We start from the raw sequence: 144,179 nt of genomic DNA on the forward strand, positions 1-144,179 counted from the left end.
TCAGTGTGAAAGACCTGATAGCATTAATACTTACAGCTCCCATTTGCAAATAGCCAAAACTCATGAATGGATGACCATACGAAAAATGCAGTTGTTTAAAAGTGTCATGGCTTATGTGAAGGGTGTTTGGTAAACCTCATTTTGAAATATGCATATTTGATACTGAAATGTGCATTCATCAGGAAATTATATTGCTGGTACAAACTGTGTAATGACTGCTGAAAGCAGAATCACTTCTATATAGATTTCTTGTGAAGTTGACATTTTTCTGATAAAAACATTGTACTACTTCACTCTTGGCTTCTGCACTATCTCTAACGACGTACAATGAAAAAATTGTTGCGATGTGTAATGTAGAAGATTTCATATCTAAATAAATGATAGAAACAAAAAGAGTATGATAATACAAAGCTGATAGCAATGTACCATTGAAAAGATACAGGCAGTCGCAGTATTAAAATGAAAATATCATTAACCAATGGAAAATCCAGGATGGAATGTAACAATGTTATGAGAAGGAAAGTAGCCATTCACCATATAACGGAGATGCTGAGTCACAGATAGGCACAACAAAAAAAGACTCTCACAATTAAAGCTTTCGGCCCTTTGCCTTCATCAACAATAGACACACACACACACAAACACACACACACACACACACACACACACACACACACACACGGAAACGCAACTCACACACACGACTACAGTCTCAGGCAACTGAAACCAGACTGAAGGCCGAAAGCTTTAATTGCGAGAGTCTTTCTTTTGTTGTGCCTATTTGCGACTCAATATCTGTGCTATATGGTGAGTACCTTCTTTCCTTCTCATAATATTGCAAATATCATTAAGTACTTCATATCTATTGTTGTACAAAACAAGCTTTAAGAAAAGCTCTGTTGTCATCTGTTAGACAGTAAGTTTTGGAGCTCTGATTTAAAAACCATCTTTGTGACATGATAATTAAAATAATGGCATAAGTAAATTAAAAACTAAAAATATAAATATTCAAAATATAACAACTAATACCTACGAATTACTACGCAATGAAAGAAACAATTTACAGTTTTACAGAAGACAAGACAACTTAGCCCCAAGACGTCTCCACCTGCAGTCGATAAAGTGTTGAGTGTAACAATGATGTTTGTTTATGCAAGTTCAAAATGGTTCAAATGGCTCTGAGCACTAAGCGACTTAACTTCTGAGGTCATCAGTCGCCTAGAACTTAGAACTAAGTAAACCTAACTAACCTAAGGACACCACACACATCCATGCCCGAGGCAGGATTCGAACCTGCGACCGTAGCGGTCACGCGGTTCCAGACTGAAGCGCCTTTAACCGCACGGCCACACCGGCCGGCCGTTTATGCATGTTACAGCCAGCCAGTCACACAGACTACTATGGTTCAAATGGCTCTGAGCACTATGGGACGCAACTGCTGTGGTCATCAGTCCCCTAGAACTTAGAACTACTTAAACCTAACTAACCTAAGGACAGCCGGCCAGAGTGGCCAAGCGGTTAAAGGTGCTACAGTCTGGAACCGCGCGACTGATACGGTCGCAGGTTCGAATCCTGCCTCGGGCATGGATGTGTGTGATGTCCTTAGGTTAGTTAGGTTTAAGTAGTTCTAAGTTCTAGGGGACTGATGACCTTAGAAGTTAAGTCCCATAGTGCTCAGAGCCATTTGAACCATTTGAACCTAAGGACATCACACACATCCATGCCCGAGGCAGGATTCGAACCTGCGACCGTAGCAGTCGCACGGTTCCGGACCGCGCGCCTAGAACCACATACAGACTACTATCCTGGACAACTATCCAGCGAATGTCAGCCCACATAACAAACAATTCACTGTTATCAGTTGCTGAATTAGGAGACTATCAGGCATAATATATGTAGCAAAGAATGTTACAGTAATTGTAGAATTAAACATTCTGAAGAAAACCGTTCTGCTCATTCAAAACCTTTTTTTTGGCACACTGTATTTGAAGGTCATCCAGCACATATAGATACCATTACTTGTAAGCGTTGTGCAAGATTTCCATATTGGTGTCAATTTCTGAGACTGTATGGTCGTTTGTTAACCTATGTACCTACTGCGATATTATTTTGTGTATAGGTGTATTTTAAACATTCGACTGCTCTGCCCAGTGTATTGTTTACTGCAGCCATTTTGCACGATCCAATTGATACCTGAGCATAAATACCAACTGCTACCCACAAGCAGAATCCAGCAGACGATGTTGAGCAATTGTCTCAAAGAAATGTTGTCACGTTGTAACCAGAATCAAGTCCAAATCCGAAAGCAGGGTCCTCGCTGAAATACAACAAGTAGCACTCAAAACACATTTATCACAAATATCAGTGCACAGCGAGACTTGAACTCACTTTCTGGAGACTTCAGAAGCTTATAGAAACATAGAATTTTCCCGAATATACAAACATTACAAACATAAGATATTTCAAGAACTTTCCAGAAATGATAAGTATTAAATAACAAAGAATTGCTGGGGGTTAAATTTGAACTAGCTACAGCAGCATGGCAGCCAATGAAGATAATCAGTACACTACATAGTATGCATCACGGCCCATACCATTGCTTTCTCTCCGGGAGAAACAGCCACCCACCCTTTCAAAAGTTCTCACTGGAGGCGACTACAGTACCTTGGATCTAGACACCACCAGTGTCCTCTGGTTGGCTTCACTGGTAGATTCTTGTATTTTGGTGAAGTTGTTACATTCTGTTCATTGTGGGTTGGCACATTGGACTCGTATTTGGGAAGATGTTTTCTGTGATTTCACTAAATCGGCGATGGTCCCTTTGAAAGGACACGGCCGATTTTCTTCCCCATTCTTTACACACTCCGAGCTTGTGCTCCATCTCTAATGACCTCGATGTCGATAGGACGTTAAACCGAGTCTTCCTTGCTTTTTTCTTCACAGTGATGACTGATTAGTATCGTAGATAGCCCCTCCTATGTAATTTTCACAGTCATCGATTGGGCCTTTAGTTTCTTTGGACCTTCCATCGTCAGTCTACAGCTCTGGACTGTGGTAGGGCTTCATATGGACATGGACGATGTTCCTGTGCTCTTGATGGGAGGTCATAATCCTTGCCTTCATATGTGAAGCCTGACAAGGTTTGAAGGATACAATGGACACAAAAGTGTCACTTTCGTTACCTTTCCAATGGTTTCGCTTTTCGCAAAGACATAAAAATCTGTAGCAAGTTTATATCTACTATGCATCTCACTGGCTGGTGCCAGGGGTTGTAGTGCTTTTGGCATTCCTCCTGGGCATCCAGCGTCTGTATCTGAGCCACCTGCCTTGTTTCTTTGGTACAGGTGGTTAGATGTTTCGTGCAGTCAGTCATCCTGAGTATTGTTCAGTAGAATGGGAGAAGTGTATTCATTGTCGTTTCGGCCTTGTGACTGTCAAGGAGAAAAAATGGTATGAAGCCTGTAGTATCTTGCTTCATTGTGCTGTATGCGAATGAAACTAGAACCTGTCGTTCATACCTCACCTGTCTCTCTTTTTTTGGGCATTTTTGTAACGTACAGTTACACACGTACCACCGTCCCAGACATGCACCTGCACAGGACAAATGATTTTTACCATCTGTTGTTGCTCCATATAGCCTGTAAAGTGGTGGGGCCCAAATGTCCCTCAATCCTGTGCCCAACAGTGTAGAGTACAGCGCACTAGCCCTTCCTCTCTAAGAACGTCCGGGCAATGTGGTATCACATAGTCAAGAGGAAATTAGCCGCGAAACAGCGACTGCACAACATCGGTTTGTCGGATTCCCCTCTCTGTCAGCAACTCGACGGTGCTGACTACTGCTGACCTGCACCTCTTCAAACAGTGTATGGCGATTCGTGTAGCAGATGACTGCCTGCTGCACCCTAGTGCCACTGGATGCAGTCCAACTGCAAGTGTTTCTATACTTGGAGGACCCATATTTTCCCACCGCCAAATATCATGCGATTACTTGGGTCAAGGGATGGGGGATCAGTTATCTATTCTGTGAAGGAGCAAAATCCTGCCTCGACTTCTGGACCTATTTACAAACAGCCCAAGTTGCACTCGAACACACGCCACGTTACCGATTCTTATTTGTCAAGTATCTTTCATGGTTCTTTGTCAAAGCTCCACTTAGCTCAGGAGTGCGGTGAGCTGAAGCTACCTACTCCGCTTCCGACGGTGTTTGGGTTTCAACGGCCTATGATCGATTGCCCCCCCCCCCCCCCCCTCGCCACCGATCTCCACGGATGGGAGAACGTAGCGTGTTCTGTTCTTTTCTTTCTATGTGGTGACGTCTGATCCATATACACTACTGGCAATTAAAATTGCTACACCACGAAGATGTCATGCTACAGACGCGAAATTTAACCGACAGGAAGAAGATGCTGTGATATGCAAATGATTAGCTTTGCAGAGCATTCACACAAGGTTGGCGTCAGTGGTGACACCTACAACGTGCTGTCATGAGGAAAGTTTCGAACCGATTCCTCATACACAAACAGCAGTTGACCAGCGTTGCCTGGTGAAACGTCATTGTGATGCCTCGTGTAAGAATGAGAAATGCGTACCATCTCGTTTCCGACTTTGATAAAGGTCAGATTGTAGCCTATCGAGATTGCGGTTTATCGTACCGCGACATTGCTGCTCGCGTTGGTCGAGATCCAATTACTGTTAGCAGAATATTGAATCGGTGGGTTCAGGAGGGTAATACAGAACGCTGTGCTGGATCCCAACGGCCTCGTATCACTAGCAGTCGAAATGACAGGCATCTTACCCGCATGGCAGTAACGGATCGTGCAGCCACGTTTCGGTCCCTGAGTCAACAGATGGGGACGTTTGCAAGTCAACAACCATCTGCACGAACAGTTGGACGACGTTTGCAGCAGCATGGAGTATCAGCACGGAAACCATGGGTGCGGTTACCCTTGACGCTACATCACAGACAGGAGCGCCTGCGACGGTGTACTCAACGACGAACCTGGGTGCACGAATGGCAAAACGTCATTTTTTCGCATGAATCCAGGCTCTGTTTACAGCATCATGATGGTAGCATCCGTGTTTGGCGTCATCGCGGTGAACGCACATTGGAAGCGTGTATTCGTCACCGCCATACTGGCGTATCACCCGGCGTGATGGTATGGGGTGCCATTACTTACACGTCTCGGTCACCTCTTGTTCGCGTTGACGGCACTTTGAACAGTGGACGTTACATTTCAGATGTGTTACGACCCGTGGCTCTACCCTTCATTAGATCCCTGCGAAACCCTACATTTCAGCAGGATAAAGCACAACCGCATGTTGCAGGTCTTGTACGGGCCTTTCTGGATACAGAAAATGTTCGACTGATGGCGTGGCCAGCACATCCTCCAGATCTCTCACCAACTGAAGACGTTTGGTCAATGGTGGCCGAGCAACTGGCTCGTCACAATACGCCAGACACTACTCTTGATGAACTGTGGTATCGTGTTGAAGCCGCATGGGCAGCTGTACCTGTAAACACCATCCAAGCTCTGTTTCACTCAATGCCCAGGCGCATCAAGGCCGTTATTATGGCCAGAGGTGGTTCTTCTGGGTACCGATTTCTCAGGATCTATGCAACCAAATTGGGTGAAAATGTAATCACATGTCAGTTCTAGTATAATATACTTGTCCAATGAATACCCGTTTATCATCTGCATTTCTTCTGGGTGTAGCAATTTTAATGGCCAGTAGCGTACATTGTGTCTCTATGTATTTTGTATTATACTGGTAATAACTCGTAGTTGCTAAGGCTTTTCTCAATTTGCCTGTTTTATGTTCGAGATATTTTATGCTTCGCACGCTTGCGTTTCCCATATTAGTTACAGTAGTGTGGCTTCGCCCTCTTTTTATAATATTTGAATGTAAATTTTAGTGCCCTGGCTTTGTAGCTAGTTCTAAGTAAATTGTTTAATGTACTGTACCAATGCGAATGTTTGCCCATTTGTAGGATTGCTTCCTGCCACAGTCTGTTTACAATTTACGTTTGCTCTATTGAATTTTTGAGACAGCTAGTCTCTAGCGCTTGCGCTTGCTCTCGCGCATTCGCTTGGTGACGGCTGGCCGAGCCTCGCCGCGGAACTGCTCGCGACGCCTAGTTTCCTTGTTGCTTACGTGTGACACTTTATTCCTGGCCGGCGTAGTTCCGTCTACGTTTGCCTTAATGTTTTTAGTTTTTGACAGACATAATCTTATGACTATGTGTCTTTATTCTGTTTTAATTTTATTCTGTGACATGGCCAACGTTTGGCCCTCAAAATAAGTTAGTTTTTGTAAGTACCACGATTTTCTTTATTCATTAGATTGATGATTTATTTCAATATCTAACATATGCCCGCATGGGTTAATTTATAGGTTCTGAATAAGATACCATTATTGGTATCGAAACCTAGGTAAACTAATAAAATTTTACCTTGCAACTGAAGGCTGATTATCCTAATTTCTAATGAAAGTCCCTTTAGCAAGAGTAAATACAAATCCACAGAGGATAATGTTTGCACATTATTATGCCTAATTAGGCTGGCGACCGTTTATTGTTTCATTTACGTAAATTTTCACTAGTTTCATTATTTTCTAAATTATAGTCTTTGTACTTTCTAGTAATTGCCACATTACGAAGTTCACGTTCGACACCCTCTATCTGTTAGGTTCATGCACGGCCAAACTTTTCTATATTCCTCCCAGAGGGTAACGCTTACTGTATGTTAAGGTCATATTTGGCATTCAGCATTCCGCAGTTGCGTTATACTTGGCTTTCCTATGACAGGACTAGAAGTTGTGTTATTGGGAAACAGGTATTGCGCATTGCGCCATTAGTGTTACAAGCCCTCATTCCAAAAGATGCACTACAGCGTGTCCACACTGTTGCCCTGCCAAAGGCAGACACGACTCATGACCCGTTCTCACATCTTGGAGGGTAGGAGACGAGGAACTGGTGGAATTAGAGCTGTGAGAACGAGTGATGAACCGTACTCGGATAGCTAGGTCGGTAGAAAAACTCGTGCGCCGAAGGTAAAGGTCCTGCTTTCGAGACTCGGTCACATACTTTTAATCTGCCATGAAATTTCATTGCTAAAGCAGTATGTCAGACTTCCGGGTAATACAATACTAGATCTTTAATGGACGAATTGTTAATATTCAGGAAAACATTTGTAATACTCCCACATCACTTATCTTAGAAAACTGAAGGACAGTGTAAACTCAAAAAACTACACCAGTTAACCAATCTCAACTATATTTTCTTTTTTTTTTAATTTATAAAATTGTATTTAATGATCGCAATAGTTTCCTTGAACAGTATATTGGCGTATACATTCTTCGTATCTAGTGGTGGCAGTAATATCTGGAGGTACTTCAAATTCTTTAATTATGTCGACTAATTCAGGAATGTTCTTAACTGAAAATGTTTCGGGAAAGGTATATTGCACTATTAGCTTTTGTGTAACTGTGTTGCGTTGGTAAGTAGCACAAATAACGTATCGACAAGGGGTGAAGAATCTTATTTTGTAACTTAATTTGTATTCATAATTTAGGAATAGAAGTTTTCATGGCTTTTAAATACTTATGTTATACAATCTGAGAACAGAAACACAGAGACATTTATTATCGTTTTTAAGTTTTTGTCGGTTCCTTAGTCATTTATTTAATATTATTTTCTATAAAAAAAGTTCCGGTTTACCTACACTGTTTATAATGGATCAAACTCGCTGATGGTGTCAAAAATGTTGTGTACATTTCTTCGTGTCATCAAAAGCAAGTTATTCTGAGTAATTTTCGCTAGTAGTGTGGTCGTCTACAACGGAAATTAGTAACAGGTCTGATGAACACTAAATGTCCCATCTACTGTAATGGGAGGAACAAGAAACTTCCCAGCAGGTTAGAACAGTGTACCGGACGGCAACTGAAGCCTGGGACCTAAACGTTCGTCGGCAAAGTTCTTGTAGGCTGAGCTAGCCGGACACGACTCACGTCCCCCTCCCCCATCAATGCTTCAGTTCTGCTAGTACGTCCTACTTTCCAAACAAAGAAGCTCTCCCTTGCATACCTAGATAGATGGGTACACCCAGAAGAAAGGACGTCGCGGAAAATAATGTTTCAGTCCAATAAGTGGTACTGATTATTTATAACAACCGTTCTTAATAGAATGATGCAACAATTCTCAGAGCAACATGAGTGCTACTTAGGACTCCTCATCAGAAAACAAACCTAACTATTCACAATGAGAGCACACATGTGTACTTCCTTAACACCTTTCCTCTCCATAGTGACATGTGCTTCACCAACACCTTGCAACTACACTTAAAATCAACCAAGCTGAAATGTGTGCGCTACACATATTGTTTGTAAGTTACTTGTTTTCTGGCCTCCTTACTTCTGAACTGGCGACTTCAGGTTGTTAATGCTTTGTGTCTGACCACTGCCACTAATAACAACACAACAACAACAATAACAATAATAACGTCCGCTCCTGGTAGCTGAGTAGTTAGCGTGACGAAATGTCAATCCAAAGGGCCCGGGTTCGATTCCCGGCTGGGTCGGAGATTTTCTCCGTTCAGGGACTGGGTGTTGTGTTGTCCCAATCACCATCATTTCATCCCCATCGAGGCGCAAGTCGCCGAAGTGGCGTCAAATCGAAAGACCTGCACCAGGCGTACGGTCTACCCGACGGGAGGCCCTCGTCACACGACATTTCGTTTCAACAATAATAACAACAATTACAACGCTACGGTATAGGCCATACAGCAGTGTAGCAACGATTATATAGTTACTGTTGTGTTGTGCTGTCAGTTATGCTGTCTGTTATGAGTAAGGGATTTTTCGACCCTTACAGGTATGATCTACAACTCAGAGAAGGCATTTTCATGAGGTATCTAAGCATATGTGACTTTTTTTAATGTATCTGTTTCACTGGCAAAGATGTGTGGTTAAAATACAATATACACTGCCTGAAAAAAAAATTATATATCCTCTTAGAGATTTCCAGTTCACTGAAGATTTGTTGTCGAACAGTACATGAAATAATTAAGTTTACAGACACCACAAGCGGTTCTGAGGTACCAGGTATCGACCCATACTGAAACACTCGTGCTAGCATGTGGTGCAGCCTCCACAGGTGGCAATGCAGGTGCTGACTCTGGCATCCAGTCCATCGTACAGATGGCGAATACTATCCTGGGGTACATTATTCCACGCCTGCTCGACCTGTTTATATAGTTCTGTAAGAGTTGTTGACTGCGGAGATCGTGCTGGCCATGAAAGACACTGCACGTCTTGCAGATCACGTTGAGCTCCACAGGCAGCGTGTGGCCGAGCATTATCCTGATGGAACACACCACCTTCTTGTTGAAAAAAAAAAAAAAAGAGATCTAACAACATTTTGCGTGTACCGATCGCTGGTTAGGATCCTGTCTAAAAAACCAAAGGTGAATGAGAATTGTAGCTTATCACACCCTTGACCATGGGGCGCTTAGTGGGGCTAAGGGTCTTGGATGAATGCATTCTGTGAGACAGCTCTCACTAGGTCTACATCTAAGTGCAAACGACAACCATTTTCGTGCTGGCAGAATCCGCTTTCATCGCTGAAGACCGCCATTCCATCTTCCAAGTGATCCTCTGACGTCACCAGTCGAGCTGTGCTGTGCCATGAGTGGAAGACGGTGTTGAGGTGTGCACGCCAGTCCCACAGCTAGTATCCGGTCTGCAATAGTTTGTGTCGACAGGTTCAGCCTCACTAGCTCTCTTATCTGTGGTGTAGTAGCTGTACGATCTGCCACTGCTGCCCTTACAACACGACGATCCTGGTTGGTGTTCGTGCCTTGGACGTCCAGAACCTCGTTTATGGGTGAGAGAATGTTCACCCGACACTGATACCAGCATTGATGCACAACTGACGCAGCACGTCCAGCTTGTGTGGCAATTCTCCGCAAGAACCATCCTGCCAATCGGAAGGCCACAATTTGACCCCTTTCAAATTCGCTCAGTTGGCTGTAGGAAGACAGAGTGCGTCTCCGTGGCATAGTTGCCTGTTTGCTTCACACCTTTGCCCCACACTGAGCCTTCTGGCTGTGAGCTCTCTCTACTGAAGGGTGCACCAGATGGGCCTCTAGTAGCTATTCCACCACGCTATCCGTTGGCGGAAGACGTTGAAACATCAGTGCATCTACAAGGTGTCCACAAAATCCAGGTATATAGGAAATTGTAATAAATTCTAATAAATATTCTATATTCTATAAATAAATAATACTAAAACTAACTCCGTCTACAGGCCGCAAGCGACCCATCGGGACCATCCGACCGCCGTATCATCCTCAGGTGAGGATGCGGATAGGAGGGGCATGGGGTCAGCACACCGCTCTCCCGGTCGTTATGACGGTTTTCATTGACCGGAGCCGCTACTATTCGGTCGAGTAGCTCCTCAATTGGCATCACGAGGCTGAGTGCACCCCGAAAAATGGCAACAGCACGTGGCGGCGGGATGGTGACCCATCCAAGCGCCGGCCACGCCCGACAGCGCTTAACTTCGGTGATCTCACGGGAACCGGTGTATCCACTGTGGCAAGGCCGTTGCCCTATAAATAAATAATAACAAAATAAATTATAATAAATCTAATAATTTTTGTTTGTTACAGACTGAATGAGGGCTCTCTCTAAAGAAGAATGAGTGGAGTTGGTACTCTTAAGTGTCTTGGTTCCTCACTGGATTGGGAGGTCACATGGAGTGGTCCTCTCTTTCGCCAGACCTTACACCCCTTGTTTTCTTTTTCTGGAGTTTGCTGAAAGAGAAAGGTTACTCAAAGAAGATTACAAATTTAAACCACCCGACACAAGGCATTACGCAGTGTGCTAAGATCGACAGAAATTGGAACCTATTCCACCGAGTTCACCTCAACCTTGCAAACCGCATGAGATTATGCATTGAAAAGTTGAAAATATTATTAACATTAAAGTGACTACAATATTGTTTATTACGATTTATTAGATTCGCTATGTACCCATACTTTATGGACACCTTGCACTATCCTCCAGGTGGCACATGCCGTCATCGGATCAAAATCGACGTCGTCTTTCCTGGTATACTGATTTTTTTTCCCGGAATTGTACGCGCGTAGTTGGAGGACTTAGTGAGGAGGATGTTACTGACGCATTTGTTTCACACGCTGTAACCTCCACCAAATTATGTCACACGTTAAAGCTAGTTTCTGGGACAGAAGCAATTATTAGTAAAATGTAAGTAACATATGTACTCACCTTTACAATCTTACGAAACAGTGATAATATTAATGATATTTTAGAAATAATTTAGTATGGTTTCAGAAACACAATCACATCCATTTGTTTTTACTCCTCAGAAAATTCATTTAATTCCTTAGGGGCGCAGTTACCCCCAGCTTGGGAAACCACTGGACCACAATTTTTTGGCAGAATGAGATACCGGTAGCGCACACAACTTTCATCAGACAGAAATTTTGAAAACAGTTTACATTGCCGTAAAGTGAAATACTCTGTGGCAGTATCGTTTCAGGCACAAAGACCGCGATCCGCTGTTGTAACAGCTTGTTTCGGTCAGTACTGTGCGGTGTGTTATCTACAGAGGAAGCGTGAGTGGGCAGCTGCAACACAGTGTGAAGCCATTGCCTAGCAATTGAGCGAGATGTGGATTTCCCGTTACGAGATGTGTCATCCCTAATTTTCCTCGGTTGAGTTCTAGACATCTACCTTGTAGTAGTAGCAGCAGTAGTAGTAGCTTTATTCTCTTTTTACAAGGATATATACATTTCAAAGTATTTACAAGTTTAGACCAATTTAAAATAAGCTAATTCGTATACACATATATTTACAGACCTCTAGTTTGACATAATCATGAGATTTACTCCTGGTATACAATACTTTTTTTACAAATAACTTATTAAATAATGTAATGCCACACCATTCACTCATATCTCACTATCAGTCACTGCACACACCATACACACATTGTTTTATAACACTTTACTCACCTCCCCCAGCCACACTGGTGATCTCTGGCCCATTTTCTGTACCGCAACTTCCCATTTCAGACAAGGAGATGCTCTCTCATGTGTTCCGTTCAATGTCATCTTAGAGAAAGTAATAAAAGAGTGTAGGCAACACGAGTGGGCTGGAGTAGAGGTGGACGGTAACTTCAATTGTCTCGCATATGCAGATGACATAGCGCTACTAAGTGAATCAAAGCACGAGTTGAAAGAAATGTACCAGAAAATGGCAACTGTGCACAGAAGCTAGGGCTCAAAGTGAATCGAGACAAATCAGATTTCATGCAATTAGGAAGAAGACAAGAGCAGGAAGAATTTCTTGAGATAGATGGCAAGAGGTTCAAGAGAGTACACCAGTTCAAATACTTGAGATCTTGGTTTACCACTGACAGCAACATAAAAGTGGACATCAAGGAAAGAATAGAAGTGGGAATGAAACGCTCGGCTCTAAATCGATCTCAGTGAACACTAAGATGAAAATATACAACACAGTGATATGCCCAGCAGTAACGTACGGTTCAGAAACATGGAGCATGACTAAGCGAGAAAGGGAAAAACTATTAATATTTGAAAGAAGAGTAATGAGGAAGATATGGGGACCACTTTTAGATAACAGAGAATGGAGGAGGAGGAAAAACGAGGAAATCTACCTTCTGGTGCGACAACCAACTATCCTACAGAAGGTAAAGAGCAAAAGGATACAATGGTTGGGCCATGTAGCTCGTATACGAGATGGAAGACAGGCGAAGGTGGCACTAGCGGGAAACAAAACACCAAACACCCCATTGGACGACCAAGGCAGCACTGGATGGACGACCTGGCGAAGGACCTAGCAGTCCTAGGAACTGAAGACACCTGGAGGAACCGGGCACAAAACAGGAAGGAATGGAGGCAGTTTGTGGAAGCAGCGCGTAGTCTGCAGGGCCTGTGATCGCTGTGTATCTATCTATGTATCTGTCGGCTGAAAGGGAAGAGAGAGGGGGCGCAAAGTCGAACTTGTTCTGGGCGCGTTGCTGCAGTGACGCCTCAGCTCCAATGCTTCCGTCGGTATACAGAGTGATTACAGTACGTCTTTAGCAGTGCAAAGGGCGTGTGGAGACCAGGCAGCAGGTTATAACGACCCTAGCGCTTGAACACTGGCGCTACGCGCGAAGAGAGTCCTGCCTCACGTGGAAGGCACGCGCGATTTCCTTGTATCGGCAGCCGCCACATGGAGAGGTCGCCAGCTCCAAGGCCCCTGGAATAGCCACCGCCACACGCGGCACACAGCTGCGCTCTCGCAGAGGTCGCAGCCGCTACTTGTGAATTGACCGGACGCGACTGATAATGCTGCGCCTATTTATACACGCATCGCGCGATTAACACGTCACTGCATCGCGCCTGCTGCTATATCATGGCCTCCTTCAGCATTTCACGGTACTGCTGCACATTCTTCGTTCATATCTTCCATTTAGCAAAGACTGTGAGAATACAAAAGTACTGGTTATAAATTGTGGCTCAAATTAGATCTATGACTATATGACTTTTATTTTTATACACACAATAACCAGTGTAATAGCTCTACAGTAGTGGTTCCCTACCTGGGGCTAATTACCCATTCAGGGGTAAAATGAAATATTTGTAGGGGTAGAAAAGTAAGGGTTCAGTTGTCTTTCGGTCACGAAACTAAATTGTTTTTAAAAGGTTATTAATGATATCACTACTTCATAACATTCTAATACTGATTACCTAATTTACCAAAAGCTATAGTTTTGTTGAAATACTAGCATTAACGTGTGATACAACGTGTTGGAGGTTACAGATTGTCAAACGAATGTATGAACACCATTTCCCTGACACAGACCACTCACTAAACATGTACTTTGCACTTTGTAGCAGGCATCTGTGACACTAAATTTGAATAACATGCCTCATGGATGCTGAAATATCTGATGAAAATACCTTATCCGAGTAGAAGGCAGTTCCTGCAATATGTCAGAAACTGCTACACTATTTACTTTGCGATATTAAACGATCTAATTGACAGGATGATACAACAGTAGCAATGTAACGGCTACTGCACTGCTGTAGGGCTCACACATTATTATTATTATACATATTGTTCCTAACAGTTAATGCAGGAGATGAATGCACTATAGCGGATTTCACATTTTATGACTAGTCGGAGGCTTTCCAAGCGTCTAAGACTGCTTGATGTCTCGGTGTATAATACGTGCAGATTCCAGTAAAACAGCTTTTTGTAGCTGGTAGTTGCTAGGATCTTCTAGTATTGTGCCCAGTGTTATTCTTATTGTTATTATTATCATTTTAAAATATGCTGGTCCCTTTTGTGATTTCAAATCATTACGTTTATTGAATGAATGTTGAGACTGGTGGAAAATCCCAGACTCTTAGAAAATATCTGAAGTGATATCAGTTTTTAAAAATTCAAAGAAACAATTGAGGAAATCATGGAGGACTTAGTCGCCTGAACTCAGCCCATAAAATAGTTGCAAAAATAATTAATAATCGTTTAAGAACCATAACTGAGACTCATCTATTGGAAGAATAATGTGGATTCCGGAAAGGCCGTTAGTGCAGTGATAACATATTTACCACAAAACGAAGTTTGGAGAAACGACGAGAATTCAGCTTAGAAGCACTTTTAACTTTTGTTGATTTAGGAAAATCATTTGACAGTGTAAATGGAAACTATGAGACATATTGGTCAAAGCTGGAGCTCCTGGACATCTTATTGATGCTATAAAAAGCTTATACATGGACACAAAAATAATAATAAAAGTTGGTTATGCTAAACTGAAGCAGTCACTACCAATAAGTGATTCAAACGAGGCTGTAGCTGTCACCGACCTTATTTAATGTATGTACTAATGATCTGATCAAAAACTAGAGACGAGAAGCAAAGAAGCAGGAAGGTCCAGAAGGAAGCGGCAGTGAAAAGTGTAGAAGGAACAAAATAAGTGTCTAACTCCTGAAGTGCTTAAGTAGACGAAGATTATTATTATTATTATTATTAATGGCAGTTGTAAGACTGTAACCATTGGCAGCCTGAAGTCTTCCAGTTTCTGCCAGTTCACAAGTAAGGAGTGCAGCAATTATTTGATTTACAAGCAGTAGTCGTAAGGACCTTCCCATTTCTACCAGTTCACAAGTAAGGCGTGCACCAATTATATGAATTACAAGCAGTGGTTCGAGGGACAGTGCACACACTTTAATTTGGTTGATTTCAAATGGGGTGCAGGATGTGAGCAAAGCAATTGTCGGTAGGGAGAGGAGTGGTGCAGAGGAATCGTGTTTTCGAACGATGGTTTACCCTCAGTCTGGATAATTAGTTTTCTTTTCTCAGAAGGAATTGCAGGTTGTTCTCCTGATGCACTAAGAACTGCTCCATCATTCTAATAAAAAAGGTTCTTGGAAACAAGTAGTGCTAACTGCGTGACTAACTCATTAGTTCGTAGTTTAATAAAACATCTAAAAATAAATATGACTTACCTTTGTTCATTTTAAAAACAGAAGTGTTGGAAGAAAATTCCCGGCCATGGTGGCCGAGCGGTTCTAGGCGCTTCAGTCCGGAACCACGCAGCTGCTACGGTCGCAGGTTCGAATCCTGCCTCGGGCATGGATGTGTGTGATGTCCTTAGGTTAGTTAGGTTTAATTAGTTCTAAGTTCTACGGGACTGATGACCTCAGATGTTAAGTCCCATAGTGCTCAGAGCCATTTGAACCATTTTTTTTTTTTTGGAAGAAAATTCTTTTTCATTCTAAAGATTAGTTAGGCGGTAATGTTGATGATAATGGAGGGAAAGGGGGTGGGGTACTAGCTGATATCTGATTTCACTTAGGTGTAATGGTCTCAGAAAGGTTCAATACCACTGTGTGACACGAAGAGAGAACAATAGATTGTACATTATAAATGGTAATGGACTTCTAAAATGTAGCATTTAACATGAAATAAAATGATAAATTCCACCGGTTATAAGCTCTTACAAATAGTGTACTGGTAGTATTTGAAATGTACTTGGGAAGTGTGCAGTCTGTGCCAATGCATTGTCTTCCTAGAAGAAAGGTCTATCCAGAAGCGTAACAGGGGTCAGTGCAGGGTCCGCTATTGCTCTTGTATATGGGTGTCATCTCACTGCTGCTTTTCTCTGTAAATGTCATTTCTGTGATTCGCTGTTTCGCCGGAAAGGGGAAGAGATGTGGTGGCATGGAGTTCATGATCACCAGTCTTTACGTCAATGTCCTGGGTTAAATTCCAAACCTCTTTGCAGTGCGTCTTGAAGTGAGGGAATGTGACACTGATGATGATAATCTGTCCGTCACACGAGAATATTTCTCTCGTCGCCCCTCTTGGTGCTATTCGAGAGCAGTAGACTGTATGCCAGTAGTGGGTTTCACCCTTTCCTTTTCCTTCATAATGAAACAAACTCAACCTACACTGTACACGCGCTCATCACAGTCATCCACACGGCAACAGATACACACTTGATATGTCATAACAGGTCGTAGGACGGCAATGGTGAACCTCCTGCACTAGAATCTCGCCTAAAAGACGACGTAGGATTCCTGTAACTGCTCGTTTTGCGTTCATTTCCTGAGTATGGAGTCACTTTGACTTTTAGCAGTCACTGAGCAGCTGTATGGGTGATAACGATCTGTTTACTGATCGTACATAAAATGGAAACTTCTTAGGATTTTTCGTCAGATCTTAGTTTCAAATTCACTGAATACTTCAGCATTTCTCTCCTTACACTCGTTTTGACTATGCTTAAATCTGGAAACAAAGACGTTTTGCTTTAGTAGAAACGTTTAAAACACGACTATGTACGTTTTTAACAATTAAAAGAGGTAATCTAATTGTTAGCTTCCTTATATTCAGGGCGCAACAACAGCAGTGTACGCGCGCAACGGCTTCTGACCAATCATCGCACTTGTGTTTGTTTACATCATGTTTATTCTTATGATGAACGGAGTATAGTTTCAGTCAAAAGAACGAATGAATAATTCAACCGATATATGTAAATTCAACCGATATATGTAACTACAACCGAATGAGCCGATTGTTTTCCAACAACCGAATGAATCGATTGTTTTCATTCGGTTGTTCCCATCTTTAGCGTCAAGCTGCACCAACAGCAGTCTTCGCTCCTTTCAGTGGCGGACGCAAGCCGAGCCTGAGTTCCAGGCGCGGCCGATCTGCAGTGGAACTCAGTCCATTGCTGCTGCCGATGGGGCTTGTCGCAGTGTCGCTTCACGGGCCGTCGTTCGGTCCATCAGCAATGCAGCGTGCCTACATATGCGTCTATGCCTGTGTTGAAGCCAGCAACCTGTTAGCCATTGCTGGCCTGAGCTGCTGGAGTGGGGCGGATCTGCCGCACATCCCTCATGACTTGATGTGTATTTGATACACTTCTGACGTCGGCAGCGTGGGGTCAATCTGTGGTATTACGAACACTGAATAAATTCTCAAATGCCAAGATCGCTAAAATCATATAGGGGATTGGTTTCAGCATAGCACCACTTACTCTATTGATGGGGGAGGTAAATATAGCTCCGAAGATGGCAACAGAATTGCCGAAACTGGTGATCTATATGAATAAATGATTTTAGCGATCTTGACAATTTCGAATTCACTGAATGTTCACATATCTTTCAAGTTTAATAAATCGTTTCTCTCGACCGCCAGTCGAGTCTCACTGGGCCCCATTGGCGCAACTCTCCTCCACTCACGCTACCAAGTACTGTCTGCACTCTGTAGAGTGGTGTCAGGAGGAGTATCTTCGAGCCCGTCACCACACCATTTGGTGACAGCAAATCGCATGGCATTGCCTATAATCGCCGTCCATGTATGAAGAAGATGGCTCAATTATTGTAGAGGTGCGGTTTAGTCAACACATGATAGGGTGACTGCAGTCTTTCTACTTTTTTTTTTTTGTTCAACTGTGGGTATCAGGCAAGTCAGTGGGTTTAAGTGATTCAGGATACGTAGTATTAACTAGGAGCACCCACGTAGGAGAGAGTAAAATTGCGGAGAGAAGCAATAGTGTTACAAATTTAAAGTTTAAAGATTAAAACAGTCTTGATCGCAACTTTTTATTTTTATTGGAGTGACCGGTTTCGATTCTATTTCTGAACCATCTTCAGACTCCAGAACGGTGGGAGGACTCCGTGGAGCATGCTGCGCCGACCCTCGAGGCTGGAATCATTAAATTTTAATTTTAATAGATCGCTAATAATGTTTTCAAAAATTTAATAGTGTTACAGTTACAGGTTCCTGTAATTTCATGGCCGGCCGTTGTGGCCGAGCGGTTCTAGGCACTTCAGTTTGGAACCGCGTGACCGCTACCGTCGCAGGTTCGAATCCTGCCTCGGGCATGGATGTGTGTGATGTCCTTAGGTTAGTTAGGTTTAAGTAGTTCTAAGTTCTGGGGGACTGATGAGCTCAGATGTTAAGTCCCATAGTGCTCAGAGCCATTTGAACAATTTTTTTTTTTGTAATTTCATTTTGCGTTATGCAGAGCAAGGAATACGAGGTGCGACAATAAAGTAATGAGACTGATTTTCTTTGCAAGATGTGGCGACCCTACAGGCCTGTGCAGGCACAATATCTTTGACCTTGGTCTATAAGCTGCTTCTAGTCCAAGTGGCACATCGATGCAACTGCCCAGTAGTGAGTTGTGCTGTAATAAGTTAACATGTGTTTGTGTCTCTCGTCATGGAAATGGAACCGCATAATATTGCGCAACGATATGCCGTTTCTTTTTGCGTTAAATTGGGTGAAAACGCGACGACAACTTACGGTAAGCTTCAGAAGGCTATTGGAGAGGAGGTTATGTTAAGAGCTCAAGTTTTTCGTTGGCATAAAATGTTTAGTGAAGGCAGAACGAATGTTGAAGATAAAGACCGCAGTGGACGACCATCAACCTCACAGACGGATGTCAACTTGGCCAGGGTGCATGAACTCGTACGATCTGATCGAAGATTATCTGTGAAAATGGTTGCAGAAGAACTGAACATCAGTTGAGAAACGGTTCGTCTAATAATAACTGAAGATCTTGGTATGAGAAAGATTTGTCCAAAAATGGTCCCCAAAAATCTCACATTACAACAGAGAGAAATACGGAAAAATTTGGCAGCCGATATGTTAGAGCAAACGGAAATTAACCCAAAATTGTTGAGCTGTGTTATCACTGGTGATGAAAGTTGGTTTTTTCAGTACGATCCAGAGATAAAACGCCAAAGTTCGCAATAGTGCTCAAACGGATCACCCAGACCAAAAAAAGATTACATGTCAAAGTCAAAAGTGTAATGCATGCTTGTGTGCTTCTTTGATTCAAAGGGAATTGTTCATGAAAAGTGGGTGCCTCCTGGACAAACAGTTAACCAATATTACTGCAAAGAAATTTTAAAAAGACTTCCTAAAAGAGTTCTTTGTGTTCGTGCTGATAATTGGACTCTGCATTACGATAATGCGCCATCCCATACTGCTCTGTCAGTACAGCAATTTTTAACCTCAAAACAAATTTCAGTACCACCACAGCCACCTTACTCACCAGATATCACTCCGTGCGACTTTTTTCTATTTCCAAGAGTCAAAACGGCGGTCAAGGGACACCATTTTCAAACAATACAAGATGTCCAAAAAGCTGTGACGAGGGTCTTGGAGGACATTACAGAAGATGAGTTCCAGTAATGTTACCATCAATGGCAGAAGCGCTGGAAAAAGCGTGTGCAATTAGAAGGGTAGTACTTTGAAGGAGACAACACTAAACTTGACTAAAACGGTGAGCAACATTTTTTTTCACATCAGTCTCACTACTTTATTGTCGCACATTGTATGGTTTTAGTATTTAAGTTGTAATGTAGTGAGAATTGTAAGGATAGTAGCATGTTTAAGAGTTTTTTCCTTCATTTGTGTTTATGTAATTGGTAAGCGGTAATCGTGTCGTGGTCAATACCACAGGGAGCAGTGTTTTCAAATCGTAAGGGGGTGCTACAGAGCAGGTATTGAGAATTGTTAGAGGCGAAGTAGATGAGGGACAGGCAGACAATGCAAAGCTGGTTAAGAGATGGAAAGCGATTCAGACTGAGGAGAAGGAAATAGTTTATCGCAAATCTCTAGTGTAGACAAAAGCTGTGGTGGGAGCATGATAACTGTCTGATAGAAAAGTGTCCTTGGGATATATTGATTATTAGGAGAATGAGAAGAAGGGAAAGAGAGGAAACTGAAAGGGAGAGGATCAGGCTTTTTTTTTTGTGGATACTTTACCTGCTCCTGCTCGATGTCAAACTACCGTTAATGTAGTTATATCTGTCGATCCTGTGAAGAGCAGGGAAGATCATTACAGACAGTAGACGGTCGTTTGAGTGGAAAGATAAATCTTATTGTAGATAGTGTCGTAATACAAGTTCCTGAGAATTTAAACAAGGCACGGGATAATGACGTTCTTGAAGTTAAGCTGAGTAGTGTGGAAATACCAACTCCAATGTCCCGTGGAATTGTGGAGTCTCCTGGAGTGAGTGTGGGTTTCAGGCCTACCCAACTGGTAAAGTTCGGGTGGCAACATGGATGATTATTTAAGTCAGTGGTACATGTCCCATTAGGTGACAACGGGTGTTGTGTTGAGGCCGAGGAGCGTCGGCCAGATGCACTGGGAAGTGCATGTGCTGGTGATTTGTGCGTCATGCCGAGTGAAACTGCAGACGATGTTGTTGTTTTAGATACTACAGAGAATGAACAGGAAGTTGTTGATAGTTGTGTTGCCTATGTTATGGCAGAAATTCCTCAAAAGCAGGAAGAAATGAGAAAAGGAAGAGGAGACAGAGTGGTAGAATGGATGATTAAGTAGACAGGGCTCAATCTGTTGAAGAGTGTACGGCAAAAGCTCAGAACATAGCGCGCGCGCACGTGCTGGGCCACAGTCTTGGAGGCAAGCAGCTACAACATGAGCCTGAAAGTAAAAATTCTAACTGAACATCATGCGAAAGTTGACCTTCAGCTACAGAAACCTGTTGCCAATGTAGCGTTGTCGCGAGGTACTTCTAGCGTACAGGAAAAACCAGTTAAACCGTGTCCAAATATACAGGCTGGTGCAGTTAAAAGTAGCCCGCTTCCCATTTGAATGCGAATGCAATATTCGAATTCTGAGTAAACTGTTACAACAATGGACAGTTTTATGCAATAATCGATTGTTAGTAATCTTCTGTTAGCATCTCAGTTTATTTAATCAGTGTAGTTAGAAGTTTGTCTTTGTGGTCTGCAAAATAACTTCCTCGATAGAAGAAAGAATTGAACTTGTGGAAGAATATGCGAAAACATGTACGATTAAGGAGGATAGAGGACTACGAGCAAAGAGAGTATACAGAGTCTTTGTAAAAATAGGCGCACCCACGGTCTGTGCAAAGTGTAAAACGAAAAAAAATTCCTTCATTACGCGAACCACAAGCTACTGCAGACATTCGCCAAAGAAGTCTACGTGTAAATAGGCCCAAAAGTCACTTGTAAACTGGAGGAGTTGCCAACAGACATTGAAAAGTCTTAATCTGAAGACACATCGCGCGACCGTCCTAAACGTATAGATTACTGCACGTGACTTTCAAAAAACATCAACAATGGTTTGTTAGGCCCTTTTCAGTTAGATCACGAGTGAAGAAACATCTTTCCGATCATGTGAATTCACAGATCGGGAGAACTGGGCAACTGAGAACCGCAACATTGTTTCAGGAACCATGATTAAAACAAAAAAAATCAGCGTCTGGTGCGGTGTAACAGGAACGCGCATCATTGGACCGATATTTTTTGACACTACCCCCATTACGGTTGCATATATGGAAGTTTTTAATGCGTTTTGTGCTCCACTTACTGATTATGAAAGACAGTCCTGCTTCTTCCAGCTAGATGAAGCGACATGCCAGATGTCTTAGATATCCCTAGAACGAGTCCATGATGTCTTCACTGAGAAATGAATTGTCAGCAAACAGTTATGGCCACCACGTTCGCCGGATCTAACATGTGATATTTTCCTGTGGGGACGCTTGAAGAGCAAGGTCTATGAAACAAATCCACACACAATACAGGAACTGATCAGCCATGCAGTTGCCGCCATCGACATCTGACCTTTACACCGAGTATATCTGAATATGCTCAGAGGTGCACAGCTGTGTACTGATGTCTCAAGGGGTCACTTTCAACATCTTCTATAAAAGTATTTTCACTGTGTTTTTCATTGTATATAAATGGTAAGTCAATTTCGGCTCTTTGTTTTGAAACGTCCCCTTTTTGAACAATTTTACAGGACTGTGCTTAAACTGACACACAATATTTTGTTTGCGCAACGCAATCTGACTTTCAGATTGCACCACCACGGCCCCAGGGGCACACTAAACGACAACTGGGCTCTGCCAGCTGCAGGCACAGGTTCAAGACCGGGCCAGGGAAGTTGCCTCCTGCAGTGAGTCTCCTTCTGGGACTCGGTATCAAAGCAGTACCGACTTGCCAGCTGCGCCTGAAGTCGCCAGACTCCTGCCTGGGATTAGCAGGTCGTGTCCCGTGCACGGAGGTCTTCGCTCATCTCCGCAGTGGATACGAGCCCAGCCTGTATCGCCGGGTGTGGCTGTTCCGCAGCAGAACGCAGACACAGCAGAGGAAGGAGGGAGCCATTGATGTCGGGGCCTTGAGCCACTGTCAGGCCACAGGCTGTTGGCTGAGCCTAACATCAACAACAAGGGCGCCTAGGCGAGCATCTCATCACCAGGGCGGATTCCAGCCACCTGCTAGCTGCCGCCAGCCTAAGACGCCAGAGTAGGATGTGTCCGCCTCGCATCGCTAACAATGTGATGTGTATTTGAAGTTTAATTACAAAATACAAAGTAAAAAAATTGAGCCGTGCTGCGGTTCGCGTTGGTGATGTTTGTAGAACAAACGTTGTATTTACCTTAATAGTCATCATATATATATATATATATATATATATATAGCAGTTCATGACAAATTTCAAAACTCCGCCATCTCTCTCCCCACATCCACCACTGCTGGCGGCTCACCTCCAACTGCGCAACGCTACGCGCTGTTCACAGCCAGCTACCTAACACTACAATGGCGAGTATTACAACAATGCAAAGCAGCCACAGACTGCACACAGCACACCCAGTGATTTTCATACAGACGTGGCGTTACCAATAAAAAAACCTAAACAGCCTACTTACATAGCCCCCATGCTACCCACAAAAAATTTTACAAATTTTTTTGGGCAGTGGCCAATACAGATTTGAAAAAATTTTTCATAATCGTAATTACAATAACAAAGAAATCAAATGCACAGACTTATTGATACAATGTTGGTCAAAAGCTAAAATTTTCTCACAGTCCATAAAGACAGTCCTGATCATTTATCACATTGCAGTGTTTTTCTCAAAGTCTGAGCAGTAAAAGAAAATGCACACGGAAGTAGTGGATTTCCACGCAATCTTGAAGAAGTAGCGTTGTCCTTCCAACGGAAAGACAGTGCTGACTCTTGACATGCAGACAGGTAATGGGCCACAACAGAGCAAACCCACAGCGGAGTCAGTCGAAGTTTTAAAGAGTATTGGTGGGTAGGTCATCACAGAGCAGACCCACTGTAGTCCTGGTAGAGATTACGGTATTGGTGGGCCTCCAAAGATGCAGACCCACTGTAGTCCTTGTAGAGATGGCCAGCAGCCATCTGTTGTGACTATGCAGGTGCACAATCACCATCGAAGAGTCTTGCGGATAATAGAGCAAGTCCATAACCACCACTTGTGCACTCACAAATTTTTTGAATTGTCCTGAGAACCAGCAATGCTGTTAACCAGTCCCTTGCTGAATTATTAACACACGTGCAAACACTAACAGTCCCTACTTCTCACATATTGTCCATATACTATGACCAATAGAAACGTGTGCAGTGAAATGTAACTTACAAGTTACTTAATTTGATGACCTGGTGTCAATTACAATTTTATAACAGAAGAATACAATTACAAAGGTACAAAATACATCATTAAAGAACATAACAATACAGATAACATTTGTAGTACAGGTTTTACAATAGAATAGAAATAAACATATACATCAGTGTTACAAGAATAATGACATAAGTACATACATAAAGATCAGAATAAATTTTGAAACATCAACTTCACACATGAGCATTAAAACAAAACAGAATAAATAATGTCTAAGCATCTTTACAAAGTAAATAACATATTATCAATGCAAATTATATTTGAGGATAACAGTATTCCTCATCATAGTGAAGGTAACTTAGTATTAGAAGAGAAAAAGGTTCTATGAAACAGTACACAGAGACAGGAAGAAAACATACACAAGGGTGCACAAACACATAGGGGGATAACACAGGGGGAAAGGACAGGGTTTGTTTTCAATATAACACTTGGTACTGCAGTATTTTGCGAACAAAACCTTTTTGTTCTTGGAGATCTCCCTTCATTCATCATTATTCCCAAAAAGTCCTATTTATACCTCCTTTTTGTATTCCAACTATATTTCTTTCAAAATAATTATGGCTCATTGTACAATACTCATTTAGGCCCAAATCGTTTTCATATAACTTTCAAAGCATTCTTTCCCTATTCTCCATAGTTAGGTTCTTATATAGTCTACCCCCTCTTAAGCTAACTTAAATCTACTGAGCTCAGATGCTAAACTAAGGGATGAGGCAATGCAGCAGCACAAAAGAATTAACACAAACATCAATGGCAAAAAAAAATGGAAAATTGCAAAGCAAGCTACAGGAAATCTAAATTACCAAGCAATGCAACGTTACAACTAATATGAGCCAATGTGCAGCAACAAGAAAAATAAATCAGTAGTAAAACTAGCTTAACAGAGTAATACAAAGTTAAATTCAGTAACACTATGCCTGGCAATCAGCAGAAGCAAAGGTAATAAATTATATCTAAACATGACATAGCTCAAGCAGAAAAAAAATATTACACTAAAAATGGCCATGTCTAATACCTATGTCACATCTTAACACTAGAGTGATGCACCACGAGAACTTACACTGGCAGATAAGTTACCAAATCGTAAAGAAATTATTTATGCAATTCCTGTGAAGGGAAATGTCTATTTGTGCTCCCTCATTTTTTTTGAAATATATCACAAAAATATTATTTACTGGATCTGTAGACAGAAAATATTTATATTAGCACATCTATAAAATTTTATTTGAACCAGTGCTGCAGTGCAGCTAAAAACTAGATATCAAATGAAATAAGCAACTATGTACGAAGTAAAGCATAAAAATATCATTCAGTAGTCATGAGGCATTTCATAAGTTAGTAGAAAAATCTCTCAACTAGAGAGACAGTAGTCATAATCAGGTGTATAGACATAAAAATATTTCTCGTCATTTCATTAGGCATCTCAGTAAATATCATAAATTAAGAGCTCCACAGTGTAATCATATGTTTTCAAGTTCGACCGTGTCGTTTTTGCGATGCTCTCTACAAAGGAACGTCAATAGCGAGGATAATGGCCTCCCTTTTTTTTTCTACCTGTGCCGCTGAAAAGGGCTCGCAATAATGGCTTTTTCTCGAGGCGTCTGACACACCTGGCCGCTCACAGTGAATTACTTCACGGTCACTTACCTTTCTTAACGAAATATTTACGACAGCAGTTTTCGCTACAGCGACAGTCTCATATAATAATTTCATAGGTCAAGAATTTGCGTTACAAATCTGTAGAAACAAAATCGTATGAATATAACAGTGTCCAAAAAATTTTCGCCGGCATTGTGATACATTCACGCATTTACACACATTTCATAACTCTTAAAGTACGATTCTCGGTTTACAACATCCTTTTTCACCAGTCAGAGTCCCTATCTTCTATTCATTATTCATATACATATAAACACGTAATCACATTCCTTATATAGCATCATCTTATTGATCATAAACATACCGCAACAGCATAATACACATCGTCGTCGTAAAAATAACATCATAACACCTCAGTCAAATCTCAAAATCGTCGTAGCTTCCTCCAATAATTTCAAAACCTAAAAAAATTCTCTGCTCATGTCAAAAGTGTCATCTGCCTCAAATGTACTTTAAAATCATGATCCCATACCAAATACATCATTCAAAGCTCTCATAGTACCACAATGGCTCCGAAAAAATATGAACAGTTCACAAAGTACTGACAAAATGCAATTTCATAAGTGTGAAGTTATTCAACTGTGTAATTACGTAAACATTGTCACTAATGTAGTAAAAAAATGTTTGTTTTTTTGTTAAATAATCAGATAGCTGTGTAATTTATGTGTTAGTGAAATATGGTACCGATGTGTAAAGTTGTATAAGCAAATACCATAATAGCTAGGGCTCCTTGTGTTTGCCACACACATGGTACACAAAGTAAGTGTGTACCCCCCTGAGGATCAATGCAATTACACCCTCAGGTGTCACAGGCTACAGCAATGGAATGAAATATATCACAGAAAACCCCCGTATCATTGTACTTCAAACATCCCAAAAAAAAAAAAATGTCCCAAGTGCGAAATTAATCACTCAAATACGTGCCCTGTAGCGCCAAATGTGCGTCTTGTTGCAACACAATATCTGTGGAAGTGTCGTAGCCATCGTCCTCCGAAAGCCAAGTTCTGCAGAAGTCAATGTACTTACCTCATGATAAACAAAAGTGAAATGCTTTGCGTATAGATATCTTAGTTATTACTCTTATTACCGTGATGAAGAAAGTACTGTGCTGTAACGTATTATTGTGCTACAGAAAAGGCTGTCTCCTTGTAGCTATACCACAAAAGTTACTACTAAAACATGTGTTACTTTCCAGAAGAATTCAGAAAAATTGTGCAGATATAAAACAGATACACCGCAAAAGCAACAATGTAAATTGTGTCACACATTAGTAGCATCGTGATAAAATCGTGTAGCTGTCACATAAACTAACCACTGTGTCATCTGGTATCTCACAGAAAGTACTTTAAATCCAGAATGTGTTTTCAAGTAAACCAAAATGTTGCATTAAAATCTCATTAACAGTACCGGTAAATGTTCTAAGTATGTGAGCCTTATAGTCGTTACGTAATCGTGCAACACACAAGCAAGAATGCACACACACAATAACACTGTGTCGTCTGTTCACAATAACAATGCATTCGTAATTTCTGTTTCAATAAGTTCTCTTGGTTCTTGACTGGATATTTAACTTCAAACATTGTTGCATGTTAACAGTTTCTTAAGTCTTACAAAGCATACTGGAAATGTGAAGTGAGAACTTTTATGGCAAAGACTAAGTTAAAAAGCAGATTATCTTGCAATAAACTGTTTTACATGTGAAATGTGGTGTAAACCTTTACTCTTCCTAGTGCACAAAGTTTCAGCTTCAAAGCAATTATCATGTTGTATACATCGGTAAAGAATACTGGAATTTTTCTCAAGGTTAGCGGCTATGTTATTTTTCCTTGAGCCAGCGGGCGCACGTGGCTGCCTCCGGTGCGAGTCATTGTCTGTTTCTTTGTTGGCTCGCGTCGTTACTGGGATTAGGAGACCTAACTTCTACAAATTCGCCTTGCCGAGAGGGCCCTGCCCTGTTTAAATCCCGCCAGTTCTGATGCAATTCAGGTCTGTCGTTACGAATATATCGTCTGTCGTCATGTCGGTAGGTTCCGTAGTTTCTTCCTTGTCCGTCACGTGGTGGAGAATTTCTCCCTGAATCGTAGCTGTGCGCCAAACTGTTGCGTCTGAAGTTATTCTGTCTCCCTTGATAATAATTGTTTTGGTTCCCATATTGTCTGTTTCCATGGTAATCTCTATCATATTCACTACTATGGAAGTGCGATCTTTCTCTGTACCTATTATTCTGCCAACGGTTGTCATATGGGTGGTGTCTTTTTTGGTCACGATTTGTGTTGTGAGAATAGCCTTGTCGCGTCCAGTTATTATTTCTTTCATTGTGGAATTGCGACAGATGTGACCTGTAATTGTTGTGCTCCTGTTCTCGCGTTCCACGATATCCAGTGTCGATTTCCAGTTCTTGTAACAGTCCCTGAAAAGCTTCAATGTCGTCTTTGCAACGTCCTGCTAAAATAATATGCCGTAAATGTTCAGATAATTTGATTAAGCAAATGCGGATGAGTTCTGAGGGGCTGTATGTGTTTGAAAGATACTGATTCTTATGCAACATGTCTTCAAAATATTTCATAAGACTGGAAAATTCAGATTGTTCGAAACGTTTCATCATTATGATGCTATGTTTTACTCGGTCTTGTGTGGCTTGAGACCAATATGCTGAGAGGAAGGCATGATAAAATTCTCCTTCACTGTGACAATCGTGAATGACCGATCGCATTCTTACAGCTGGTTCATTCTCCAAGTAGCCACACATAAATTCTAATCTGTGCTGCAATGACCAGTTGGGAGGAAAACAATGAGAGAATTGATGGAGCCACGCTTGTGGATGAATGTCGTTGCCAGAATTCTTAAACGTTTTGAATTTACGTGTAGTAATGAACAGCTTATAGTCAAAATCATCGTGTCGGCGAGTCGCATGTCGGTCATTGTTACGTCGTGTCGGCGGTTCAATCTCAAAATTCGGTGTACATTGCCAATTTCTTTCATAATTTCCGAAATGCGCTGTGTTATTATTTTGTGGCTGTTCCGTATTTCTATGTCCTTCTTCCCGTATTGGGGCGCGAGTGTCCTCTGAAATACGTAATTCTTGTACTACTTGTGCCAACTGATCTTGCACTTCCCGGATTTCTCTTTTGTACTGTGTATTGATTTGATTTTGATTTTGTTTGAATTTTCTAATTTCTTCATACTCTTCAGTGTCAGTGAAGGCTACAGGTGTTGTGTCATTCAGATCATCATCTACCTTTGTAGGTAAGTTAGTGAACTGATCTGATAGTTCGGCTACTTTATCCGATAGTGTAGTTATTTCCTCAGTGTGTTTTTCTGAACCAAGTTTCAGAGTATCTACTGTGTCCTTTAATTTTTCCTGAGTTTTTGCAAGTTGCGTAACCGAATCGGTAGATGCAGCTGAGTCAATTTTAGCCGACAAGATCTCATGATTTTCATGAACGATGGTTTGCTGTTCTTTTATGGCTGCTTCGTGATTCTGTAATGCATTTTCATGCCGCGAAAAAATAGGTTGAAAATGCTCACAAATTTGTGTTTTTACGTCATTGCAGACTTTTTGACATTTCGATTCAATGTTATGTAACTCAGTAGTTAAATCTTCACGTGTTTGTTCAAGCGTGGTGTCTAACTTTTGAAGATTTTGTTCCTTTGCGTCTAACTGTTGCTGTGTTTGTCTCTGGTGTTGTTCCATTGTGTCTAACTTTTGAAGATTTTGTTCCATTGTGTCTAACTTTTTAAGATTTTGTTCCACTGTGTCTAACTTTCGAAGATTTTGTTCCATTGTGTCTAACTTTTGAAGCTTTTGTTGTGTTTGTCCCATTTGTTGTATCAATTGTAATAACAATGCACTGGTGTCTGGAACATGTTCCTCAGTGCTTTTCGGCAGTGAATTTGCACCGGAAACATTCACATTTTGACAAGCAGAAAATGTGTCTTGACTCATTTGAAAAAACGGTGAGGACGCAAAACCTGAATCTACAGTATTTGCAAAATTGTGTCCTGTCATTTCGGATTCCTGAGGCGAGCTATTGCCGACCGATCGATCGATAATGCTTCCCTGTTCACTACATGTTTCATTATCTACGCCATTATTTGACGCCCGCTCCATTTCCCTATGCACAGTTACCAAATTACTACTTTGAACGTCTGTTAATTCATTACACAGTGGTGCTGGCAAGCTACGCTCGTCGTCACTATTATTTCTCAGTTTACTTTGGAGCCTAGTGTTACGTTTTTCACACGCCATTATTGTCACAATATTTCACACGACAACACAGAAAAACACAATTTGAAGAGCAAAAATAAGAGAACACATTAACATAACACTGAAAATAATATCTAGTTAATTGCAGCTGCGAAATACTTGGTGCAAATCTACATGCATGCCACAACTGTTTTACTGTACGACAATGAAAGACTGCAACTACAAAGGAAATTCTCTCTATAATTACGCGCTAGCAATAAACAATAGCTACACTAATTACACAAACTACAAGAAAAAATCAGAAGATTCCAGTGAGGTATCCTAGGCTAAGGGTCGACATATGAAACGTCCCCTTTTTGAACAATTTTACAGGACTGTGCTTAAACTGACACACAATATTTTGTTAGCGCAACGCAATCTGACTTTCAATAATCTCTACAAGAGAATGGCCCTGACTAACATTAACCTGTACTTTTCACAAATCACTTACCTCACAAAAATCTTGGTTACTCCCACTACCGCAATACAGCTAGCGCCAATACTGCCAGCTAAATAAAAGATTCAAACTATGGAAGGCACTAACTACTGATAGGGATAGTTAGCAAATGAAAGATATTAATAGAGAACAAACGTTGTATTTACCTTAATAGTCATATATATATATATATATATATATATATATATATATATATATATGTTCATGACAAATTTCAAAACTCCGCCATCTCTCTCCACACATCCACCACTGCTGGTGGCTCACCTCCAACTGCGCAACGCTACGCGCTGTTCATAGCCAGCTGCCTAACACTACAATGGCGAGTATTACAACAATGCAAAGCAGCCACAGACTGCACACAGCACACCCAGTGATTTTCATACAGAGGTGGTGTTACCAAAAAAAAAACCTAAACAGCCTACTTACAGTTTCTGTAATTTCACTACATTTCCGTTATACTTACATGGGCTACTTTATATGTGCCACCCTCTCTTAAGGCGTAATTGGTGTGATACTGTGTCAGCAGGCATCAGGAAGTTGTTTTTTGGGAGAAAGAGTACCAGAAAATCGAGGATTTCTAGGAGAAATCAGTCTGTAATGAGAGCTGTAGCGGGAAGAATAAGCTGGACTACCTGCTGAAGTGTTGTGAATGGTAGTGCGTATGTGGTTTTCTCGTGATAGTAGTCCTATAGTCCTGGAAATATGTTCGGTCGGGAAGCATAACGGGGACGGTTCTTGCGAGGACAACGTTCTGAAAGTTAAAAAACAACTGGATAAGAGACAAGATGCCAGGGATAAGAGTTTAATGGAGTCAGACCATGTATTGTTGAATCTGATATGTCGGTTTCATTTTTAGTTTGTAGGTGTGGAATGGAGAGTCAGAGGTTTTTGTGTATAAGCATGGAAAGAGGCCTAGCATTGAAACCTGTTTCGTAGTATGTGTGATAATGAGCAGCGCAAGGAACCCTTGTGAGGTGTTGTGAGATTAAGCAGTACGAGTAGAGAGTCCAGTCATTGTGTGTGAGGAATATTGTAGTATAAATATCAGAGAAAATTGAACTTGTTAGAACTTAAGGAAGACTGGAAGCTTGGAGAATGCCAATACTGCCTCGGGCATGAATGTATGTGATGTCCTTAGGTTAGTTATGTTTAAGTAGTTCTGGGGGACTGCTGATGGTTCAAATGGCTCTGAGCACTATGGGACTTAACATCTATGGTCATCAGTCCCCTAGAACTTAGAACTACTTAAACCTAACTAACCTAAGGACACAACACCCAGCCATCACGAGGCAGAGAAAATCCCTGACCCCGCCGGGAATCGAACCCGGGAACCCGGGCGTGGGAAGCGAGAACGCTACCGCACGACCACGAGCTGCGGGCGGGGGACTGCTGACCTCAGATGTTAAGTCCCATAGTGCATAGAGCCATTTGAACCATTTTTCAGTTCTGAAGGTTTTGCAAGGGAGCAGCCGTAAAATTTAACGTAGTAAATGTATAGTGTTTAAGACAGTCAGACTAGTATAATCTTGGGAGTGTGACACATATGTGTGACGCGTATAGATCAATGACGGAAGTAGTCACAGTGATTAACTGGTTCTGAGCAAGGGCCGGGTCTTACCCTTGGAATGGGGCAACATAGTGCCACTACCCAGATTTAAGTGAAACTGGAAGGAATTTGTAAGAAAGCCGCTTTGAAGGATTACGTTAGCTACTGCTGGCTGGTAAGCGGAGTGTGGTGACGTATGGGTCACAATAACACATATGCAAGATGGGCCAGCCGTGCTCTGCAAAACCTGGAACGCACGCAGTAAATAGCGAGTGGACGGGACAATGTTACCACACCAGTAGAAGACCCATGTTGTGAGCTGGTAATAGTGCCAAAAATGGACTCTGTAGACAAAGAGCTGTAAATTTTGAAGCATGTTCGCTGGGAGTCCAGCACCACCACCACGGCCCCAGGGGCACACTAAACGACAACTGGGCTCTGCCAGCTGCAGGCACAGGTTCAAGACCGGGCCAGGGAAGTTGCCTCCTGCAGTGAGTCTCATTCTGGGACTCGGTATCAAAGCGGTACCGACTTGCCACCTGCGCCTGAAGTCGCCAGACTCCTGCCTGGGATTAGCAGGTCGTGTCCCGTGCACGGAGGCCTTCGCTCATCTCCGCAGTGGATACGAGCCGAGCCTGTATCGCCGGGTGTGGCTGTTCCGCAGACACAGCAGAGGAAGGAGGGAACCATTGATGTCGGGGCCTTGAGCCACTGTCAGGCCACAGGCTGTTGGCTGAGCCTAACATCAACAACAAGGGCGCCTGGGCGAGCATCTCTTCACCAGGGCGGAATCCAGCCACCTGCTAGCTGCCGCCAGCCTAAGACGCCAGAGTAGGATGTGTCCGCCTCGCATCGCTAACAATGTGATGTGTATTTGAAGTTTAATTACAAAATACAAAGTAAAAAAATTGAGCCGTGCTGCGGTTCGCGTTAGTGATGTTTGTAGGTTTCTGCCCTCTGTTGGAGGCCAGACCGTATCCTTTAGTTGGCATGGTTGCTCTTGTTTGTCTTCTTTTCGTTTTGACTGGCGCCACTCGTTTCGCAAGCGTTCCCCGTCCTCTGGTGCCAGCAGTCGCGGTTATCGATATGTAGTAACTGTTGCCCTATGTTTGGGGCGACGTCGTTGTTTCTCCGTGTCGTGTGAGTGTTGCAGTTCGGTTGGGCACTCAGGAGGAGTGAGGTCCGCGTAGTGCCGGAACACGCCGGGACCGCTGGCCGCGCGCATGGACTGCTGGATGGAAGGGCTGTGGTCACGAGGGTGCACGACCTCGTCATAAACCGGATCCTGCACGCTTTAAGATGAGTGCATTTCAATTCAAGTAGGGAGAGACCTCCACCATTGTGACATCTCGCGATTCTCCAGTGACTTGCGTTCGTGTTGGTGGTCGTAGTGTCGAAGAGGCGAGGAGCAGCGAGTGGAGTGCTTGGGGAAGGCGGATCTCATTACCTTTCCTCGACTTCTTATTACTATTTACTGCTTTCAGCTTGTTACAATTTGTTAAGTTCAACCAGCGGTATTTTTCCTGCCTGGTGGCCGCTAACGCCCCAGTTACCTGCGGAGATGGAGGAGGAGGAGATTTAGTGTTTATCGTCCCGTCGACAACGAGGTCATTAGAGACGGAGCGCAAGCTCGGGTTAGAGAAGGATGGGGAAGGAAATCGGCCGTGCCCTTTCAAAGGATCCATCCCGGCATTTGCCTGAAGCGATTTAGGGAAATCACGGAAAACCTAAATCAGGATGGCCGGAGACGGGATTGAACCGTCGTCCTCCCGAATGCGAGTCCAGTGTGCTAACCACTGCGCCACCTCGCTCGGTCAGTTACCTGCCTTTGAGGTTGGTGTATGTAACGGCAGTGTAATTCGCCTCGCCTTGCCGCTGCTGTCCGGTAAGGCATGTAGTTTTGACAGCTTTCTTGATTGTAGGCCGGTTGGTGATTTTTCCTACTCTCGTGGTAAAGATTGCTTTCTCTTTCCGGGCGCTCTAAACATTGTATTCTGGGGGCGTAGTGCAGACCGACGGTTCCGGCTTAGGCGTATTGTTCCATCGTTGTATTTGGTTTGTTGGACGTCAGGTAGCTTCAGCAAGTTATCATTAGTCATTCGTTGGACTGCCACTGGTCTGAGTTACCATCTTGTGAAGTGAATGCAACTCTTGGTTGCCTATCTCATCGCTCGCGAAAGTGTTTGTTGCCCGACCTTCTCAGAGGTCGATTCCTGGGGCACCGTCTCGATTAGTTACGTGTTTTTCTAAAATTAACTTTTTCTATTGTATTTGCTGTATTACAGAAAGTCTCAAATTTTTTAAAATATTATTGCCGTTCCTGGCGTGTAAGGCCTTCAGCCGTGATTGTGGTCACTTGCCTTATTATTCTAATTTGTATTGGTGTTTTAGCAGTAAGCCTTAAAACCTTATTTACCGCCATTCCTGGCGTCTCATATCTTCTGCTGTGTTTGTGGACACTTTTTGTTGTTGTGGTCTTCAGTCCTGAGACTGGTTTGATGCAGCTCTCCATGCTACTCTATCCTGTGCAAGCTTCTTCATCTCCCAGTAACTACTGCAACCTACATCCTTCTGAATCTGCTTGGTGTATTCATCTCTTGGTCTCCCTCTATGATTTTTACCCTCCACGCTGCCCTCCAATACTAAATTGGTGATCCATTGATGCCGCAGAACATGTCCTATCAACCGATCCCTTCTTCTAGTCAAGTTGTGCCACAAACTTCTCTTCTCCCCAATCCTATTCAATACTTCCTAATTAGTTATGTGATCTACCCATCTAATCTTCAGCATTCTTCTGTAGCACCACATTTCAAAAGCTTCTATTCTCTTCTTGTCTAAACTATTTATCGTCCATGTTTCACTTCCATACATGGCTACACTCCATACAAATACTTTCAGAAACTGCTTCCTGACACTTATATCTATACTCGATGTTAACAAATTTCTCTTCTTCAGAAACGATTTCCTTGCCATTGCCAGTCTACATTTTATACCCTCTCTACTTCGACCATCATCAGTTATTTTGCTCCTCAAATAGCAAAACTCCTTTACTACTTTAAGTGTCTCATTTCCTAATCTAATACCCTCAGCATTACCCGACTTAATTCGACTACATTCCATTATCCTCGTTTTTCTTTTGTTGATGTTCATCTTATATCCTCCTTTCAAGACACTGTCCATTCCGTTCAACTGCTCTTCCAAGTCATTTGCTGTCTCTGACAGAATTACAATGTCATCGGTGAATCTCAAAGTTTTTATTTCTTCTCCATGGATCTTAATACCTACTCCGAATTTTTCTTTTGTTTCCTTCATTGCTTGCTCAATATACAGATTGAATAACATCGGGGAGAGACTACAACCCTGTCTCACTCCCTTCCCAACCACTGCTTCCCTTTCATGCCCCTCAACTCTTATAACTGCCATTTGGTTTCTATACAAATTGTAAATAGCCTTTCGCTCCCTGTATTTTACCCCTGCCACCTTCAGAATTTGAAAGAGAAACTGCAGTGAGTTTTTAAACATTCTTAATTTATTGCCATTCTTGGAGTGTAAGGCCTTCAGCCGTGATCACAGTGGCTTGTTTTTTTTTTTAAATATTATCTGTATCTGTATTTTATGGTGATTTAGTAAATTGTAACACACTCGAAATACTATTATTTACACAGTGTTTATTTCTTCGTTAATAACGTGTGGTATTTTTTATTTATTGTTGATTCTGGAATTACTATTTTAAAAATAAATGTGTGTAACTGAAAAAGGCAACCAACAGTAACTGATTACGGCCCCGTTCATAGTCCTAATCGAATTCTAACCTCCCTTTTAAACCAGGTTTCAAAAATGTTAACGGAAAGTCAAGAATACAGACATACAAGTCACTTAGGAATGAAATAAACAGGAAGTCCAGGGAAGATAAGCCGAAATGATAGTCGGAAGGACTGACTTATCATACACCGTCGGTGATATTAAAAGCAAGAGTGGTTAGATTCTGAGTGCAATGGGAATTCCAATGTTAAATGCATAGGAGAGAGCGAATAGATGGAAAGAGTACACTGAGGACACCTTTGAGGGGGAAGACTTGTCTGATGACATGTGAGAAGAAGAAACAGGAGACGATGTAGAAGAGATAGAATCAGAATTTAAAAGAGCTCTAGAAGACTTAAAATCAAATACGACAGAAAGGATAGATAAAATCATTGTGGGAAGTGGCAACCAAACGTCTGTTCACGTTGCTGTGTGGAATGTATGAGTCTGTTTTCGGTAAAACACCGCCCACTCCATTCCGAAGACTGCAAGAGCCAACAAGTGCGAAAATTGTCGCACAGTCAACCTAAAAGCTCATGTGTCGAAGATACTGACACGAATGATACGCAGAAGAATGAGAATGTGTTAGACGACGATTAGTTTGGCTTTAGGAAAGGTAAAGGTGTCAGAGAGGCAGTTCTGATATTGCAGTTCATTACTGAAGCAAGACTAAAGAAAAATCAAGATACGTCCATAGGATCTGTCGACCTGGAAAAAGCGTTCGACAATGTCAAATGATGCAAGATGTTACAAATTCTGAGAAAAATAAGTTATGGGGAAGGACTGGTAAGATACAATATGTAGAAGAACCGAGAGGGAACAATGACTGAAAGTCCAAGAACAAGTGCTCGGATTAAAAAGAGTGTAAGGCAGGGATGTAGCTTCTCGCCCCTACTGCTCAACCGATTCATCGAAGAAGCAATGACGAAAATAAGAAAAAAGTTCAAGAGTTGATTTAAAATTCAAGGTGAAAGGATACCAATGATAAGGTACGCGGATGACATTGCTGTTCTAAGCGAAAGTGAACTAGAATAACAGGATCTGCTGAATGAAATGAGCAGAGCAATGAGTACAGAATGTGGACTGCATTCCTGGCCAAGAGAGGTCTACTAGTATCGAAGAAGCCTTAATTTGAAGAGAAATTTCTGAGAATGTGCTTTTGGAGCACAGCACTGCATGGTAGTGAAACATGGAAAACCGGAAAAGAATCAAAGTATTTCAGATGTGGTGCTACAGAAGAATGTTGACACCGTAAGGAATAATGTTCTTCGGAGAATCGGCGAGGAAAGGAATATATGGATAACACTGAGAATGAGAAAGGGCAGGATGGTAGGACACCTGTTAAGACATTACTTCCATGATACTAGAGGGCGCTGTACTTCGTAAAAACTGTAGAGGAAGAAAGGGATTGGAATACATCCAGCAAGAGCTATTCCGTGATGAAGAGGTTGGCACGGGAGAGGAATTAGTGGCAAATTATTCAGACTATATTTATACAATATTTGAGAATGAGGTATGTAGCGATTTCCAACAAAAATCATGCAAAATATCAATGTTTTCGAAAAGTTTTCTCGCTGACAGTTCAAAAAAATTATTAATTGGAAAAATCTTATCGCTTACGGGTTTTTCACTCATACCGTAAAACGTCGTCCGGCACAACGTTTTAATTTAATACTTATTTGCTACTAACTCTTCCTGCAATACATTTTGCACACAGCATCCACATATACCACTAATTTATCTGCAAAATTATATTATTGTATGATAATACCTTTGCGTTAAGGATATTGTTAGTTTTCACAGACACCCTTAGTTGTTCCTTAATCTTTGTTAGTTCACTTATTTGCACTAAAAGCGTTTCGTAATTTATCCATCATATAAATTACAAAATAAATGCTGTGATATTTGCCCGAGATTATACTCGTATTGTTAAATTGCGTTTTAATGACTTTTGCTATGATCAAGCATAAAAGAAATGTTTTGACACTATGGACTATTTGCCAAAAAGGTGGTGTGTGAAACTTTCCCGGATAACTGCGGTTATTAACACGCTGCTATCTTGACTCGGGGAGGCAATGCTGACCCAGTTCGAATCCGCCTCGCGAATTAACGCTGGGGGCTGCTAACCCGACTAGCCTCGGTGTTGTTTTTAGGCGGTTTCCAACTTACCACTAGATGAGTAGATGGCTGGTACCCACGTTCTAGCTTTGTTACAAGCTACGCAAATTTTTAGAATACGGTCTAGCACTTGCACATAAAATTATTTCTACACTCCTGGAAATGGAAAAAAGAACACATTGACACCGGTGTGTCAGACCCACCATACTTGCTCCGGACACTGCGAGAGGGCTGTACAAGCAATGATCACACGCACGGCACAGCGGACACACCAGGAACCACGGTGTTGGCCGTCGAATGGCACTAGCTGCGCAGCATTTGTGCACCGCCGCCGTCAGTGTCAGCCAGTTTGCCGTGGCATACGGAGCTCCATCGCAGTCTTTAACACTGGTAGCATGCCGCGACAGCGTGGACGTGAACCGTATGTGCAGTTGACGGACTTTGAGCGAGGGCGTATAGTGGGCATGCGGGAGGCCGGGTGGACGTACCGCCGAATTGCTCAACACGTGGGGCGTGAGGTCTCCACAGTACATCGATGTTGTCGCCAGTGGTCGGCGGAAGGTGCACGTGCCCGTCGACCTGGGACCGGACCGCAGCGACGCACGGATGCACGCCAAGACCGTAGGATCCTACGCAGTGCCGTAGGGGACCGCACCGCCACTTCCCAGCAAAGTAGGGACACTGTTGCTCCTGGGGTATCGGCGAGGACCATTCGCAACCGTCTCCATGAAGCTGGGCTACGGTCCCGCACACCGTTAGGCCGTCTTACGCTCACGCCCCAACATCGTGCAGCCCGCCTCCAGTGGTGTCGCGACAGGCGTGAATGGAGGGACGAATGGAGACGTGTCGTCTTCAGCGATGAGAGTCGCTTCTGCCTTGGTGCCAATGATGGTCGTATGCGTGTTTGGCGCCGTGCAGGTGAGCGCCACAATCAGGACTGCATACGACCGAGGCACACAGGGCCAACACCCGGCATCATGGTGTGGGGAGCGATCTCCTACACTGGCCGTACACCACTGGTGATCGTCGAGGGGACACTGAATAGTGCACGGTACATCCAAACCGTCATCGAACCCATCGTTCTACCATTCCTAGACCGGCAAGGGAACTTGCTGTTCCAACAGGACAATGCACGTCCGCATGTATCCCGTGCCACCCAACGTATTCTAGAAGGTGTAAGTCAACTACCCAGGCCAGCAAGATCTCCGGATCTGTCCCCCATTGAGCATGTTTGGGACTGGATGAAGCGTCGTCTCACGCGGTCTGCACGTCCAGCACGAACGCTGGTCCAACTGAGGCGCCAGGTGGAAATGGCATGGCAAGCCGTTCCACAGGACTACATCCAGCATCTCTACGATCGTCTCCATGGGAGAATAGCAGCCTGCATTGCTGCGAAAGGTGGATATACACTGTACTAGTGCCGACATTGTGCATGCTCTGTTGCCTGTGTCTATGTGCCTGTGGTTCTGTCAGTGTGATCATGTGATGTATCTGACCCCAGGAATGTGTCAATAAAGTTTCCCCTTCCTGGGACAATGAATTCACGGTGTTCTTATTTCAATTTCCAGGAGTGTAGATGCAGAAGTTGGGGTACACGGATTCTATCCTGGGGGTAAACAAGAGACCGATGACCTCGGATGTTTAGTTTCTTCAGACCCTATATCAGCAGCAGAAGCAGCTATTACATGAACTTATAAAGGGGTTATGATTTTTTTGGTTTATCAATTTTGTTCTGTGGGTGAATAATCCGAAACTAATAAAATCGTAATTAAGACTGGTTGGTTGGTTGATTCGGAGGAGGGTACGAAACAGCGAGATCAGGGAAGGATGGGGAAGGAAGTCGGCCATGCTCTGTCAAAGCAAACGACCCGGCATTTGCCTGAAGCGATTTAGGGAAATCGTGGAAAACCTAAATCAGAATGGCTGGACGTGGATTAGAACCGTCTTCCTCCCAAATGCGAGTCCACTGTGGTAACCTCTGCGCGACATCGCTCGGTCGTAAGTTACAGTTTTGCGTTTTCAACCGGAAAGAAATTGGAAATTTGTGGTAAGTTCTATGGGAACAAACTGCTGAGGTCATCGGTCCCTAAGCTAACACACTTCTTCATCCATCTTAACGAACTTACGCTAAGGACAGCATACACACCCATGCCCAAGGGAGGACTCGACCCTCTGAGGGGGGAAGGGGGGGGGGAGCCGCGCCTACTGTGACTAGGCGCCCTAGCCCGCGCGGCTACCTCGCGCGGCCAACCATAAAGATTTTATTTTACATGCTTAACGTCAGTTACTTAAGACTTCAATTCATTTGTAATATAATCAGACTTCTGAAGCTGTTTTATAAGCGGGAGTTTCTTTCTTTGAAGATTGGTGTGGTTACTCGTCTTGACACAATAGAACCGTTATTTTCCATACAGATTCCCTGTTCTTTCCTGGTCCGACCTTTTGCTCCGTCTAGTGACGCCGTCGTGGATTGGACTTTAAACTTTCATGCTCCTTTCTATTTGAAACATCAGAGAAATAAGAGCTCATTCGGAGGCTTAGTGACTGACGATCTTCCACACACCATTCGTATACGTAATAAGAGATGTGAGAAGCGATAGTCAAGCCACAAGTACTCTCTGGCTTATATATAGATGTAGATGTACTACTTGTCTTAACTGATTCTTCAGACACTGCTTAGTAGGGCAAATCTGTACGTTGTTCTGCAAAGCACCTACTTTTTGAATTTTTCATTTATGAATATTAGCATATGAGAATAAAATTATTCTTCTAAGTATACTATGAAGAAAGATCTGACAGTCCCGGCTTATCACGCTGAAATGAGAAGTTACGTAAAATTTCTGGACCAGTTACTACAAAACTAACACTCTCGATGGCGTAATACCGTAGGTCCTAGTGCCTAGAAGAATCTTACAGAGCAAACTGTACTCTTATCTCATTGTTTACGTTCCATGACCTTCGTTAACTGCGTCACGTATTCGCGACTTCTTCGGCATACCGCCGTGTGCAGTCTGTTTCAAGGCCGCATATGAAGCAGCTTTCAGCGATACGGCTTTACGGCCTGTGGTAACAACAGGGGAGGTGTACAGAGCAATCAGGTTGAGATTAGCGAGTGTGAACTCATGTGCTGACTGATTACTGTGGCCGACCGGTTCTAGGCGCTTCACTCTGGAAACACGTGACCGCTAGGTCGCAGGTTCGAATCCTGCATCGGGCATCGATGTGTGTGATGTCCTTAGGTTAGTTAGGTTTAAGTAGTTCTAAGTATAGGGGACTGATGACCTCAGATGTTAAGTCCCATAGTACTCAGAGCCACTGAACCATTTTTTTGACTGATTACTGAATGTATTCGGCTTACTGATTCTGATCTGTTTGCGGGTGTCCATTTCGACTACTGGGTACATACGTCGCTCATTATTACCTCTGATTCAGGGATTCGTTCACTCAGCCAGGTCCGAAACTTCTTATACTATCCAGTACCCACATATCGTCGGATTCATATCCCAGCGCCAGTGGCTCTAAAGGTTACTTTTGTAGTGAAGATAAGCGGTACTTTGCTGTACACGATCCCGAATGTGATTCTTGGAAGGAAGGTCGTTTCTGTCTGTAGTACTAAGAGTTTTAAATGTTTGACTTCAGCGATCATGTGACTGACAAGTGGTAGTAATATGTACCTTTGACGAGAGTAAGGTTGAAAGGTCTCTGTTGGATTCCTTTCATGTTTAATTTCTCAAATTTGTTGTCTTTTAAGGAATAAATTCCTCTTCTAAATTTACTGTGGCGTTTCTGACTATCTGGGAGGAGACTGAGTAGTGGAACGTGTTACTTTTACACGTAAACAAGAACGATCTCTCACACTACTACACTTTAAAGCACAGTTTATATGTAATTCTTATATGTAATTCATGTCACACAGTCTCATACGGAACCTACATCCGCTTTCTTTTATATACTGTGTATGATAAGATACTGTCATCCCCCTTCCCTTCTGTGTGAGAGGATGAATGATCAAATGTGTTTGTAGCTGCATGCTTGAGGGTAGCAGACAAGGCTGTCTGCTAGAGTACAGTAGGACCAACGTTGAAACAGGTAGCTACGGTTCCTAAAAGCAGAGAGGTTTCCATTCTTAGTATGGTCCGGTCCGTCCCCTGTCATGTTGGTATAGGAAGCTGCCCCTCTGGCGCCTTCCGTTGGTTTTTGTGAGCGACTCTCGGGAGCACGCTGGGAGTTCAGTGGGAGTCTGGCAGTTGGAGGGTTGCAGCCGAGCAGTAGGCAGTTGGAGTCCAGTGGTAGCGCAGGGCAGTCCAGCAGTAGCAGTCTGGCGGTAGCGAGCGTCTGAAGTGGTAAGATCTCCGGCTAAGCGCGTGTCTGTTAAGTCCATAGGACAATGGATTTGTTAAGTTCAGCTTAACTGAGAATTTAATCATTTTATTTCGGGTTAGCTTTAAAATAGCTAAGGTTATCTTTAATTGCAGTGGAGTGTAATTCTCGTGTCCAGTTCAGATTAATTTGCGGTAGTTGCTTTGTTACTACTTGGTGAGTAAAGTGGAACCACGTGTTGGTCAGTAACTCTAAGTAAGATCAATCTTAAAGGCAAATGCTTGTGTGATTATAACGTATCGTCTTGAAAAGATTTTGAATATACCAACTTTTCTTTATGTTCAACCCACGTGGCGTGTACTTTGTGAGACCAGTACCACGTGCTTATATAACTGTTTGACCCATCAGGTTAGTAGTAAGACGTTAGTAACCAGTTCGAGGTTTTTCTTTTGTAATTTGCTTTTCGATCGAATGTATTTTTATTATCTAAATTATTGTGGAGTTATACGCTTTCTGTAAACCAAGTTGACCACGTGGAGCATGTGGTGTAATCACCAAAGTAGCCATCAGCTATTCTTCTTGGGAAGATTTCACAAAGATTTAATGTGAATTTAGTATACCAGTGTGTGGTAATTACATGACGGACAGGATTGTGCTTCGAACGGAAATTCTTTGGGTAAAAATTTGAATCTGTTTGTAGTGATTAACTTTCTCTTGCATGCGTTTCAATGTTCTTTGTGTGTTGTTTTACGAATGCAGTGTTGTATCCAGTCTCCCAATCTTGACTCCATATTTTATGTGTTCCGTAATATTCCAATCTCACAGTCTCACAATCGTAAATAAGGCACCAGCTCAGTTATAACTCACGTATAATATGCTGAATTTTCAATGAACAATCTTTAAAATAAATTTGCAAATATAAACTGATTTCTTTCTTTTTATTTAAATTCTCCTTTTATATAGATATATTACCGGTTGTTGTATGACTGTAAAAGATTATAATCAATGTTAGTCTGATTGGTAAGGTGGTAAACCTAGACTAGTTACCCAGTCGTGAAACAGTGGCCCAGTAAATGCTCGGTTAACCTCCCAAGACAGCTCACAGTTTTAAACCGCTTTCATGGTCTAATTAGCACCCGATTTCAGCATACCAAATTCAAGTCACAATCTTACGCTATTCAGCAAAGCAAATTAGAGTTACAATCTTTCACATGGCGACCCTGTTCTGTGATTCCGCTAGACTCTGGAATCTCTGAGACGTTAGATTGCAAGCGTTGTATAATCTTAATTTTTTTTCCCTACAGCGCTCAAACAACTTTTGCGTTGCTTCTGAGCAGACGTTCAAAAGATTCACGGCGTTGTTGAGCGGCGTTGTGTTGTTTGTCTTGTTTTGTTTTCTATATTTGTTTGTTCTATATATGTGTGTGTTTTTTTTTTCTCTCGCTTGTAAATTCCACTGTTTCGAACAAAGATAAAAATTTGTTTTGCGTATGAAAAAGTGCATACTAGGTTGGGTATCTTTCGTGTGACTGTCGTAATTTTTGGGGGACACATTTATTGTGATTAGTGTGTTGCGTACTGGGTGTGAATTGCACTAATGCTGACACGTAACCAAGCTAAAAGTAAGCGGTCCGACAACTTAAGCAACATGGACCAAGGGGATAATTTGATTTCCAATATTAACGCGTCGGGCGGTTCCGAAAATGCAATGGGGAATACTTCAGACGAAATGCAAAACAGCACGAACGGCCTCACATCAGAGCCACAAATTAATGTGCCTCCAACTAACCAAATTGATTTGGCAGAACTCGTGAAAGCCTTATTACAACAAAATAAAGAATCGTTCCGAGAACAAAAAGAAGCATCAGAAAAATCGTTCCGAGAACAAAAAGAAGCATCAGAAAAATCGTTCCGAGAACAAAAAGAATTATCAGAAAAATTGTTCCGAGAACAAAAAGAATCCGAAAAATCGATCCGCGAGCTAGGCGAACAAATGACGCAGAAATCTGAAAAATCGATCCGCGAGCTAGGCGAACAAATAGACGAAAAATTAATCCAGCAGACAAATAAAGTTGACAAGTCGATGCAGAGAGTGTCCGATGATATCTCACAAAGAATAAACAATCTGGCAAGTGAAATAAAAAGTGACATTATGAAAGAATTAGGCCGTACATTTGAACAAATCGATGACCGTCTGCAAGTCCTAGAACAGAGCAAGCGCAGTGGCGAGGCCGAATCTAAAGAAAGCGAAGAACGGCTACTTAGGAATTTCCAAGAGCTGAGAGAACAATGCCAAAGAGATCGTCAGCAGGAACTCTCGAGGGTCCAAGAGGCTGAAACGCATTGTCCCACGGCCGTTAGCAACACAATAGCGGACAACAGTTTAGCGAGCCACGCGTTGGAACTGCAGGTCGAACAATTGAAGCAGACTGGGGCGGAGGACAAGAGACAAATAGATGAGAAGATCGCGGCATTAGCGGACATTGTAGGCACGATGAAGCTGACGGAAAGCGAGAACAATATCACACAGGTAGCGGCCGCAGAGACCGAAGAAGTGAGTTCGCTTCTTAAATTCCAGAAGGGACAGTTTGAAGTGAACAGACAGCACAAAGCTGTAACAGGCGATTTACAAGAACGCGTGGCGCATCTGGAAAACCGCATGGCGTGTGATTCCAAACTCGCCAATAGCAATAAAAATAGCCGTACGAACAGTGCAGAGAGGGACTCCGGCCACGAGGGAGATTTTGACGACAGGGAAGAATGTAATTTAAGGGGCAGACATGAGACAAATAGAAACATTCAAGGGCCTCGCCAGGAGGAAATGCGGGGATTTGATTTCAAACATTTCCTTACGGTAAGAAAATTTGAGATATTCCGAAATTCTCAAAAAGGCATACATCCACGAGCATGGCTCGAGCAATTTGAGTTCTGTCTTCCTCCCGACTGGGCAAGTTCACATAAGATAGAGTATATGTGTGGCTATTTGGAAGGCGAACCGGCGAGTCGCATGAGGTCGGCAGCGCGTCACTGCAACTCCACTCGGGAGTTTCGACAAGCCTTTCTCTCCGCCTATTGGTCGGAAGCGGCACAAGATAGGGTCAAACATGGCATAATTATGCTGCCAAATTTGAACCAGTCTGGTTTCGGCAGCCCTGCACGCCTATTCGACCACATGCTGCAGGCAAATCAATTTTTATACGACCCATACGGACCTGCGGAACTAATTAGGATATGCATCACCAAATTGCCGATGCACTTGCGACACGTCATTCTTGCGGGACGATGCAAAGAGGACGTGGAAACGTTTAAAACGCTTCTCCAAGAGATGGAATACAATACAGCAGAATGTCCGCCTAATCAGACACAAAGTTATTACGGGGCACAGCAGCGCGATCGCAGTCGTGGCCGTCGTATTAATCAACGGCGTGACTGGTCGTCGCGACGCGAACGGAACAGTAATCGGGACAGGCCGTATAGAAACTGGGGTGACAGTCGCGAACACAGGTGGAACAACAGAAATGATAGAGGACGTAGACAAGATCGTGAACGCAACAGGTACGGCAACCAGAGTCGTTATTACGATGAACACGGTGGAAATAGGATTGTAGGCGGAGCACCACATGATGTCGAAATTCGGCCGGCCAACCCTAGACATAATCCAACAAATGGGAATGAACGAAACCGGCAATGACAAATGATCAGCCCAGAAGGCGCCAATCGGAACAAATGAGCGACATGGCAAATGAGTACATAGGATTTATAGAGAGGAGAAAGAATTGATTAGTTTAAATTTGTGGCGTATGAATTTTGAATAATATGTTAGTAAAAATAATGATAAAGATATTTCTATGTGATTGATTGAAGTGATGTTTTAATTCGTTTTCTTTCCTTGTGCAATTAGGATTTAGTTTGACTCAAACGTAAAGATAAAAGGTTTCCTTGTGAACGAGTGAAATGCTTTTTTTTGTGTGAGTAAATTGAAAAGGAGTCGCTCCTGAGAGAAGCACGATCGTTGCTGAATTAGTGCAAGAACTCAGGGGAATATCCGATCTGTGGATATTATGGGTCTGGCAAACCCAGGTCCCCAGCTGTTAGTAGCCTTGTTTCCGATTTTCTGCTTTCAGTGCTACTATCTATCTATTACTATTCTATATCTGTCGGTATAAATGAGGATCTCTTACTATAGTATGCGTGCTGTATGAATATTTTAAGATAGGAGAACTCTGAGAAAGGAATGAGTAAGTTTGGAATCTTGAAAACAGGATGCAATAATACGATTGTTTAACCATTGGCTTCCCAATATGCGATGATATGTGAATATTGATGATATATGTCTTTTTGTTCTTTATAGCTGAGTACGAAAAGTGCTGTCTGTGGATTTCGTAAGTATATTGATTCCCTTTAAGGTGAAAGAAGAATTGTGGTTTGTGTAATTTACGTGGCTCTGAAATATTATTGTGGTACTCAAATACGAGCAGTTTTTCAGCAAATGGAGAATGGAACGGAAATATGGATCCTTTTTTTTTTTTTGTAGTCTTGATTGATGTTGAGCCAAAGCCTGAAAAATTATTCTGCGTTAATATTTGTCCTAGAAAAGCGACGTTTATGTGTTTTGCTGATGCTGTGAGCATTACAGCCTACTGTTTTCGCTGGTGCGGGATGCACTGCAGCCTATATGATTTGTACTGAGGAAGTTTCCCTCTTGAAGGTAGAGGATGATTAAATAATTTTGATTATGGGAACGAAGGAAAGCTTGGTCTACGGTAATAAGGATGAAGCAAAACATTTGTCATTTAAACCACAGGATGATTCGGATCTTTTGTGTCTGTTGTAAGTTCAAATATGTAAAGATGAAACTGTTTTACAGAATAGAGGTGACCACAATTTTGCCATTCATGAGAAATGAATCCAGAATAACCACCACAGGCGAAATAACTGATTTGAAGGCGAAAGGTAACGTAAAGAAGGAACGAAATCGAAGCAAAATGGGTAAGAAAATGTAATATAACCTGTATAATTGAAATATTTTACCTTCTCAGAGCCATCTGTGTGATTAATTCTTGTAATAACGTAATTTTAGATGAAATTTTCTTACTGTGTTATGTGTGAATATAGGAGTATGATAAATGTATAATTGCGAGTCTCTTTTCAGGTGTGTGAACTGGTATAAATGTTTTTGCGTGTAAATAACCATTGTTCTTTTTACTGTGTATGTTTAAGGAAAGTTCTCCATTTATCATGTGACAAGACGTATGCTGCGAGCGTCAAGAAGAGGGCGAATTAGAACATTTCTGTAGTGGTGTAAACACTTTGTTGAAGTAGCATTGAAGTGGCTTGTGGGATTAATTAGTAGTGGATAGAAGTAGAATTTTGAGTAATGCATGTTTATGGGTAGTTAGTTTGTAGAATAGACAACAGGTGTGCATGTGTGTGTGTAAATAACATGTGAACCCCATGCTCTCCTAACCTATACTTGCGCAAGGCATAACCCTATTCATTTTAGTGAATTAATAAGTGGCATTTGATTTATTAAAACACAAGTGAACCACATTAGTGATGTGGATTTAAATATTGTATTGTCAGTTCATTTAATTTTTATTTTTACATTGTAAAGTCATTTCACTTTTATTTTTTATATTGTCAAGTCATTTAACTTTTAATTTTATATTGTCGATTCATCTAACTTTGTTCTTAAAAATTGTGAAAGACAATACTAAGTGATATTATGTATGACATTGTGTAATCACATAAGGATGATGAAAAATTTCTGTGAATGCAGATGAGAACGTGAAAGCGAACCGGCAAAACTCTTAAGAGACAGCGGGAGCAGCCAGGTAGTTGTAAACTGGCGGGTTTCCCAGCGGGACACGCTGTCAGCCAGGCCACTTCGGGAGCGCGGCCGACAACAAAAGGACGCGGGAAACACTTTCCCTTGCACCTGTAGCTAATGGGCGGCCACCCCGCGCGACCCTTCCTGAAGGGAATGACCTGAGATGGGCGAGCGGTCCACCGCGCGGAAATCCATCTCCTGGCAACGCACGCGACCGTGACGAGACGGCCGCGGTGTAACAACACAAGGGGCGTGGAACCTTTTGACAGGTACTGTCCAAAGAAACTTGCAGACGTCAACGACGCCTATCGACATTTCCTGATGGATGCCCACTGTCAAGCGACAGTAATTCATGGTTCGATGTTCTCTGGTCGCTAAGGGTGACACAAAAGAAGAGCCATTGAAGTGTCATCCTTGCCCAGGAATATCAACCTGGCGTGTCAATCGAGGATACCGCACGAATTTGACAATACAAACATGGAACAAAATCGAGATGTACGTGACACGGGAGAGACTTCATGAGAGGGCAGAGACGGCGGGATTGCACGCAACAGATGGACAAAAATCCCTACTGACAGCTGCGGCGACGAACCCCCTCCCCCACCCCTTATATTGTGCCACGGAACAGTGGAACTAGTGAGTGTATCAGTGAACAGTGATTATACGGTTCTTAGTTCAATGCATATACGTGTGTTTCTGTCACAGAAACTTTCACTCGTGTGTTTTGCAGGGACTCGATTTATTGGTGTGTATTAAACTCTGACTCTTGTATTTTGCAGGTGTTCTATATTTTTTTAAACTTTGACTATTGTATTTTGCAGGTGTTTTATTTATTGGTGTTTTGTTTTAGATGTTGACTATTGTACTGTTTTATTGATCAATGTTTGTTCTTGTGTTAGGTATTAGATTTGTGATATTTTGTTTCATAAATTCATTACTGTGGCACTGCTTCCTTTATCAGTCAGATTGCTATTCATTCTCATTGGGCTGTGATCGATTAGCCTTTGCATGGGGCATATTTATTGTGAGGAACCCCTTAAGGGTAACAATCACACAATTATTGTAGTTTCAGTATAATGACACAGTGCTCATTGTTTGCTAACTAACTGAAATATTGTAGAGTGATTAAATTAGTGCCACATAGTTAGGTTAATTCTACAGATTATTAGTTTTATAAGATATAGAATTTTTTTTGCGATAACCACTTTGTAAAACATGTTTTTTCTCTTATATTTTTTTGCTTTTGCGAATTGTGCATTGTAAAGTTCTGCTTTATAAGACTGATGTTATTTCATGTTCTTTTTTTTAATTGCTGTGGCACCTTTGCTATTTTCATAAATTTTGCTTGTTAATAAACAGTCATAAATTTGCCTGTGATCAGTTGGCTCTTGCAAGGAGCAAATACTGGTGAACTCCATAAGGGTAACAACCAGAAATTGTTTTCATATCAATGACACAGGAACCATTGTTTTTACTTGCTGACCGATTTAGGTCTACACGACCTTTTAAATAGGTGTCACAGATTGTGTGTTTTTTTTTTCTCTCTTTGAAATTGGTAGATTGTAAAGATGTTTGAAATTATTGTGTTTTAGCAAGTAGCTGGTGACCTTTTGCCTTTTTCTTTACACTTTTGGTTTAAGTAGGGTGTGAGAAGTCTGCTTGGGAATGTCCTAGCATGGCCAGAAAATTCCCTGCACAGTCTTTTCCCGGAGCGTTGGGGTTATGAAAGGTCTCTGTTGGATTCCTTTCATGTTTAATTTCTCAAATTTGTTGTCTTTTAAGGAATAAATTCCTCTTCTAAATTTACTGTGGCGTTTCTGACTATCTGGGAGGAGACTGAGTAGTGGAATGTGTTACTTTTACACGTAAACAAGAACGATCTCTCACACTACTACACTTTAAAGCACAGTTTATATGTAATTCTTATATGTAATTCATGTCACACAGTCTCATACGGAACCTACATCCGCTTTCTTTTATATACTGTGTATGATAAGATACTGTCATCCCCCTTCCCTTCTGTGTGAGAGGATGAATGATCAAATGTGTTTGTAGCTGCATGCTTGAGGGTAGCAGACAAGGCTGTCTGCTAGAGTACAGTAGGACCAACGTTGAAACAGGTAGCTACGGTTCCTAAAAGCAGAGAGGTTTCCATTCTTAGTATGGTCCGGTCCGTCCCCTGTCATGTTGGTATAGGAAGCTGCCCCTCTGGCGCCTTCCGTTGGTTTTTGTGAGCGACTCTCGGGAGCACGCTGGGAGTTCAGTGGGAGTCTGGCAGTTGGAGGGTTGCAGCCGAGCAGTAGGCAGTTGGAGTCCAGTGGTAGCGCAGGGCAGTCCAGCAGTAGCAGTCTGGCGGTAGCGAGCGTCTGAAGTGGTAAGATCTCCGGCTAAGCGCGTGTCTGTTAAGTCCATAGGACAATGGATTTGTTAAGTTCAGCTTAACTGAGAATTTAATCATTTTATTTCGGGTTAGCTTTAAAATAGCTAAGGTTATCTTTAATTGCAGCGGAGTGTAATTCTCGTGTCCAGTTCAGATTAATTTGCGGTAGTTGCTTTGTTACTACTTGGTGAGTAAAGTGGAACCACGTGTTGGTCAGTAACTCTAAGTAAGATCAATCTTAAAGGCAAATGCTTGTGTGATTATAACGTATCGTCTTGAAAAGATTTTGAATATACCAACTTTTCTTTATGTTCAACCCACGTGGCGTGTACTTTGTGAGACCAGTACCACGTGCTTATATAACTGTTTGACCCATCAGGTTAGTAGTAAGACGTTAGTAACCAGTTCGAGGTTTTTCTTTTGTAATTTGCTTTTCGATCGAATGTATTTTTATTATCTAAATTATTGTGGAGTTATACGCTTTCTGTAAACCAAGTTGACCACGTGGAGCATGTGGTGTAATCACCAAAGTAGCCATCAGCTATTCTTCTTGGGAAGATTTCACAAAGATTTAATGTGAATTTAGTATACCAGTGTGTGGTAATTACATGACGGACAGGATTGTGCTTCGAACGGAAATTCTTTGGGTAAAAATTTGAATCTGTTTGTAGTGATTAACTTTCTCTTGCATGCGTTTCAATGTTCTTTGTGTGTTGTTTTACGAATGCAGTGTTGTATCCAGTCTCCCAATCTTGACTCCATATTTTATGTGTTCCGTAATATTCCAATCTCACAGTCTCACAATCGTAAATAAGGCACCAGCTCAGTTATAACTCACGTATAATATGCTGAATTTTCAATGAACAATCTTTAAAATAAATTTGCAAATATAAACTGATTTCTTTCTTTTTATTTAAATTCTCCTTTTATATAGATATATTACCGGTTGTTGTATGACTGTAAAAGATTATAATCAATGTTAGTCTGATTGGTAAGGTGGTAAACCTAGACTAGTTACCCAGTCGTGAAACAGTGGCCCAGTAAATGCTCGGTTAACCTCCCAAGACAGCTCACAGTTTTAAACCGCTTTCATGGTCTAATTAGCACCCGATTTCAGCATACCAAATTCAAGTCACAATCTTACGCTATTCAGCAAAGCAAATTAGAGTTACAATCTTTCAAGGTACGCACAGTTTTTTGTTGCAATAGTTGTCAACTGTTGCTTCTAAACCACTTGAAAATACAGGATGTTCCAGAGGATGGATTCAGGGATATGAGAGGAACGATGATTCGAAGCAGAAGAATCCAGTAAACATGGACTCTAAAATACATACCTTTAAAACTCTGATCACTTCTTCATCTTCAATAGTGTGACTGTTGTGTCGGCTACTGCGAGAGTCAGCACCGACATAAACAAGGAACGAGAGAAATTGCGATGGCCAGTGGCAGGAATCCAAAACGATCTGTATATACACTTGCAAATCTTTCCATCTTTTGATTTGCAGCTCCTTGTATTGGTCGTGTTTGCAGTTAAAATTTTTGGGATATGAGGTTCGCCATCACAACATCTCAGCATGATGCGGAGAATGGAAATGCTTGCCACACGAAAACGTAAGTAAATACGAAAATAGGTGCGAAAGCATCGCCGAAAACTAAATTACACTCTAGTTGATAGGTTATCTCTCAGCAAAAAAAACTTTCTCATCAACATCGTTTGGTTGCAGATGACAAGCTACCTGTATTAATTAAGACAAAAGTGGTCCAGAAAATTCATGCTCACCAAATGTAAAGGTATTTACAAAAAGAAACGATGTGTTGTTTGAACTAAAAATCCACATGATTTTATAATCTGTAACAATAATGTTCACATTGCAGAATAAATAAAAACGAAAACCCACTGATGATGGCACAGTGGTGCCGAAACATGTTTGGGTACTGACAATAAAAAACGGTGTTTTGCTAACTGGCGGACCTCAAATGGTTCAAATGGTTCAAATGGCTCTGAGCACTATGGGACTTAACATCTATGGTCATCAGTCCCCTAGAACTTAGAACTACTTAAACCTAACTAACCTAAGGACAGCACACAACACCCAGCCATCACGAGGCAGAGAAAATCCCTGACCCCGCCGGGAATCGAACCCGGGAACCCGGGCGTGGGAAGCGAGAACGCTACCGCACGACCACGAGATGCGGGCGCGGACCTCAAATCCCAAAAATTTTGCAGATCTTTCATTCTAAAAAAAGGAAAGAAACATAAGTTCTCGGTATGAGATGACTTGATGCGCTTCCTGTGCCTCGTATATGCAAGTACTTCACACCTATTACTACTAGCAGAACGCAGGCTAAGTATCGTCTTCCTATTACTCAGTACTCATGTTCTCGAAGTTTGCAACCGAACTGGGTCCGACAAGCGATGGGCGCGTGGCTAAATCAACGTTGACAGGGGGCGCTGAACTCTCTCCTCCTGTAGGTGTGGCTCTGCCAGCTCTTTCCACTGGCACGTGCGTCAGCGCCTTCTTGATGCCTTTTCGCGGCTCTGCGCTGGTCAATGCTTTAGGGCTGCACAATGAAACATATACACTACTGGCCATTAAAATTGCTAAACCACGAAAATGACGTGCTACAGACGCGAAATTTAACCGACAGGAAGAAGATGCTGTGATATGTAAATGATTAGCTTTGCAGAGCATTCACACAAGGTTGGCGCCGGTGGCGACACCTACAACGTGCTGACATGAGGAAAGTTTCCAACCGATTTCTCATACACAAACAGCAGTTGACCGGCGTTGCCTGGTGAAACGTTGTTGTGATGCCTCGTGTAAGGAGGAGAAATGCGTACCATCACGTTTCCGACTTTGATGAAGGCCGGATTGTAGCCTATCGCGATTGCGGTTTATCGTATCGCGACATTGCTCCTCGCGTTGGTCGAGATCCAATGACTGCTAGCAGAATATGGAATCGGTGAGTTCAGGAGGGTAATACGGAACGCCGTGCTGGATCCCAACGGTCTCGTATCACTAGCAGTCGAGATGACAGGCATCTTATCCGCATGGCTGTAACGGATCGTGCAGCCACGTCTCGATTCTTGAGTCAACAGATGGGGACGTTTGCAAGTCAACAACCATCTGCACGAACAGTTCGACGACGTTTGCAGCAGCGCCGACTGTCAGCTCGAGACCATTGGTGCGGTTACCCTTGACGCTGCATCTCAGACAGGAGCGCCTGCGATGGTGTACTCAACGACGAATCTAGGTGCACGAGTGGCAAAACGTCATTTTTTCGCATGAATCCAGGTTCTGTTTACAGCATCATGATGACGCATCCGTGTTTGGCGACATCGCGGTGAATGCACATTGGAAGCGTGTATTCGTCATCGCCATACTGGCGTATCACCTAGCGTGATGGTATGGGGTGCCATTGGTTACACGTCTCGGTCACCTCTTGTTCGCATTGGCGGCGCTTTGAACAGTGGACGTTACATTTCAGATGTTTTACGACCCGTGGCTCTACCCTTCTTTCGATCCCTGCGAAACCCTACATTTCAGCAGGATAATGCACGACCGCATGTTGCAGGTCCTGTACGGGCCTTCCTGGATACAGAAAATGTTCGACTGCTGCCCTGGCCAGCACATTCTCCGGATCTCTCACCAATTGAAAACGTCTGGTGAATGGTGGCCGAGCAACTGGCTCGTCACAATACGCCAGTCACTACTCTGGATGAACTGTGGTATCGTGTCGAATCTGCATGGGCAGCTGTATCTGCACACGCCATCCAAGCTCTGTTTGACTCACTGCCCAGGCGTATCAAGGCCGTTATTACGGCCTGAGGTGGTTGTTCTGGGTACTGATTTCTCAGGATCTATGCACCCAAATTGCGTGAAAATATAATCACATGTCAGTTCTAGTTTATGTATTTGTCCAACGAATACCGGTTTATCATCTGCATTTCTTCTTGGTGTAGCAATTTTAATTGCCAGTAGTGTATCTTTTGCTGCACCCTCTTTGCTTTTCATATTTTGGGAGGAGGTAATATGGAACAAAACAAGAAATAATTGTCTAGTAAACAAGGGCTCTAAAACGAACGCCTTAAGAGCTATGAGCATTTGTCCAGTTGAACAGATATTTCTCACAGAAGAGAAGATGAGGAAGTGCTCATAGTTCTGAAGGTATGCATTTTAGAGCTCATGTTTACTAGAATTTTTTGTTTCGAATAATCGCTCCTGTCATAACCATGATAATTTACCATTCTTTCCGCGACAATCTGTATTACTTACTGCTCTCTTTTTAAAAACAAGATCTTTCATCTGCATAATGGAATATTACTCGACAGTTTTTAAATGTTTCGCTCATTGGTGTTCCGGTGACTAATCGTGTTTCGAACAACAACTGCCTGCCTGTGGATTAAAGCGTTGCTTTGAGCCAATAATATGAGTCGACCACAATATTATTGCACATCGGAGTGAGGGCGCTTCGGTCGGCTTATCGTGAGTCAGCGCATAATCGGAGTTGATAGCATATGCACAACTTACCTGAAATCGTTGACGCCACTGTGTTTATTTACGGTAGCATCACCCCAATTTTTGGTTAAGGAGAGACGCTAGATTCACCTCAGTAACATTTCTACATGGCGTCATTATGACGCGTACTGGTGCCAACGAAATATACGGACCGTACGACGAACTTGTGACGTCACACCAGTCGGCTTGTCCGGCACACTTCGCGAACGCTCAGCTTCGTGCAGGCCCCACGGGACATTAATATTTAATTGAAAAGGTACGCACTGTAGATCTTAATTTTGTCGTGTACTACCGAGAACTCACACGCATTTAAACGCGCAGTTAAACTCGTCTGAAACACTCGCTCCTCGCAACTCGCTCCCCGCCATGAGCACTCGTGCTGTGATGTACGCGCCACGGCCTGTCTTTCTCGTGGGCCTTGGACGCGTACATGCGCAGCTCCCACCATCGAGGACGTCTATCGACCTTCGTGGTCGTATCGGGTATAAGAGCGGTGATAGTCCCATGGTATGGTTATCCACATTGTGTATAGAGAGAGATATCACCGCGGTGAGCATAAAGTCTCACGATTTCATTTGGGAGTTGACACCATCAATATGTTGATACACGTTGAGTACGTAGGGAACGTTTTTGTAATAACAGTTTACCGATCTGAAAAAATTTGACTCTTTGATGTTTCAAATATCCTTTGATGTTTTCAATGCCTAATTATTTCCAAGCATTCAAGTAGTGTGTGGATAAGTTACATTCTCTTCTAAAATGGTGTACCAATATCCAGTTGCTGTGTGTACCTCATTAATATAAAAAAATTGAAACGGAATTAATTGGTTGCGTACCAGTGGTAGGGGAAAAATCATCTCTCATCTTATTCGGTTTGGCCTGTTTATTGACTTCCTTCATCTTATTCGGTTTGGCCTGTTTATTGACTTCCTTAATCTTATTAGGTTTGGCCTGTTTATTGACTTCTTTTACTGATCTGTTTATTCATTTGAGAACCATATACATAACTTAATTTTTCCTAGTTACATATAAAAAATTATATATGCTTCGCTCACCAGAATGATAAATGTAGTAGTGCTATAACAGTCTACAAAAACCGTAAAAAGATAGTAAGTACGGAGTATTGCGATGGCCATGATAGCCATTCTTGCTCATGAATTAAAGCAGCAACTGATATCTTCCACTGGTACATTCAATGCAATTTCAGAAACTACTTACGTTTTCTTCACTTGAAAGTGAGAACTTTTCAACTTTATACTCGTTATTTACCTATCGTAATTATATATTACTGAAAGAACTGAACAGTAAGTTTTCCCAATGGTAAAAGTGTGTGATTTGTGTGAAGTATGTTCTAATTTGCAGGAAAAATTAGAATTCACTGTGAGAAAAATGAACTTCTTCTCTTGCTCGTTTGAAAATTACTGAAACAAGGAGGAAAAACCAGCTGCAGGTACATTCCTGTACCAGTACCAGAATACATTACGTCCGTACACGTGTAAGATGTTCTTGTTTGGAAATAAGTCTCCTGAAACCACTAGCTTTAGATTTTATAGGCAGCTGAGACTAAATTACGTTTTAATTCGTTTTCAGATCTGTCTTTTCTATGCTTTTCATTTTGATTGGTACTTTGTTTCAGCAGATGACCAACGTATTTCAAACATTTACTGGCATTTGCGGGTTTCATGCTTAATTTGTAAATTATTGACAGTTAAAACTCACTCCTGGGAGAAAGCACTCTTATATGAACATAATATCAAATGTTACAGAAAGTACTTGTCTTAAGTTAATAAGGTACCAGAATATTTTAAACAACTGAAGGGGGCGAAAAGTGTTAGAAGTGGCAATAGTCGAAGCGACGCGGCAGAATGATGCCATTTCATAATGGAACACACTAACGACTACACGACGATTGCCTCTAGCATTTTGTAACTCGGTTTTAAATGTAAACTGCTTGAAGGCTTCAGCTGTCGTTATCTTTTCACCTTATATTTAACTAAAACAAATGGTACCAATAGCGACCCGTTTTCTAGAACTCTTCAGTATCTGAAGCAGCCTATATTCATAGAACATACGTAGAGGTGAGAGTGAAGAAGAATTACGAGCTCTGTTGAATAGAATGAACAGTCTAATGGGTGCAGAATATGGGCTGAGAGTGAATGAAAGAAAAACGAAAGTAATGAGAAGAAGTAGAAATGAGAACAGCGAGAACCGTACCATCAAAATCGGGGATCGTGAAGTACATGAAGTTAAGGAACTGTTCTTCCCAGGCAGCAAAATAATCCTGACGAACGGAGCCAGAAGGACATACAAGGTGTCCATACAACTTTGCTTGCGCCGTTTGCCGATAGGTGGTGACAGCGGTAAGTAGCGATCGAAAGAAACAGACGTCAGGCTAATCCCGCGCGGCGGAACAGAAGAGAAAAGAAGCGTTTGAGATGTGGTGCCACAGATGAATCTTGTAAATTGGAAGGACTGATAAGGCAAGGAAAGATGAGGTCCTTCGCACAATTGCCGAGGAAACGAATACATGGAAAATACCGACTAGAAGAGGAGACGAGATGGTATGAGAGCTGTTAAGATATTGGGGAATATCTTCCATGGATCTAGAGAGAGCCTTAAAAACTGTAGATGAAGACAGAGATTGGGACACATACAACAAATAATTGAGGACGTAAGTTGTAAGTGCTACTCTGAGATGAAGAGGTTGTCACAGGAGAGGAATTCGTACCGGGCCGCATCAAACCAGTCAGAAGACTGATGACTCCAAAAGTGTAGATGTTTAAAACCTATCTCATATATATATATATATATATATATATATATATATATATATATTGAAACGTCCCCTTAGAAAAATTATACCTGACTGTGCTTAAACCTGACACACAATATTTTTAGCGCAACGCAATCTGACTTTCAAAAATCCCTACAAAAGAATGGCCCTGACTAACATTAACCTATACCTTTCACAAATCACTTACCTCACCAAAAATCTTCGTTACTCGAACTACTGCAAAACAGCGAGCGCCACTACTGCCAGCTAAATAAAAGATTCAAACTACGGAAGGCACTAACTACTGATAGGCATAGTTAGGAAATGAAAGATTTTAGTAGAGAACAAACAATGTATTTACCTTAATAGTCATAATTGACATCCAGTCTTACAAATTTCAAAACTCCGCCATCTCTCTCCCCACATCCACCACTGCTGGCGGCTCACCTCCAACTGCGCAACGCTACGCGCTGTTCACATCCAGCTGCCGCTGCCAAACACTACAATGGCAGACAACAATGGAAACTAGCCACAGACTGCACACAGCACACCCAGTGATTTTCATACAGAGCGCTATGTAACGTTGCCAATAAGAAAACATAAACAGCCTACTTACATAGCCCCCATGCTCCCCACAAAAAATTTTACAAATTGTTTTGGGCAGTGGCCAATAATGATTTGATAAAATTTTTCATAATTACAATAACAAAGAAATCAAAGGCACACACTTATTGATACAATGTTGGTCATAAGCTAAAATTTTCTCACAGCCCATAAAGATAGTCCTGATCATTCATCACAGTAACATTGCAGTGTTTTTCTCAAAGTCTGAGCAGTAAAAGAAAATGCACACGGAAGTAGTGGATTTCCATGCAGTCTTGAAGAAGTAGTGTTGTCCTTCCAACAGAAAGACAGTGCTGACTCTTGACATGCTGACAGATAATGGGCCACAACAGAGGAAACCCACAGCAGAGTCATTCGACGTTTTGAAGAATATTGGTAGGTAGGTCATCACAGAGTAGACCCACTGTAGTCCTGGTAGAGAGTATGGTATTGGTGGGCTACCAGAGGTGCAGACCCACTGTAGTCCTGGTAGAGATTGTGGTATTGGTGGGCCACCAGAGGTGCAGACCCACTGCAGTCCTTGTAGAAATAATGGTACTGGTGAATCAGCAAAGGTGTAGACCCACTGTAGTCCTTGTAGAGATGGCCAGCAGCCATCTGCTGCGACTGTGCAGGTGCACAATCACCATCGAAGAGTCTTGCGGACAATATAGCAAGTCCATAACCACCACTTGTGCACTCACAAAATTTTTGGAATTGTCCTTAGAATCAGCAATGCTGTTATCCAGTCCCTTGCTGAATTATTAACACACGTGCAAACACTAACAGTCCCTACTTCTCACATATTGTCCATATACTATGACCAATAGAAACGTGTGCAGTGAAATGTAACTTACAAGTTACTTAATTTGATGACCTGGTGTCAATTACAATTTTATAACATAAGAATACAATTACAAAGGCACAAATTACATCATTAAAGGACATAACAATACAGAGAACATTTGTAGTACAGCGTTTACAAAAGAATCGAAATAACATATACGTCAGTGTTACAGGAATTATGACATGAGTACATACATAAAAGATCAGAATAACTTTCGAAACATCAACTTCACACATGAGCATTAAAACAAAACAGAATAAATGATGTCTAAACACCTTTATGAAGAAAATAACATAGTATTTGAAAAATTCTACAACATAAATCTTATTAGCTAAACACATAAAGACAGGAAAAACGCAAATACACAAGGGAACACAAACACATAGTGGGATAACACAAGGAAAGGACAGGGTTTCTTTTACTGCAGTATTTTGCAAACAAAACTTTCTTTACTTCTCGGAGATCTCCCTTCATTCGTCATTATTCCCAAAAAGTCCTATCTATACCTGCTTTCTATATTCTATTCCTATTTCTTTCAAAATAATTATTTCTCATTGTACAATATTCATTTTGACCCAAATCTTTTTCATATAACTTCTCAATGCATTTTTTCCCTATTGTCCATAGTCAGTTTCTTATATAGTGTACCCTCTCTTAAGCTAACTTAAATCTACTGAGCTCAGATGCTAAACTAAGGGACGAGGCAATGCAGCAGCACAAAACAATTAACGCAAACAGCAATGAAAAAAATTCAGATTTGCGAAGCAAGCAGCATTATAGAAATTAGCAAAGCAATTGCAATATTACAACTAATATAAGGCAATGTGCAGCAAATAATAAAAATAAATCATTAGTAAAACTGGCTTAACAGAATAATACAAAGTCAAATTCAGTAACACTATGCCTGGCAAACAGCAGCAGCAAATGAAATAACTTATACCTAAACATGACAAAGTTCAAGCAGAAAAAATATTACACTAAAAATGCCCATGTCTAATACCTATGTCACATCTTAACACTAGAGTGATGCATCACAATTTATTCTACAAATGAAATTACCAAGTACTTGAAAAGAAAACTATGATTGCAGTTCCTGTGAAGGTAAATGTCTTTTTGTGCTCCCTCATTTTTTTGAAAAAAATTATTATTTACTCGATCTGTAGACAGAAAATATTTATATTAGTACATCTATAAAATTTTATTTTAACCAATGCTGCAGTGCAGCTAGAAACTAGATATTAAACAAAATAGGTGAAGCAAGGCGTGAAACGTCATTCACTAGCATATGGCATTTCATAATGCAGTAAACAATCTTTCAACTAGCAAGACAATAGACATAAAATGTTTCTCATCATTTCATTTCAGTAAATATCATAAATTAAGAACTCAACAGTGTAATCATGTTTTCAAGTTTGAGGGTGTCGTATTTACGATGCTTTCTACAAAGGAATGCCAATAGCGAGGATAATGGCCTCTTTTTTTTTTTTTTCTCCACCTAATGGCCTTCTTTTGTCAGACGACTCTCTCTCAGATGGGCGCCCAAAACGCATTATGTCAAGGTCCCTTATCTTTCTTAACGAAATATTTACGTCAGCAGTTTCCGCTATAGTAACAGTCTCATTTAAAAATTTCACAGGTCGAGAATTTGCGTTACAAATGTGTAGAAACAAAATCCTGTAAATGTAACAGTGTCCAAAAAATTTTCGTTGGCATTGTAATACATTCACACATTTACATGCATTTCATAACTCTTAAAGTACGATTCTTGGTTTCCAACAACCTTTTTCACAAACCAGGGTCCCTAACCACTACTCATTATTCCTTACCTTATTACACATATATATTCGTCGACACGTCAATCTTGCAACGACACTTCAATATTTCATCATAATAAATACATAGCATAATCAAATTCCTCATATACGAGGGCAGTTCAGAAAGTAACCTCCGATTGGTCACAGTGCGGGTTGTGGGGGGAGTAGCGACGCCATCTGTGCGTTCACGCACTCAACAGGTCAGTCGGCATCAAGCTGTGGTCGAGTGAACGTCGTACCTGCGCTAGTTTAGTTTTTGTGGCAGTTTGAAATGTGTGCTGCAATAGAAAACCCCGCCAAATGTGAAGTGCGTGCTGTCATAAGGTTTTTTACAGCTAAAGGATATTCTGCAGCGGCTATTCATCGTGAGCTTTGTGCCGTGTACAGACCAAGAGTTATGAGTGAAGGAGTTGTCCGTGAATGGGTACGTTTATTTAAAAGTGGACGAGAAAACGTTCATGATGAAGAGAGGAGTGGTAGACCATCATTGGTGAATGACGAACTCGTTCAGACGGTTGATGCAAAAGTTCGTGAAAATCGACGTTTCTCAATGTCGGAGTTGTCTACAGGTTTTCCACAGATTTCTAAGACTCTCTTGTATGAGATAGTGACAGCAAGATTGGGTTACCGTAAGTTCTGTGCACGATGGGTGCCCAAAATTCTTACCGACCACCACAAAACTCAAAGAATGGCCTCTGCGTTAGACTTTCTGTCATGTTATAAGGACGAATGAGAACCATCGTTAAACAGAATCGTGACCGGTGACAAAACCTGGATTAAGTACGTGAACCCTGAGACAAAAGAACAATCAAAGATGTGGGCACATTCAAATTCGCCTACCAAACCAAGAAAAGCCTCGCAAGATTTTTCTGCCAGAAAACTGATGGCAACGGTGTTTTGGGATGCCAGAGGGGTGTTGTTGGTTGAATTCATGGAATGTGGTATGACCATTAATCAAGACGTGTACTGTGAAACAATAAAAAAGTTACGACGGGCTATACAGAACAAGCACCGTGGTATGCTGACTTCCGGTATCGTTTTTTTGCACGATAACGCCCGTCCTCACTCTGCTCGCAGAACAACGGCCCTTCTTGAGTCCTTCAAGTGGGACATTATCAACCATCCACCTTACAGCCCAGACGTGGCGCCAAGTGATTATCACCTCTTCATGCATTTGAAGAAATGGCTCGGGTCACAGCGGTTTGATGACGACGAAGAGCTCAAAGATGCGGTCACAGGCTGGCTCCAGGCACAAGCGGGTGATTTTTATGCAGAAGGAATTTCAAAGCTTGTGAAGAGCTACGATAAGTGCCTCAATCGCTATGGAGACTATGTAGAAAAATAGTGCAAAGATGTAGTTGTAAGATGTATATATTAAAATATTTTTATTTAACTTGGTGTATTTTTTTAAATCAACCGGAGGTTACTTTCTGAACGGCCCTCGTAGCATCAGCTTATTGATCATAAACATACCACAAAAGCATAATACACATCGTCGTCATAATAATATCATAACATCTCAGTCAATTCTCAAAATCGTCGTAGCTTCCTCCAATAATTTTAAAACCTAAGAAAAATTCTCTGCTCATGTCAAAAGTTTCATCCACCTCAAACGTACTTTAAAAATCATGATCTCATACCAAATACATCATTCAAAGCTCTCATAGTATCACAATGGTTCTGAAAATTATGAATGGTTCACACAGTACACACAAAATAAAATTTCATAAGTGTGAAGTTATCCAGCTGTGTAATTGCGTAAACATCTGTCACGGACGTAGAAAAAAAAATGTTTGTCTCTCTCAGTTAAATGATCAGATAGCTGTGTAATTTATGTGGTGGAGAAATATGGTACCGATGTGTAATGTATAAGCAAATACCATATTAGCTAGGGCTCCTTGTGTTTGCCAGACACATGGTACACAAAGAAGGCGTGTACCCCCCTGAGGATTCATGTAATTATACCCTCAGGTGTTACAGATTACAGCAATGGAATGAAATGTATCACGGACAACCTTTGTATCGTTGTACTTCAAATATCTTTAAAAATAAATGTTTTAAGTACAAAATTAATCACTCAAATACGTGTACTGTAGCGCTAAACTGTGCGTCTTGTCGCAACATAATCTCTGTGGAAGTGTCGTAGTTATCGTCCTCTGAAAGCTAAGTTCTGCAGAAGTCAATGTACTTACTCATGATAAACAAAAGTGAAATGCTTTGCGTATAGATATCGTAGTTATTATGCTTATTGGCGTGATGAAGAAAGTACTGTACAGTAACGTATTGTTGTGCCACGAAAAAGGCTGTGTCATTGCTGCTATACCACAAAAGTTACTACTAAAACATGTTTTACTTTCCAGAATAATGCAGAAAACTGTGCAGATATAAAACAGATACACCGCAAAAGCAACATTATAAATTGTCACTCATTAGTAGCGTCGTGATAAAATCGTGTAGCTGTCACATAAACTAACCACTGTGTCGTCTGTTCACAATAACAATGCATTCGTAATTTCTGTTTAAATAAGTTCTCTTGGTTCTCGACTGGATATTTAACTTCAAACATTGTTGCATGTTAACAGTTTCTTAAGTCTGACAAAGCATACTAGTAACGTGAAGTGAAAAGTTTTATGGCAAACACTAAGTTAAAAAACAGATTATCTTTCAATAAACGGTTTTACGTGTGAAATGTGGTGCAATCCTTTACTCTTCACAGTACTCAGAGTTTCAACTTGAACGTAATTATCATTCGGTATACGTCGGTAAAGAATACTGGAATTTTTCTCAAGGGTAGCTATGTTATTTTTCTCCCAGCCAGCCGGCGAACGTGGCTGCCTGCGGTGCAAGTCATTGTCTGTCCCTTTGTTGGCGCCCGTCGTTATTGGGATTAGGAGGCCTAACTTCTACAAATTCACCTTGACGAGAAGGCCCTGCCCTGTTTAAAGCTCGCCAGTTCTGTTGGAATTCAGGTCTGTCGTTTTGTCGGTAGTTTACATAGTTTCTTGTTTGTCGGTCATGTGGTGGAGAATTTCTCCCGGAATCGTAACTGCGCGCTGAACTGTTGCGTCCGCAGTTATTCTGTCTCCCTTGATAATAATTGTTTTTGTTCCCATATTTTCTGTTTCTATGGTAATCTCTGTCATATTCATTACTACGGAAATGCGATCTTTCTCTGTAACTATTATTACTCTGCCAGTGGTTGTCATATGGGTGGTGTCTGTTTCGGTCACGATTTGAGTTGTAAGAATAGACTTGTTGTGTCCAGTTATTGTTTCTGTCGTCACGGAATTGTGACAGATGTGACCTGTAATTATTGTGCTCCTGTTTTTGCGTTCCGCGATTGTCAGTGTCAATTTCCAGTTCTTGTAACAGTTCCTGAAAAGCTTCAATGTCGTCTTTGCAACGTCCTGCTAAAATAATATGTCGTAAATGTTCAGGAAATTTGATTAAGCAAATGCGGATGAGTTCTGAGGGGCTGTATAGATTTGAAAGATACTGATTCTTATGCAACATGTCTTCAAAATATTTGACAAGACTGGAAAATTCAGATTGTTCAAAGTGTTTCATCATCATGATGCTATGCTTTACTCGGTCTTGCGTAGCTTGAGACCAATATGCTGAGAGGAAGGCATGGTAAAATTCTCCTTCACTGTGACAATCGTGAATGACCGATCGCATTCTTACAGCTGGTTCATTCTCTAAATAGCCACACATAAATTCTAATCTGTGTTCTAACGACCAGCTGGGAGGAAAACAATGAGAGAATTGATGGAGCCATGCTTGTGGATCAATGTCATTGCCAGAATTCTTAAACGTTTTGAATTTACGTGTAGTAATGAACAGCTTATAGTCAAAATCATCGTGTCGGCGAGTAGCATATCGGTCATTGTTACGTCGTGTCGGCGGTTCCATCTCAAAATTCGGTGCACATTGCCAATTTCTTTCATAATTTCCGAAATGCGCTGTGTTATTATTTTGTGGCTTTTCCGTATTTCTATGTCCCTCTTCCTGTACTGGAGCGCGAGTGTCCTCTGAAATACGTAATTCTTGTATTACCTGTGTCAGCTGATCTTGTACTTCCCGGATTTCTCTTTTGTACTGTGTATTGATTTGATTTTGATTTTGTTTGAATTTTCTAATTTGTTCATACTCTTCAGTGTCAGTGAAGGCTACAGGTGTTGTGTCATTCAGATCATCATCTACCTTTATAGATAAGTTAGTGAACTGATCTGAAAGTTCGGCTACTTTAACCGATAATGAAATTATTTCCTCTGTGTGTTTTTCTGAACCAAGTTTCAGAGTGTCCATTTGTGTTGAAATCGTATCTACTGTGTCCTTTAAGTTTTCTTGAGTTTTTGAAAGTTGCGTAACCGAATCGGTAGATGCAACTAAGTCAATTTTAGCTTGCAAGGTGTCGTGCAAGGTGCAGTTCTTTTATGGCTGCTTCGTGATTCTGTAAAGCATTTTCATGACGCGAAAAGATAGGTTGGAAATGCTCACAAATTTGTGTTTTTACGTCATTACAGACTTTTTGACATTTCGATTCGATTTTATGTAACTCAGTAGTTAAATCTTCATGTGTTTGTTCAAGTGTGGTGTCTAACTTTTGAAGATTTTGTTCCATTGTGTCTAACTTTTTAAGATTTTGTTCCACTGTGTCTAACTTTTTAAGATTTTGTTCCACTGTGTCTAACTTTTTAAGATTTTGTTCCATTGTGTCTAACTTTTGTAGCTTTTGCTGTGTTTGACTCTGATTTTGTTCCATTGTGTCTAACTGTTGCTGTGTTTGTCTCTGATTTTGTTTCATTTGTTGCATTAATTGCAATAATAATGTATTAGTGTCTGGAATCTGTTCCTCTATGCTTTTCGGCAGTGCATTTGCACCGGCAACATTCACATTTTGACAAGCAGAAAATGTGTCTTGACTTATTTGAGAAAACGGTGAGGACCCAAAACCTGAATCTACAGTATTTGCGAGATTGTTTCCTGTCATTTCGGATTCCTGAGGCGAGCTGTTGCCGACCGATCGATCGATAATGCTTCCCTGTTCACTAATTGTTTCACTGTGTACACCATTATTTGCAACCCGCTCCATTTCCCTATGCGCAATTACCAAATTACTAATTTTAACATTAGTTAATTCATTACTCTGCGGCGCTAACACACTGCTTTCGTCTTCACTGTCATTTCTCAGTTTACGTTGGAGCCTAGTATTACGTTTTTCACACGCCATAATTGTCACAATATTTCACACGATAACACAGAAAAGCACAATTTGAAGAGCAAAATAAAATAACATAGGAATGGAAATAATGTCTACTTAATTGCAAGCGCCGCTGCGAAATACTTGGTGCAAATCTACATGCATGCCACAACTGTTTTACTGTACAACAATGAAAAACTACAACTACAATGGAAATTCTCTCTATAATTACGCTCTGGCAATAAACAAAAGCTTCACTAATTACACAAACTACAAGAAATAACTCAGAAGATTCCAGTGAGGTATCCTCGGCTAAGGGTCGACATATGAAACGTCCCCTTAGAAAAATTATACCTGACTGTGCTTAAACCTGACACACAATATTTTTAGCGCAACGCAATCTGACTTTCAAAAATCCCTACAAAAGAATGGCCCTGACTAACATTAACCTATACCTTTCACATATCACTTACCTCACCAAAAATCTTCGTTACTCGAACTACTGCAAAACAGCGAGCGCCACTACTGCCAGCTAAATAAAAGATTCAAACTACGGAAGGCACTAACTACTGATAGGCATAGTTAGGAAATGAAAGATTTTAGTAGAGAACAAACAATGTATTTACCTTAATAGTCATAATTGACATCCAGTCTTACAAATTTCAAAACTCCGCCATCTCTCTCCCCACATCCACCACTGCAGGCGGCTCACCTCCAACTGCGCAACGCTACGCGCTGTTCACATCCAGCTGCCGCTGCCCAACACTACAATGGCAGACAACAATGGAAACTAGCCACAGACTGCACACAGCACACCCAGTGATTTTCATACAGAGCGCTACGTAACGTTGCCAATAAGAAAACATAAACAGCCTACTTACAATATATATATATATATTAAGCTTGCAAATTTATCCTGATATATATATATACCGGGTTATCAAAAAGTCAGGATAAATTTGCAAGCTTAATAAACCACGGAATAATGTAGATGGAGAGGTAGAAATTGACACAAATGCTTGGAATGACATGGGGTTTTATTAGAACAAAAAAAAAAAAACAAAGTTCACAAAATGTCCGACAGATGGCGCTGGACAGCAAAACGTCAGTGACTGCGTATAACAATCGTGTATAAAGGAGCTGTAATGAGAGAGACAATCAGATGCACCAGCAGTCGCAGCATATTGACGTTACCTGAAAAGGCGCTTTTAGTGAAGCTGCATTATCAGAATGGGGATGTCCTAGTTCAGCGTTACGATCCTATCGCCATAGGAAGGGGATTCGAACGGGTAAAGGTCCGTTGACAAATGCAGCTGTGGCGAGAATGATTTCGAAGTTCGATGCCACGGGTTGTTTAGACGATAGTGCAGTCGGACGTCGCACCGGCATTCCATACATTACTGTTTGGTTGGCACTTAGGCGTACCCTCCGATGCTATCCGTACAAAATCCATCGGCATCATGAACTGTTTGTTACCTGGCGATTTAGTGAAGCGAAGGGCATTTGCGGTGTGGGCGTTTCAAATGATGGCGGAAGATGACTACTGGTTGAGTAACGTGTTGTGGACCGACGAAACTCATTTCACGTTCCGAGGGTCTGTCAACGCCCACAGCTGCAGAATTTGGGCTACCGAAAATCCTTGAACTGTCGTTGAAACTCCATTGCACGATGAGAAAGTCACGGTATGGGTTGGATTTACCACATCTACCGTTATCGGACCTTTTTTCTTCGAGGAAATGAGTGATTCATGTTTTGTAAGTGCCACCGTGACGGATGAGAGGTACGCCGATGTGTTACAGAACCGCATCATCCCCAGTCTGGCTGATAAACACCTGCTGGAACGTACGATGTTTATGCAGGATGGCGCTCCACCCCATATTGCTAGACGCGTGAAAGATTGTCTTGCGCGCGTCGTTTGGTGATGATCGTGTGCTCAGCCGCCACTTTCGTCACGCTTGGCCTCCCAGGTCCGCAGACATGTCCGTACGATTATTGGCTTTGGAGTTACCTGAAGTCGCAAGTATATCGTGATCGACCGACGTCTCTAGGGATGCTGAAAGACAACGTCCGACGCCAATGGCTCACCATAACTCCGGACATGCTTTACAGTGCTGTTCACAACATTATTCCTCGACTACAGCTATTGTTGAGGAATGACGGTGGTCATATTGAGCATTTCCTGTAAAAAACATCATCTTTGCTTTGTCTTACTTTGTTATGCCAATTATTGCTATTCTGATCAGATGAAGCGCCATCTGTCGGACATTTTTTGAGCGTTTGTATTTTTTTGGTTCTAATAAAACCCCATGTCATTCCAAGCATGTGTGTCAATTTGTACCTTTCTATCTACATTATTCCGTGATTTATTCAGTTTTCAAATTTATATTGACTTTTTGATCATCCGGTATATAGATATAGTTTCTCTCGCTTCTCAGGAGTCGATGTGACAACGAAAGTCGATAGACGTCGCCACCGATCGGGATTGGGCGTGTATACATTGTAGTGATGTCGCAGAGAAGCGTTTACCGAGGTGAATCCAGCGTCTCCCGATTGTTCGGTCATGTGGTGGCGTGGCGCTCGTCGCGCCCCTATGAGCGGTCCGCGGCCAGGACCGGGGATTCCCGGCGGAGAACGTCGCTCTCCCGCCGCGGTCCTCCCCGGCTGTTCCCGCGCCTCCCAGAATAGCCGGCTGCCTGAGTCGGCACGCCGCGCCGCATTCCCCGGCTAAAAGCGGACCCACTCCTCTAATCCGGGTCTTCCGTGGGTTTCCCGCCTCCTGGCCGCCGGCTGAAGGCTGACCGACCAATTGTATCTCGCTACCAGCACTCTCAAACCACGCACCCGCGGTAATAATACACCCTGAACTTTCTTTATCACGGGAAACGAAAACTTAAAGAAAATGGGGTCCCTGCACCGCCACACTTGCATGGTGACCATTATAAAAGGTTCTACTGTCACCTCTGCCAAAGGGTTACTACAGGGGTTGCGCAAAAACATGGAAACATCGCGAGCTATGCAAGCTTGAACACACACTGAGATGACAACAGTCATGGGATGCCTCCTAATGTCGTGTCGGACCTCCTTTTTCCCGGTATAGTGCAGCAACTCGACGTGACATGGACCCAATGGACCCAACAAGTCGTCCCAAAAAAAAAAAAAAAAGGGTGTGTGATATCTTATGGGACTTAACTGCTAAGGACATCAGTCCCTAAGCTTACATACTATTTAACCAAAATTATCCTAAGGACAAACACACACACTCATGCCCGAGGGAGGACTCGAACCTCCGCAGGAACCAGCCGCACAGTCCGTGCCTGCAGCGCCTCAGACCGCTCGGCTAATCCCGTGTGGCTGTTGGAACTCCCCTGCAGAAAATTGGAGCCATGTTGTCTCTACATCCATCCATAATTGCGAAAGTGTTGCTGGTGCAGGATTTTGTCCACAGACTGAACCTCTCGATGTGTCCCATAAATGTTCGATGGGATTCATGCTGGCCGATTTGTGTGAGCAAATCATTCCATCGAAATGTCCAGAATTTTCTTCAAACCAATCGTGAACAACTGTGGCCAGGTGATATGGCAGATTGTCATCCATAAAAATTCCGTCGTTGTTCTGGAACATGAAGTCCATGATCGGCTCAGCTGGACCAGAGGAGTCAGTCCATACCCTGTAAATACAGCCTGCGACATTATGGAGCCAGCAACTTTCACAGTGTCTTGTTGAAAACTGGGGTCCACTGTTCCAACGGCGTCTGTGCCACACTCAAACCCTGCTATTAGTTTTTACCAACTGAAATCGACATTCATCTGACCAGGTCACGCTTTTCAGTCGTCTAGGATCCTACTCATTCATGACGAATCACGTGAATACAAATGACAGCTCCGCCAATGCACTGCCCTTTTATACTTTGTGTACGCAGTACACCTGCCACCTGTGTATATGCATATCGCTATCCCGTGACTTCCCTCACCTCAGCGTATATCGCCACCAGCTCTCCATAACCACCCACTCCGCCGGCCGCCGTAGCCGAGCGGTTCTAGGCGCTTCAGTCTGGAACCGCGCGACCGCTACAGACGCAGGTTCGAATCCTGCCACGGACATGGATGTGTGTGATGTCCTTAGGTTAGTTAGGTTTAAGTAGTTCTAAGTTCTAGGGGACTGATGACCTCAGAAGTTAGGTTCCATAGTGCTCAGAGCCATTTGAACCATTTGAACCACCCACTCTCGATAACATTGCAATCTAAACTCGATTTACCACACGATACGAAATCGTATAGAAGATGGAATCCCTCCACGGTCACACTTGCATGGTGAACATTACAGACGGTCCTGCTGTCACCTCTACGAAAGGGTTAGTACAGGGGTTGGACGGAAATATGGAAACACCGCCAGAAATGCATGCTTGATCGTCAACGAAGATGCTAGTCAAACTTGCACGTTTGCGCTGTTGTATTTGATCATGAACGTCACCCATTGCAGTGTCCTCAGTACACTGGAAGGATCAGCCGTGGTCAGGACAGTGACATTTGTAGTTGTGAGTGCATTGTCGACCCTACGACATTTCGAACGTGGGCCAACTGTTGGTGCTCGTATGGTGCGTAGTCGAAGGTAGTCGAAGTGTTCGGTGTTTCACCAGGCACTGTACTGAAGATTCATACCGCATGTAGGGGACGTGGTAAAACATCATTCGCTAAGTTACGCAGCGGACGAGAATGTGTGTTGAGTAATTGTAATAGACACTGATTGAAGAGGGCTGTGACGAAAAATAAGGGGATGACAGCTGTAAAAGTCACTGCAGGACTGAATGTCGCACTCGCGAATACTTTCAGCATCAAAACAACAGTAAGCTCCATTACCAGGGAATTGCAAGGCGAGCTGGAATGCCAGAATCACTCGTCAGTGGTGCAAATGCCCTTAGTAGGAAAAGTTGGATCCGAAGCCTGAACACCTGAACTATGGAACAATCGAAGAAAGTAATTTTGTCGTTTGAGTCTTGTTTCATATGTTTCGACTTCTGGCCGAGTTTACATCCCGAGAGTAAAACATAGCGGAGGTTCGAGGATGATTTGAACGCCATATCATGGTATACCTGGAGGTACTCTCCAAGATCGCATTATTGCCAAGGATTGTGAGACCATTTTGGCTGATCTGGTCCATTCCACGGCGCAATATTTGTTCTCCAATGGTGACGCTGTCTTAGAAGACGATAGGACACCTCGTGACACAGTTCGCATTATCTAAGACTAGTTGTGTGAGCACAGGGATGAACTGTCGCATCACCCCTAGACACCACACTCACCAGATCTCAGTATTATTGAATTCTTGGGGTCTGCTTCCTAGCTATCCACCTCCTTCATTGCCGGACCGTTGGCCGAGAGGTTCTAGGCGCTTCAGTCTGGAACCAAGCGCCTGCTACGGTCGCAGGTTCGAATCCTGCCTCGGGCATGGATGTGTGTGATGTCCTTAGGTTAGTTAGGTTTAAGTAGTTCTAAGTTCTAGGAGGCTGATGACCTCAGATGTTAAGTCCCACAGTGCTTAGAGCCACCTCCATCATTGCTACCTGAACTTGACGCCTGTTTGCTGCAATATTGGTGTAAAAATCATTCAGGAACTGGATATCGATTCCGAGACGACGGAAAACTTTGAATGTCAACGGTTTCCCTAGACCGTATTACGCATGGTAATCAGTTGTATTGTTGTGTTCCCATAGTTTTATTCAATCCCTGTGTTTCTATCGAGAAGTCACCATTTTCTTTCACTGGGCCTGGATTTTACTCAAAAACTAGAAAGGGAATGATATCGGCATGTAACTGAAAATAACTGATATTAATTGTGTTTTTCAAGTAGATACAAACCATAATTATAAACAGAAGGGCTGACATTACATCAAAACCCACAATTTTGGAAATCACTAGGCTGACTGATAACAGTTCTGACTATATTTCACATCTTGGGATGTGTTTGGGAGGGAGGGGGGCAGGCAGTGTGTGAGAACAATGGAAAAATAATCGAAAACTACATATATTTGTTTTCATCTGTAGTATCCGAGTTTGGTAGGGTGATTGTGGCAGTCCTTGTGATTGTCGACCTGCGGGAGAAGATGTGAAAGATGTTGTGGGAAAGCAGATGACATGGAAAGCATAACTGTGCAGCACTTTGAAACAAACTTTTGCAGATAACTGGGAAAAAATGCAGGGAGGAAGAGATGTCTGGGAACCCTAGGCGTTGGGATGAGAATGGGAAGGTGTTGATACTGAAAAATAATTGGTTAACTGGAGCAAGATATTCTTATTTTCAAGTTAGAATATCTTTGCAAAAGGTTTTAGTTCTGCTTCGTATGTGCGATAGTTTTGACACCCGCATTACGCTGAAACCAACAGCAACACCTAAACATTGCAGATGAAGATCTTAGTCCAGTTAAAGCAGCATACAGGGAGGAATCAGAGCGTCTCCAGGATCTTGGAGTTAAGAGACCAGTAAACATGAGCAACTGGACTGCACCTAATTAGTGGGACAAAGTTTAATATGGAACATTGGTTAAACAATTTAGACACTGTATTACACTTTGTCTAAATTCTTTAAACAATATTCCACACACTGCAGTCGATTTCCCGCTACATGGCCAATCAACTGAGTCTGAGCAGGAGGAAGGGGAGGGCTTGGGCCTTCCCAGAGGGGAAAAGGTTAATTAATTGACCAATCACATTCATATCAGAAGTGTGCTTGTATCAATGAGTGGACTTCCCTGAGGGTTGGGGGAGGGGGAAGGAAAGGGATAGGGTTGGGTGGTGCTTTCTTGGAAAATCACTTAACTGAACAATCGGTTGAGGACCTGTCAATCAAAATTATGGATTGTACCCATAGGGTCATAATCCTCTTAGCAGAACAATATGTTGAGGATCTGTCAGTCAAACGAGAGCAATAGGTTTTTCCCTGAATATAAACCTGCCCCTGATGTAGGCAACCCAAAACGAGTGCTGAAATGACCTTTGTCCCACTACTCACCCATAGTATGCATGAAAAAAGTCGAGTGCAGCACTGCGGCTTTATGTAGGTTTTAAGACTACTGTCAAATAGCAGTCCATAGCAGCAGTTTCTTCTATTCTTTGGACAGCGGAACTGCCAGCAAAATAGCTATTGGGGAACGCTTTTCTAAGATATATATAACAGAGTCCTATTTGCCATTACCACTAGCTGTTGTACCACGATGTCTCCACATATTTTTAAAAAAAGATGTTTGCAACAGATCACAACAAACACTGCGTGCTTTGCGAATTGCTCAAACGAAATCAAAGCATTATTACTGGATCATCTAAAGGAGAGCACCTATAAACTTGCCTGCGATGTTCAGCCAACTGCAGTATTCCAAGCTGAAATGCGACCTGGAAAAATATAAGTTTTTTGAAGAAGAAGTTGAGTATTAGGTTGTGCTGCTAAGGAAGTAGGAATCGAACCCACTGAAAAGCGTCCAGCAGCATCCAAAGCGCTGATGCGCCTGCAGTATCTGACAGAGCTAAAGGCAAAGTAAAGTAGTAGGCCACGTTTATTCATAAAGATGCCGAGATCTCCCATCCCTTAAATGTGCCTATGGTCGTAGGCACTTGGAAATACTTTTCAAAGACTAAAGAAAACATTCCTCGCCTGTTACAGAACTGGAAATATGCAAACAGTAGCTGCGGTATACACTGATGAGCCAAACATTATGACCACCTGCTTAACACTTGTGGGGACATGTTTGCAACGCGATACAGCAGCGATTCTGTGTAGCATGGATTCGACAAGTCCTTGGTAGGTTTCTGGAGGTTTGCGCCCCCAGATGCCTACTCACAAAGCATGCAGTTCCCTTAAATTACGGGCCAGTGAATGGTGTCCACTGAACTGGCATCCGATAGCGTCCCGAAAGTATTCTATCAGGTACAGATGAAGCGAATTTGGTGCCAAGACGTCAACGTGAGTTCACTATAATAATAATATAATGACAGTAGCATGAGTCTGAAGTGTGACAAGGACAGTTATCCTTCAGGAAGATGTCGTTGTCGTTGGGGAGTTTATCAAGCATGAAGCCATGTGGGTGGTCTGCAATAATGTTCATGTAGCCCACAGCAGTAACAGTGCCTTTGATAGCTACCACATGTCCCATGGAAGCGTACGTGACTGTCCCCAAAACAATAACATGTCCCCACCTGCCTGGGTCCGTCGTGAGGTAAATGTTTCGAGCAGCAGTCGTTCGTCTAGATGACGTACCCCAGGATCGACCACAGCCCGCCAAACTTCACGAATGCACAATGTGCCGCACGTGTGTGGGCCGAGGCTCGGCCTGTCTCGGCTTTGCTCGGTCCTCCTCGGTAGTACTCGGTACAGCGTGACGTTCCATTTAGCACTGCAGTGTGGCACATTTTGGTCGCCATGATATTCGTCTGTTCGTCAGAATAGCTGTGTCAGCACTGTATCCCCTTCGCTATTTGTTCATGGCATAAGGGATGCTGGCAGGCCCAATAGTGTTTGCACAAAAAGAGGCAGTCTAGTGATCTGTCGTCACAAACCTTTAAAGCGAATGGGAACGACAGAATGAGATTGCTCAGTATCCATTATGCAGTCGCATAATCCAAGGGCTCAGCAAATTTGCTATGGAATAAAGTGCAACACCAAGCCAGAAGAATTTTAAGATTTAGTTGATAAGAAGAACAAAAAATTAGAACAATCATCAGATGGGATTCATTGTCCTGTATATCAAGAAACACTTTGTGCAAATTTTGCAGTCATGAAGCAAGTGACGGAATTGGTGCTACAAATAGTAATTATCTGAAGTGGTACGCGTTATTATACTCTGAATTGCAGCAGTTTTCGATGCAGCTGAAAGGAGAGTGTATAGACTTCATACATTATTGTATAATGAGTAATTAAGGCAAGGTGCGTGCATGGTACGATTTTTATTATTTAAAACCCTCTATTGTTGAATTTATGAAGGAAAATGGAAAGCAGGAACGAAAATGAGAATATCCGGAATTTCCTGGGACTGGTTTGAAACACAGCTCGTGTCTTCTCGGTGTTTTCAGGCGTTTGCACCCTCTTTGGGGGACCGACACTGCCAACACTGTCATCACGAACAGTACTTGTTCTCTCAAACCTGTGCGTCAAATTCCTGATTGTTAGCACACTAGGACCGATTGTCTTCAGCTTGAACTCGGCCGCAAACTTCCCTTGAGCCGCAGCTGGGCTGTTATTGGTCGCATACCAGGTCTTCGCAAGCGCTATATGCTCGGGCACTCTGCACCGTGACATTTTCACGTGGAAATGGCCGACAACAAGAAGACGGTCTGCCGTGCGGTTTGAACGTCCTAGCGTAAACCGTTCAGAAGTTGTGACGATCTTACGTCATATAGTTCAATAACAGTCACCCTATACATTACCCGGCTTTCCCTATAGCTTTTTTCTGAGAATTGCGAACATCTTGCACCATTTTACATTGTCGAACTCTTTTTCTATGTCGACGAATCCTATGAGCGTGTCTTTAGTTTTCTTCAGCCTTCCTTCCATTGTCAAGCGCAACGTGAGAACTGCCTCTCTTATGCCTTTACGTTTCCTAAAGCCAAACTGATCGTCTTCGCTAGTATTCTGAAGATTGTTTGCTTCTATTTGGTTCCAAAGGTGGTGTTCTTGGAGTAGAATGACTTTACGTTTAAATAGCAATCGATCTTCTTTCTGTGGCAAAAACAGAGGATAACTTCCACAAGTTAATCGGTGGTAGCTCGTTTTTCCTCACTTAGACGAACTTCAATCACCTCAATGGACAAGAAAAACATTTACATGAAAGAAAACATTTTGCAAGGACAGAAACAAAGTGATGCTGAATGTGTGATGCACTCTGGGTTCGCTCCAGAAGATCTGACTGCGCTCCAGAAGATCTGACTGTTACTTAGCAACTTTACGGGGGCATACGTTGCCTCTCTCAAGTCATCAAAATGTAGGCGCCCAATATGGACTCGAAACTGCTAGATTTTACTGCATGAACTTTCCTCTGTTCACTGCCCATTACTGGGTAAAATTACGTAGCCACAGATACATTTTCCAGGCTGGAATCGCAACTGTTTTCATTCGACCTTCCACTTGTCAATTTACGTTTGTCTTCTTTGCTATAAATGAAATTGGCCAACAGTTTACGAATTCTGACTTAATGATAGACTATTCCCCTCAGCAGCACAACATATTTTGTGATGTATGTGGTGCTACAGAAGAATGCTGAAGATTAGATGGGTAGATCACATAACTAATGAGGAGGTATTGAATAGAATTGGAGAGAAGAGAAATTTGTGGCACAACTTGACTAGAAGAAGGGATCGGTTGGTAGGGCATATTCTGACGCATCAAGCGATCACCAATTTAGTATTGGAAGGCAGCGCACAGGGTAAAAATCGTAGACGGAGACCAAGAGATGAATACACTAAACAGATTCAGAAGGATGTAGGTTGCAGTAGGTACTGCAGATGACGAAGCTTGCACGGGACAGAGTAGCATGGAGAGCTGCATCAAATCAGTCTCTGGACTGAAGACCACAACAACAACAGGGTCCAGAACTATAAGCACAACTATTAGGCAGTTCGTGCGAGTCTGTTATTGAATGTGAGTTTTTTGAAGAGTTTTTTTAATCATAGCGTAAGTATACAGGGTGTGCAGAATACTGTGAGCAATCCTATCAGTAGGGGTCCCGAAATTCGTTTGCTAGGTTACAGGGTAGTCAAGCTACTGTGTCACTTTTGGCAACTGTTATTAGTTACACTTCTCTCGAACAGTTAACCCCCCTCCTCACATAATACTGGAAGTGCTCACCACCTACCGGAATGCAGCCTTCAGCACGCCGTCAGGGCGCGTTCTACGCACATTACGGTACCGCACAATTGAACGAGTGTGAACTGTGTCCTCGGTACTTGGACAATCTGCGTGAAAAGATATGCTTCATCATCGACCAGTTGACGTGAAATCGACAGAAAGAAGTTCGCTGTGTTTGTCATATGACCGTAAAAATCAAGATATTGGACGGCCTCCGCGTACCCACTTCGCTGGACGGAGAGACAAACAGTAAGTTACTCCAGGGCTGGGGAACCGAAAAGTGCAGAGGGTAATGGTACGTGAAGCATATCCTCCAACGAACTGCTAGTTGGATGTAATCCGAATAATAGGGCTTTACGCTCAAATGATTTAAGGATCAACTTCGCGAAATGAAGTCGTCCAGACCTGCGAAGAAAACCGGTGACATTTGTAAAGCATTAAATTAAGACTCATTAACGGTTTCAGCTTGGCAGGCATCATCAGATGCAAAGAGTGCAGTAGAACGTAGTCAGTACATTACTAAAGAAAGTACTGACTATGCACCTACGGTCGCTGTTGCACTCTTTGGATTTGATGGAGACTGGAAATCCGAAACCGGTCATGAATTTAAAAACTAGTTTGTGATGAAGACTTTGATGTCCATAATTTATTTCAAGAGCGAAAGAAACACACACACACACACACACACACACACATACACACACACACACACAGATTCATTATCTCATAACTCGAAAACGAAACATTTACATACCCATTCTCAGATGAGCTTTTATTGTTGTATTTACCCATGGAATCCGATGTATAAATATTTCCCACTATATAAGAACGTAGGCTTCCGCGGCCGGTATCATAGTGATTAAAATTCTTCTGGGTATTATGCCGCGTCATTGCTAAAAACCAACAATAATAATAAACTAGTTTATTGTATTATATTATATTATAAACTAGTTTATTATTGTTGTTAGTTTTATCAATGACGCGGCATGATACCCAGAAGAATTTTAATCAGTATTTCCCACTATATTCGACACATCCTGTGTAGATGATATTGCGTGTCCCGAAAGGTTAGAGTGAAAATTTGTTGTGGATCGGTAAGTAATGGTAGTACTGGGTTGAATACGTGCTCTATATTTCACGATATGTATTGAACACATTATTTCCTAAACGCACAATAAATGTCAGACGGCACAGGCAATTAAAGTATTAAAATGTATCAGTATGTAACACTGTGGGTGATTTCAACGAACTTACGCCTTGCCTTCAGCAATGATTATACTAATGACAGAACTGCCTCGAAAATTCTTCGAAAGGACATACGCTACAACTAATGGCGGTACCGAGATGCGATGTTCATAACTGGATCCTAAACTTATTGAGAAGAGGAACCAATACCTGGAAATAATTGATTAACCGTTGTGGTCAGAGACTTACGAGAAACTGAGTCGTGCAAGCCACAGAGAGTCGGCCTCGGCTGTAGACAAAGGACTGTTGACATAGCAGAGTCCGTTGATAAGGTACTGAATCATCAGTGTGTACCCACAAACTTTACTGATGCAGTTCACATTTCGAGGACTTCAGTTGCGAGAGAACTGCAGTAGCAGCAATAACACGAACATCACAGAGGCAGAAAGCAATAGCGCCAAATGATGTTGTCCTGAGTTCTGTCACTAGGTTATTTAGCGCTGTTATGGTACATGCACTGGGACTGGCGTTCATCAGTTTGTACAGCTTCTGTGGGCTCAAGTTTTGCTATGACGTGTCAGTTGTTTATGTCAATAAAAAAAAACAACAAATATTCATTTGAGACCTTTGGTTCCTTATCAAATTGTACTCAATTTAAGATCGACCACTATCTACATAATTTAAACTTAATTGGATAATATTCAATTTCATCAATTTCTTTTCTCTTAATGTAATTGTTTTGTCAAAGATTGTTATAGAACTGCTAAAAACCACTTGTTCAGAAGGTTCTTCAGATAGAGAACCAAGAGCTTCATTTTTACTGTTTAATACAAATCACTGCTGAAATTAATTTACAGGCGAAATCCCACAGGCTTTCAGCGTTAGTGTGGCGGTGTGCCAAACGACCCGTTCATTACGTAAGGATCGCCGCATTCCACGTCGGACTGACTGCGTAATGCCTCTCCTGCTGTCAGAGACGAAATTAACCGTAGAGACTCCTCGGCAATAACTTAGGGAACTTGTCAAGTGCTGGCTGGGGGTAAAAGCAGTTAAATAACGAGTCACTGATCTCACACACGGTGGCTATTGTCTCAGACTTCAGTTTAGCCGCAGAGATACTCCGAGGTGTCCACAAATAAGGTACTCAAACTATAAGAAGATATTCTATTGGGCGTCGAAAGAACGGGTTAACTATGTCCACAGAGGAAAGGTTTGTTATAAAATCCGATAAAGCACTTTAAGACCATGTGTAGCTCCTGTCTCATTCTGAGGATAACTGAAGATATGGATATGATGCCGTACAGTACGTTGCGTGATAAGCGTTAAACTTCGCGATTGAAAAACATGGGCTGTACTGTACAATCTAGGGTGTATCCCCCGCCCCGCAGAAAGGAAATCTTACAAACCAAAGTCACATCTGCCCACCAAACAGAAACAGATAATTTCAGTACCAGTAGAAGAAAGCCATAACAAATCATTTGTAGCAGGGCTATATGGAACCCTTTTGAGTTGACTCCGAATTTTACCCTATCCCTTCTATCATCATCGTCATCATATAAAACAAACGCAACACGTTATTACACAGCTATGCAATACCCTCACCTATACTTTGCAAACTCACATTGAAAACTCAAGGAGCCAACGTGCGCGGAAGAAGAACGCAGTAGCCCCCCGTGTGTGAGATCAGTGAAAGGTTTGCTGTGCTCACCCCGTGATATATTCCGGCCAGCAATGCTATACGACATTTACATTTCCACGTCCAACGTTAAGTGTTGCATGTAAATAAATTTAATGTATCTCAAGTCAAAAATCACGATGTGATAGTGTCACCTAGCATCTTCAACCTTCATACTCTTTGTACTTACATCCAACGTTTGTTTACTGTGGAAAAAAAACCACGCATCACGAAGGAATTCTTCGAACGGGACGGAAATCGGAAGATTTTGATGTACAGGTATTCATAAACACGATTACAAGTTCAGGAAAATTGGATGGTTTACTCAACAGAAGGCGCTTCAAAAATTGACAAGTTAGCAACCCTTTGGTCCACCTCTTGTCCATATGTAAACAATTATTCGGCTTAGCATTGATTGAGAGAGTTCTTGGATGTCTTCCTGAGGGATGTAGTGTCAAATTCTGAGCACTTGGTGTGTTATGTCATCAAGATCCCGAGCTCATTTGGGGAGACATCTGACGACCTTGCTGCCCAAGGTATGATTTGGCAAGCACGGAGACACTGGAATGTAAGCACAGGATGGCTTGTCGTGAAGGGCAATAGAGCGGGCTGCGGATGACAACAAAAAGGATCGTGCTATGAAGTGAAATGCCACCGTACCCCATTACTCTTGACTGTTGGCGAGCGACAGTCAGGTTGATATCCCACCGCTGTCCGGGGCGTCTCCAGATAGTTCTGCCTGGAATTTCATTTAATGCAATAAAACTGTCTTCAGTGATGAGTCTCGCTTCAAACTGAACCCTGATGGCCAGTGAAGACGTATCTGGAGAGGCTGCGGACCTGACTGTCTCCCACAACATGGCCCTACAGCCAGGAGTGAAGGTCTGAGCTGCCATTTGTTTTCATAGCAGGACCCCTTTACTTGTTATCCGCAGCACCCTTACAGCACAGCGGTACGTCGACGGTGTTCTAGGTCCCGTTGTGTTGCCCTTCATGGCAAGCCATCCTCGGCTTACGCTTCAGAAAGATAATTCCCGCCCTCACACGGTGAAAGTTTCTGCTGCTTCTGATCCTACTTGCCAACCGCGACATTGGTCGACAAGGTCGCCCAACCTCTTTCCGGTGAGAACATGTGGAGCAACATGCGCAGGGCCTCAAACGAGCTTGGAATTTTCGATGATCTGACGCGCCAATTGGGACAGAATTGGGCACGACATCCCTCTTGAGGACATCCGAAAATCTGTCAATGCCAAGCCAAGTAACTGCTTACAAAGGGCAAGATGTGGAGTAACGCGTTACTGCCTTGCTCAATTTGTGAAGCTCTCTCTCCTGAATAAATCATCCATTTTTTTCTGAAACTGTAATCGTTTGTCTGTACATGTGCATCACATCTACTGATCTCCGTCCCATTCGGATAATTCCTTCGTGGTGCGTCAGTTTTTTGTCGTAGAGTGTAGTGCGGGTGCGTGCGTGTTTGTGTTTGTATGTGTGTGTGTGTGTGTGTGTGTGTGAGACAGAGAGAGAGAGCTGACTTAAACATATACCGAGCGAGGTGGCGCAGTGGCTAGCACACTGGACTCGCATTCGGGAGGACGACGGTTCAATCCCGCGTCCGGCCATCCTGATTTAGGTTTTCCGTGATTTCCCTAAATAGCTCCAGACAAATGCCGGGATGGTTCCTTTGAAAGGGCACGGCTGACTTCCTTCCCCGTCCCTAATCCGATGAGACCGATGACTTCGCTGTCTGGTCTCCTTCCCCAAATAACCCAACCCAACTTAAACATACATTAACGGAATGAATTTCTCATGGATGCCATGAGACAGTGCGATATAACTGTCGTAAAACATAGATGCCTTTTCGTTTCCTAAACATCTCGGTAACGTATGCCTAAATTTCTATTAATTCCGCCGTGACCATGACCCTAGCGTCTACACTGATCAGCTAGAACTTTATGACCACCCACCCAATAGCCTGTATGTCCACCTATGGCACGGGTAACATCTGCGGCGCGTCGTGGCATGGAAGCAGTGAGGCCTCGGTAGGTGGCTAGAGGGAACTGGTACCATATCTGTTCACACGGTGTAAGACGTGTATATTTCTATTGTCTATTGTCAAACCACAATTTATGAAAGACGTTTATATTTTATTAATAGGATTAAGTAGGAATAATTAATATTTGTCATGTTGGAAATAATTGTGGTAGCAGGGCATGTCAGCACCAAAGTATTGTTGGCGGGAGAGACCGCACATTGATATAATTTTAAAAAGGGCGGGAGAGGCCGCGTTTGGATACATTTGAAGAAAAGACCGGGAAAGACCGCGCATTGATACATTTTGTAATGGTAGCAGGGATTGTTTGCACTAGAATGCATTGTTGGCGGGAGAGGCCACATTTTAGCGTTCGTAAGAAGTCAGTAGTAAGCGAGATGTGAAGCGAGTCGGTAGCAGGTCTGAAGCGAGAGGTTGAGAGGAGCGGTGTGCCAGCTATGATTTACAAGAGGTTATAAACGGATGTACAGAGACATTAGCTAACTATTATCATAAGAGGAACTAATATTATTGAATTATTTTTTTTTTGAGAAACTCGAGACTACTGAAGGTATGTTTGCGCAATGCTAGTTGTAAGATTATTGTAAAAAGTAAGTCCCATTTGAACGTTTGTAAAATCATTTCATTACCAACAGTAAATATTTGAAGAATCGTTTTCAGAATGTAACTAATTTTTGCCAGCAATATTGCATTACTGATTATAATCCATCCCTAAAACCATCAACATAAAACTTTGCAAAATTTTATTGTTGTCAAGAAAAAGTGTAACTATGAATTACGTAACTTCAGTCAAATTAATTAAAGAATACCGTCAGCTTTGCTATTAAAGAATAACGTCAGCTTTGGTAATAAATACAGCCACTTATTATGACAGCCCACCAGCAGCTAATAGAATAAGTATATTCATGTCGCAGTTCGATGTAGCAGTCAGATGGCGATCTAGTTAACAGTAAAAAAGGTAAGGAACAGTTTTGGGTTGTTGCAGGTAATGACTGAGGGCCACGACGACGACACATTCTATGTTTCGTTGAAATAATCAGCAAATCACTTTTAATAAGCAGCATTTAAATTTTTATGCGAAGATTGCACTTATTATTACTGAGAAAGAGAATTATTTTCAAAGGGAAGATTTCATTTGTTAAGCAAGAGAGAGAAATCCTAAGGGAAGGTTTCATAGGTTGTTGTAGAAGGGAAGGTTGCGTAACAAGAGATAGAGAGGAGACGGGAAGGTTTCAACGTCACCTAATTCCTGTGAATTCCGGGGAGCGGGGCGATGAGCTCTGACACCACGTTCAATCAAATCGCAGATGTGTTCGATCGTGTCCAGATCTGGTGAGTTTGGGTGGTCAGCATATGAACTCGCCACTGGTTCCCTCCAACCACTCCATCACAGTCCTGGCCTTGTAACATGGCCCATTGTCTTGTTGAAAAGTGCCACAGCCGTCGGGAAACATGATCGTCATGAGGGGTATACATGGTCTGCAACTAGTGTAAGATACTCCTTAGCCGCCTTGGTGCCTTGCACGAGCTCCACTGGACCCATGGATGTCCACCTGAATGTTCCCCAGAGAACAAAGGAGCCGCCGCCAGCTTGTCTCCGACCCGCAGTTGAGGTGTCAAGGAACTGCTCTCCTGGGAGAAGACAGTTTCGCGCCCTCCCATCGGCATGATGAAGACGGTATCGGGATTCATCAGATCATGCAACGCCCTGCCACTGCGGCAGTGACGATGGTCACATGCCCATTTCAGTCGTAGCTGCCGATGTCGCGGTGTTAACGGTGACATATGCACGGGCCGTCGGCTGCGGAGGCCCATCGTTAGGAGTAATCGGTGCACGTGTGTTCAGACACACCTGTACTCTGCTCAGCATCAGAGTCTGATGTTAGTTCCGGTCACTTCGCCCCCTGTTTTACCAGCCTTCCTAGTTTACGACGTCCGACATCTGTAACGAGGGGTGTCCAACCAACCCCTACGACGTCTGGACGTGGTTTCACTTTGGTTTCGCCACATCTTGAATACTCTCGCCACAGCACCTTGAACACGCGACAAGTCGCGTAGTTTCCGAAATGCTCGTTCCGAGCGCACAGGCCATGACAATCTGCCCTTGGCCAAACTCAGATCGTGCACCTTCTCCAATCTACACACGGACAGCGTGCTCACTGATAATATATGCACTTTGCGTTTGTCTCACTAGCAGTCATTCCTCGCCAGGTGACGCTGCTATCCCTTGACTAGATTGTATCAATAATAGGATGGTCATAATGTTCTGGGTGATCAATGTAGCTGCGCATGCAAAGCTGCCAGGAAATAATATTCCTGTAACAGCTCTATCTTATTAGCACGCTGCAATGACCCAAAAACTAGTTAATGGGGAAACAAACGTATCGAATTCCGAAAATTACTGGTTGCGTGTTGTGCTTAGATTGATCACTGTGGTTTTACTTGGTAGTTTGCTTTTCAAAAGTATCTTATTTACTCCTAACAATGTGAGGTAATTTGTCTCTATAAATTAAAGAGTTACTAGTAGATAAGACTTTCAAATTTATTACAAGTACCAATGGATGAGAAATACTCATCTACTGCTGGCGACAACGTGCGACCTATTTAGCAAAGTGGCGTCAGCTGTCGAAGCTGATACGCAGGTGTGGCGAAGTCTGCTCAGACACCCGTCACAGGTGTGCGACACTTTTTCTCTAAGGTCTCCAGATAGAGGCTAAGTGCAGGTATTGTGACAGAACGGAATCACGGATGCTGTCTACGTCAGCCCTCCCTTCGCGGTCCCAAACCGCACCATCGTGGCCACGCTATGTCTCCGTCCGCTTGCGGCCAGTTGCTTCATCCACTCCCTGTGCCAGCTCCCGACTGCGGGGCGCAATAACGCTACTTCCACATATAACTTTTAAAATCGAATTAACTTTCTTATCCTTGGCATTGCCCCTCACAAAATTACCCCTTCCCATTTGTTTAACTGCTGGCATACTACAGAAACACAACAATTATCATCGCAAAGAAAATGATAACTGAGCATCACCATCTTGTCCATTTACGGCTTAGATATTTCTGTCTGTTCTGAAATCAAGCAGTTTAAAGCTGATCCCACCATCTTCTTAGCGGTCGTCCTACCATTCTTCCACCCTTGCGTCTGTAGTCACTAGACATTCATGCGCATTCATTTCATGTCAAAGAACTGCTCCCCTCGAAGACGACGGTTTCGCGCCTTCCCATCGGCATGATGAAGAATGTGGTATCGATAGCTAGGATGCCACGACGTAGGTGCAAGTTCTTAAGTTGGCACTACGACAGACACCGACACCGACGACAGCGCCCTCTAGCCGGTGCTGTGAAGCTCTACGAGCTCCGCTCCAGATTCAGCCCATTTTGATCAAGAGCAGACGGCCGGGACACTTCGCTTCATATAGAGACTCTGCACTTCTTACGACGGGTCTAAGACTTCGCACCTACGTGCTCAGTTATGTAACCATTTATTAACTTGGTTTTTGCCTACAGTAAACATCTACAATTTTACACGCAGTACCGAAGTGTTTTACCTCTCCTGTTCATACTCGCTTTCGTCATTCGTCCAACTTCTCAGTTTTCAGGAGCAGACCCACGCACCGGATTCCAGCCGTGATACAAAGAAGAAGGTATCGGGATTCATGAGACCATGCAACACCCTGCCACTGCTACTATTCCTAGAACATGGAGCTCCTCTCTTGTCTCAAAGTTGCTCTTATGATAGTCTGATTTGTATCCCACCAAAGGTCTTAGAAATCTTATTTCTGGAGCTTCAGTTCTCTGTCAAGTTTTGTCATTAAGGTCCACGAGTCGGATCAGTAGAGCAATAAAGGTGTACACATAGTATTATAGAATTTAAGTGTTTCCTCTTTCCTGGTTCTGTTCAGGAGCGTCCTCATTATCGTACCTAAGTGTGTAAGTACCTCTGTAGTTTCCTTTCAGGATCATTATGATAAGTTTATGAGATACCACAGTCCAGATAGCTGAATTTGTGGACTTCATCTAGTAATTGTTCTCGATTAAGATTTTAGCCCTAAGACGTTATTTTTTTTTTAAAAAGTCATAACTTTAGTTTTCTTTGGGGATATGGTTAAATGGCTCTGAGCACTATGCGACTTAACTTCTGTGGTCATCAGTCACCTAGAACTAGGAACTAATTAAACATAACTAACCTAAGGACATCACACACATCCATGCCCGAGGCAGGATTCGAACCTGCGACCGGAGCGGTCGCTCGGCTCCAGACTGTAGCGCCTATAACCGCACGGCCACTCCGGCCGGCCGATATGGTTAAATTATAATGTTTTTCCATTGTATGTAAAGACCACTCAGTTCATTTCAGATTGTATTCCATGTCTATCAACATGCCTGGTTGTCTGCAAAAATTAATGAGTTCAATAGAGTACGCCTCCGTGAGCAGAAGTCTTTCATTTTCTTTTGCCATCTAGTGATAATATCACTTGCATGTGTGCGTAATAGCGTGGACGATATAGGTCCCTTGTCTGAATCCAGTGCGATTCTTCTCTTTCCGCTACGAACAGTTGATCGTAAACGTATCTTGATATTGTTATCAACGTGGTAGTTGAAATTTGAAAAAGGCAATGTCGGTGACGCAAAATGATTACATTGTAAAGTGGCGTTTGGAGATAACTTGCTTGCAACATATCACGTACGAGCGTTCAGGGATTTTGCTTTCACTGTACTGCGTCATTCAATCCGAAGTTTAATTCCATGAGAGATTTTTTACATACATATTTTTTCATCGAAATTGTGGTAGGATTTTGATGCCCTCTTGCTACAAAATATCACAGATAGTCCGCTGTATTTATCTGAATCTAATTGTCCCTATAAAGACTCGAAAATTGGCAACATTTTAAAGGCGTTTGTGCATTGATCTGAATATCGGAGCTTTCGCCTTGACGTCACTGATGGTTCGATACTTAGGGGAGAGACATAATACGGTCAAGTACGACTGTAAACTCGGTGGCTTCTTGATGAAGAGGTGTTGCTCATAAAGCACAGCAAGAAACTGGGTATAGTACTTCCAACGGAACCCGCTAAGATGTCCGAGGTTGCTGGTGCGGCTACGTTCAGTGTCTAAGTAGCCTGCTTTTTTTTTATTTTTTAAAGAAGGAAGTCAAGAGAACTACGGGCTGTGCGAAAGTAATGCCTTCCGTTGTTTGTCCTCCTTCGTTAAGTGGGAAATGAAGTAGTCGTGAATGTGGCACACATTCGCTAACCATCTTTCTCAGCTCACTCCACTAACAGCGTCCTACACCGACAGACGGCAATGCAGAAAATTAGTGGCATTGACATACATACAAGACAGAGTTCTGTGACTGAATTTGTTACAGCAGAAGGTGAAACACCCAGCTGCATTAATCAAAGGCTGAAGAAGAAGGAGATGCTACAGTGGATGTCAGTACCATTAGAGGTTGGGTTTGTCGCTGCAGAGAAGCTGAATGGCGAATGCGGTTGGCTGATGCAACACCGGCACGGAACGGCCGGCCTGTGGCTGAAGTGAAGTCACACAACGTGTCGACAAGATCATCCGTGACAACAGCCGGGTACCGACAGATGAATTGTGTCGTCAGCTATCCATCGGTAGAGGCAGTGTGTTGGCCATTACTGAAAAACTGGGCTATCCAAAGATTTGTGCACATTGGTTTCCAGAAGTGTTGGCCGACAAGAATAAAGAGATCAGGAAAGCAGGCGCACCCAGCCTGTTGCACTACCTCTGGGCATCACTTTGAAGGTGCAAAACACTTTGTAGAAAACTGTACGCCAGTGGGTGAGGAAGCAGGACCTTGAGTTTTACCTCACAGGTATACATGCACTTGTATCAAGGCGAAGAAAAACCATGGGCAGAGATGATGATTACATTGAAAAGTGACAAATTAAACGTGGATGTTGTAGCCATTTTCCTAGTGTATTGCATTTACTTTTCTTGTAAAACAAAAAGTAAAAAAAGAGGCACTACCTTCTGACTGACCCTTATGTCTTTGATACCCGTGATCCGTAATCCTTGATATTGTATGCATAAAACCACCTCAACAGAATACGTAGACACTCGACTCGTTATCGACGTAAGCGATGCTGAGGTCCCCGTCCAGCCAGTGCGGTCTGCGGTTTCATGTTTTAAACAACGTCATTTTAATTTCATCTAGGCCACTACACTTTTCTTCTCCAAATAGATTACTGCTCCGCCCGTGACGCGTTTCATGTCGGCGAGCCACTCCTTCCTCCCTGCAATCTCTTCTCTGCACGACATGCACCCCTGACACTCGGGGCTTACCTCCAGATGGCCCGCCAGGAACAAAAACTGTTCCGCCAGGTCCTGGGGGCCTTATGTAACGGCGGAATCTTGAGAAACACGTGCCGGAAACTCCGTCCCACTTGCACAACTGTTTCTGTTTCTGCATGGCACAGCACACCTTGCGCTTTCACGTGCCACCAACGCTATCCGTACGACCATGAACGTCTGCTGCAACTATCACACAGATCTCTTGTCATTCAGATACCATTTAAAAAGTCTCGGTTATAATCTGAAACACTCCGCAATTCGTAACGGCAATCCATTGTCTCTCACGAATAGCCGGCCGGTGTGGCCGGGCGGTTCTAGGCGCTACAGTCCGGAACCGCGCGACCGCTACGGTCGCAGGTTCGAATCCTGCCTCGGGCATGGATGTGTGTGATGTGCTTAGGTTAGTTAGGTTTAAGTAGCTGTAAGTTCTAGGGGACGGATGACCTCAGAAGTTAAGTCCCATCATTTAAGCTACTTATGTAAGAGACATAAATGCATAAATATATCAGTTTAACTAAAATAAAGGCATGTTGCTACCACAGGCGTGGTTATATCTGATAGTGTGTCCATATTCAGAGATTATTTACAACAGACTTTCCGCGCCACATAATGTGTGCTGTTGTGTTGCTGGTACATAAATTACAGAAGCCTGCCTCGCTGAACCCACTTATTGTCATTTGAGAGGAGAGGCTATGTGCTGCCATAGAATTTCACTCTCTCCCTTATTTCTTCATTGTTCAACACTAAGGTGGCAACATCAAACTATGCTATACTCTAACCACAAAAAAGCTTGCATCACGGTATGAGTCAGACAATTTCGTTCATTCATTCAGCGTTACGGACGAAAAGGCGCATCTTCATCATAAAAGTTTAATTTAGCCCCTTCCTAATTCAACGAGATCTATCAGATTGTCCAACGCTGAAAAACGGAGAAAGTAAAATTTAAAACTAGGCGTCTATTTAAAAGTTGGGAAACTTGGAAGAGCATTTTGGTGGGTTCTTTGCACTTTAGGTTTGAATTTGAGAGATGTGCAAGCTGCATGACCTACTGCATAACACGCCACTGCACTGGGGAAAGCTGTCGCATTATGGCCTAGCCATGTGGGTCAATACCCTGGCGTTACCGCAACATTAATGGCAACGACGTCGTAGTGCAATTAGCTTTACAGGGGAAAGCCCGCGCTGATCTCTAGCTCCACTGAACACGGCCCTGAGTGTAAAAGTAGCCTAGCACTCATTGTGAGCACTTCCAAGACTCCAGGAGCCCTTGAACGGTCGAGAAGGAACTATTAAAGCACATGCCTATGGCAGTAATACACTGGGAAGTTGGGAGGAGGCTTTCATAAAGCAGATACATTGGTGTGGAAAACTTACGGACGAAAGTAAATTTCGCGTGATGTTACATTGCCGAGGAACAGAGCTCGAAAAACTTGGAACACACATAGAAAGACCTGTCAGAGTATGGTACAGAACGTAACTGAAAGAAATAAACGGTGAGATGAACGAAAAAGGCATTCCAGCACTGTTTGGTAGTGAAACATGGAAAACAGGAACAGAAGAGAATCGAAGCATTTGAGATGTGGTGCTACGGATGAGTGTTGAAAATTAGGTGGAGTGATAAGGTAAGGAATGAGGAGGTTCTACGCAGAATCGGAGAGGAAAAGAATATGTGGAAAACACTGACGAAGAGAACGGACAGGATGATAGGACATCTGTTAAGACATCAGGGAATGACTTCCATGGTAGTAGAGGGAGCTGTAGAGGGCAAAAACTGTAGCGGAAGACAGAGATTGGAATACATCCATCAAAGCTGTCGCATTATGGCCTAGCCATGTGGGTCAATACCCCAGCGTTACCGCAACATTAATGGCAACGACGTCGTAGTGTAATTAGCTTCACAGGGGAAAGCCCGCGCTGATCTCTAGCTGCACTGAACAACAATCAATTGATGACGTAGGTTGCAAGTGCTACTCTGAGATGAAAAGCTTAGCAGAGGAGAGGAATTCGTGGCGGGCCGCATCAAACCAATCAGAAGACTGATGAAAAAAAAAAAAAAAGAAATTGAAGTCAATACGATTTATTATGATCACCTGGACATTACAAAGTATATGCGTGGTTCTTAATAGGGGTCAGGGGTGTGGAGACATGAGCGTTTATTGGTGGTCCAGATATTATGGCCTGGGGAGGCATGTTGTTGCGTGGGCGTACTGACCTCCAAATCTTCTAACACGGTGCACTCACAGGGGAACGTTCTTGTCACACTGTACTCCTCCCGATGCGCATCTTTTCAGGTGTATTTCGTCCTGACTGCTTTTTTTATGCGTGTCCGTATCGATAGCGCAGGCAGAGGAACCCTTGGAACGAGAGGATATATTTCAGCACGTCCACATCCGTCAACGATCATCTAGCAGCTGTCAACCGCACTGGTAGAATGCCGCATCGCAAGAACTCCTTACCAACAGTGTGGCCAGCATGGAATTACGTCGCAGTGCATGCATTGCTGTCCACAGTGATCACACACTGTATTAAGAATAATGTCCCGCAGTCTGTATCGTCCACAGGACGATAACAAATCGCGGTGGATTCAGCGCCAATATTGGCTTTGAATAAAGGTATCATTTCTGCTCGTCTCATTGCGCATTTTTCAGTTATCTTCTGTACTATAACATAATGTTTCCTTCCGCGTATGGTGCAAGTTTCATTGAGCTACGTTACTTGACAATGACACAACATGCGAAGTTACTTTCGTCCCGAAGTTTTGCACACCAGTGTAGCTAACTGCTACACTGTCAGGCTAACCGGTTACTTTCTTACTGTACTTGTATATTAGGCAGTGCATAGTGCATAGAGAAAACCCTCATGGCTGTCGCCTTCAGTTGGTTTTATGCACGCCCCTTTCCCAGCTCATTGTCATCACTACAGGTGGAACGTCATTATGGCTGCCACCAAGCGACCTAACGACCTGGAAAACTTTGGTACTGAAACTTGTTTCAACAATTTTGATTGTTTTCACATGTCTCTGCCTTCCCATCTCTACGAAATGTCGTTGATCAGCTAATGACTATGAATGTGACGCTGAATCAGGCATTTTCGATTATATTTCTATGTCACTACATTCCCCTTCCTGCGTTCAGGAGAGCAATTTTTCTAACATGTGTACCAAGGTTGATTGAAATTGCTCTGCATATCCCACAATTACTGTTTTGAGGTTGAAAAACAAACCAACTGCAGTTTTGTTCTACTAATATTTGTTTATTCCAAATATATCTTATTATGCCATCATTAGAAAACAATTCACTAGCGTCCGCTAAAGACACTAGTGAACAGGAAAGCAAACATTAGAAGCAAATATCAACACACAGACTCTTTGGTCATGGCATTAGGCGAGAAATGTCTAGTCGAGCGTTCATTAATCATCTTATGCACATACCACATTAAATTAGAGTGTTTCATTACAATTACAAGGTGGTTTGAATCAAACACACCACATAACAAAACAAACGCAATATTAAAGTAGAAAAGTTACGTAAGTATAGTACTAAAGGATGCGACGAAAAACAAAGTAATGTTTATGACAATTCTGTTGTGGTAAGAGGTTGTGGAGATTAATACGATCATTGGGAGTGAGGTCTGGAAGAATGTAGCTGACTGAGTGGATCATTTGAAGCTTAACGGTGGTGATATGGTCAGATGTAACTGATCCTTTAAGACCGTGTGGTTTTTTGACCTAAATGGTTATTTACTTCAAGTGGTTTTAATAGGCTATGTTCCTCCCTTTTTTGGCTATGTGCAGCACTTCTGTGTAAGCTCTGTATCTACGCCCAACGTTCAACATACGTTCAGTAAAAGTGGAGTCTGACTTACGTAATCTCCAGCTTCTTGGCTTTCAGGCAGTGCAGCTGATAAAGGCTTGCCTGTCTGACAAATATATAAATTTATAACAGTCAGTGGAGTTTTACAAACATCTCCACTACTTAATAAATCCTTTTTATCCTTGTTGTTGAATAAGATGTGAGCTGTACTGTTTCATGAGAGTTTTCTGTAAGGGGATGGTCCCATTTTAAAGTAGGAAAATTAGGGTATATTCGTATTTTTTTTCAAGTAAAATAAAAAGTGATCCTAAATCTGATGGTACAGTTTTATTATGTTTTCGGAGACCCTTTTTCACAAATCGCCTTGTAACTCGCCTTGGAGTTTCTGGCGAACTTGGGATGAACACTACAGTAAAGTAGGCATACCAAAGGCATGAACATAGCAACCAGGTTTAAGGAGGGACATATGCGAAAGCGACCAAAATTATGAAGATTTTTTATTGGCTCTTCATTTAATACATGGTACTGAAATTTCAGTTTCAGAGTATTACGTTCTAATTCCACTCGTAAGTGAGATTAAAATAATAATTAACAAAAGCTTGTATGGTGCGACGCCCCCATGTTGTCCTGCATTTCCTCATGTTCTTTATTTCTACGGTGTTTCCTTCTAGTTTGAAAGAGCCACTCTGTGGGGAATACTTCGGTGTTTAGCAGATTCAGAAATTCTACAAAATTGCATGCATGGCAAAACTCAAAATCCTAATGAAAGTCACGACTCTTTGATAGGAAAACCATGCCCCAACACAACATTTGTTTCCACAACTGTTGATGAAGTTGCAGTGTGTGTTGCTTGTTTAGCTTTTAACTGCGCTAATCTTGGCAACGGACTCTGAGGAGGCTAGGATTTGATCCAGGAGCTTTCACACTGACGATGTTGAAGGAAATCGATGACAGGAGAATTCATACTGTTGACATTATTGTTACTCAGTTCGAAAATCGGGTTAACCTACGAGGACAAGCGAAGAAAGGACGCTTGAGAATGAAGAGGAGAGTGCATATGGTTTGCACTAGTCCACCCAGATAAGCCAGGGCCTAATATAAACACTATCAAATCTTTGATTCAGGGTTCTTATAACTTACGTTTTGACGACTTTATGTACCTTTTCCTCACAAACCACAGACATTATATATATATATATATATATATATATATATATATATATATATATATATATGTGTGTGTGTGTGTGTGTGTGTGTGTGTGTGTGTGTGTGTGAGAGAGAGAGAGAGAGAGAGAGAGAGAGAGAGAGAGAGAAAAATCTCTAAGATTTTGTATATTTTTATTCACAGAAACTAGGAGAGCTGTAAAAATCTAGCAAAAGAAGATATCAATGCTCTGTTCCACAGATATGTGCAATAATGACATTAAATTCGTTATGACAGATTATTCAAAAAAGGAAGTTTGTTCTCACCTGGCTGAAAAAAATTCAATTGTTTATAATTACAAACGTATAATTTCAATAAGCGTGAAAACATATGTGTTTATCCATATAACATTCCTTAACAGCTTTCTCAAATTTAGTTACATTGCCTTGAAAAACTTTCGACTTTATAAGGATTCTTTTCAAAGTATTGCAACTTTGCATGTGTTCCCGCTTAAATGGATGTAGGTTGTAGTAGTTATTCAGAGAGGAAGAGACTAGCACATAATAGACTAACATGAAGAGCTTCATCAAAGCAGTCTGCGGTCTGAAGACCACAACAACATTTTCCACATAGTTCTTTGCTTCTGTCAACCCACGAAGCGGCATTAGAAATGTATTTGTGTTTCTACGATGATCTGGTCAGCATTTTTTTCTGGTACTCAAAGGTAACTCCAAACAGAATTTGCGTACTTAATAGGGAACATAATTTTTCGTGACTAGTTATTATTTGTTGTAATATCATTCATTGGGATAAACAAGAAAAACTTTGAGACAAATCGGATGAAAATGATCACTTGACTTTCAGTAATACTCTGCGGAACGAATGAATTTAGGTAATTATTGCATCCATCGCCTTTTATTTCTTCGTTCTAATATTGTGTAACTTGGGGAACTCGAGATGTACTATACTCTTCAAAATTTTTGTTCAGTTTTCTTACATTTGGATGAGAAAAGTGAGAGTTCATAATTTAATGCAACAGGGAAAACAAACTTAATGTAGCTGTATCACTTCTTCAGTGAGCTTTTTGTGACTGCGAAGCAATTCTTCTGATCAAAATAGTACTTTTATTTAGATTAATTTCCATGACAACAAAATGGTCCATAGGGAGGATAAAAGACATCAGCCTATTTATTGCTCTTAAAATTTTATCATGATGGGTGCCAGAGGTAATTAAAATGGGAAAAACATCATTTAATGGACTATGAAAAAAATTACTGCTTAGCTACAAGCTTCCATAACTGCTTGCTCGGGGCTGCTACTGATGTGGAATATATGGTGGCCAAACAATTCAGATGTGATTATGTGTACCAAGTTCATTTCACTATCCCAAACTTGGCACACCGTATCAATCTGTTCACTTTGTGACACTGTAACCTCCCCGCAGAAATTTTGTTAAATGTAAATTGAAATGGAGCCAAGTGTAACCTCCCAGCAGTAATCTTTAAATAATTAAATGAAAATAGAGCCAAGCGTAAACTCCCCACAAAATAAATAATAATTAAATGAATTTTTCTAATATTGTAACATCTGAACAAAATTGGCTTCCATATGTAATCTGTGTGCATAAATGCATTCACATTTAATGTAACCTCAAAATTCAGTTCGTAAATCCGTAAATTATAAAAAAAAATTAGTAACCTGGTAAATTTTATAAGGACAGCAGCGCTGACCTTCGGCCCTGTATTCTGAATAACAAAAGCAAAAATTCTTACCTCAATAAAACTGCAATTATATCTGCTCTTAATTAGTCATTTTTCGACACAGCTTCGTGCAATGCTGGCGTATAATTTTTTTTTTTTTGATTCTTGGAAGCAATGATAATGCATTGGAAATTGAAATGAATGCTTTTCATTAAAACAGTTACTTTATATTATAAAATTATTATTGGGGCATTTTTTCTGAACAAATTAAATTACAATTAACATACATTATTAAATATGCGCAAGGCTGCTTCTTTACCTTCTATAACAATACTCATTGTCCAGAGTCCTGACCAGAGTCGCGAGCAGAGCACACCGCCGACGCATGCCGACTCCCGCAGGCTACTACTGTCCACTCGCTACTTTTTTATTTACTCGTTCGGCATCACAGAGGCATAATTTACAATATTCTTATTACTATATACTAAAACAGAAAACAATACAATTCTACACTATATTAGATATGTTTTTGAGCCACTCTATGGCTGAGTCACTGAGTCTATGTATGTCCATGAGTTCACCACCATAGCCATACACTTTGCACACGAGTAGATGGTCCATTGTCTGTATTTCTCCGCACTCACATACAGCGCTGTCTGCCAGGCCCCACTTGTTCATCAGGTGTTTACATCTCCCAACACTCGTTCTGACCCGGTTTAGAGCTGTCCACACTCTTCTTGGTAGGTTGAAGCCATCAATCTTCTTGTTCGGATCGTGTACTAAATTTTTGTTCTTAAATTCACTTGCCGACCATACTTCGTTCCAGGCCGTTCTCGGCTCAAAGGCTTGTAGTTCTTCACCGATTTTCCAAAAGGGTGATCTGGATTTAAGCCTGTTTGTCGGTGTCAGATCTTGGTGGATAGGGAGGTCCGTGTTGTCTATAATTTTCCTGTAGGTTTTTAGGGCTAGCTGTGATCGCCTGATTTCTGGAGGCCCTATGTTCGCTAGTACAGGAAGCCATGCACAGGGGGTGGCCCTGAGTGTTCCGGAGATTATTCGCATTGTCTCCCTCAGCTGGACATCCACTTTAGATACGTGTGCACTTCTCCTCCAGACTGGTGAACAGTATTCAGCTACACTGTAGACAAGGGCTAGTGCTGAAGTTCTCAAAGTGCTCGCTCCACATCCCCATGTTGTTCCAGCCAGTTTTGAAAGGATAGCATTGCGGGATTTTAGTTTTTGCTTTGTGTCTTCGAGGTGTGAGCTGTACGTTAGGGTCCGGTCTAGTTTCACTCCCAAATATTTAGGCTTATTCTCATATGCTTTGGCCATTCGAAAAGATCTGTAATTTTCTGTGTGTCTCTCTGTTGTTGAGGTGCATTACAGTGCTGGTTGTTTTGTTAGGGTTGGGAAGTAGGTGCCACTTGGAGTAATAGGTGTTCAGGACTTCAAGGTCTGCATTCAGTGTTTCGTCGAGATCGTTGTAGTTTTTACTCTGATATGCGATGGCCAGGTCATCTGCATATGCAAATTTGCGTGATTTAGTTTCTGGCAAGTCAGCTATGTATAGATTGAAGAGAGCGGGTGCTAGTGCTGAACCCTGTGGCAGACCATTATTCAGAACCATGCTCTTACTGTTCGTGCCATGGAGTGAGACCTTGATTTTCCTGTTCGTTAGTATGTTCTTGAGTAGTTTGTAAGTCTGCTTGCAATTTATGATTCTAGTTAGCTTAAGCAGTAACCCTTCAATCCATACTGTGTCGTAAGCTGATGTGAGGTCTATGAGGACCAGGCCAGTTTTCATCTTGTTCTGGAAGCCTTTCTCAATATAGGTTGTGAGGGACAGCACTTGATCGCAGCAGTTTCTACCTGCTCGGAAACCCGCTTGGTATGTTGGGAGGTTGGCTTCAATGTATGGAGTTAATCTAGTCAGCAATATTCTCTCGAATAATTTATAGGAGGTACATAGCAGGGATATTGGTCTGTAATTCCTAGGATTATCTCCAGTCTTTCCGGGTTTCAGCACTGCGATGACTTTTGCTTCTTTCCATTCCTTCGGCACAACCCCCGTGCTTATGCATTCCGTACAAAGTTTGGCCAGCCACCTTCTTCCTAAAGTTCCCAATTCCTTTAAGAATTCTGGTAGGATGTTGTCAGGTCCGGCTGCTTTTCCTGTCTTCATTAGCTTCAAGGCCTGGGATATCTCTTCTGTCTCCACTTCTTTTACAATGTCCATGTGGGCTGGGTTATTAAGCAATAAACTGCTTAGCTCTTGGGAAATTTCTCTCTTTTCGGCTGTTTTTAGCTGGATTTTGGAGGTCTGTTTCAGGACAGCTGCAATCTCAGATGCGCTGGTTCCAAGAGTCGGCCTGTTAGGCGCTGTGGCACCGCCTAATTTCCTCAGCAGGCCCCAGCTCTTCCTGCTGGAGTGGGTAAAATCTAGATTCTCCATCGCCTCCTTCCATCTACTCCTACGATCCTCATTCAGTTGGTCTGCAGTCTCCTCATCCCCGGTCTTCTCATATTCCTCCAGTAGTGTTTCACACTCTTTCGTCCAGCAGGGGGTGTATTCCTTTCTCGATCCTCGTGGAATTGCATTTAGGGCCGCTTTTTGTACTAAGTTTACGAATCTTTTGTAGTTATCGGGTTTTGGTGGTATCCGGTTTATCGTTTTCTCAACATAGGATCGGTATTTATTCCAGTCAGCTTTCCTCAGGTTCCACCGGGGGATTGGGGGGCTTTTTATGACTGGGATTGATAGTCCGATCTCCACTATTACTGGATTGTGCTGGCTTCGGGGGAACGCCTCGAGGACCCTTCTTATAGCTCGCACGGGTGTACCTGTTGCTCCACGTGTGACGAAGGTCAGGTCAGGTGTTGACGTTGTGCCCCACGCCTTTGATTTGAAGGTCGCTGTGTCCTTGGGGTCGAAAAGGAGGTGTAGGTCCCGGTTGTCTGCCCAGTCACTTAGTCCAGTCCCTTCAGCTGTGGATCTCGGGTATCCCCATCTGGTGTGCTGAGAGTTAAAATCGCCAGCGTAAACTGCTGGGTGCTTAGCCTCGGGTAGGATACCTGTGGGCCAATTCTGTGATGGAGGTTTGTAGACATTATACTGTGTCATCTCTCCCAGTTTTATGCCTATCGCATGCTCTGCTGGTACCACATTGGTGTCCAAATTCCTTAGGAGTTCGTTCTTCACTAGGGTGGCTATGCCATGTTTGTCGTGTCCAGTGTAGCTCACAGCTGTAAATCCTGGTATTTTGAGTCGATTGATGGTTTCATCTGTGAGGTGGGTCTCTTGTAGGAGTACGACACTTACTCGTTCTCTCGTTAAGATCTTTTCGAGGATTTCTCCCTTGGTCCTCGTGTACCCTTCTATGTTTAACTGGCATACGTTCAGCTTCTTCATGCTAAGACTCTGCTCTATTTGCCTCTGTGTGGGCCGGGAGGCATTGTCGCGTCCGGCCGCCGTGGATGTGTAGACTTTTCGCCGCTGTGCCATGTTACAGCGTTGCCCGGGGTACACCATCTAGGAGGTTGTCTACACTTCGTACCCCCCTCGCTACTAAAGCCGACCGACTACTACTGTCCACTCGCGCAGACCAGCGCAAACTAGCGACAAGCAACAACTAACGATAAACTACTCTCTGGTCAGAGATTCTGTCATGCCTCGCCCATCGCCGGCAAAGCATTCGTCTTACATAACCCTCCACTGGTGGGGGGGGGGCAAAAATTTGGCAGCGATGGTGAGTCAATTGGACTTGCCACGAGCAACAAATTTTTCTTAATTAACTAACTTTACAGTCACAGAATATATACATATATATAGGTGCAGAACATGAAATAAAATATAGTGCACATGCACTGAGTACAGAACATATCAGGCAATGACAAAATATATACACAATGAGTACAAATCAAATGACATAAAGTGCACACGCACTGTAGTTCAGAATCATGTTAACAAAATGACATAAAGTGCACACGCACTGTAGTACAGAACATATCACAAAATGTATACGTAATGAGTACAAATCATATTAACAAATGGCATAGAGTGTACACGCACTGTAAAATTCTTTAGCATTCTTAGAACAAATAAACATATCAAGAAATGAAATAAAGTGCACACGCACTGTAGAAGTCTTTAGCATTTTTACGACAACTGATCTTGTTAACAAATGAAATGAAGTGCACACGCACTGTATATGTCTTTATCATTTTACAAGAATTAGGAAAGGAATGGGAAGGATTGCGTCATGGTTGTAGCACTTTAGGTTGTACGCAGCTGCACTGAAAGTCCATATCTTTCTATAGAAGCACAACACCAACTGAGACAATTTGAAGTTCTTTTCCTTGAAGTATTAATCAGTGTAGCCAAGACACTGAAATGTCGTAGTACTACTCCATGTTATCATTTTGGTAGTACATTAGGTACACCAAACAGTGGGACCATAATAACATCTCCATCGCTCAAGGTGGTGGACAGCATGTCGTGTCAACACCATGTTCTTGTAAAGTACACCAACGTAGAATTAGTGCAAAAACCAAATATAGTGCTCCATGATCATGAGGATAGACAGGACAAACGGATATTACAGTAATTTCTGGTAATTAGGTCAGAAGGTGAAGGACATTAAGTCACATAGTAGTCTTCATTGAGAATTACACTAGTCTAACAACTGATTTGAGTAATTTGTGGAACTCATCGCCCGGTTACTGAACATTTCTGTACCATGTATGTAGTATTACAGAATAATGTTCATAAATTATCTGAATATAGTAATTATTGGCACTCATTGGCCAGATAGAAAGCATTTTTTATGCATTATTCAGAAGTCATCATTCAAAATAGGAGCTAATGAATGGCATAGTATTAACATAATTCACTTAATTATAGTAATCATTGGCATCATAGGTCATCTTATTACAGTAATCAGTGTCATTCATTGGCCAGCTACAAACATTTCTTTTATGCATTATTCAGAAGTCATCATTCAAAATAAGCGTTAATTATTGGCATAGCATTTATACATAATTAATATAATTATAGTAATCACTGGCATCATAGGTCATCTTATTACAGTAATCAATGGCATTCATTGGCCAGCTACAAAGCGTTTTTTATGCATTATTCAGAAGTCATAATTCAAAATGAGTTAATTATTGGCATAGCATTTATACGTAATTAATCTAATTATAGTAATCATTAGCATCATAGGTCATCTCATTACAATAAACAGTGGCATTCATTGGCCAGTTACAAAGCGTTTTTTTTGTGCTAGCAATGCATTGCGTTGGGATCAATAATTAATTACTGGGGTATAACAATATTTGCTTTTGAGTTATTGCTGCAAATGAAGATGTGTGACGTCATGAGTCAGATGTAGCAAGGTTATGAAACAAGCAGAGTATATGTGATCACATTCATAAATGACATAGGTTTAATGAACAACTGCTTATAGCACATTAATTTCATGAATAATTTCTCCTGCAAAATATATAAAATGGATTATTAAACTGAAAGAAGAAACGCATATTATGCTGAAAAGTAGTGAACTTCGAATTAACAGGTAGTGAAATGTGTATAAAAATATATTATGTTCTCTAGCTGTCCTTTCCAAAACCTTCAGTCATCATACCATGCGATATAAGACATACTGTCAAAACGAACTGCAACAAATACTTAAATAACTACATAGCATAAATACATAAACTTCAACATTATCTTTATCTGCAAAGAAAAAAAACTTCATTATTCATTATAACTCCATTATTATCATCACCTGTAAAGAAAAACTTCATTATCCATAGGAGCATATTCTTCATCATTATTCATCATCATTCATTATCATCTGCAAAAAAGTCACTTCATTATTAATTATACAATTATTCCTTATTTCTAGCATATTTCATCACTAAAACTAAGATGTGTAGTTCTGTCTGACAGCCTGCATCAATCGCCTCGTATTCTGAAAGAAAAAAATTAGTTAAGACTGCTATCATACGATGTGTATAGTAAATTCTTGTTAATGTTTGTTAATTCTGATCCATTTACTCTTCGTGACGAGTACTGCATCTTCTTTCGTTCATTGCGAAGGTGAAATTCCCATAATTTATTTCTTTTACACGTTATTTCTTTCTGAAAATGATGAACAATGATTAATGTCTTGCATGTAAATCATATACCCATTAAATAAAAACAGGTTTCTAGTGATATAATTAAGTATACAGCATAGCATGACAGAAAACGTAATATGTCGAAAACATCGACAGTGTTCAGATGCAAAAATGTACACAGAGTACCACCATGTAGCAGCAAAAAAAAAAAAAAAATGTAAAATAGTCACGATGTTGAGATATCATAAGGCAAAATGTCAAAGTCAACTGGTGTTTGTTATATCTTAAATATTTCATAGTGCATACAAACAAAACAGGAAAACCATCACACATACATGAAGAATGGAAAATGTGCACAGTCTAATGTGTAACGACAAGAAAAGCGACCTGCTAACCTTACCTTGCCGGGCACTTGCCAAGAAAAAATACGATAATCATCAGTAAGTAGTCACATAAATATAATTGCATAAGTGGTCATAAAAAAATCAGGAAATGGCATTACAGTGTGATAAATCATAAAGTATGTTCATTCAATAAAGGGTTTGATGTTGGTGATATGGTGATTCCCTTTGGTTTTTCTGGTTCTCAGAGTTTCGAAGTGTACTACATTGGGGTGAGGAATGCTGCGAATTCGATATGGACCTGCGTATAGAAGCTCAAATTTACTACATCTACCTTTTCCTTTGTTAGATAAATAATGTGTGCATACTAATATCTTCTGTCCAATGTGTAAGTCACAGCATGTACAAACCTGTTTTTGCGGTCTTCTCCGGCGCTCTGCGTCACGTTTGATGTTGTTCAGCGCAATGTCAATTATTTCATGGTGTCATAGTCTACGAGATGTAGGAAAGGTTACTAATTCTTTAATTTTGTTAGGTGGTTCAACATTTTTCAGTATAACAGTCGGAGATAGCATAGTAGATTCATTTGGTATGGAATTAATTACATCTTGGAATGAGAGTATGTGTGTGTCCCAATCAATATGTTTTTTATGGCAGTGTATTCTACATAGTTTACCAATTTCTTTCATTAGTCGTTCACAATTGTTCGAAGAAGCATGGTGCCTGGATATATAGATCGGAGAGATGTTTCTAGCTCGTAACATACGTGTCCATATAGCAGATCGAAACTGTGATCCATTGTCGGAAATTACTTTCAATACATGCCCTACATGAAACAGAAAATGTTTTACAAATGCTTTCGAAACAGTTTTAGCAGTAGCTTTGCGTAACGGAGTGAAGGTAACAAATTTTGAAGTGAGTTCAACAGCGACAAAGATGTAGCAAAAACCTCTATTAGTTCTGGGAATCGGACCAAAAATGTCTACAGCGGCCATGTGTCTCAATTTAACAGGTACAATGGGATGTAATGGAGGAATATGTGAAGTCGTATCTGACTTAGCTTTCTGGCAGATTTTACATGACGCTAAAACTCGTCGAATACGTTTCTCCATGTTGGTAAAATAACAGTTCTGTCTCACAAGGGGCGACCGCCAATTGTGAAATTCAGATTCGATTCATACTGCGCATAATAAAAGCTCATGCCCAGGGGTGTAATGTGGCAAAGCACCAAGATGCACTTCTCAGCCGTTGTCGAGAAAATCGACAGTTAAAAGAAACCGTTGCGGTGAAATACTCTCTACGATTAATAGTTTTCTACAGCGTCGTGGCGCAGCGGTAAGCGCTCGGGTTCGAATCTCGTGCCATGCAATTTTTTTTATTATTAGTTTTTTGTAATTGAAATAAATAAATAAATATATATATATATATATATAACTATTAATGAATTGCTTATGCATGTTGGTGAAGGCGGATCGCTCTCCAATTGTACCGCCTCCATTTTTCCGTTTTTTAAACAGGGTGTACCAAAGCTCTCCCGTTCGCACCGATTTTCGACGATGTTATAAGTTGCACTAGGGACCGCATCTACCTTCTTTCGAAGTTATCACGCAACTACGCTGTTATGCGGCGGCTCGTTTCGGCCCATTCAACATCTGTCCTTCAAGTGTAACGAGCGAGTAACGGAGTTTATATTTCATACCTGCCACAGCAAATTTGTTTTCGTGGGGTCTCTATTCTAATTCGAACGTTTGACTTACACTATACGTATTCGTTTCGGAATATCGTTTCTACGTCTTCCGTTAACTATACGTGTTTAACATTATGAAGACAATTAATAACATTTGTGAAATACAACTTTGTTTGCGGAAAACATAATGATGTAGGAAGTCGCGAGTTTTTCGACGACAAACGACTTTCAACAACTTGTTATATGCATAATTGTTGCAACTGATTGCCGGGAATTATATATATATTTGAATTACAAAAAACAAATACTAAAAAATAAGGTTGCATGGCGCAAGATTCGATCCGGTGACCTTCGGATTACGAACCCGTGTGCTTACCGCTGCGCGACGACGCTACAGACAACTATTAATTGTAGAGCGTATTTCACCGCAACGGTTTCTTTTAACTGTCGATTTTCTCGATAACGGCTGAGAAGTGCATCTTGGTGCTTTGCCACATTACACTTCTGGCCATGAGCTTTTATTATGCGCAGTATGAATCGAATCTGAATTTCACAATCGGCGGCCTCCCCTTGTCAGTATAAGAAAACATTTTCTGGCTTCATAATGTGCGTAACTTAAATGAGTATACCAAATTAATTTGTTAACAAATTCGTCAGGAATGCATAATAACCAATTGTTGCTGTCAGGGTGAGAGCGGCGAAACAGAATATTATTGCGTACAGTGTAATGGTTTCTAATGGTAACATTATTCCTATCTTGCCAAAGGTGTTTAATTCCTTTCCATACGTTGTCTTTACTCTGCTCTTGTGCTATGTCTTGTAATGACGACGAAATCAAATTTTCAAATGCAACTTGTTGAATGTACATGACGCTGAAATTTGCTTTGCAGAAGTTGGTTGCGATGTCTTGGTGATTGTTGCTGAGAGAACAGGATAGTTCGTCTGCTACAATATTTTGTGTACCGGGAATGTGAACAATTGTAAAATTAAATTCCTGTAAATAAATTTTCCATCTGCTTAATCTATCGCGTGTAAATTTAGCCGAAAGTAAAAACTGTATAGCTCTATGGTCTGTGTAAACGTGGTATGTCTTCCATAAAGAAAATACCGAAATCTCGTAAATGCCCATACAACACCTAATGTTTCAAGTTCTGTAACAGAATAATTGCGTTCAGTAGGTGACAGAATGCGACTCGCAAAGGCTATGTTTTTAATTACTGTAGTGCCACCTTCTTCAATTTCCTGAAAAATGTGTACGCCTAAAGCGGCGTTAGTACTGTCGGTGGCAATGGAAAAATGACTAGTAAGATCTGGGTGCGATAAAAGTGGTGCATTCAACAAAGCATGTTTCAGGTTCATAAATTCAGAATGTGCTTGCTTATCCCAGGACCAAATAGTGTTTTTACCTGTCAATTGACATAATATAGGGGTGTCTAAAGCAGAGTAATGAATAAATTTACGAGAAAAGTTAATTAAACCCAAAAAGCTGCGTAGTTGTTTCTTCGTCGTAGGAACAGTAATGTCACGTACAGCTTGAAGTTTTTCCGGGTCAGGCGCAATGCCTTCTGCTGAAATTACATGTCCAAGAAATTTTATAGAAGTTTTGCCAAAGTACGATTTACTGAGATTAACTGTGAGTCCTTGTGCACGAAAAGTTCGTAACAGTTGTTCAAGAATTAGATTGTATTCAGACCAGTTAGTTTCTGCAATAAGAATGTCGTCTACATACGTTGTGATTCTGTCTTTACGTTCTGTCGGAAGTATTGTATTCAAAACGCGGATAAATGCTGCTGAAGAAATAGTTAAACCGAACGGTAATTTACAAAATTGACAACAGTCACCAAAACAGAGAAAAGCCGTGTACTTTCTGCAGTCCGGATGGAGTTGAATTCGCCAAAATCCCGATTTCAAATCTAATGTGGAATAAATAGCAGTATCATGAAATTTCTGTAGAAGTTCTTCTAGTGTCTGTGGGCGATCCGTTTCATTAATAATAATGTCGTTGATGTGACGCGAATCAAGTACGAGGCGAAGTGAACCATCCTTTTTCTTAACAGTATGGAGCGGGTTTATGTACGGACTAACTGCCGGTTCAATAATTCCTTGGTCAAGCATAGCTTGCAATTCTTTCTTAACTTTTTCTCTGTGAATATACGGAATGGGATAATGTTTGGCTTTAAATGTGTCGTGCTGTTTAACTTGAAATTCATACATAAAACTGGACATAGTACCAGGCACGTTGTCAAAAACTGGAACTTGCTGTAAAAGAATTTTGCGTAGTTGCGTGCGTTCGTCGTCTGTATTTGCACTGCTCTGTTTAACTTTATCAGAAATCATCTGTATAACGTCATAGTCGGCTTCGTCTGGAGTATTATAGTTGTGCACGTACGTATCTGTTAACAATGTGGAATGACAGTCTATGTTACGTAATGCGGAAATGACCTCTGTACGATTAATTGTTTGTTCTTCTGCAGATAAAGAGTGCTGAAATTCTAAAGCCAGTTGTACATTTTCATCCTTTAACATTAAGTAGGAGTTTTGAAAGTCAATAATTGCGTCGTGTTGTACCAGAAAATTCGTACCTAAAATAACGTCTGTCGTCAATAAGGGAACAATCCAAAAATTTGAGTGAAATGTATGACCTGCAATAAAAAATGATAAATGTGTCTGCAATTTTACATTTACTCCTTTACCAGATACTGCTCCTTTTACTTTAGTTTTGCCTAATGATAACGTAGGATAGGTATTCTCTTTGTTACATTCGTTGGAAGTTTCCTCATTTATGACTGACATAGGAGATCCAGAACCAATTACTGCTGAAAATTTGGATGATCCAATTTTTACTTCGATGACAGGGTGTGAAATGGTTTTTTGAATAACTGGTCTTTCCTGCAAAAGAGTGTCTCGGATGTCGTCAAAAGTAATAACATTTTCATGAACAAGATTCTGCGTGCCAAAAGTAATGCTTGCGTTACTGGAAGATGCAACCTGTACTGTATCTAGTCAAATTGTATCTGATGTACTATTATTTTCGGGAGGATGCTGTGGCATTTCCACTATTTGTACTGTTCTGTTATGTCGTCCTGACGTATTACGTTCGGGATGATATCTACTGTCTGGTTCATTCATAATAATTTGTTGTTGCGGATGATTCTGCTGCTGGTAAGACCGACTGTTATTAAACGTACGCTGAAAATTGTGCTCATTACTTTTACGTCTGTCATGATAGTCATTTCTATACGGTGCATTGCGATAGGAATTGAAATAGCGTGTTTTTTATACGTACTGATTCCCTTGTTGCTGTGCATTACTATTTGTTGGGGCCGACGCTATACGCGTAGGCGGCGAAGCATTAAAGCTTGGTTGACCTTGTAGACTGCATTGTTGGTTAGGTATGCTAACCGGCTGGCTTTCATGCTGTTGCGATGAAAAACGTCTAATGTTACCAAAATGTGGTTCCTGTTGCTGATAATTTTGACGATACTGATAATTAAAATTTTGTCTATTACTAAAGTTCTGGTGGTTGTCGTTCCTGAAGCGTCTATTAGCTTTGCTATTGAAATTGCGTGGCTGATCGTAATTGCTGTATGTTTGTTGACCTTGGTTATTATGTGAAAGATTTTTGTTTATGAAGGAATAATTCGATTGCTGCACTTCCAAAAGCTGTAACAGATCTCTGAATGCAGAAATATTTTCTTTCTGCTGACCCGTTAAAAGTGACACTGTTAATGATCATGGTAATTTAGAAATACATAATTGAATAAGTGCTGATTCACTGTATGGTTCACTTAAGTACTGGTTTTGTTGGACCATGTGTTCAAAAAATTGCGAGACAGTGGGAAAATTTGAGTTCTCATAATTCGGTAAACTAATTAATTTACCCTTGATTCCGCGCTGTGTCGTCTTCGACCAATACGCTGACAGAAAAGCATTCTGAAATTCTTCTACTGAGTAACATTGTCTCGCAATCGGTCTCATACGAGTTGCCGGTTCGCCTTCCAAAAAACTGCAAATAAATTCAAGTTTATGTGTTACGGGCCAAGCCGGTGGAAAAGCAAAGCTAAATTGTTGTATCCAATCCAATGGGTGAATCTGTGTTCTGTCATTTTTAAATACTTTAAATTTTCTCACTGATAGAAAATGTTTGGAATCAAAATTATCGTCTCTGTACGTCTGAACAGGTTCAGGATTGTATGAGAATCTATTTGCCTGTGATTGTTCGGAATCTAAGTCACGTACTCTCTGTAAATTACCTAAATTATACTGGCTGTGTGAGTGTGACAAATGTTCGGAATGTGCCGTATGCTGTGACGTGTTATTGACCGAAACATTTTTCATCTCTGTCACTTCTTGCTGTAAAGTGGACAGTTTTCTAAGTAATGTATTATTGGACGAATCTATCTCACTGATCGTCTGCTGTAAATTTTGGAATTCAGGTGTTTGATTAAACGAAATCGGTGAAGTATCGTCTGATTTGCTGTCATTATTACTTTCAATAACGTCAATACGACTGGCCAATTCATCATATTTTTCAGTCAGTATTTTTACCTGATCATCGTTTTTAGTGTCACAAGCATTAATTTGGTTTTGTATTTTACGTGTGGTTTCGTTCAATTTTTTAACATCTGCTTTGATGACATCGGAATCCTGTATTAGTTCTAATTGTTCAAGTCTGTCGGTCACTATCTGAAAGTCTACTGTGTGTGTATCTGTTTTTGATTTAAGATCGGAAATTTCATCACGCAATTCGGTGTTCAACTGTTTGATAGTATTAATTTAGTCTGATACTATAGCAATATTGTTGTCTACGTATGTTTTTGCTTTCGTAAATAATTTACGTTTATCTTCCTGTCTCTGTGCGGTAATTGTTTCCACGACTTGTCGCTTTACTTTATTCTGTTCCTGTATGAATTTACGGTAACGCATTTCACTGTTTTGTAGGTGGTGATTAAAACGTTCGTCAATTTAACTGTTCTGTTGGTCAAATTTCGCGTCTACTTTTGCATCCAGTGTGCGCGAAAGATCTGCTGACATTAATTTAAACTCGTCGCGTAACTGTTTTGCGTTTTCAGAGCATTGTTTAGCGACTGCACTAATTTCGTCTCTAAGTGATTCTGTTGTAGCTGCTTGCGTATTCCTTAATTCTTGAGCAACAGATCTAATTTCTTCACTACTTTTCCTAGCACAAGCCTTAATTTCCTCACGTAATTGTTCTTTAGTATCATGACATTGCGCGGCAACGGCTGTAATCTGTTCACTAAGCTGTCTGGAATTGTTGTCTAGTTTTTCATTAAGGTTGTCTTGTTTTTCATTAATTTCATTAATTTGTTGTTTGAGACTTTCATTAAGTTGTTTAAAATTGTTGTCTTGTTCTTTCTTCGACTGTTTGGAATTGTTGTCTTGTTTTTTATTATGTTCATTAATGTGTAGCAACAATGCCATAATTTGATCCAAGCCAAAAGTAGCAACTTTATTCTCTGTGCTGTTTAATGGTGTATCTGCAATTGTCACGTTTTGTGTAACCATTTGGTCATTCTGTGATTCTTGGCAATGTTTGCTAATCGGATGTGCACTGTTAGTCACTACCTCGGAATCAAATAAATCTGTCGTACTTTTAGTACACTGTTCATTTTCGTTAGAAAAATTTATCTGTTCACTATGTAAATTTTGCAAACCGGGTGTGTTAAACAGGGCAGCGTTCATGGTAACAGTACGTGCCACGTCATCAATTGTCGTTAAATTAACAGAGGACACAATTGAATTCGTTTGCTCATCAGTAGGATCAAAATCATTACTAGTGGTTGGTAGGCACTGATTGTCTGCAAATGGAGGATTATCATTAAGACACTGAGTGTTGCAAGTATTATCGGTCAAGCTATTCGAGTCGGCTATTTCATTCATTACACATCGCGATGTACTGTTAACAGTTTTTCGCGGCATTTTTACACATCAAAATTAAACACAAAATGAAACAAAGACAAAGCAAAATGAAACAAACAATTACAACAAAGAGCAATAAATTGCCGATGATCTGTGAAAGAAAGAGTGACAAATTAGTAAATGCGTTGCGCCAAACTACATTTAAGTGAATAAGAGCAGATATATGACTACTTATCAGAAGATTCACAAAGAAATACGATCCTGGCCGGATGTCGCCAGGTGTAACCTCCCCAAAGAAATATTAAATTGAAAATAATATTAATTATAATGAACCAAGTGTAAACTCCCCACGGAAATAAGAATTAAATGAATTTTAAATATTGCAACCTCTGAACAAAATTGGTTCCCATTTATAGTCTCCGTGCAGAAATGCATTCACATTCAATGCACCCACAAAATTCTTTTCTCATTCAATGTTAAGTTCGAGACAGAAAAATTCCTAAACCCAAAAATAATAAAAAAAATTCAGTAACCTGGTAAATTTTATGACGACAGCCGCGCTGCGCCACGGCCCTGTACTCTGAATAAAAAGCAAAAATTCTTACCTCAATAAAAACTGCGAATGTATCTGCTCTTACCTAAAAAATTTTCGGCACAGCTCCGTGCAATGCTGGCCTATGCTTTGTGACTCGTGAAAGGAATGATCATGCATTGGATAAATTCTTTAAATTGAAATGAATGCTTTTTTAAAAAAATTACTTTATATTATAAAAATTATTATTTGGGCATTTTTTAAAAAAATAGGATGACAGTTCACATACATTACTAGATATGCGCGAAGCTGCTTCTTTACCTTATACAATAATACTCAGCCTCCAGAGTCCCGACCAGAGCAGACTGCAGACAAGCGCAGACACGCGCAGACTACTGCAGACTACTGCCGACTACTGCAGACTAGCGACAAGCGACAACTAACTACATACTGTTCTCTGGTCAGAGACTCTCCCATGCCTTGCCCATCGCCGGCAACGCATACGTCTTACAACGGTGAACGCACATTGGAAGGGTGAATTCGTCATCGCCATACTTGCGTATCATCCGGCGTGGTGGTATGGGGTGCCATCGGTTACACGTCTCGGTCACCTCTTGTTAGCACTGACGGCACTTTGAACAGTGGACGTTACATTTCAGATGTGTTACGACCTGTGGCTCTACCCTTCATTCGCTCCCTGCGAAACCCTACATTTCAGCAGGATAATGCACGACCGCGTGTTGTAGGTCCTGTACGGGCCTTTCTGGATACAGAAAATGTTCGACTGCTGCCCTGGCCAGCACATTCTCCAGATCTCTCGCCAACTGAAAACGTGTGGTCAATGGTGGCCGAGTAACTGGCTCGTCACAATACTCCAGTCACTACTCTTGATGAACTGTGATATCGTGTCGAAGCTGCATAGGCATCTGTACCTGTACACGCCATCCAAGCTCTGTTTGACTCAATGCCCAGGCGTATCAAGGCCGTTATTACGGCCAGAGGTGGTTGTTCTGGGTACTGATTTATCAGGATCTATGCACCCAAATTGAGTGAAAATGTAATCATATGTCAGTTCTAGTATAATATATTTGTCCTTTGAATACCCATTTATCATCTGCATTTCTTCTTGGGGTAGCAATTTTAATGGCCAGTAGTGTAGTTCACTGGAGCTATTACACGTTCGTAACAGTTTCTGTCAGTTGTTCGGGAATGGAAACCAAACAATTAATCGCATGCACAACAACACATGCTGGTGGGATGTGCATTACTTGAACAGAAAGAGAAGTGGAAACGATTGTGGGTCAAACCTCGGATGGCGAGAAGGGAAGTTCGTTGTGTTCACCAGTATTTACTTCGTGAGCTACAGTGTAAGGTCACAAAGAACAACGAAAATCATTTGAGAATGAATGAACGAATATTTCAATTTACCCTCAGGAAAGCTGCATACACGATACTCATTTACGAAACACCATTTCTTAACTTCATTCATCATAACGAACCCTTTTGGAAAGCCTGTAACAGTGTCATTCACGGTTTAAATATTGAAACATTATAAAAGTTAAGCATTTTTTCATGCTTAGTGCAGCGCGTTTCAGGAATTTATTCTCATTATCAAGAGGAAATATTTACACGTATTTTATGTAATGTTTTTTATGTGTGCTGTTCTGTCTCTCTTGCACTGCAGTTGTGTTTTTACGGTTTACTGTCTCGGATAGATTTCTTTTGTAAGATTTTTCAGAACATTACATAAAATACCGTCGTGCAAATCGTAAAAAAATACGTAATTGGTGCAGTGTTTCATTGTTTAAATCGTGAATGCTATTTCTGCTAAAGATCGTGTCATGATTAGGTTAAGATTTTTAGCAAGAGGCGAAAACTATTCCTGCTTGCAATTTAGTTCTCGAGTCCCACAGTACACCATTTTGCGTATTATTCTAAAAACATGTGAACCAATTTATGAATCACATGAGGAAGAATTTATGAATTTTGAGTTAGGTTATTTAGAGTACAAAGAAATACATATATTTCACGTAAGTACACTTTATATGTTCTTGGCTTTTCACATCTTCTCTCACATTTCTTTTTATATGTACTCTTAACATCATTCTTAGTGCAACGACTTTGTATGCAGCTGATTGCTGCAGCTATTTCTTTGTAAAATTCCATCCGATTATTACGGTTTTTGTAGTCAGCGTGCTTGTGTTATGATGAATTTCGTATATAAAGTTGCATAACATGTACACTATTTTTTTTTCAAACTAATTTCCGGCTTATTAGGCCATCTACAGGAAACAACTGACTAGCGTCTGAAAGGGATACTAGGTCTTAGGTAAACAAACATTATAAGCAAAGATGCAATCTAACTGCATAGAGTGTTGTGTGTCACACTTGTTTCTTAACATTGAAATCACACTTTACACAATGGACAATGTTAAGCTCAATAAATAATTAAACTACACATCATTACAGGTTAAATGGTAATAATGCTAAAGTTTGTGAGGTCTTGACATTGACTGAGAAACTGTTAAACTAAGCACTCTTCATTTATATTGCGCAACAGACATGTTTTAAGCGTTGTAAATTATACACAATAATTAAAATACACGATCTTGCAGTACTACAGGTTATGTGGTTATGATGTCATAGTTAGTGAGGTCGTGACATTGGTTGACAGCTGTCTAACTGAGCACTACTAACTTAAGTTGTGCAACGAACATGTTTTACATTGTAAATTACATTTTATGCAACTGGCAATATGAAACACAGTACACGTTTGTTGCACAACATTACGTTATTAACTTATTAGGGCCAAGTTAGAGAGTTGTCAACCAATGCCACGACCTTACAAACTATGGCATCATATAACCTGTAATGCTGTAAGAGTTTGTATTTTAACTATTGGATATAGTACTGTCCACTGCACCAAGTTTAATTTGCAATGTTAAAAACAGGTTTGTTGCACAACATAAATGAAGAGACCTCAGTTTAACAGTTTCTCAGCCAATGTCATTACCACACAAACTTAAGCAATATAACCATTTAACTTATAATATCGTGTAGTTTAATTATTTATTGTGCTTAACATTGTCCACTGGGTACACTGCAATTTCAACGTTAAGAAGAAAATCTGATTCACAGCACTCAGTGCATTTGCATCTTTGCTTATAATGTTTGTTTACCTAAGAACTAGTGTTTCAGATGCTACTCATTTGTTTCCTGAAGGTGGTCAAATAAACCGAAAACTAGTTTGAAAGGAACAAAAATGAGTAGGACAAAAACAGTGTACATGTTATTGAACCTTAGATATGGAATTGCTCTACCAAGAAGAAACGGAAGAAATCCCTGAATAAGAATCTCGTATGCTTCATACTTTGCAACGACCACTGTATTGGTAGCCACGCACCAAATATACTGCCTCGTGCTATAACTTAAAAGCACTAAGGCAAGCGAAGTGACATGTATACAATGGCGAACTTTAATCGAAGTTAGGCCCTCGCTCTAATTTTTATCAAAGATCCTTGCTGGAAACTTCCCTGTCAAAGGTTTGACGAGAGGGCTTTGATAAGTGTTTATCGTTGGCCACGAACACTGTACTGCTCAAGTCACACCATGGAGGTAAAAATAAGAGGCATTGTCATGACGTGACAAACTTGAAGCCGACCCAAGATCCGCCATGTTAGCTACCCCAAAACATTCGCTTCTGGTGCTTTGATTCCGTGTAGTCGTGAAGTGTTTTGATAAAAAATGCCAGCTTGCGTCGCTTACGGGTGTACTAAACGTTCTGATTACAGACTAAAGTTTAAACAAATCACATTTCATTCCTCACTGGACTTATTTAAACGCTATTTTCTTATATATACTTGAAGTTCTGATGCACTGTAAAGTTTTACAGTATGGTTTTATTTCTGTGATTTGACTTTAGATTTCCTATCAGTCCAACGTGAAGAACTCTCTGGAGATGAGCAATACACTTGGTTTTCATTGTTTGGTTATTCCCAAGTAACTGAAAAGTCCTGGCAGGAAACGTCCTGGAAATGGGGACTAATGTTTTAAAATGCAATGACTTAATATAAAAGTAATGTAACACATGTAGTTAATTAAATCTTCAGTAAAATGTGTGGAACACCTGTTACAGTGGTTAAATTATAGGTACTTAAAGGGATACATATTTGTTAAAGAAAAGTTCCCCATCTAAGTCCAGGCTACTTAGAGCATTACATTAATCACAGTGTCGTCGTGTTACTCAGTAAACTGCTGTTATTTGCCACACTGAATGTCTCTTGGTAGGTACAATTTAAAAACAAAGCAGATGTGTAAACTACAATGGGCCTGACAATATTAAATTCAGTTATTTTCCTTCGTAATTTAACGAATCTTTCACTTTGTTGACATGACAGCTGGCTTGTTTATATCATCACTACGTACATGTGTGGAACACCAAAGGAAATAAGGTAAGTTTCTAACAACTTGAACATTTAAAATTTGCATTTGACTTGAAAATGCAACGAATACAAATCGTTGCCTCTAAACTATCAATCGTTGGTTTATTAATTATCGACACAAACACAATGAAAGTGAATAGAAATGGATTACGAAAGCACGCTTTTCATAGCACATACTTCTCTTCTCGGTTGTTCGAAGTGTATAAACAAAAAGGAATTACAGTACTGAGACCAGAAGCGTCATATTTTCGTGTCGTATTACTGTATCGAAAGCGCGTTTAAGAGCAGAAGAACGTTTGAAGTTGCGTTCCTTATGCTGTGTTGTTCACTAAAACAGTGTAACATTTACTATATAAAACAAATATCGCGTGCACGCGACAGAAATAACGAACAAGAAGTGATTGTAAACACTCGTCTGCTAATGTTTTGGGGGATCCAAGATGGCGGCAGGCCGCGCCCACTGGCTTCAAAAAAACGAACAGCGTACATGTCTGTAGCGCCATCTCCTCTTTTCTACCTCAATGAGTCACACAGACGTGCGCTCAGGCCTAGATTTATTGTTGGCGGCCATGAGGCAGTGGCAGGCTTTCCTTAACGTAGACGTCGGTGCTACAGCCTTGAGTTCACGAATGCAGTGCCTTTGCTGACGAGGGGTAGCCAACTCGCCTCCCTGCCTGCCGTGAAGGCCGGAGCTGCTTGGTGATCCCTGGGGCGAGCACACCTGTGGCCAGTTGGTGGCCACAACAGTTCAGGAGAAGAGGGGCCGCAGCACGTCAGGGGTGGGTCGGGCGGTCGCCTGCTGCCCCCTCCTATCCCACTGCCCAGCTGAGCTCCAGCCGGCCTTGGGAGCGGCCAGTGCCTCCCTCGCGACAACGACCCTCACCACCCCCACAGTTCCTGTTTTTCTGCCGTCAGCTGATGGCCGAGCAGTCTCCGAAGGGGACGCTAACCGCCCTCACGCGAGAGGGAGGTGAGTCACATCGACTCCCTTCGCCTACCACCACTCCAGGTGATTGAATGGGGCACCGCCAGGGAGCAGCAGCCGCTCAGCATGGGGTCGCGCGCCCTAAACACCTGTCTACACAAGCGGACAACACGTGAAGAGGAAGCCGCGTCGAGAGTGAATAGTGCGCTCACTTTTACTTTCTCTCTATCCTGTGCACTGACAACTGCGCGGTGAATGTTCCTGAGACTACGGATATGTTCTTAAATAATAACAGTACTGGGTAGCCCCTTCTAGATTAGATTAGAGATTAGATTAATACTTGTTCCATAGATCATGAATACGACACTTTGTAATGATGTGGAACGTGTCAGGTTAATAAAAGATGTCTGTACAAGATATTACATTACACAAAATATTGCATGACACTAATGTTTAAGTTGTTTTCTTGTTTTTGTTTCCCCTTAATTTATATCTAAAAATTCAGCCAATGAGTAGAAGGAGTTATCAGCTAGAAATTCTTTTAATTTATGTTTAAATGTTAGTTGGCTATCTGTCAGGCTTTTGATGCTGTTTGGTAGGTGACCAAAGACTTTTGTGGCAGCATAATTTACCCCTTTCTGTGCCAAAGTCAGATTTAACCCTGCATAGTGAAGATCATCCTTTCTCCTGGTGTTATAGCTATGCACACTGCTATTACTTTTGAACTGGGTTGGATTATTAACAACAAATTTCATAAGTGAATATATATACTGTGAGGATCCCTAGATCCTTAAATAAATGTCTTCAGTATGAAGTGGGTGAGCTCCAGCAGTTATTCTGATTACACGTTTTTGAGCAATGAATACTTTTCTACTCAACGATGAATTACCCCATAATATGATACCATACGAAAGCAGTGAATGAAAGTAGGCATAGTAAGCTAATTTACTGAGATTCTTATCACCAAAATTTGCAATAACCCTAATAGCATACGTAGCTGAACTCAGACGTTTCAGCAGCCATCAATGCGTTGCTTCCAGTTTAACCTCTCATCAATAGACACACCTAAAAATTTTGAAAATTCTACCTTAGCTACAGACTTCTGTTCAGAGTCTATATTTATTACTGGAGTTGTGCCATTTACTGTACGGAACTGTAAATACTGTGTTTTATCAAAATTTAAAGAGAGTCCGTTTGCTGAGAACCACTTAATAATTTTGTGATAAACATCATTTACAATTACATCACTTAGTTCTTGGTTTTTGGATGTTATTGCTATACTTGTATCATCAGAAAAAAGAACTAACTTTGTATCTTCATCAATGTGGAATGGTAAGTCATTAATATATATCAAGAACAGTAAAGGACCTAAGACCGAACCCTGTGGGACCCCGTACTTGATAGCCCTCCAGTTTAAGGAATCAGCTGTGGTTTTAACATTACATGAACCACTTATTTCAACCTTCCTAAGATAATTTCCTGAAAACGATATGGTCTGACCCATTACTGACTACAAAAGTAAGGGAGTGGTGAACAGCAGGTAATAGACCAGTTACGGACATTTTCGTAAGGAATAGCAGCGGTGAAAAGCTCTCCTACTATAGCAAGGTGAGACTACGACTTTCGGATCAAAGGTTTACTTCAAAATTTGTACACTTTTAGTAGTAAGGCGTACTACTTAGGCAATTTCGAGAAAATCGCATGAGAAATTTTATGCATCAGTGAAGTTCCGATGCGTTGCGACCCAGAGGACGAGCTGGTGACGGTGAGGTGCTTACCGTTCGCCGGCGGGAGTGGCCGAGCGGTTCTAGGCGCTACAGTCTGGAACCACGTGACCGCTACGGTCGCAGGTTCGAATCCTGCCTCGGGCGTGGATGTGTGTGATGTCCTTACGTTAGTTGGGTTTAAGTAGTTCTAAGTTCTAGGGGACTGATGACCTCAGAAGTTAAGTCCCATAGTGCTCAGAGCCATTTGAACCATTTTTTTGCTTAGCGTTCAAGCTCCGGAATCAGTTGATTGGTGGCTCGAGTGCCGCTCATCTCTTTTTTTTATTTATATTCCTTTCAAAACTAGTCATATTATTTCCTACATACAACGTTTGGAAGGTAATATGATGAAAAGACTTGTATATTTTCATGAACTTTTATTGAAGTTTCAGTATTATTAGGTTGTTTACTAATTTTTTATCACAACAGATATAATATTTGTAACTGTCGATAAGTAAACGACGAAACGCATAAAGTTTTCCTGAAAATGTATGCCTGTCGTTGTTTCCAAAATCCCTTATACCTGTAATCCGGTAAGGTACCAAGAACTGCTTTGCACTTGGACGCTTCGATCTGTAGATACAGGGTTCAAGGACGAACAGGCCTGCAAAGGCCAATTCAAACATCGATAAATAAAGGTGTAAATAACTTTATTTAATAATACAATGAGGGACTGTGTGGCTGGTCCCGGCGGAGGTTCCAGTCCACCCCCGGGCATGGGTGTCTGTGTTTGTCCTTAGGATAATTTAGGTTAAGTAGTGTGTAAGCTTAGGGACTGATAGCCTTAGTAGTCAAGTCCCATAAGATTTCACACACATTTGAACATTTTTAATAGAATGAGGCATAGTATGGGGGTAATGTTCAATTAATTGTCCGATCTGCTTTCCACATTATAAGTTGCAGGTTGATATTTTTCATACAGGCAGGCAAACCAAATTAAATCGGGTTCTACTACATCGAATGAATGCAACTTTCCCGCATGCAGAAGGAATTTTCAGACTTTCTGAGGAAAAACAAAGCTCGTTGACAGTTTGAAAAATATCTCTTTCCTCCGACAATATGGACGCAATAATGCATAAAACAACATTTTGATAAATATCGGTGCCGAAAATTAGCTGTGTACTATGAAATGTATTTTAATAGCATCTTCACGAGAAGCGATTTCTCGTTCATTGTCAATCAAATATGAACAAGTTTGAAGGTGCTTGATGAAGTTTCTACCTTGCCTATAGAATTAAAAGTTGCATAATATTTGTTGTAATAATAAGAATTAGTAGATAGCGATATAAAATTGTAAATTCAATAAAAGTTTATGCAAATACACTCGTCTTTTCATCATATTGCATTTCAGGTGGAATATGTCCGAAATGATATGACTAATGACTAGTGTTGGAAAAAAAAAAAAACATGAATGGGACTGGATCCACCGATTACGGAGCTTGAACGCTAGTCACAAGACCATCGCCATCTCGTAGTCGGGGGTCGCAACACACCGATACATCACTGATGCGTAAAACTTCTCTTGCGATTTTCTAGAAATAGCCTAAGTAATAGGCGTGACAACTTGCACGTTATTTTGTCTAAATGGACTACTAAAAGTGTTAGGCCTGACAACTTGCACGTTATGTTGTCTCAATGGACTACTAAAAGTGTTAGACCTGACAACTTGCACCTTCTGTTGTCTAAATGGATTACTAAAAGTGTTAGGCCTGACAACTTGCACGTTATGTTGTCTCAATGGACTACTAAAAATGTACAAACTTTGAAGCAACTCCGTGATCCGAACGTCGTGGCCTCCCTCCACTTGAAAGGCAATTTCCTTGGAAACGGTAGGGAGTGGCCCAGTATAGTCTGCCAATGTAAAGGACACATAATCAATAACTGACGATTCGGATTTCGCGATGATACAGCGGTTTGCTGATTGACCATGCAGGTTCGCAGCTCCGGGTGGCCTTGGTGTCACAGTTTTGTTCTGTGGAAGTAACCATGGGGACGAACTGTGTAGACTCCCTCTAACCTGTTTCCACCCTACATCGCGTACTTGGACAGTGTACGTTGTCGCGAGAATAAACAACCGGACTTACGTGATCTTCATTAAATCTTTACAAAGAAGAACCATATTTTGTTAATTTTTCTACTTCAGGTCAATGGATATTCAGGTAATTAAATAACGTCTAGCAATTTTTACATAACACGATTGTTTTAATGTTATTGTACTTATGATGTGAAACCATTATTGTCGAACTTACCATTCTTGTAGTACAATACAGTAGAACACACTTACATCCTTTTAGGTTTTTGTGAGCGATGTTTCATTTCAGGAAGAGCATTCTTTTTCTCATTACAGGAGTTACTGAGCGATAATTCGTTTGTACGAGGGTTGGAGGGGGAAGTCTGGGGAGAAAAAATTGCACAGAAAGACCAAGAGATAAACACAGTAATGAGATTCAAAAGGATGTAGGTTGCAATAGTTATTCGAAGATAAAGAGGTGGATGAGGAAGAACCGTCGAATAAAATTTTCTGAGTTCCTCTTGGGTGCACAGACTTTTGTGAGACTTGTGTTGTCATGGAGAGGAGGATGTTTGCCAGCTGAGAGTGCGGTTTTGAACTTTTTCGTCGGAGGAGAGGTGGTATGGCGCCACTCGGATTCCGTTTTGTTTCCGGTTCGAGGCTATGAACCTGTTTCATCGACAGGGACGTAGTTCGAAAAAAAATCAGCCTCGTAACGCGCAAGCAATTACGCACAGACAGACCTTCGTTGCTCTTTATGGTCTTCTGTTAGGCGGCCAGGAACCCAGCGGGTTCACTCCTTTGAGTACCCCAACTGGTGGACGAGTGTGTCAGCACTACCAACAGAGAGGTCCAGCTGAGCAGCGACGTGTTTGATTGTTGTCCGTCGATCATGTCAAATGAGTGTCCGCAGGCTGAAACATTCCAGGAGTCACAGCTGCATGCGGCCGGCCGGCATGCGGAAGATTGGACAGGTTTGCGCGACCTTGTTGCGATGATGACAAACATCTCGTCTAACGGTTAACCGTGCATTTGTTCACTGCCAGGTCTTCGTAGACCTTCTGCAAACGCTAATGAATATCTTCGACGCTCTGCTATTCCGCTAAAAGAAGCTCAGTGACAGATCTCTGCTTCTAAAATACCTCCATTACAGACGCCATTTTGAAGGCTACATATAGCACCGCCGCATATCGGAAACTCATGAAACTATACTTGCCGAGTGCGAGTATTCCACGATGTTCCAAAACTAATTCTGTATTTTTTTCAGTCGAAATCGGCCGAGAAGAAAAGATGGTGCATTACTTATTGAACGTCCCTCGTATAAACTGGTCTATGAAATTGAATCTTGGTATCATTTTGATTATGAATAGTAATTTTGCCAATCTGGATCTGTTTGACGTGCAAATGATAAGCCGATCCAGGAGAAAGACATTTAGGTTAGGTAATGTCTTTAGTCTTAATTTCACAAACTTACGATCAACCAACATCGTTGTTTATTCTGCTGGCTCGGTAATTAGGACGTATTTTAGATGATCCGTGAGCCGGAGTTTCACTATTTGACTCACGTAATATTCATTCCAAATGTACGTGCAAATGCACGAAGCTACAAAATATCGTTTTCTGGAATGTTACTAATTTTTTATTGTTCTTCTAAAGTTGTGGGATGACACATACCTCCTACACATTTTCAATGTTTTTTGTGTTGCCCTGCATCTCCCGGAGGAGGTTCGAGCCCTCCCTCGGGCATGGGTGTGTGTGGTTGTTAAAATGGTTCAAAGGGCTCTGAGCACTATGGGACTTAACTTCTAAGGGCATCAGTCCCCTAGAACTTAGAAATACTTAAACATAACTAACCTAAGAACATCATACACATCCATGCCCGAGGCAGGATTCGAACCTGTGACCGTAGCGGTCGCGCGGTCCCAGACTGTAGCGCCTAGAGCCGCTCGGTCACCTCGGCCGGCTGTGTGTTTGTCCTTAGGATAATTTAGGTTAAGTAGTGTGTAAGCTTAGGGACTGATGACCTTAGCAGTTTAGTCCCATAATATTTCACACACATTTGAACATTTTTGCTATACATCGTTTGTGTATAAAAAGATGTATTTAACCACTGTCAGACCGATCCTAAAATGGACAATCCGAGCCGTTGTTGTTGTGCTCGTCAGCCCCAAGACTGGTTTGATGCAGCTCTCCATGCTACTCTATCCTGTGCAAGCCTCTTTATCTCCGAATAACTATTGCAACCTACATCTTTCTGAATCTGCATACCGTATTGATCTCCTGGTCTCTCTGTACAATTTTTACTCCCCCCCCCCCCACAATCACTAAGTTGGTGATCCTTGGACGTCACAGGATGTATACTATCAACCGTTCCCCTGTTCCAGTCAGGTTGTGCCACAAATTTCTTTTCTGCTCAATTATGTACAATACCTACTCATTAGGTACGTGATCTGCCCATCGAATTTTTACCATTCTTCTGTTTTTGTCTAAACTGCTTATCGTCCATGTTTTACTTCGATACGTGACTACGTTCCATAAAAATACTTTAAAGAAGAGACTTCGTAACACTTAAATCTATACTCAATGTTAACAAATTTCTCTTCTTCAGAAACGCTTTTCCTGCCATTGCCAGTCTACATTTTAATCCTCGCTACTTCAACCACCGCCAGTTATTTTGCTGCTCAAATAGTAAAACTGATCTTCTACTTTAAGTGTCTCACTTCCTAAACTAAGTCCCTCGGCATCACCTGATTTATTTCGACTACATTCCATTAGCCTTATTTTGCTTTTGTTGATGTCCATCTTTAGATCTTTCTTTCCACACAATGTCCATTCCATTTAACTGCTCTTCCAAGCGCTTTGTTGTCCCTGACAGAATTTCAGTGTCATCGACAAATCTCGAAGTTTTTATTTCTTCCCGCCGAACGTTATTTCCTACTCCAAATTTTCTTTAATTTCTTTTACTTCTTGCTGAATGCATAGATTGAATAACATTGGAGATAGACTACTACCCCTGCTACTTGCTCAATGCATAGATTGAATAACATTGGAGATAGACTACGACTCCGTTTCACTCCCTTCTCAACCACCGCTTCCCTTTCGTGCCATGTGGTTTCGGTAGAAACTTTTCGCTCCCTGTATTTTACCCATACAACCTCGAGAATTTTAAAGAGAGTGTTCCGATCAACATTGTCAAAAGCTTTATGTAGGTCTCCAGATGCTATGTAGGAACACCCGGGGCAACACTGACCCTTCCACTTATCTTAGGTTAAGGAAAGGCAAACGCCTTTCCTTAGAAGCGGACCATGGGGAAGATCGGTTTGGATTCTGGAGGAATGTAGAAACATGCGAGGCATTACTGACCCTTCGACTTATCTTAGACTTACGACGGACGTATCCGGTAGGACAGTGCGGCGAACCCTCCCGCCGGAGGTTCGAGTCCTCCCTCGGGCATGGGTGTGTGTGTTGTTCTTAGCAGACCGATGACCTCAGCAGTTTGGTCCGTCAGGAATTCACAAACATTTGAACATTTTTAGTGCGGCACAACCTGGCGTTAAAGGGCTATGGGAGTAGACGACCGACGCGAGTGCTTTTGCTAACAGCACGTCATCCGCTGCAGCGCATCTCCTGGGCTCGTAATTACATCGATTATACGCAAGACCACTGGAAAACCGTAGCCTGGTCAGATGGGCCCCGGTTTCAGTTGGTGAGAGCTGATGGTGGAAAGAGCTGATGGTAGCATTAGAGAGCGACGCAGACCTCACGAAGCCATGGACTCAAGTTGTCAACAAGGCACGGTGCAAGTTGGTAGTGGCTCCATAATGGTGTGGGCTATGTTCTCATGGAATGTGCTGAGTCCTGGGGTCTAACTCAACCGATAATTGACTGGGTATGGCTATTTTAGGCTTCCTGAAGGCCATTTGCAGGCATTCTTGGACTTCATCTTCACAAACAACGATGGAATTTTTATGGATGACAAAGTTCCATGTCACCGGGCCACAGCTGTTCACGGTTGGTTTGAAGAATACTCTAGACAATTCGAGCGACTGATTTTGCCATCCAGATCGCCCGACATGAGTCCCATCGAACATTTATGGGACATAATCGAGACGTCAGTTCGTGCACAAAATCCCGCACCGGAAATACCGGGTGATCAAAAAGTCAGTATAAATTTGAAAACCGAATAAATCACGGAATAATGTAGATGTAGAGGTACAAATTGACACACATACTTGGAATGACACGGGGTTTTATTAGAACCAAAAAATACAAAAGTTCCGCGCGAACACTAGGGTCACAGGTTCGAATCCTGCCTCGGGCATGGATGTGTGTGATGTCCTTAGGTTTAAGTAGTTCTAAGTCTAGGGGACTGATGACCATAGATGTTAAGTCCCATAGTGCTCAGAGCCATTTGAACCATTTTTTTTGTCCACCATCATTCCTCAACAATAGCTGTAGTTGAGGAATAATGTTGTGAACAGCACTGTAAAGCATGTCCGGAGTTATGGTGAGGCATTGGCGTCGGATATTGTCTTTCCGCATCCCTAGAGATGTCGCTCGATCACGATACACTTGCGACTTCAGGTAACCCCAAAGCCAATAATCGCACGGACTGAGGTCTGGGGACCTGGGAGGCCAAGCATGACGAAAGTGGCGGTTGAGCACACGATCATCACCAAACGACGCGCGCAAAAGATCTTTCACGCGTCTAGCAATGTGGGGTGGAGTGCCATCCTGCATAAACATCGTACGTTCCAGCAGGTGTTTATCAGCCAGGCTGGGGAAGATGCGATTCTGTAACATATCGGCGTACCTCTCACCCGTCACGGTAGCAGTTTTGCTGTCCAGCACCATCTGTCGGACATTTTGTGAACTTTTGTTTGTTCTAATAAAACTCCATGTCATTCCAAGCACATGTGTCAATTTTTACCTCTCTATCTACATTATTCCGTGGTTTATTAAGTTTTCAAATTTATACTGACTTTTTGATCACCCGGTACTTTCGTAAGAATGGATAGTTATAGAGGCAGCTTAGATCAACATTTCTGCACAGGGTTTCCAACGACTCGTTGAGTCCCTGCCACATCGAACTGCTGCACTACGCCGGGCAAAAGGGAGTCTGCCAGACACGTAAGTGTGATTTGCGGAGTATCCATGTAGATGTAGATATCGCACGATTTGTGTTACATCGGTGTAACTCTCTATGTTTTGCTCCTATAGATACCGCGAAGACAAAACTTATTACAGCAGGCACAGAGGCATTTAAGCAAATTCTGCTTCCCACGCCTCATATATGACCGTAATATGTGGTACAGTTGAAAGTTCCGTCTGGCAGGCATCTGACAGAGCTTTTCAAAGTATAAATGTAGATGTAGGTTTCAAAAGTAGATTCATAGACGAGATCTCAGCTGCTTTATAAATGTTGTCAAAATGTGTTATGGGCAGTGGATATTACTCTGAAAGCGAATAAAACTTTTATGACTTATTTTATTTGTTTTACTGTACCACTCACTGAACTACTTAGGCGTACTTCGTACAATCAGTTCTGAACATCGCTTACAGTGAATTCTATAGAGATGTCTGTTCTGAATTTCATTTACGGCGAGTTCGATAGATAACTTGTCATTTAATTTTTTATGTTTTGCAGTCGTTAGTCTTCAGTTTAAATTTGGTTATCTTGTAGGTAATAAGCATAACTCGCATTTATAGCTGAGTTTAATTTTTCTTTACCAAATACGTTTCGACTAATTATTTGTCATCTTTAGTGGTCTTGTAAAGAAAATTATCATTACAAACCTTATTTTCTTAACTTAAGTATTTGGCTTTAAACCGTTGAACGCAAATGGTAATATTTCGTAGAACTACTTCTGTGAACTCGTTATTTACATTTGTTGTACTATACGTATAAGAAATGTAAATAATGAGATAAGATAAATGTGCTGTTGTGAAACGCAGTAGATGTGAATCCAGTAGTATCAAAACAAAAATTTTATATTTTGATGATTAAACTATTGCCGCCATTCGACTGTAAGGTTTTATGTTTAATTTATTTCACTCCCGCGATTTTGAGCGGTAGAGCCATTTTCAACGGCAAATGTGAAAAAAGTCAGTAAATGTCCGACATGTGTGAACGGCATGTTCCCGTCGAAATATTGCAACACATATTCAAACATTTCTAATATTCCGACGACGGCATTTCGCTCAGACATCTCAGATACTTGCTGCATATTTTACGCCTTTGCACTTGAACACAGCTCTACAGCCGAAATTGCGATAATGCAATAAACGAGTAATAAAAACTTACAATCAATGGCTGCAATGATTTCTTTCAAAAGGTACATTATGACTGTTGTCCCGAATAAAAGGAACTTCATTAAATATTCTGTAGCTAAGCAAATAGTTATGATACTTCTTATTCCCATTATAGACTACTGAAGGTGCTTAAAACCATAAGGGGAAACATGCGCAGACGAAAGAAAAAGAAAATTCAGATGAAAAAGGTCGTGTAATAATTATTCCAATCTAAAAGAGAAACTTTACCCTGTAATTTAAGTAATGTGACTGATTTAAGTACTATTACTGATGACTAAGTTTCAGAGTTTTATAACTTGTTACATTTTCTTCTATATTCTGTTATCTCTTTGGTAATGCTTATTAACCTCATTACGTCCATGTTAGATATGATTTGAGAACTGTGATAGTTTGTGGCATAAGAGACAAAGTAAGAGTTTTTAAAATTGTTTCGTGTAGCGCTTATGAATAGTGATGTGGGTTTGGAAAGCTATTGCTTTGTGGAGTGGCAGTCAACGTGACCTTATATTAATATCCCTCAGCATGACACCTCAACTTCTGAAGGCAGTGCATCAGCAGACTGTAATATTAGAACGGCTCTAAACTTTGTGCCTTTGTTGTCCGTGGCAATACATTATTCTGCCGACCAAAAGCTGATTCATTCTATGCGTGATGCGTCACTGGACCTCCATAACGGGGGATTTACCACTTTCCCTGGATCTAATGTCGACATTCGAAACACCTGCAACTACTTTTCGACAAGCAGCTCCTCATTTGCGCTTACAAGCCGAGTGCATGCCTGTCGAGGAAAAAGGAAAAAGCCTTGACGATACCAGGAATTGAACGTGTCTTCGGCCAGACAGTCAGGTGCGTTGATCACACAGCCTGTGAAAATTGCACAAGCTTTTCATCTTTTTGGCGAAATAGAAAACTGATAGTGTGACTCGAAAATAGGTATCTGGTCGAATTCTGATTCTCATTGCATGGGCAATAACAGAACCCATTCTATTTGACACCAACGAACAATTAGTCCTATAACCATGAACGTCAACCACGTAACTTCGAAACCTGCGAAGTTCGTTGGAGAACTTCTGTGAAGTTTGCAAGGCAGGAGACGAGGTACTGGCGGAAGTAAAATTGTGAGGACAGGTCGTGCTTGGGTAGCTCGTTAGAGCACTTGCCCGCGAAAGGCAAAGGTCCCGAGTTCGAGTCTCGGTCCGGCACACAGTTTTAATCTGCCAGGAAGTTTCAACGGTCGGTGTGTTGGCCATCCTGGATGTGGTACTCGGACGGTTTCCATCATCCAAGAAGGTAAATACTGGACTGATTTCCTCGTCCCCCCCTTTGTTACAGAATGAGCAAACATTTCGAAAACGATCTCAGTTTTCATTTCACAGCCAGTGACAGTCGCGAATAAAACAGTGATACAGAAAGTGCAGAATAAATTTCTTTTGTTTCCGTCTACGTTCATAAAACGTAGGTCCTTAAATTATCGGCATCGACCAGGGATGACCATATTCACATGTGCTTCCCCCCCCCCCTTTTTTTTTTTTTTAACCTAGTATAATCAAGCCATCGTGGCATCGTCATTATGTATGTATTTCTTGACGATGTCTTTAAGGCTCCATTGAATCAGGACAAGATTAAAAACAGACCTGAAGATAGTCATCGCTGACCGAAAGCGGTAGTCTAAGAACCAAAAATTTTTTGTATCATAGACGGAAATTCTGGTCTCAAACTTGCGCTTACTGTAGGTGCAGACTGGTGGGGTACACGAATTCCGTCGCTGGGGGAAGGGCGGTCTCAGGAAGGGCGTCCGCCCACCCACATAACACTGCCGACGCAGCAGCGTGGTGGGACAAGACAAGGATGGAGAACAAGACGATTGTCATCCAACCCTATGGGTGTTAGGCGCGTCTTACCCTATCAGTGTATATCAGGAAATGACTACTAGTGCTGCGAGCACCTGGCATCTGCAGCATCAGTTGAGGGTGTGTTAGGCAGAACATCGGCCAGACGCGGCGATGAATATCGCAGCACTATTCAGAACAAGTGAGAAGCGTTCGTCTCATCGACACCGACAAATCTGCAGTGGCAGAGCGTAGCATCAACGAGGAACACATGTTTGTTTTTGGAGAGACAAAGGTGGTGTGCCACGCTAAAGGGTTGTGGAAATCAGTCATCAAAGAGGCAGTGAAAATACGAGTACATGACGATCTTGTCAACCGGGACAGCGATTTACAGTTGAGCTCCATAATTGATGTCTCATTATAAAAAAATATTTCAGGAACATTCTGATGTAAAAGAGGCGGAGGAGGTTGCTCGAATAGACAGGCAGCACTAGGATCGACGCCTCGACCCTTTCCTATATCTACGTACATCTATATCACACTCCTCAAGCCACCTAACGGTTTGTGGCGGAAGGAACGAGCGGTACCGCAAACTGGTCCCCCTTTCCTGTTCCACTAGCGAATGGTGCATGGAAGAATGATTTCGGTAAGCATCAGCTCTAAAATAGCTCTAGTTTCTAGAATATTCTCGTCGTGGTCATTTCGTGAGATGTATGTGGAAATTTCAGTAGTAAACCTCTCCGTGATTCTCAACGCCTCTCTCCTAACATCTGCTTCTGGAGTCTGTTGGACGTATCTGTAACGTTCTCGTACCGAGTAAACGGACCTGTGACGAAACGTGCCGGACTTCGTAAGATCTCCTCTGTCTTCTAACAGTCCTACCTGCCAAGACTGGTGAACACCTGCCTCCTTTCCTACTATTTGTTTTATGCGGCCGTTCCACTTAAGGTTGCTTTAGAGAGTTACTCCTAGATATTTTATAGTACATATTGTTTCTAGAAATTTGCCGTCAATAGTGTATTTGTACACTACTGAATTTCTTTTCCTATGTATGCGCATTATGTTACATTTATTTACGGTTAGTCAACTGGGAGCTACTGCGCTATTTATCTTCTGCATGTCACGCTGGAAGTCTATGCTGTATTCTAGCATTGCTACGTTCTTATAGATGACCGTATCATCTGCGAAGAGCTTCCGACCCTTTCTACTAGATCATTCATATAAATTGTAAGCAGTAATGATCCTATCACATCCTTGGGGTACTCATGAAATTAGCGTTACCGTACATCTGTCGATTTTGTTCCGATAAGAGCGACGTGTAGAAGTCTTGAATCCAGTAGCAAATCTGGTCCGGTACTAGGTAAGCTCGTATTTTTTTCACTAAGCGGCAGTGTGGACGGCGACAAATGCCTACAGGAACTCAGGGAACACGGCATTTAACTGAGCAACGTTGTCTTCTGTGCTATGTGTGTCATAGAGGAACAGAGCGAGCTGAGTTTCGCAAGATATCCACTTGCGGATTCCATGTTCATTTTTGTCAAGGAGATTTTCGTTCTTTTAATAAGTCATGATACGTGAGCACAAAACGTGTTCCATGATTCTACAACGCATTGACATCAACAATAGAGGCCTACAATTATGTGCATCTGTTCTACGATACCTCGCGTAATCGATAATGACCTGTGCTTTTCCACGTCGCTATGTATTCTTCATTGCTGCAGTGATTTACTTCAAACAGCTGCTAGAAGAGGAGCAAGCTCTTTCTCATAATCTCTGTAGAATCTTGTAGCTATTACATCTGACCCTGATGCCTTTCCATTACTATGCAATTGAAGATGTTCTTCTATTCCGCGATCGCTACCTCAATATCTGTCACTTCGACGTTATTAGGTTGGTTGAAAGGAAGGACTGCGTAACGATCTTCCGTGGTAAAACAATTTCGGAAGATCGAATTTAGTATTTCGGCCTTCATCTATTGTCTTCCGATTCGGTGCCAGTATGATCGCAGAGTGACTGAATAGAGGATTTCGAACCGCTTACTGATTTTGCGTATGACCGAAATCTCTTAGGATTTTTACTCAGATTGGAAAAAATTTTCCTTTCAAAGTCATTGAACGCTTCCCTCATTGCTCTCCTTAAGCTCATTTTCGCTTCTTTCAGCTTTTGTTTGTTACTAGGTTTTGACTTCCCTGGAACCTGTGACGTAATGCTCTTTGTTTACGTAGCAGTTTCTAACACGGCTATTTAACCACGGCGAGTGTTTCTCATCCTTTAAAACATTGCTAGGTACACACTTGTCTAAGGCATACTGAAAGACGGTTTTGAACTTTTCCCAACTGTGTCACCCATCATTTTCCTCAGCACTGAATCCCGGATGCTGACTACTCAGATACTCTGCAGTTTACATCCTGTCATTCTTGCTTAGCAAAAATATTTCCTGTCTTTCGCAACATTCCTGGTACACTCGTAGTCACAGTACCACCCCGCCAACATAGCACCCCCCTCCCACCCCGCCCCCCCCCCCCCCCCCCACCACCACTGGCAGCATCATCTGTCCCAGAGGCACGTAATTGGCACTTCATTCCGGCATTCAGTAGAGCAGTCTACAGGCCAGCGGCCGTAAAGGAACGAATTGGACACGAACCCAAATGGTTCAAATGGCTCTAAGCACTATGGGACTTAACATCTGAGATCATCAGTCCCCCACGAACCGACTTTTCACCTAAAGATGATGAATACAAAACTCATCAAAACGTTGCGACGCGACTGCAGGACGGCGACTTGGCTAATAACACGAGAATATTTCATCAAGGGAATTCGCCGAGAAAGTCCGTGTTCCAATATATTACGTCTGTTTGAAATCATCACTACAGTAAGTCATACGAAGTTGTATGTGTGCTATTTACTTGTCTTAAGTGTCCGGGTTCGATTCCCGGTTGGGTCGGAGGTTTTCTCCACTCAGGGACTGGGTGTTGTGTTGTCCTTATCATCATCATTTCATCCCCATAGACACGCAAGTCGCCGAAGTGGCGTCAACTCGAAAGACCGGCACCAGGTGAACGGTCTACCCGACGGGAGGCCCTAGCGACACCGTATTTCCATTTTACTTGTCTTAAGTCATTTTGGTACATAGGCTGTTTGTTTTATTTTGAAACAAACGCTATATCTCTGTGTTTATAGATACGTCACTTGTTGATATAACAGTTTCATTAATTTTCGAACCATTAATCTTCTGACTGGTTTGATGCAGCTTAGGAGGAATTTCTCTCGTATGCCAATATCTTCATATTGGAGTAGCACTTGCACCCTATGTCCTCAATTATTTGTTGGATGTATTCCAGTCTCTGTCTTCCCCTATTGCTCTTACCCTCTACACCTCCTTCCAGTATCATTGAGTTTGTTCCCTGACGTCTTAACAGACGTCGTATCATCCTGTCCCTTCTTCTTGTCAGTGTTTTCTACATGCTCATTTATCCGCCATCTCTGTAGAAAACCTCATTCCATCAGTCCACTTAATTTTCTACGTTATTCTGTAGCACTACATCTCAAACACTTCAATTATCCTCTGTTCCAGTTTCCCCAGAGTCCATGTTTCACTAACATACAATGCTGTGCTCGAAACGTGCATTCTGACGTTTTTTCCTCAAATTAAGACCTAGTAGATTTCTCACCCTCTTTTTCTGTTTTAGTCTGCATTTTATGTCCTCCTTGCTTCGTCCACCAAGAGTTATTTTGCTTCGAAGCCATCAGAATTCCTTCATTTTTTCAACTTTGTGTGCACCAATTTCGAGTTTAAGTTTATCGCTAATTTCATTTCTGCTACTTCTTATAATTTTCGTTAACTCTCGGTCAATATTCTGTACTCAGTAGGCTGTTTATTCCATTCAACAGGACCTGTAATTCTTCTTCACTTTCACTAAGGGAAGCAGTCTCATCAGTGAGTCCTGTTATTGAACTTCAGAGGCGAAAGTATGCATTCCTCTGTTACTGTCATTATAATCCCTGCACTTTGTTCATGTCTGCTCATTGTTCCCCTCTTGATTTTTGTACAAACTGTTTATTTTTCATCTCTCCCTATTGCTTACTACTATTTTTCTCAGAATTTCAAGCACAGTGTACTGTTTTAGATTAATCCTATGAATGTGTTTCAGTTTTTATTTTTTTGATTTATTAATTTTTTCACTTTTTAAAAACATAAATTTTTTTCATTTTATTACCGAATATCTTTTTTAAATTTTTCGTTCTCAAAAATCTAATAAAATTTTTCCTCATAATTATTACAAAAAATCTTATAAATTAGCTCTCCCAAATCTTTTTCCATTTTTTAAAATCTTAAGATACTGTTACAAACAGAAATATGACTAACATAAGGGATGAATTTAAATTTGATAAAAATATTTGAGTTGAAAGAAACAACAAGCCAAGAGTGAAACAAGTTAAATGTCATACCTGCAATTATTTTAAATCATCTTCAATTATAGAACAATCAAACATAATGGTACATAATGATGCTATTGATTATATTGAAGAATATTATGGTGAAGATACTTATGACTTTGAATTCTGTAGTTATAATAATTTTTTTTGGAAATATGGGAATAGAAAAAAACTACCTGTTTTTATAACTTAAAAAACTTTGTGAATTATCATGTAAATATAAAAACTGACCAAAAATTTTATTTTATTTCTGATGAAATTAGAAAAACTTTAATAATTTACCTAACATATTATGAGTTTATATTATTGTTTATATATTACCTTTAAAGGCTTCTAATTCAAATAAACAAAAAATGTAAATGATTTTTAAAAATTCTCAATTAATATTCTATGTTGAACATCGTGAGGTAAATTTTTTTTCAATAAAACTTATACATCTCAAGTATTATTAGGAATTTTAGCATTTAATGTAGCAAACAATTTCATTGCTATTTTTTAATTTGCTAAAATTTTTTTCCTTCTGCAGATATTTATAACATAAATACTGTAATTTGAGATGAAGTAATATGGATTTATATCAGTATCTCTTTTAATTGTGTTTCTCATTTAAAATAATGAAATAAATCATAAGCTTTTAAAAAATTATTTGACTGATTCTAAATTCCATATATCTTCGAGTTTTTAGATAAATATCCCTATTTTAACATTATCATGATGAATCAACCACCTGAATATTTTTTCAATTTCGTTGAAACACAACAAAAATAAAGTAAGGCCCATCAAATTCTGTTGAATTATAATGAATTGTTATAGCCATCTCAAAATTATTTTTATTACTGATTCTGGCGATTTCTGTAGTTTCTAATCCAAAGAAAGATTTGTTATTTTAGGATTCTTTAACCTTTCTTGCTCTAATTCTAGTTTATAATTGGTATCATGTTTAACAATAGGTACTCCAATTTCCATATTTTCAGTAAAGATTTTCCCTTCATTTGGTACCATACCTTTCCTTCTACTCAAGCATCGTTTTAATCTGTAAATCTAAGAACAGCATCTCGTGTTCTATGACTTAAAGTAAAACTAGAGTTCAATTTCCTTCGCATGATTTCTTTATAAGCTTCATTTCTAATGGTTAAAGTACAAAATATCCTTTACTTTTATTTTTACATTATTAAGTATTAGCCTTCAATTTAAATTTTTTCAGAAACTGAACTGGCGAAGAAATAAAAGGATCACCTATTCTTGATGAGAAATTATATCCTTTCTTCTCGTTACAAAATCAAACAATTTTGTAACATAATTACCAAATAAGTTTTTACTACATTTTCAATCATATATGGGGTAGAATAACATTTTCACCCTGCTGCGGAGTGTGCACTGATACGAAACTTCCTGGCAGATTAAAACTGTGTGCTGGACTGAGACTCGAACTCGGGACCTTTGCCCTTTGCGGGCAAGTGCTGTGGCTAAGCCATGTCTCCACAATATCCTTTCTTTCAGGAGTGCTAGTTCTGCATGGTTTGCAGGAGAGCATCTGTTAATTTTGGAAGGTAGGAGACAAGGTACTGGCAGAAGTAAAGCTGTGAGGATGGGGCATGAGCCATACTTGGGTAGCTCAGTTGGTAGAGCACATGCCCGTGAAAGGCAAAGGTCCCGAGTTTGAGTCTCGGTCTGGCACACAGTTTTAATCTGTGAGGAATTTTCATATATGGGGTAATTTGATCCATCAATATATAAATTTCACATGTAACTGAGCATCATTTGTATGAACCCAACCACCCACAATATTTATATTAATTTCTATATTTCTATTGGGAATATTTAAATTATCTTTAGTTATTCATTAACAGGAAAAGGATAAATTGATAGCTTTCAACTTTGGTCACTTTTAAGTACTGAAATTGTATAAAAGTCTCATTAAGATATATAATTAATAATTTATAATAAAATATAACATAAACGAATGACTTAATCAGCATTTGAAACTAAAAATAAACAAAATATTCTTAAAAATATGTAGTTACTGGTTTAATGATACCGATATTTTGGCGTGTCTGATAATCTTTACGAAATCTATTCTACCATTTAGTCAATAAAAATAATGTATTAATGAAATTTTCTGTCTATAAGACTGAGGCCTATAAGACTGAAACTATGTGTAAAACTGAAAGATAAAATTAAAACTGTTTCAGTAAATCTTAGTTTGCTAAATTGTTGCTAGAATCACATGAAGACCAAGAATTATTTAACTTTTATTCTATATAAATGAATTCATTTCCTTATAAACTCAACAATTCTGATAACTTTAAATTGTTTAAGAAATTAAAGTATTGCAATACAAAAATTATACAATGTATTGGGCGGTGAATATTTAAATGTAGGGAATAGCAAACAAATATGTTTGAACTCAAAAATGAGTTAAAATTACGTTGCCATAAAGATATAATAAATTAATTAAGTGATATAACTTTAATTATTTTGAAGAAGAAAATATTGAACTAAAATGTAATGGAATGAAAAAAACGTAAAAATAATGAGTTTCATGATGTTGAATTTGCAAACTAAAACAGGGCCCATTTCTAAAAGGTCAATAAATTTTCATTTTTAAAAAAGTCTAATTAATTTCCTAATAAATAAGAATGAAAAAAGTCAGTTCTAATTTCTTTAAAGTATTAGTAAGCTAGAATTAAATTTTTCATATACTATTCCTAATGCTGAATATATTAATACTAAAGGTGGCGAATGAATTTTTTTACAACAATTTAAAAGTATTTTCCCAAAGGATATAATAAACTAAGTGATAAATGTATTTTTCTTTTTCCTTAAAGAAGGGAGTGGTCAGATGAAATATAAGGGACTAAAAATGAAAAAGAAAAATTAGTTATCACTAATATGTGCAACACGCCTGAAGCAAATAATTTCGAACTTTGTGATTATTGAAAATTATGTTTTACAAAAGGGTACTATAAATTAAATAAATGATTTAATTATAAACTTAAAAAATGCTTAATAAGAACCAATATAAAGTCAAAGAAGAATTGAAATTAATTACCTTATTTTAAAATTGAAAACAATATTCAAGTTCTCACAAATGAAGAATGTGAACCATTATCTGAAATATTTCCTTTTATAACGATTTATTTTTGTGGAAACAAAAAGGAGATAAACTGTGAATATTATTTGTCAAAAAAAGATTTATAGAAGGAATACAGACCATAAATATCGAAAATAATGTGAACTCAACTGAGACTAATAATTTCTTCAATGCAGTGAAACCAAAGCTAAGCAAATAGTGAAAGAAAATTTAAAAATATTTAATGGTTCGAAAATGAATTTCAATTTATTATGTGAATATGGAATGCCAACAGATAATAAATTTATGGAATGGGGACATCAATACCTAAATTATAGGATTACTACAGAAAAAGATACATCTAAGAAACATAAAAAATATATATTTTAACAAAAACGGCTAATTTTCAAGCTCTTGGTAATGGTTAGACATTAAATAAAATTGCTGTCATATAGTTAGCAATTAATAGATATGTTCCTTTAAGAGTCTAATATCAAATTATGAGAAAATATTAAAACTATAACAAGATTGTATTAATGTAGAAAGGAATGATCAAAAATGTTTTATGTGATCTATAGCTTCACCATTAAATCCAGCACGTAGATAGAAACGTAAAAACCAGATAGAAGTAGTATTTATATACAATTTGCTGAATTGCTTGAAGAAAAACTACCTACTATTTTGTCTCCTGTTGAAACTGATATTCCAAAAATTAAGACTAAATTTAATATGCCTAAGATTTATTATTTTGATGAAAAATATCAAGTATAACCACAATAAATAACAAATTCGAAGAAAGAAAAACATGTTAATATATGATATTTAAAAACTAAAATAACTCACACTACTGTTGAATAAAAGAGTTTTCTAAACATGTTTCAATTCAAATTTAACAAATAGGCACCAATAATTTATTTATGTTTTATGTTTATTACATTTCCATAATAAAGAAAAATCTAAATGATTGCGTAATTAATAAACTGGTAAAAGTTGAAGTACTACAAAAAATTAATACAAAGAATGAAAAATTAATAATTTATCCAAAAATTTCCTTTTGTTATTTACACAGATTTTGAACATCTGTTATTAAAATGGATGATTTTCAACTTACTAGAAAGTATTAACAACAAGAACTAAGAACTTAGTTATATTGAATAAGATATATTAAATACCAAATAATGAAATTAAAATATATTAGGTTTAGTAAAAAAACAGTAAATGTGCAAACAGATTTATTAATACATATAGATTTATGAGATCAGGCTCTTTTTTAAGTTTTATGAAAGAAACAAAAGAAGAAATTAAACAAAAATTGCAGTAGAACTAATAAATTTACTAACTCAAACTGACGTTTATTCTTATCATTATACAGATAGTTGACAAAAATTTGAAGAAACCAGTCTTCCACTAAAACAAGAATTTTATAAAAAATTAAATGGTTGTGATTTCAGTGATGTTGGACATCATGCTACACCAATTTGGGTAAAAATAAATATAAAGAATTTAGGAGAATTATATGAAATTTATTAAAAATCTGATGTGTCATTAATAGCTCATGTTTTAGAAAATTATAGAAAAACATTTATACGAGCATGTGATTCATTCCCATCATGGTATTATATGGCACCTAGTTAATCTTCTGATGTAATGTGTAAAATGACTGATCAAACAATTGACTTATTACACAATTATAATGTGATTTTAATGGTTTGGAAAATGAATAAGAATTGGTGTACCCCAATGCTGCAAATTATATGTTAAAGCAAGTAATAAACATGAAAATTTTCATAAAATAAGATATCAAATTAAATGGAATATTTAGATGAATATAATTTTGTGGTAATGGTATGAGTCAATATTTACCATAAGGCAGGTCGAATGTACATGAATCAAAAAATTTCGATTCTAAAAAAAATAACAAAAACTTCACGCACTTGTAGAATTGATTACATTTTGGAAATAGACTTAGAACTCCAAAAAAATGTGCACAATTTATACAAAAATTCACCATTAGCCTCTGAAAACAATTTTTCCAATAACTAAAGAAAAAATTACTAACTACTTTTCATAGTAAATATATTTATTTTCTGCCTTACAGGAATCTTAAATTTAAGTTTTAAAATGTAAAAGTATATAGATATAAATACAGAAATAACGACAAAAAAATTATTTTGAGAGAGATTTCCATACATTGGTAAATAATTCAGTATTTGGAAAAACAATGGAAAATATATGAAACATGGTTGATACAAAATTAGTTTCACATGTAGGTAAATGTGATAAATTAATAGCTAACACAAACAGAACGATATTTAACAAATATTTATTAATTCCATATAAATAAAAAATGTTCATTAATAGACCTGTTTAAGTTGGTATGGCTATACTCGAGTTATCAAAGCAAATAATATATGCTCTTCATTATAATATTGTGAAACCAAAATATGTAGAAAGTACTGAACTTTGTTATCAAGGTACTGAGAGTTATATCTGTAATTTAAAACCTCAAGATTTTTATGAATATGTGAAATGAATTATTGATTACTTCTGACAGAACTGATTTCAGAATGTAATATATATTTCCTTATTAAACAAAAAATATTTAAAAATGAAATACAAATGTAAACAAAAAATAGTGGAAGAATTTTGTGGTATAAGGGAGAAAATTTATGCATATAAAGTTGATGATAAGGAAGGGAAAACAACAACAAGAGTAAGGAAATGTGTTGTTAAAAATATTAAAGTATTGTTTATTTAAAGTACAATATAGAATTATGAAATTAATATAAAGTGTCAAACACGAAATTCATTCCTTTGAACTCAATAACATTTAGTGAGTCAGTATGATATAAAAAAATTGTTTTAGGAACTAAAATAGTTATTTTATCATTCAAGAATTTATTAATATATAATTTATAACATTGCCTTACTTAAAAAAGTTTTACAATTATTTTATTTTAAAATTAATTGATAAAGTTGTATATATCTTTCATACAATGATACACATAATCCAAACAGAATAACAACAAAAAATGGAAAACAAAGAATTGAAGGTATGAAACACGTATGTTGTGCGGCAGCGATGCTGAGACATTGTAGAATCTCTGACCAGAGCAGTTGCGCTCGACTCGCAGTAGCGAGCAGTCAGCCAGTCTGCAGTAGTCAGTCTGCAGTAGTCAGTCCTCAGTAGTGCTTGGAGTCGGTTGCTAGCAGTAGCGGAGAGCAGTCGGCGGGCGTCGGCATCGCAATGGTCGAGATTCAGGACGAGGTATAATTTATTTAAATAAATAATCATGCAGCTTTGCGCTCATCAGATAATGTAACGAACACTCATTGTAATTTAACTTTCAAAAAATCGCCCCCAATAATAATTTTGATTTAAAAGCAATTTTAGAGACAATCATTCAAATTTCCTTCCATTTCCTTTTAACAAAGATTTTTAAAAGGTACTTCCAATGCTTTTCATGCAAGCCCCAGAGAACAATAAGAGCAGAATTTTGACATGCAGTTTCACTAAGGTAAGAAATTTATTCTCGTTTCGCACAGGGCAAACACCGACTTTTCGGTTGAATTGAGTTTAGGTTATCATTACAGTTTCATTATCATGGGATTAGCTTTCATTATTTAATGGGAACTTGTACTTGAGTCAGATAGCGAGCTTTCATTTAATTGTCTTTGCCATTAATATTCTTGTGGGGAGTTTATACTTAGCTATGGCACCATTTCTAATAAATATTGTTTTTAAAATTTCTGTGGGAGTTCACACTTAGCTGTGGCTCCATTACCAATAAATATAGTTATAATATTCTTAGAATGTGTTGTGGGGAGGTTACACTTGGCGACCCTGCCAGGATCGTATTTCGTTGAGAATCTTTTGAAAAACAGTCAGATATCTGCTCTTATTGCTTAAATATAATTAAAATTTGGCGCAACGCTTTTACTAATCTTGTGACTTTCTTTCTACAGGTCAACGGCAATTCGTTGCTCTGTTGTATTTGTGTGTTGATTTTGCATTGTGCTTATTTGTTTTGTGATTAATTGTGACTACTGTAAAAATGCCGCGAAAGACTGTGAATAGTGTATCGCGAGGTATTATGAACGAAACAACCGAATTAAATGACTTAATCAATAGTACCAGTGACACGCAGTGTAAGGATGATAATCCTGCGTTCACTAACAGTCAGTGCGTTTCAACCACTTGTCTTACTGCTGAACATATAGCATTCTTGCAACAAATGTTTAATCAACTTAATGAAAGTTTCAAAAAGACGAGTGAAACATACGATAAACTTAATGAAAGTTTCAAACAGACGAATGAAACGTACGACAGACTTAATGAAAGTTTCGACAACCACTTCAAACAACTTAGCGAAACAATTAATGAAAGTTTCAATCTGACGAACGAAAAACAAGACAACGTTAACGAACGGAACAAACAAGTTAGTGAACAGAGTACAGCTGTTACCGTGCAATGTCAGGACATTAAAGAACCATTACGTGTGAATACTAAGGCTTGTGCTAAAAACAGTAATAAAGAAGTTGGCACTGTTGCACAAGAATTAAGTAGTGCATGTGTAGGCACAACAGAATCACATAAAGACGAAGTTAATGCAGTCACTGAACAATGTTCAGCAAACGCAACACAGATACACGAAATTAATGCAGTCACTGAACAATGCGCTAAAAACGCAGTACAGATACACGACGAGTTTAATTTAGAGTCAGTGGAAATTTCACACACTCTGAATACGGAAGTCAATAATAAAAGTGAACGCCAGAACAACCAAATTGACGAAAATATTAAAGTAACAGAATTAACAACTATTTCAGTCACCAATACGTCACAGAATCTGCCACGTTGCGAACATTTTCCAGAGTCACGCAGCGCGTATAATGTGAGCAATTTACAGAGACTACGCGACTTAAAATCCGAAAAGCTACGCGACTTAAAACCTGAAAAGATACGCAATTTGAAATCCGAAATGACACAGACAAACAGATTCACACACAAAACTGAACGTGCTCTCAAATTTAGTGGCGAGAACGTAGATTACGAGCAATTTTTATCCGTAAGAAAGTGTAAGGAATCTAATAATGACAGAGCACAGATACACGATTTGCACTGTATAAGACAATTTATGTTTGTATTTTCACCGCTATTACCTGTAATGCAGAAACGAGCTTTGAACCTGTTACGACAATTTGCTATTGTACTTTCATCAGTATTGCCTATAATGCAGAAATTGGAATTAGCAAGAATACAGCAGTTTGTGTTTGGAATTTTACCGACATTGCCTGGAACGCAAAAGCTAAAATTTATTTGCAGTGCGTAATTGACCTCAGGGGATTCATTATGCTTTAATGAATATGTGCCGTAGCGAGCATAGGGCCCCGAGCTGTAGTAGTGCTGTTTCATCTTTAGTTTTCTGCACTGCTGCCTTCTCTTCTACTATCCTTTATATCTATCAAAACAGCTCTTTAACTATTGCTCTATCTAGGATTAAGAATATGTACTGAAAACTGGATATGACAAACTTTTACCGAAAGTGACAATTTTCAGTAGGCACTTCAGAACTACCAGCGTAATTTTAATAACAGATAAAATAGTAATCATCAGTATGTGTAAAATTATTAGTAACAGCAACCACATTTTAGTAACAATAGATGTTTTTCACCACAACAGCATGAAAATCAGCCGCTTAGCATACGTAACCAACAATGCAGTCTACAAGGTCAACCTAGCTTTAATGTTTCGCCGCGTGAACGTATAGTCCCTGGTACAACAAATAGTAACGCACAGCAGAGAAATAACTACGTACAGAAAACACAATATTTCGACTCGTATCGCAATGCGCCGTATAGAAGTGACTATTATGACAGACGTAAAATTAATGAGCACAATTTTTCAGCGTACATTCAATAACAGTCGATCTTTTCAGCAGCCAGAACATCAGCAACAGCATATTATGATGAATGAACAGACAATAGGTGTCATCTATAGCGTAACATGTCAGTAAGAAATAATAGTACAGTTTAAATAGTCAAAATACCACAGCATCGTCCCGTAAATAACAGCACGTACGACAGAATTTGACCAGACACAGTACAGGTAGCCTATTCCAGTAACGTAAGCAATACTTATTGACACGCAGAATTTTGTTCACGAGAATGTTATTTGAAATATGCTTTGTTGAATGCACCACTTTTATCGCACCCAGACCTTACTAGAAATTTTTCTATTGCCACCGACAGTTCCAACACAGCTTTAGGCGTACACATTTTTCAGGAAATTGAAGAACATGGCTCAATAGTAATTAAAAACATCGCATTTGCAAGCCGCATTTTGTCACCTGCTGAACGAAATTATTCCGTTACTGAACTAGAAACATTATGTGTTGTATGGGCTTTTACGAGATTTCGGCACTTTCTTTATGGCAGACATACCACCGTTTACACAGATCACAGAGCTATACAATTTTTACTTTCAGCTAAATTTACTCACGACAGATTAAGCAGATGGAAACTGTATTTACAGGAATTTAATTTTTACGATTGTTCACATTCCCGGCACACAAAATGTTATAGCAGACGCACTTTCTCGTTCTCTCAGCAACAATCAGCAAGACGTAGCAACCAACTTCTGCAAAGCAAATTTCAGCGTCATGTACATTCAACAAGTTGCATTTGAAAATTTTATTTCATCATCATTACAGGACATAGCACGAGAGCAAAGCAAAGACAATGTGTGGAAAGAAATTAAACACCTTTGGCAAGATAAGAATAATGTTACGATTAGAAACCACTACACTGTACGCAATGACATTCTGTTTCGCCGCTCTCATCCAGACAGTAACAATTGGTTATTATGCATTCCTGACGAACTGGTTAACAAATTAATCTGGTACACTCATTTAAGCTACGCACATTATGGAGCAAGAAAATGTTTTCTGATACTGGGACAGAACTGTTATTTTGCCAGCATGGAAAAACGTATACGACGAGTTTTAGCGTCATGTAAAATTTGCCAGAAAGCTAAGTCTGACACCACTTCACACATTCCTCCATTATATCCCATTGTACCTGTTAAATTAAGACATATGGCCGCAGTAGACATTTTTGGTCCAATTCCGAGAACTAATAGAGGTTTTTGCTACATCTTTGTCGCTGTTGAACTCACTTCAAAATTTGTTACCTTCACTCCGTTACGCAAAGCTACTGCTAAAACTGTTTCGAAAGCATTTGTAAAGCATTTCTTATTTCATGTAGGGCATGTGATGAAAGTAATTTCTGACAATGGATCACAATTTCGTTCTGTCATATGGACACGCATGTTACGAACTAGAAACATTTCTCCGATTTATATATCCAAGTACCACGCCTCTTCGAACCCTTGTGAACGACTAATGAAAGAAATTGGTAAACTGTGTAGAATATACTGCCACAAAAGACATGTTAATTGGGACACACACGTACACTCATTTCAAGATGTAATTAATTCCATTCCAAATGAATCCACTATGCTACCTCCGTCTGTTATACTGAAAAACGTTGAACCACCAAACAAAATCAAAGAATTAGTAACATTTCCTACATCTCGTCGATTACGACACCACGAAATAATTGACATTGCGCTGAACAACATCAAACGTGCCGCAGAGCGCCGGAGAAGACAGCAAAAACAGGTTTGTAGACACCGAGATTTTCACGTTGGACAGAAGATATTAGTACGTACACACTATTTATCCAGCAAATTAAAAGGTAAGTGCAGTAAATTTGAACTTTTATACGCAGGTCCATATCGGATTCGCAGCATTCCTCACCCCAATGTTGTACACGTCGAAACTCTGAGAACCAGAAAATCGAAAGGCAACCATCATGTGTCAAACATTAAACCCTTTATCGAATGAAACCACTTTACGATGTAACATGCTATGAGGCCGTTTACACATTTTATGACCACTTATGTAATTATATTCACATGACTAATTGCTGATGATTATCGTATTTTTTCTTGGCAAGTGCCCGGCAAGGTAAGGTTAGCAGGTCGCTTTTCTTGTCGTTACACATCAGACCGTGCACATTTTTTCAGATGAACTTACACATTTTATGACCACTTATGCAATTATATTGACATTACTAATTACTGATGATTATCGTATTTTTTCTTGGCAAGTGCCCGGCAAGGTAAGGTTAGCAGGTCGCTCTTCTTGTCGTTACACACTAGACCGTGCATTTTTTCAGATGAACTTACGCATTTTATGAATAATTATGCAATTCTCTATAATGACGCATTAATTTTATCAAATTCTCTCTCCATTGAAGTCTTTAATTATCGCATCTATTAACTACACTACATATAAGCTGAACACAACGAATGTCACATTTTGTCTTTCTTATGTATGTACGATTGTTTTCATGTTTTGTTTGTATGCACTGTGAACTAGTTAAGGTATAACACACACCATTTGACTTTGACATTTTGCCTTGTGATATCTCAACATCATGACTGTTTTACATTTTCCTTTTTTGCTGCTGCATTACGATATTCTCTGTACACCTTTTGCCTTTAAACACTGTCTGTGTTTTGAGATATTACGTTTTCTGTCATGTTATGTTGTATGCTTAATTGAGTCACCATTAACCAGTCACTATTTAATGGGTATATGATTTAAATGCAAGACATTAATCTTTGTTCATCAATTTCAGAAATAAATGATGCGTACAGGAAATGAATTAAACAGAAGTGGGAATTTCACCTATGGAATAAACGAAAGAAGATGCAATAAGCTAATGAGGACGAGTAAATGGATCAGAATTAACAAGCATTAACCAGAATATATTATACACATCACAGAATAGCAGTCTTAACTAATTTTTTCTTTCAGAATACAAAGCGATTGATGCAAGCTGTCAGACAGAACTACACATTTTAGTTTTAAGTGATGAAATATGCTAGGGATTAGGAATAGTTGTGTGATGAATAATGAAATGATTTTTGCAGATGATAATGAATGCTGATAATGAACAATGATGGAGAATATGGTACTATGAATAATGAAGTTTCTGTTTACAGGTGATGATAATGATGGAGTTATGATGATATGAATAATGAAGTTTTTCTTTACAGATGAGGATAATGTTGAAGTTATGTATTTATGCTATGTAGTTATTTAAGTATTTGTTGCAGTTTACTTTGACAGCAGGTGTTATATTGCGTAGTAGGATGACTGAAGGTTTTGGAAAGGACAGCTATGGAATACATTTTTTATACACATTTCACTACCTGTTAATTCGAAGTTCACTACTTTTCAGCATAGTCTGCGTTTCTTCTTTCAGCTCAATAATCCATTTTGTATTTTTCTTTCAGGAGAAGCTTTTTATGATAGTTACTAAACTTGTTACTTATTATACCTGTTCTAGTACTTGCATTTTTCTTACCCACTTGTGTCTATCATTTATAAATGTGATAACCTTGCTACAGCTGACTCATGACGAATGACGTTACACAATCTTTTCATTTATAGGAACAACCTAGAAGCAATTTTTTCTCTTATTTCTTCTTGCTTTCCCTTATAATTACCCAAAGCAATGCATTGCTAGCAGAAAAAACAAAATGTATTAACAGTCCCAGATAATGTCACTAGTTTATGATAATTCTGAATAACACTGATCAGCTCTGAATAGTATGTCACTTGAATAATGACTTCTTAATGATACCTAAACATAATTGCCACTATCTATTGTAATGAGAGTACTTATTATGCCCATGCTTATTAATGCTACTAATGTTTTGTACTATTCAGTACTTGCTGGCCACTGAGTGCCCATAATTAATGTAACTTATAATGCCCATGCTTATTAATGCTATGACTGTAATTAACTAATTTTTCTAATAATGATTTCTTAATGATATGAATAATACTGAATGATGAATAATGTTTTATACTATTCAGTACTT

Source organism: Schistocerca nitens, chromosome 7, assembly GCF_023898315.1.
Source record: "Schistocerca nitens isolate TAMUIC-IGC-003100 chromosome 7, iqSchNite1.1, whole genome shotgun sequence".
NCBI lineage: Eukaryota > Metazoa > Arthropoda > Insecta > Orthoptera > Acrididae > Schistocerca > Schistocerca nitens.